General features: G+C 39.8%; 1 protein-coding gene across 4 annotated transcripts; it reads right to left on the minus strand.

Moving 5' to 3' along the window:
• Positions 1-534: 534 nt before the first annotated feature.
• On the minus strand, positions 535-89370 carry EYA3 (EYA transcriptional coactivator and phosphatase 3). 4 transcript variants are annotated; one of them, XM_061148349.1, is made up of 18 exons: positions 89214-89370; positions 68054-68154; positions 59023-59066; positions 54719-54798; positions 49886-49952; positions 47201-47337; positions 38939-39076; positions 32514-32599; positions 30167-30350; positions 26652-26791; positions 22521-22604; positions 21229-21318; positions 19006-19064; positions 16549-16709; positions 13784-13898; positions 12708-12829; positions 6829-6929; positions 535-4225 (listed from the first exon to the last, which is right to left on the minus strand). In XM_061148349.1, exons 2-18 carry the CDS (start codon positions 68084-68086, stop codon positions 4145-4147), a joined length of 1722 nt encoding a protein of 573 aa, XP_061004332.1. In that variant the 5' UTR covers positions 68087-68154; positions 89214-89370; the 3' UTR covers positions 535-4144. The 4 variants fall into 4 exon arrangements, with proteins under 4 accessions (XP_061004332.1, XP_061004331.1, XP_061004333.1 ...); XM_061148348.1 differs by lacking the exon at positions 89214-89370 and adding an exon at positions 74646-74738; XM_061148350.1 differs by lacking the exons at positions 38939-39076; positions 89214-89370 and adding an exon at positions 74646-74735.
• Positions 89371-137563: the final 48193 nt, after the last annotated feature.

The raw sequence follows: 137563 nt of genomic DNA on the forward strand, positions 1-137563 counted from the left end.
GTATTTGGAAGCTAGAATCCAATTCTAATCTTATTTGGAATAAAAGGCAAAAGGACTAGTTTTCCAGACCAATGAAAAGTCAGACTCAAATCTAAAAAAATGAAAAGAGAAAAAGTAGCTAATGTAACATGAAAACAAGCCAATCAAACAGTTTGATATCAATCTGTTGGCTTTATTGCTTTTGCATTTTAAGCTCAGCACAGCAAGGTATTGATTTCTTAGTAATTAAATTTCAGCACATTTGACAGCAAATGAAATCTCTTGGCATTCCAGTTCTAAACTTTGAAAAGCAGTATTTTTAGAAACAACTGAGAGAAACTTTCCCTTGAAAATTATTTTAAAATATTTATTTTCTCATTTATCTGTATTGAATGGCTAGTTTTGTTTTTTTTGGTGAAAATAATGATGAAATTATTGAGAGGGTGCCATCTTTCTAATGAGCTCTGCAGATTTTTTTTGAAGCCCAACTCAGGAGCCTACTCAGCTAGGCAACTGGGCTGATCCTACTCAGAAAAGACACGGGAGCAAACCATATAGAAAATAAAAACTTTATTTTTTCAAGTTTATAAGATAGTTCCCATTACATATAACATTATGGTCAAGGACTCGACAGCCACAAATGCCCGCAGTCACATAAATATATCCAGTCAACGCCTTTACCTGATAAATGAGGCACCTGAAGTCCAGAGGGTCGTGTTTTGAGTAGAAGTCGTCCTTAATGGGATGGCTCCCATCAGTGCATTAGAAACTAGCCAAGTAACCTTGTGTGTTAGAGCTGTCTGACTCGGGAGAGGAAGGGACAGGGCCTGCTGATCAGAGGTGAGCCAGAATTAGATGTTCTCTCGTGGTTATCTTAAGATATTTCAAAATCTAAGAATTTCGATTTGGCTTCTACAGCTTGAATATTTGGGGAGTTTCAACTTTTGAATGAAAAAGGAAACTGATTTAGTGGTGAGAAATAGAAGCTTGGCTTAAGAGGGGTCCTAATGCCCCCTTCTGCAGGAACAAGGAGAGGAAGGCCTGAAGCTCACCACCCCATGGCTTCAACCATCGCTCCCCTAAGAAGAGGGAGTGTGTGGCTCCACCTCTTAGCCCCTTCTCCTCGTTGGTTCAGTGGCACGGACACCCATTCAAGGTAGTCAACATTCAGAAGCTCCAGATGCTGCAGCTAGAGTTGGCCCATCAGATTCTGCTTGGAGCTTTAACACGAACAAGTCTGTGTAAACTGCGAACAAGCTGTGGCACAAAGTCTCCTGGGACACTAGCTTTGCTCCCCCCAGTTGCAGAGCAGAAGAAAGAAATACCCCAAACCAAATAGAAGCCCCACTAGGCATCTAGATCTGGAGCAGGCATCCACTCTCCTGGCTACCACCTGCTGCCCCAGGGGCACCGGATAGGGTGATGCTAAGGCACAGTCAGTTTTACATTCGAAAGGAAAACCACCTCTTAGACCCGGGACACGGCTAACAATTCCAGATCCCTTACTAGAGATGGCCCAGCTCTCACCATGGAGCGTGCAGACCCATCTTATAGAACCCTAAGTGCCCAGCTGCGAAAAGGACTCATCGGGTGGGTGGAGACTCTTTCTAGTAAAGAGGGCTTCCCCCTTGACGAAAAGGACCCATAGTATGCTTTGGACCTCAGCCTCCAAGAGCTTGCTGTGCTGCCCGCTTGTCCTCCTCCGGATCTCTGTGCCCTGGAGGAGGAAAGCAGGCTCACTGAAGGGCACTGGGTTCCCTGGACGATTCATTTTGGCAAAGAGGAGCCAGGAAGCTCCCGTTTTCTGTCTGCCCTCTGAACTACTAGAAAAGAGCAAAGACGGCACTGCCCAGGGAGCGTCCTCACCTCTCTGAGCCAGCTTCAAGTTGCTTTTGCAACTTGAAAAAAAAAAACCTAAGCTGTGCAGTCAGAGCAGGAGGGAAAAGGCCATCGAAAAAGGAGTCCCAAGTCATACTCTAGGAATAAAGAGCTCCCAGCAGGCAAGGAGAGGAAAGTGTGTGAGTGTGTGAGTGTGTGTACTTGTGTGCATGATGTGTGGACCGCTCTGCAGTCTCACCAGCCTGAAGCGCAGCACCAACCAGGTGGCCTATGTGCAGGGCAGGAAGCCAACAGCTCTCCTGCCAGGATGGGGTGGGCGTGGAGGGGCCTGGAAGTAAAGATCCACCATGCAGCCAAGAGCACGCTAAGATCAACTATCAAGCAAGACAGAACAGCATCTGGGCAACTACGGTGAACTCGGACCAAGAAGATCCACCTCAGACGATATATCCTCCCCTGTCCAAAGGAAACAGGCCGAAGAGGCCTGTGACGAGCACTGATTTGAGCTCCTCTCCAAACACCTCTTCCCTACAACTGAGTTATGAAACACTTTCTCAGTCCGTTCTGAAGGAATGTGTACACCAGCCTTTCTCTGGGTGATCTGGCACTAGAGGGAATCTGGCCCCTTTTGTGCTGGGAGCATCACCAAGTGGATACGCTGAACCTCTGCGTGTAAGCAGTGATGGCTGTGGTTGGTCAAGGACGCCGCCTGCTAAGGACCCAGAATGCATCTCTCTGAGGTGCTTATAAAATCACCTCTCTCTGTGCAACCTGGGAGAGGCTGAACTTCCTTGGCTCTAAGGAAGTTTATGCGGCCTGAGCACGTGCCCAGGCTGCTCGTGGAGGCTGGGGCATCCACACACACAGCTGGACTGAAGGTTGCGACTCCTGCCTGGACACCCACCCAACTTCCCAGAGGTCAGGTTGGGAGATGTTCCTGCATTTGGCCCATGGTTGAGTTTTCAGGCATGGCATAGGGGATCTACAACCTCATTTAAATCAGGTGAGTCTTTCTGGCTTTCGAGTTTCCCATTTTAGAAAGGGACTTGAGAAGTGGGGAACGGATCCCATGGGAAAATTGGCCTTTGATCACAGCCATCTCGTCTTCAGTTTCAGGCCGAGATCTGGGTAAATACATGCCCAGAACACCACTCATAGGGCTTAAAGGATTCAGAGCATGAAGTCAAATCCCTTGGTAGTTTTGGCCAAAATGTGGTTATGAGCCTTTTCTCAGACTTGATTTGACTACTTGGGTCCAAAGCCTGGGGACTGACCAGAGCTGTGTGGGGGTGGACATGAGGTGCAGAGGGTGGAAGAGCCCGGCACTGATGACTAAGAGGGAGGGGTGGTGGGGTGGCCTCTGTTGGGGAAGGGCACCTCTCTGCAGGAGGAAAAGGTGGAATCTTCCTGTTTCAAGGGCCAAAGAAGTGGAAATTCCTAAGAAGCCTTAGGTCTTCTCTCCAGTTTGAAGGTAAGCTCCTGTTAGCTTTGACTAAGAGTCAAGCTGAAGGCTTAAAATTTACTAAGAAGAGTTTCGAGGGTTGTGCCATTTGGTCAAAAAGGGAGAGGGATTAGGAAGGGGACTAAGGCTTCTAGGATGGGAAACAGCAAAGTCTAAAATTAATCAGTGTCCCAGGCCCCACAGTTCAGCCAACTAGGAGGTGGAAGAGTGAGAAGGAGCCCACCATCGAGAGCAGACCACTGGAGCAGCTGAGGAGGTGCTACTGTCACAGAGAGGTATCTCAGATATCTCAGTTACGATTTTCCAAGGAAACTTTATACACCCCTTTCTTGCTAGAAAAAGAAAAGGGGGAGGGGAATCTGCTTCAGAGAGACCAGACCCTTACCTATAAAAATAACATATACATTCACTGGGAGTATGTTCTACAGCTAAGGAGATTACAAAGACTGCAAGAGATGTTATTGTAAAAGTCTGCTGCGTTTATCCTATCACCACATGTTAGTAGCAGTTCTCAATCTGGTCATGGACGCAGAGTGCAACTCTGCCCCAAGGATTTCCTTTTCTTTTTCTTCATTTTTTTTGAATCAAAATAAAACAAAAACCAGAAGAATTAAAAGCACTGTAGCTGCGGTGAGTCTATTGTTCTCTCAATCCAACTATCTCCCGCTCCTGTGCGAGGATGAACACGGGGCTGCAGCTCACGCATAGCAAAAATCAGCTTCATCTCTTGCAGCTGTTGGTTTTGATTGTGTTCTCGCCAGCATTCCAAGGAGAAAGAGAGAGAGAGTTCCCAGTTGGTTCCAGTCTCCAGCTCCCTTCAAAGAGTGAAAAGGAGCTCATGGGGAAGGCTCTTCATTCCAGTTTTTAGAGAAAATCAAGCTCCAAAGCCTGGTGGAGGGATACCAGGTCTCCGTGGTTTGTGATCCTCCAGAAGGGCATGTTGTGCTGGAAGGGGGAGGAGGGGTAACTGGTTAACCCAACTTCTTCTGGGAGCTCATACTCATCCATACCCCTTCCTCCACAGACCTCTCCCCAAAGTACCTGGAACCCTCTCTACTGCTACGCACATTTAAGATCATTATATTGATCAAATATGTATGGGACTTTGCACTCCCCACATGGCAGAGTGGTCAAGAATCCACCTGCCAATGTAGGAGACATGGGTCTGATCCCTGTGTTGGGAAGATCCTCTGGAGTAGGAAATGGCAACCCACTCCAGTATACTTACCTGGAAAATTCCATGGACAGAGGAGTCTGGCGGGCTGCAGTCCATGGGTTGCAAAGAGTTGGACATGAGTGAGCGACTGAGCATGCACATAGGGACTTTGTATACACTTACATATATGAGAGATTTTGATTAGGTTTCAATGGTAACTCTGTGCTTTGAGATATACTTGTTCTAGCTACTATGTAGGATACTCAGGATCAAATAAGATGACCCCCGTAAGAAATCAGTATTAATATTATTTTTTTACAAATAGTCTATTTTCTATTAGGTGCAGAGCCGTAGGCCCAAATCTTGTTCATGACCAAGATGCAGAACATAGAGATCTAGGAAATAATAATCCCACTATCTTAGGTGATCAGTCGTGTCCAGAATACTGTGTGCCATTCTGGAAGCCATATTTTAAAGAAAGGCTTTGAAAAACTTGAGTGCTGGAAAACATCTTCTATAAAGCTGATGGCGATTAGCTTTACTAATCATCTTGTTCAGACTGGTTGCAAGTTCCCTGGAAAGTTGAAAGTCGGAGAACACAGTTCTTCTGGCATGGAGCTCAGTGCTTTTTCAAGCCTGCTGCTCACATATAATATTTAAAAGGTCTTTAATACACAGAAGAGGAGGGCTTCCCTGGTGTCCAGTGGTTAAGAATCCACCTTCCAATGCGATCCCTGGTGAGGGAACTAAGATCCCAAATGCTGTAATTACTGAAGCCTGCGCCCTCTAGAGCCTGGGCTCAGCAATTAAGAGAAGCCTGAGTATCGCAACGAGAGAGAAGCCCCTGCACACTTCAACTGAAACACCCACGGCAGCCAAAAAAAGAAGGAAAGAAAAAAAATAAAGAGGAAAAAGACGTGCTCAGCAGTACGAGATTAACACCAGGATGCAAAGGAGAAGTGTTAAGTTCAATGGAAGGAGGAACATTCTAAGAACCTGAATGACTCCATAGTGGAACAGGATACCTGAGAAGCAGTTTCCTCATCCTTAGGTATACTCAAGCAAGGACTTGACAGAAAGTCTTCCGGCAAAGAGGCTGTAGAAAAGATCCCTCACAGGGAGGAGACTGACCTGGATGGAGCTCTAAGACATTTTCCAGTGGCTATAGTCTATGGCACCTACTTGGAGACATGAAGTCTGATAATACTTGAGTTGTTATCTCCCCCACTCCCTTCTTCAGACCAAGCAGCAGCAGCACCTACATCCACTAGTGACTTCTCCAGAGGGCAACAAGCACTTTAAAATGAAAGTTTTGGAGATAACATATGAAAAAAAAAAAAGACCTTGAAGAAAGTCCTCAAATTGCTACCTAAAGTGGCAAATGAAAACATACTTAGGTCATAACACCACTGACTACCAAACTCATAGTTCATTAACAGCTGCTGAAAGTTTGTGTGTTAACTAGATGGAAAAAAACCAGGGCAGATGGTTCTAGCTGGCAACCCAGTGTCTCCATGTCTAAGAAACTGCTGGAAGAAAACTGAGGTGGAGGGGGAAAGAACTTCTGTAGGTCCATTTAGCAGATGAAGACTCTCAAAGAGAGTAAGTAAACTGTCCAAAGTCACATAGTTAATAAATAGATGCAATGAGACGTGAACTTGTCTTCATAGCCAAGACTTTCATCTGCTGTTCCCTGTATTAAAAAGGGATGACCTGGAGTTGGGACCGCTTAGCAAGGAGGTTAACATCGGGATAATTTTTCCAGGACTCAGGAGTAGGCAGGACTTTCTCTAAACAATTCCCAGTTGACTGCACTGGTTTTTTGAGAATCCGAAGCCTAGAAAAGTCTGAATAATCCGTCTTTTTGGTAGTGGAGTCTCACCCTCTTGAGAAACCACTGCCCTCTAAGACGAAGATGAGGCCCACATCAGGTTTAATCATGTGGGCTCCTTGTAGGAGCGCTCAAAGATTTTAAGATTTTTAGCATGGCAGGGAGGAGAGAGAAGAGGAGGATCTAATAACTCACAGGGAAAACTGCATGGGGGGAGAAAATGACCTTTTAGCTTTTTTTGATAAAAGAAAAATGGGGACTTCCCTGTGGTTCAGTGGCTAAAACTCCATGCTCCCAATGCAGGGGCCTGGGTTCAATCCCTGGTCGGGGAACTAAATCCCACAAGCCACAAGTAGGAGTCTGCATGCCACAACTAAAAAACCCTGTATGCTGCAACTAAGACCTGGCGCAGCCAAACAAATTTTAAAAAAAGAAAGAAAAAATGGGAGAGGAAGGGAAAACACTGTAAATGCACAATAGATTGCTACAATTTCTGAGTTTTATGATTCTTCTAATTGCTCAATGTATTCGCATACAGACTATGCTTTTTGCCATGGTTACCTGTTTGGCTGCAATTTCTTCATCTCGTCCATCTCCAATCACTACGTATGTGACTTTTTTTCCAAACCTCGACACAATTCTCTCGAAGCAGCTCTCCTTACCTGATAAGAAAAAGACATTTCCTCTTAAGACATTCCTTCCTTCCTTTTGTTCAATATCAAAGAAAAGGGGTGCTGCTCGGTTCACCTGCCTGTGCTTAGACAGAATCAGGGTGGCAGCCAGAGACCCAGCAGGCCCTCTGCCCAAAGAATGTGAAATTGTTCCATTCACACCACAGACTTTTTAGGCACTGGCTCTCTAGGTTCTTACTTTAGCAGCGAGGGTGAAGCCCAGAGGACCTTAGCATGGGGGGTTCTATAAACACAGTGTGAGAGCTGTACACACTTCCTCCCTCTTCCACAGCTCCTGGACTTCATGGCATACAGAGCAGTTTTCAAGTAATTCCTCCAATTAAGATAATCTGGGTGAGGTGAGATCCATCCTCTATTTTAATAGATGGATATAGACCCAAACTTGCCCCAGATTACAAACAAGCTAGTAGCTAGACTCTGAGCCTCTGCCTCTAAGTCTAGGCTCTGGTTACTGTGCCATGAAGAAAGGATGATTTTTGAGGGGAAACTATTAGTGAAAGAAAAAGATGAGGAAGTCCCTGATTCCTGGTGAGTAATTTGGAACAAACAGGCATTTCCTTCCAACTCTACATTTCTAAGAGAAATAGTTCTAGGCGTGGGCCTTATGTCTCTCAGGAGGGGAGGAGTCCCAGAGATCCAATGAATATGGCAGCAATATTTGTCAGAGCTGCAATTTCCTCCCTCATACTGTGTAACTACAACTGAGACCCTGTACCATTTTCAGCGACCTTGGGAAACGGGTGATTTAAAACCACTGCAGACAGTTCTTGGAAACACAGTAATGTATCAGAGTTCAAATCCCACCTGGAACCAACATCTAAAAACTCACACATGACACTGCTGTGGCAAAGACACTATTTGCACAAGTAAATAAAATTATTTCTCTTGCTCTTCCTTCACCATCTCTTATGCTTTATTTCTGGTTCTTTAGTTAAGCAAGGCCCTAACTTGGCTTCCTTTTTTCATTCTGCTCCATTAACCTTCTCGTCCTTACTTCTTGTCAGATTCAAGTGCCTTAACACCAGGGCTCCTGTGTGAATAAGAAAAAGGTGCCTCTTCCTCAAGGCACTTGAATGCCATCTGCTGGAAAACTGTTGTAATAAAATATACAACTATAGAAAATACACAAATCTCAGATGACTACAACGCAAGTAACAAGAACCTCACACCCATACTCAGAATTCCTGGGGGGTACGGCTGACCAACTGCAAGTCTGTGACATGCCTAGCTCAGGGGGCACCTCAAACCTGGACCAGACTCCAGTGTACTCTTAGTACAAGGGGCTTCAATCTCCCACTCATAATACAAGGCTTGGTTTAGATGCACTTGGGTCCTTTTCAACGCTCCCACTTTACAACAGCATTGTCACGCCTTACACTGACATCAAGCACTCAAACCATGTTTGCTGAGTAAATACATATTCATTTCACAATGATTCGGGGGATGACAATAGTCCAGATCTTCAGCCCCAATTTAAATATTAAATAATTCAACTAATAATGTGTTATAGATGTTCTTATTAAGTGTTAAAAGAGCTGTGTGTCTAATCCCACTCTAACCATTATGTCCTTACCACCTAATCTGCTAGAGCCACAGTCAAATTTATGATTCAGAGAAAAAACTTTTAGTAGGATCCCTAAATCAGTAGGATTTTAGGCATTTCTCCTAAGACCTAACAAAGGAAAAGTCTCATATTTAGAAGACAGAGACACTGAGATGTTTTCATTGTCCTGGCCTGCAATGGTCAAGGAAGAAATACAATTAGGAATGTCTCCTCTAAAAGGATTAAGAGTGTTGTATTAAGAGTGAGTTATTAACAGCTCAGAGTAAAGTAGTAGCCACTTGAAAAAATAATTCCAACATAGTTGGTAAATACACTTTCATTTTATACTTTCAAAACAATCCTAGAGATGAGCTTTCCTGTTCGGGAGGATGGGACCAATGAGTGGTGAGCTTACCAAATGTCAAGCAATAGAAGCTGTAACTGCAAGATGCCCAGGACTGTGGAGAAGATTAAGTTCCTGGGCTTCCTCTATTAGAAACACTGTTGACATTTTCAGAAATGATCTTGGGAATTCTCTTTAATGTCCAGATCACAGAGTGGCCATGCAGAGAACTGCAATTCTGAAATAATTTCAGAGGAACTGAACAAACATTTCCTCTGCCCACTCTCATCTTACAGCTCTGTGAAGGAAAGCCTCAAGCCTCTCACTGTGGTTACCATGGTGCCAGGTACCACTGGAGCTCAGCTAATGAGCTCTGGACGAAATGAGAAAATCACCAAATAAGCACACTTATTGTCAGAAGGAATAAAGTCACGTCCATTAGTTTGATGAGCCTCTGAGTGCCAGGATACAGAATCAAGCACCACAGAAACCTACCTTTCAGGTGTGGGAAACTAAGTGAATGATCAGAGTTCTTACAAAATGCACAGTAAAGCAGGGGCAGGAGGAGCAAAATCTGAAGGGGAGGTTTCAGATCTATCTCCCCTATCAATTCCCTTGTAAATGAAATAATTCAACCACATACAAAAAGAACAATAAAAACAAATGCCTGTATATCTACCACCAACCCAGCTTTGTCAAATCTTAACACTTTAGAGTTGCTTTAGATTAAAAAAATATAAAAATGAGGGTTTCCCTGGTGGATCATTGGTAAAGAATCTGCCTGCCAATGCAGGAATGACATGGGTTCAACCCCTGGTTTGGAAAGACCCCACATGCTGCAAAGCAACTAAGCCTGTGCACCACAACTATTGAGCTTGTGTTCTAGAGCCTGTGCTCCACGTCGAGAGAAGTCACTGCGACGAGAAGTCCGGGCACCGCAACTGCAGAGGAGACCTGCTGGCCGCAACCAGCGAAAAGTCCACACAGCAACCAAGGCCCAGCACGGCCAAAAGTAAAAAGAATTATATATATATAAAGAAATAAGAATGAGATCATACAATTTGAAACTTTTGTTGTATGCCTACTTGATGCTTTTCTTCCTCCTCCTTTCTCCCCATGAGTCTATATATCTATAAACAATGTATGGTTATTGTTTTGAATATTTTTTTTACTTTTATGTAAATTTTGCACACTGTACATACTATTTGCAATGTGGTTTTTTTGTGTTCAACACTTTTTAATACTAATCTTTAGGGATATATATATATATAGCTTTAGTTCACTTACTTATAAGTGCTTTATAGTATTCCATTGTTTCATGTCTATTTTCTGTTCACAGACAGGTTTACCTGCTGTTTCTCATTATCTTTTAGTATGAATAAAAATGCATAAAAGAAAGTCCTTAAATGTACCTCCTTTTGCAAATGAGAATTACTCAAGGGAAGGAGGTGGCATATTTTAGGTTTTGCAGGTCATATACGATCTCTGTTGCAACTATTCAAGTCTGTTACTGCCGTGTGAAAGCAGCTACAGAAATAATCAGGCATGGCTTCTGTTCCAATAAAACTTTACAAAAAACAGGCAGTGGGCAGAATTCAGTATGTGGTTGTAGTCTGAGACCCTCAAAGTAGTTTTTGTCAACCTAATAAATGGGCTACGTATCCCATTTTAATTTGCAGATCCTTAAATCGATGAGCTCAAAAAACTTCTCATATGCGTCTACTAACAATTTGGGTTTCCCTTTCTGCAAACTGGCCGTTCCAAGGTTTGCGCCTACTTTTTTTTATATTATGTTGCTTATTGATTTGCAGGAGCTCTGTACTAATGAACAAGTACATGTATACAAATACCTTCTCTCAGTCTGTGACTTGGCTTGTCACTTTATGTCATCTTTCACTGTATATAAAAGTTTCATGCAACCAAACGATTGCTTTTTTCTGTTGTTTTTTTTTTTTTAAACACTATTTTTGGGGTCTCTTAAATGAAATCCCTCCCTACCTCAAGGTCATACAGATACTTTTACATATTCTCTTCAAAATTTCAAGTTTTGCTTTTCGTGTTACATTTTTTATCCACCTGGAATTTTAGTTTTGCAAACAGCATAAAGAAGAAATCCAATTCTGCCTCCCCCACCCACCCCGCCCCGGCCCCCACACACAGAAAACCAATTATTCTAGCACCACTGACTGAGGGTGAGTCCCATGAGGACAGAGGATTCTGTCACGGCTATATTCCGAGTGCCCTGGCAATGCCTGACACCTTTTAATCTAGTGGATACCTAGAGTTCACCTTCACACTAGAGCTATCTCCTCTGCGACAGGGAAACAGGAAAGTAGATACAGACTCAAGTGTCTGGAGGGGGCAGGGGACAGTTGTCAGCGGACCTTGTACAGCACATATGATTAGAGTGACACATTCTGCTGCCTTCTCAGCGGAACAAGTTGGTTTTATACAAACCTGGTGCCAATTAGTTTATCAATTCAGCACATACTTATCAAGTACTATTTCATATACTTAGTACTGAATACATTTGTGGCGGATAAAAAATATCTTTTCATACACAGTCTCATTTGATTTTCAAAACCTCTCTGGGTAGTTTCTCATCTTACACAAGAAAACTGAGGCTCAGGAGATACAGTAATTTCCTGAAGAGCTAATAAGCAGGGGAATTAGGACTCGGTCCTCAGTTGTGTGTTTTGTTTTGTTTTTTTTTCCTTTTCTCTTTCTAACCATTTATTATTTTTTTTTCTTTCTTTTTTGTCTTTTTTTGTTACACATATTCCCCATCCCAATCCCCCCCTCCCACCTCCCTCTCTTTCTAACCATTTAAAATTGTATTTTTTAGTAATAATAAGTGTAACTCACATTGTTGAGCAACAGTTCTCCAGAACTTCTCATTTTACAAAATTAAAATTCTATACCCACCAAGCAACAACTCCTTATTTCCCCTTTCCCCAAGCTTCTGTTAACCACCATTCTCCTTTCTGTTTCTATGAACTGAACTACTCTAGGAATCTTATATGTAAGTGGAAATATACAGTATTTATCTTTCTGTGATTGAACTTATTAGCATAATGTCTTCAAGGTTCATACATGTAGTACCCATGTGACAAGATTTCCTTCCCTTTTGAGACTGGCTACTATCCCACTGTATGTATATACCACCTTTCATTTATCCATTCTGTTGGGTATTTGGGGTTGCTTCCACCTTATGGCTTTTGAGAATAATGCTGCTATGAATGTAGGCTTGCAAATATTTCTTTGGGATCCTCTTTGGATTCTTTGGCTATATACCCAGAAGTGGGACAGCTGGATCACCTAACAGTTCTATTTTCAATTTTTCTGTGCAACAGCCATGCTGTTTTCCACAGCAGATGCACCATTTTACAACCCCACCACAAGTGCACATGGGTTCCAAATTTTCCACATTCTTGCCAACACTTGTTATTTTCTGTTTGTTTTTTTGATAGCAACCATCCTAACAGGTGTGAGGGATTTAATCATTTTAAAGTACATGGCTTAGTCCTTGATTTTTAATCTAGTGTTTCTGATTATGCTATACTGCAGCACTCTATGAAGGAGAAATCTGAAATGAGGCAAAAGTAGATTTCTAAACTAAGTATTATGTTCTTTCAAATAGAAAAGAAAAGAGCACAATACACTTTAAGTCTGACAGACCTGGATTTGAATCCTGTGAAGCTGTGAAGTCCTGAGTCAGCCTGAACTGCCTCATCAGTAATGCCAGGAGAAGAATGGACAGAGGATTGTAGATATACCTATGTATAAAGTGTCTAACAGCAGGACTGGTAAATAATAAGAGCATCCTAAGCAGCAGTCACAAGAAACAGAACTGAAGCCGTACCAATTTTGGTAGCACTGTAGATGTTTTCAATAGGAAATATTTCTCCTAGCCCATATAGGAGAACCTTGGCCAGAGCTGGAACCAGTTGGGTTGTAGTGATCAGAACATTCACACAATTCTTTCTGGAAGGGAGAAAAAGACAATAAAAAAGTGAAATCAAACCAACCTGGGAACAAGAACTCAAACGAGTCTTCTCTGTAGGATCTACTTGTGAAACATTAACCTCAAAGCTCCTGGTACGACATTTGTTCAGTGCCAACGTTCAGTTCCTGCTCTATCTCAGGTTTACTTATTTTCCAAATTAAAGGGCAGAGATTCTGTGGTGGACACAGAGCAGCGCCCTGATTCTCCCCTCATTTCCATTCCAGCTCACTGCACTGCTGGCAAACTCCATGAGCCCACGGTACTGACACCAACCACAGAAAACACGACAAGGCTTTCAGCCGCAGTGGCGCTTCACCTCAGTGCACTCGGCCCTTCCATGAGATACGACTTCAGTCCTCTGCTCGTCACAGAGGTCAGAACATACACTATTTTCACAAGTCTCTTCCCTTCACAGATATCCACTCCTGGGTGTCAGTTTCTGTTTACTAGGCTCTAAGTCTGGAATTCTAGCTTTGAAGGAGGGACGAATAAGGCTATGTTTTCATTTCCCATTCTAAGCTTTGAGCTCAAATCTCCTTAATCTGCTTAATGTACCCTTTCTCTTTTGAATCCTGCCTTCCTGAGTAGGCCGTGCTACATTTCTTTGGAGCTTCCTGTATTCAGGGTATTTGTGAAGTCGCCTCCATGGATTCTTCGATGTTATCAGGCCCATCCACCTCCGGTGCTGGAGATTCTGGGTTACTGAGTATAATTTTGTGAACAAAAAGTAAGAGAAAAGAAAAAGATGTTCAAAACTCTAAGGTGTGCTGTTAGAATAAAATGGCCTTGCCTCCCACTATGAATCCTTGCCTGCATCACTGAACTCCTCTCGCCCTTCCCCACAGCCTGTTTTTGGGAATGGCCTATCCTGGACCAGGGTGGGAGAAAGAATCTCTCTGAGAGGATGAGACCTAGAAAAAGCATTTCCATACCTGGACTGGATAAGAAGTAAAGACTTCAAGGCAGTTCCTAACCAGGAATCTGTTAAAACTTCAATTTCTGCTCTTAGTCTCTGCAGTGCTTCCTTTCTCTGGGGACTGAGGAGCCCTTTGGGAATAAAAAAAGACACATTCATCATTTGACAAGATCAGTGCTGGCATCAAGAAAGCAACTTCTCAATTCAATTTGGAAATAGTGTGTTACTGAAATATCTACTGAGCTAACACATCTCTCTCCTTGATAAGACCCTGCAGCAGCCTACTCAACAAGCCTTTTTGACTCTTTCCACCAGCGTCTTTTGCTAGGCGGGGCATAACCACAACAAAATCAGCTGAGAGAAACACTGTGATTAGGATCTGGCTCAAGCTCATTCTTTCATCAACCAGCCAGTACATCATTTGCAGACTGGTGGACCATACTTTGAGTAGCACCGCTATAGATGTGACATCAAGAATCAAAAAAAGGGGAACAATTATAGATGGAAAAGCCCACAGCATTTCCAGTCTCTTTCTAAAGAAAACAACGCTCAGGGAGGAAAGAAGGCTGCCTAAGAATACAGAGCAATTAGTGTCTTTTGGTCTCAGAAATCTTCCCACTGCCGTACACTGCTCCCAAGGTGATGGTGCTTTCACCCCCTTCAGAACATGTCAACCCGAGACTTCAGGTTGAATCACCATATTCTGAACATCATCTATACTGTCCTTAGTTCTGAAACAACTCCAGCTGATGAGAGACTGAAGCACTGCTTTAAGATCAGATAACTAAGCACAAAACAAAAAAGAGTTCATCTGATGGGAACATGTTATCAGATACTTGAATTAGAATATTCAAATAATAAATCTGGCTCTAATTTTTCTACAGTGAAGGTAAAGAAATTCTACTACCAGTACTCCATAAAAACAGAAATCATTTCAAGTATTACAGTTTATAATTTATTTTCAGACTGATGGTTTCACAATGCAAGCCTACAATTAGATGACTCTCAACATTTCTGATAAAACAAAAACCAAACAAGTATTTATATGTCATGTATGACATACACAGGCATGCCTATGTCATAGATTTAACTACTATGATGTAGCACTTTTGTTAATTCACTTAAAAAAAAGATACAGGTGGATATTACTTTTATTTTATTTATTTATTTTTTTATTAGTTGGAGGCTAATTACTTCACAACATTTCAGTGGGTTTTGTCATACATTGATATGAATCAGCCATAGATTTACACGTATTCCCCATCCCGATCCCCACTCCCACCTCCCTCTCCACCCGATTCCTCTGGGTCTTCCCAGTGCACCAGGCCCGAGCACTTGTCTCATGCATCCCACCTGGGCTGGTGATCTGTTTCACCATAGATAGTATACATGCTGTTCTTTTGAAATATCCCACCCTCACATTCTCCCACAGAGTTCAAAAGTCTGTTTTGTATTTCTGTGTCTCTTTTTCTGTTTTGCATATAGGGTTATCGTTACCATCTTTCTAAATTCCATATATATGTGTTAGTATGCTGTAATGTTCTTTATCTTTCTGGTTTACTTCACTCTGTATAAGGGGCTCCAGTTTCATCCATCTCATTAGGACTGGTTCAAATGAATTCTTTTTAACGGCTGAGTAATATTCCATGGTGTATATGTACCACAGCTTCCTTATCCATTCATCTGCTGATGGGCATCTAGGTTGCTTTGGATATTACTTTTAATATGTTTCCCAGGGTAGGCTCCAGGGATTCTCAAAGAGGGTTATAAAGCACTTTCTTCAGGAAACCAGGTTGAGACACTCACTGGGCAGAAAATGGACCAGACACATAGGTTGCATATGAAAACTAACAAAAGAAAGGCTAATATCTGTGAGAGAGAAAAAACGAAATGACATGATTGCCAAAATAAAAAGTACTGGCTCTGAGGCCTCTCTTGATGCAGCAGGATACTTCTAGGCGGTCCATGGAATCCCTGAAACTCCACACAACGTTCTGTGTCTATGTAAGTGTTTGAGGGTGATGGGTCAGAGTTTTAATATTTTCTCACAAGGGCACATCACTAAAGAGAGGTCTATATGAATGTAAAGTGCACTGGACCAAGGGTCCAGCTGTGGTATGGTCACTAACTTGCTATGTGACCTGTCCTTGTGATCCTCATGATGGACCATCAGTTTTCTCAAATCCAAAATGAAGGATTTAGATTAGCTGTCTAATGTCTCTTCTCATTTGAACAATCTATGGCTAATTAATTCCAAATATATGAATTTCAGGCACAATGGCACCTGATGTGTGAGACGTATCTGGGCAGAAAGAATGGCCAAGGTCCTTCAAATTACAGCGCATGGATACCGCCAAACTATCAAGCTGGACCTAGTTTTTCTATCCACTATAAACCTGGTCGCTAGTTCTACCTGACTTGGCCTGATGGCTAGACAAATCTGTCCAAAAATATGGGAACCTCTTAAATATTACTGACAGTAGTTGTGAGTCTGGAAAAAACACATGCCATCAAACATAATCTATGGAACACATTTCCTTTAAAAAGGAAAGCTGTCTAAAAAGAACAAGAGAACTGGGTGAAGTTATGCTAAGAAGAGTCCATGAGGAATGCAGAGGTTCCTCCCCACAGGGTTTCAATCAGACCCCGTTGTTTAAATACAGAGTTAAAATGTCACCGTGTCACAAATTCATAATCCGGGAGCTCTAAGGTAAACCCTGGAAAGGAAAACAGGGAAATCAGAACAAAAGAGAATATTAGTTGGTTATATGCCACACTTACCACCCACGTTGCTTTTATGCTTATCATAGATTTCTCTCACTTTTCGGTAACGGAAAGCCAATTTCCTCATCCAGTCCACCCCTCCCTGGACACCCACAGAGGAACCATGGCTGCCACTGCCTCCGGAGCCGCTGAAACCGTCTGTGGAGAAACTGTAGTTGCTGCAGAGAGAGAGGGTGATGAAAATGAAAATCTATACTGCACAGAGTTTTAGGCTGAAGGCCACCTGAGATTCTCTGTCCTATTCCATCGGTATCTGACATCAAAGCCATGAGATTCTTCTTCCTTAATCTCTGTATGTCACAGGCCATCTTCCATCGGTCTGCCATCTCACTCCTGTTACTTCTATCAAAGAAAGGATGGAGAGGGAGAGCAAGAGGGGCAGAACAGCTCGAGCATCAGCATCCCCTAGAGGTTGGCTTCAGATAGACCATCCTTTCACTAATGATAGATGATATCTTACAGTGAAAAAAAGCCTTCAGAATATAAATTTTTTTGTACATACCCACAATATGATTGCAACTATGTAAAAAGCAGAAATGTGAAAAAATAATGGGAGGAACGAACCCCAAGTTCTAACGGTAAGAAAACGGGAATGTTTTTCTTCAGAGATCTGTTGACTCGTTATATTAAGTTCATGGGCCACTATTCCTCTCTTCTAACTCTGCTCCCTTCAGGTATGGACTGTATTTGAACGCAAACACAACGTGCTGGGAGTGATGGTGTCGGGCTTTAGAGACCAGACTTCTCTCACAGGGCTTGCTCTAAGTGTCAGCTGTCACGTGAGAACACTCAAGCTGCCGTGTGAAGGGGCACAGTGAGGCCTGAGGCCTCCTGCTATCAGCCACACATGATAGGTTGGAAGCAGGTCCTTGGCTCCACTCAAGCCTTCAGATGATTTTAGCTCCAGCTATCTTGATTTTAATCTCAAAGACCCTGATTCAGAACTACCCAGCTAAGTTACGTTCAAGCTCCCGACCTACAGAAACAATGAGATGATAAATGGTAATTGCTTTAAGCTACTAGGCTTTGGAGTAATTTGTTACATAGCAATAGACAACTGTTACAGTTAAACAGCTGGAAGGGATGACTACTTCCTAAGTCAAGATTTAAAAATGACTGACGGAATTAGGGACAACTTGGTTCAAAAGACAGAAGAGAATTCCGTAAGTGTGAGATTCTATATTTAAGAAAAAGTTGCCAATAAAAATATAGGCCATTACTAGTTAAGACGTATGTATGTGTTGGGCTTAGTTGCTCAGTCGTTATCTGACTCTTTGTGACCCCCATGGACTGTAGCCCACCAGGCTCCTCTGTCTATAGAATTCTCCAGGCAAGAATACGGGAGTGGGTTACCATTTCCTTCTCCAGGGGATCTTTCCCAACCAGGGATTGAACCAAGGTCTCCCACATTGCGGGTAGATTCTTTACCGTCTGAGCCACCAGGGAAGCCCAGCTACATGTATACGAGAAACAAAAGAGCACTAGAGCTCAGAGTGGATCATAAACTGCTTCAGACCAAGCTGTTTACTCCTAAGGTGAGTAAAACCTCTTAAGAATGGTGCCCTACACAGCTGTGCAAGACACAACATGCACGGGGGATGCTGCTCCTGAAGGGAAACCTCTCCTCCTCCTCGGCACCGCAGGGCTGTGTCCTTACTAACTCATGTGTCCAGATCTGCTCTAGAGTTGAGAATTCACAGAGGAAAGGATTTTAGGGTAGACAGATGGAAAAACTTTTTGCCTGTGGAAAGGGATAAACATTAATAAAACAAATTAACATGAAAAGATGTGACAATTTTTTTTCTAAAAGTCTTTAAATATAACAGAGACAAACTTTTGGATTATTCTTGGCTAAGACTATTGGGCTAGAAGACCGTAGCCAAGAGAGACAGGAGGAGACTGAGCAAGCATTTTGCCACTGAGACCTCCCTGGTTTAGCATTCACTGTGATATTAATGTTTAAGATTGTCTTCCATAGGGTCATTTGACACCACCAGACACCCACCATTTAACTACCTTGGTGAAATTACCTGATGCTTATTTGTATCTAAGACTAACCAATCTGGAAGCACACTTTTCTTGACTGAAAATCTGGCCAAGGAGAAACTAGTATATCCTTAACTTCGGAATGCCTTTGTCTCATTCCATCATGCTACCCAATCTCCAAGATTATACTCAAATTCTACTGTGTTGAGAAGGCCACTCCAGTGTTGGCACCACCGGCTCCCCACAACCATCAGAATTACTTTCTACTCTATATCCCATCACATTTTCTACTGTCACTTGATTTCTCACACTGCATGCCATTATCACCTGTCTTTGTTTCTATCTTCTCTAACAGACTGTGGGCTCTTTTAGGGCCATGTCTTAATCATCTTTGTTTTCCTCTGAACCCAGTCAGTGTCTTGTGCATACCAGGTGTACTGATGTTTAAGATACCATTGTTTTTATTACCTCAAGTCTTGGCCATTGTCATCAGAAGCCACATCTTCCACATGCACCTGGTCACACTCCTGTTAAAAGACAAAACCACCCATTATTTCATCCCAGAGAGCAGTTCTATTATCACCATGACATATTGTAAAAATACCACAAACAATGGCAGGATGATGAAATACCTTATGGTTTCTCATGTGTGGAGGATCAATCTCACCCCCATTGCTGCCCAACTTCTTTAAAGGCCTAATTTACATTCCTCAGTCTTCATGAAATCTTCCATACCATACCAACCCTCAGTTATGCTCTGATCTCAACAGTTCACTTTCGCCACAGCCCATGGGTATAAGCAGAAGCTCCCTTATGGTGTCAGGTGTGCCTATGTCCTACATTAGACTGCAAGGTCTATCACAGTGTAGGCCTCTTACGGCACAACCACATCTTACATCTCCTTTAGAACCCTCTAGTCTAGTCCAGGGCCCTTACGTAGCATGCACTCAGTAAGTTTTCGCAGACGAAAACGATGCTGGTAGAGTGTGTGCAGTATCAAAACTGAGAATGACTGAAATGGAAATTTGTAAATTCAAACTTACGAATTAGAAGAGGTCACCTAAGTCAGTCTCCTCATATTCTAAAAGTGAGATAAAATGATTGGCCCAAGGTCATAAAACTAGTGAGTGGCAGAAAGAAACTAGAAGGAGCTTAGGTCTTTCAGTTTGGATCCACGGGTTCTTTCCTCTAAGCCTACACTACTACTGAGGTAAAATGCCACCCACTGCCTAACTGACAGATTTATTCCTTTGACACCACCTAGGGCGGTACCTAGGTGTCCACTAGCGGTACCAGTACCAGTACCAGGGAACTGGCGGTATCCAGTTCCCATTGGTGTCCACTTGCATCAGAATCCGCTGGGGAAGATGTTTTAAAATGCATATTTTTGAATAGAATTTCTGTGAGTGAAGTCCTAGAGTCTTCATTTTTAACACGCTCCCCAGGTGATTCTTATGCCCCCTAAAGTTGAGAACCACTGACCTGGGGGGCAGGAACACATTCAGGTCAAATTCTTCACAGAACTTTCAGTCCTGAGTGAGGACTATGTCTAGAAAATCATTACAAATACAATTTGGCAACAATTACTGGCACATAGTATGTTTTTAATAAATGTTTGCTGAATAAAAACTATTATGTTCCAATATATCAACATGTGAAGTTGATGGAAGATTAAAGCACTGTGGAGCTTACATAAAAGTACTGGAGTGCCGAGCTCTACTAATTTAACTTGTTGGAGAATTGTCTGTTGAGTAGAACTAGACTGTGTTTGAAAAGAAAGAAGATTACTTTGTGATTATTTTGCTTTAAAATTGTCACTATTTAAAAAAGTAGGTAATATACATCGTATTTTAAAAAGTAGGTAATATACGTCGTGCAGAGTTCAAAATTCAAAAGGACATTAAGTGACAAATCTGGTCCTTTCTACCTCAGTGTCTGGGCAACGCATTCCCATCTTCAGACAGAACAACTGTGACTAGTTCCTTGTGTAGGATAACTGCTTAACTGAGGCCCAGAATGAGGAGATAACTTTCCTAACTTGGTACTCGAAGTCTGGTCCTGACTCCCAGTCCTGTGCTTTCTCCACTACACCATGTTTACCTCAAAGATGAACTGGAATGTCAAAGCTAGAACAATTAACCAAGAAGCTCTCAGTGTTTTCAGGTTTCCCTCCACCTAAACAGAAAGTGATCTGGACTTCATGGCTTACCTATACATGGACAATAAGCAGGTACAAAATACAACAAGTTAAGAGTAGCCCTCTACAGATCTGACAAATCAAGAGGCTATCTTTTAAGAAGATAAAACTGAAGAACACTCAAAATATAATTAAGAGTACAACCAATGCCACCTTCTATATATTATTTAATGTAGATGAGTAAATCAGAATGTTGGTTTATGTATCAGTGCTTTACCTGATGGGATGGTACTGCCCCTAGAGCTAGATCACTTCCAAATACGCTAACAAAATCAAATTTTTGAGCCAATAAAACTGAAGCCCAGAAACAAGACTCTGCTGACCTAACCAAGGAACTATTTCTTCAAGACTATGTACACCTAAGTGCCCAGCTGGCCTCCCTATACCTACCCTGTTTAACCACACTTCCTCTAAAAGCAAAAATCACAGTCTCAATAAATAAGTTATGGAACAAAGTGTTTCACTGAAGCACAGAAACAATTTAAAATGCATACCTCTAGGTCATTGAAAAATAGATGCGTGTCAGCCACTTCAAAAATCATTTCTTCCATTGTTAAACCTGAGCCAATCACTACTGTTGGGTCCTGAAAGGCAATAAGAGAATTTGTTTGACTTGGCACTCACAGCTTCAGTTCTTACCTCTAAATGTTTCAAAATTACTTAAGGTCAAGGCCAAAAAAACACTGGTCCACAATAGTGCTTCTCACTATTACTGATGCAATTTCATTCACAGTTATAAGAAGCTTACATTGTGCAAAGTTAAAAATTTCAGGACTTTAACCCACTTAAAAAAAAAAAACCAAAAAACAATTTTTGGAAAAATTCCCTGCTTCAGCAGAAATTCTAACTATTGCTAAAATATTGCTATTGTAACGCTCATTATCTCACACACACACAAATACATACACACACAGTATAACACCGGAAGTCAGTAATCCGACAATCTAACCAACCAGGAAATCAGTAAAGAAATATTTGTAGGAAAACCAATGCACATAGCTTTAAATAAAGGAACTATCAGACCTTCACTTAGAGGTGGTATGATCTTATTTTATATACTTTCATAACCAGTCTTGTTATAGAGTATATAAGCTTATGTCAGTTTACCAGCCTAGATACTAAAAGCCTATGGAAAATACTTCTAATAGAAACAAATAGTGACAATAAGAAATAATCAGGAGTAGATAAAGTAGGATGGTAAATGAGGCAGATATTTTTATAAAATTTATTCACAGAAACTTAAAAAAAAAAAAAAAAAGGAACCTGGAGGTAATTTAGTATAGAAATATACAGACAATACCTCAAAAACAGCTCATCCCTCTGTCAAAACTGATGACTAAACTTAAATTCTGCTCCGTACATTTTCATTTAAGAAGCTGTACAATCTATTTTAGAAAGTTATTTAATATTTTAAATGTACAGATCTCGCAGATTCTCAGCTAAATGAAATGCTCAGTTTGGACTGTCGCATGTGATGTAAAGGATAACAGATCAGTCTTTGGAGCAGGTAATCCTGAGACTCTACTCTGTTTTGAGTTCAGTCCCATACTTAGTTGTTACCACCCTCCACCAACTTCAGCTTTTCAGTACTAATCCGAGGTCTAGTTCCCAGCTTTATCAACTCTGCCTGACCATGTAGTCTGCCTGGTATATATAAGCCACCAGGTGAAGTTTTATGTGAAGTGAAAGGTCAATATGTAAGATGGAGATAACAGAGACAGTGATCTTGATTACCTGCACACATAAAGAGGGACAGTTATAACAAAGGAAGAAAGACTGAAATTACCTTTCCATACTTCTGGGCATAGGATCCAGTAAGAAGGGAGTGGAAGATGATGATGGTTTCATCTAAGTCCCACAGAAATACCCGCTGAATGAGGGAAATATTTTAAAAAATGAGTGAGCATCTTTTTAAATCATAGTAGAATGAAACAAGTAATCAATAACAGAAGAAAAACTGGGAAATTCACACATATGTGAAAATTAATATAATCTTAAACAAACAATGGATAAAAAAGAAATACCTTGGAATGAAGACCAAAAAACAACAGACCAAAATTTATGGGATGCTGTGGAAACAGTTAAGAAGGCTTTTTTTTTTTTTTTCTTTTCTTTTTAAGGCCACACCGCACAGCACGTGGAATCTTAGTCCCCCAACCAACCAGGGATTGAACCTGTGCCCCCTGCTTTGGAAGTAGGGAGTTTTAACCACTGGACCACCAGGGAAGTCCCAAAGGAAATTTATAGTTCCAAATGTGTACCTTAAAAAATATCTCAATCAATAACCAAAGTGCACAATTTACGCTACTAGACAAAGCCAGCAGAAGGAAGGAAAAAATAAAGGTTAGAAAAGGGTAGGAAAAAGCAGAAGGTAGGAAAAAATAGAGAAAATCAACAAAACCAAAAGTTGGTTCTTTGAAGAGATCTATATAATTGGCAACTTCTAGTTAGACTAGCTAAGAAAAAAGAAGACATAAATTAATAAAATCAGAAATGAAAGTGGCGATATTAATACTAATTTTAAATAAATAAAAAGGATTTTATAATCCTTTATACTATGAAGAGTTATACACCAATAAATAATCTAGATAAAACAACAAATTCCTAGAAATACACAATGTGCCAAAACTGATTCAAAAAGAAGAAGAAAATCTGAATAGACCTTTAACTGGTAGGAGGTTGAATCAATAATAAAAAACATCTCAAGAAAGAAAAGGCCAGGATCAGATGGTTTCACTGGTGAACTCTACCAAACAAAGTCCTTCAGACCTTCCAAACAACTGAAGAGGCAGGAATACTTCCTAACTCACTCTATGAAGCCAGCATTACCCTGACACTGAAGTCAGGTAAAGACAAGACAAGAAAACTACAGACCAATCTCTCATCTGAACACTGATGCAAAAACCTCAACAAAATAGTGGCAAACAAAGTTCAGCAGCATATTGAATTATACATCAAGACCAAGTGGGATTTGTTCCCAGAATGCAAGAATGGCTCAATGTAGAAAAAAAAAAAATTCAATGTAATATACTGCATTAACTGAACAGAGGAAAAAACCCACATGGTCATCTCAACTGATGTAAAAAAAGCATTTGACAAAATTCAGCACACTTTCACGATAAGAACACTCAATATACTGGCACCTTCCTTATCATGATAAAGGTCATATTAAAAAACCTATAGCTAATGTCATACTCAATGGTGGAAAACTGAAAGTATCACCCCTGAGATTAGGAATAACAGAAGTGTGCCTGTGTTCATCACTTCTATTCAAACATGGTACTGGAAATTCTAGCCAGAATAAGGGTAAAAAAGGGTACCCAAACTGGAAAGAAAGAAGTAAAACTATCTCTGTTCACAGATGATGTGATCTCACACAGAGAAAACCTTCAAGAACCCACAAAAAATTACTGAGAGCTACTAAAATGAATTCAGAAATCAGCTGTTTCTATAAGCTTGAAATGAATAATCCTAAAAGGAATTAAACAAAAGCATAAAAAATAATAAAATACTTAGGAATAAATTTAACTGATAGTTCAGGACTTGTATACTAAATCCCTATCAAAATCCCAACACTGTTATTTTTTTTGTTGTTGTTGTTTTCCAACACTATTTTTTAAAGAGACAGAAAAACTAACCTAAAGTTTGTACGAAATCTCAAGGGACCCTGAAGAGCCAAAATAGTCTTGAAAAAGAACAAAGTTGGATGACTCACGTTTCCTGACATTAAACTTACTACAAAGCAACAGTAATCAAAATAGTGTGGTACTAGCATAAAGACAGACACACAGACCAATGGAACAGAGGAGAGGGCCCAGAAATAAACCCATATATATACACATATATACATATACATATACATACATATATATATATAGCAAGAGAGAGAGAGAGTCAGTTTATCATTATTATTTTCTGCAAGGATACCATGAACAAAGGGGAAAGGAAAGCGTTTCCAAAACAAGGTCCTAGGGGGACTGAATATCCATGTGCAAAAGAATAAAATTAGATCCTTACTTCACACTATGTACAAATTAATTCAATATGGATCAAAGACCTAAACTTAAGAGCTGAAATAATAAAATGCTTAGAAGAAACATAGGTGTTTTCATAATCTTAAATCCTCAAGTATAATACCAAAAGCACAAGTAATAAAAACAGAACTTCAAAATTTAAAACTGTTAACCATCAAAGGATACCATCAAGAGAATGAAAAGACAATGCACAGAAAATATTTGTACATCATATATCTGCCAAGGGATTAAAATCTAGAATAAAGAATTCCTAAGATTCAAAAACAAACAAAACCCCCTAATTTAAAGAATGGGCAAAGGATTTAGACATTACTTCCAATAAAATAGACAAATGACCAATTCACACATGAAAAGATGCTCAATAATATTAGTCACTAAGGAAATGCAAATCAAAACCATGAGACACCATTTCATACCCATTAGGATGGAAAACGCAAAGAAGGGAAGCAATTGGAACCCTAGTATAGAGCTGGTAGGAAGGTAAAATGGTGTAGTCATTTGGAAAACATGTTGGTGGTTCCTCAGAAAGCTGAACACAGAACTACTATGTGGTCTAGCAATTCTACTCCTAGGTTTATACCCAAAATAATTGAAAAGGGGCTCAAAGTGATACTTTTGAGCATAGCAGTTTTCATAGCAGCTTTATTCACAATAGCTCAAAGGTGGAAAAACCCCAAGTGTCCATCACAGATGAATGGATACACAAAATGTGCTATACATACACAAAGGAGTTATTCAGCCATAAAAAGGAATGAAGTTCTGAAACATGCTACAGAATAGATGAACCTTGAAAATATTATGAGAGGTGAAGTAATAAGCCTGACACAGAAGAAAAGATTTTGTATGATTCCACTTATGTGAAATACCTAGAACAGGCAAATTTATAACGATAGAAAGTAGAACAAAGGTTACCAAGGACTAATAGAAGGGGAGAATAGGAAATTACTGCTTAATGAGTACACAGTTTGTAATCATGAAAAACTTCCGAACAACACTATGAATGTTCTTAAAACTGCACACTTATAAAATGGTAAATTTTATATATACTTTACCACAATTTAAAAAAAACAAGTGAATTCTCAGTTTTTCCATGAAATACATCAGGTCTTTAGATTTTCCTTCTTTCTCTCCCTGCCCATTCCCACCCTGCTAGTAACAACAGGGAAGAGAGGTTCCAAACATAGCTTCAATTTACCAATGTCTTATGAACAACTGTCAATGGACTCATTTTTAAATATGGCTTTTTCTTCTCATTAAACAATCACATTATAGAAAAATTAAAGAAAGAAAACAAAAAGATTAGTATTAAAACTCATTATTAGAATTTTGTATGGCTTTCTAGTCTTTTTAATAATGAAGCCAAATGTACATCCATAATAAATGTCTATAGGGTTTAGAGAGTAAGTGAGAGTCAACCTCATTTACAATACCAGATCTGGTTGCAGGTTTCACAGAAACTTGGCCTAAAGCACTTTAGTTCTCTCATTTTACTCTAAGATTTTGAAATGGAGAACAGTATGACATTACTTGTGCTACCCTCTGCTCTTTGAATATGATGCATTATTCTTCCTGTTCTCCTCTGGAATATAGAACTGATTGTTTTTTCCCTTAAAAAGTTACCTGGCTACCTAAATTTGAAAAAGCTTTTTCAATGCTGTTGGTAAAAAGGATCTGAAAGTGATATGGTAAAATGTGGGCACAGAGAAATGTGTTTTTACACTTCTCTTTTCACACTTGGCCAATTCATTTTCTATTGCTCAGTAATTAAACGGTACACAACATAGAACCACATAATCTCCATGAGTTTCAGAAATATATTTGATAAACTTAAAGAGAAGAGAAAAGAAAAAAGCAGGTGGTAACTCATATGTTTCTTCCCATACTTCCAATTCACTGTCCTGGGAAGAGCTGGCGTCAGCTTTCCTCTTGCCCCGGTTCTTGCCAGTCATGTTTTTCCTGGACTGGTCATCAGCATCTTTACTTGGTGTGGTCTGGGTCAAAGATGGGCTTGGAGAAGGGTCTCCTGAAAAGGAAAAGTAAGACACTGGTATTGCCAGTGTAGTCACAGGCTATAACAACCAGAGCGGGCTCTCTGCCTTTAAGAATCATGTTGCAGGGATAAAGGCTGCGAAACCAAACTTTACTTAAGCAATTTGGAAATTCAGACCTAACAGCATGAAGAGTCATAACTAGAATTTGTATGCCTTCCTCCACAATGAAAAAACTTACCTATAAAGTCATTTTGCCCCCACCCAAAAAATTAAGCCTGCAATCAGTTTCTCAACTTGGTACAACTGACGTTTTGGTCCAAGACAATTTTTGTTGTGAGGGGACATCCTACATGTTTTAGGATGTTTGGTTAAGCAGCATCCTTGGCCTCTACCCATTAGATGCCAGGAGCACCCCGTTCCCAGTGTGACAACCAAAAATGCTTCCATACATTGCCAAATACCCCTGGGTGTGGGGGCCTTGGGATGGAAGCAGGAGGCACAAAACCACCTCCAGTTGAAAACCACCACCCTAGATCTATTTATCAATTTAAATAAAATACAGAAAGCAGTAGGTTGCAGCAAGCTACCCTCTAAGCTTATAACTGGTGAAATTTATACTGACTTTATTTTTATGGGCTCCAAAATCACTGCAGATGGTGATTGCAACCGTGAAATTAAAAGATGCTTGCTCCTTGGAAGGAAAGTTATGACCAACACAGACAGCATATTAAAAAGCAGAGACATTACTTTGCCAACAAAGGTCTGTCTAGTCAAGGCTATGGTTTTTCCAGTAGTCATGTATGGATGTGAGAGTTGGACTATAAAGAAAGCTGAGCATGGAAGAATTGATGCTTTTGAACTGTGGTGTTGGAGAAGACTCTTGAGAGTCCCTTGAACTGCAAGGAGATCCAACCAGTCCACCCTAAAGGAGATCAGTCCTGGGTGTTCATTGGAAGGACTGATGCTGAAGCTGAAACTCCAACACTTTGGCCACCTGATACACAGAGCTGACTCATTGGAAAAGACCCTGATGCTGGGAAAGATTGAGGGCAGGAGGAGAAGGGGACGATAGAGGATGAGATGGTTGGATGGCATCACCGACACAATGGACATGGGTTTGGGTGGACTCCAGGAGTTGGTGATGGACAGGGAGGCCTGACGTGCTGCAGTTCATGGGGTCGCAAAGAGTTGGGATTGAGCGACTGAACTGAACTGAACTGATACTGAGAAAACAATCTACTTTCTTCAACAAATAAATTACACGGGAAAGAAAAAGAGATGGGGGAATTTATAGGTTAGAACAAAATATATATCCACCAATCACAATGTATGGACCTTGAAAGTGAAAGTCACTCAGTCGTGTCTGACTCTTTGTGACCCCATGGACTATACAGTCCATGGAATTCTCCAGGCCAGAATACTGGAGTGGGTAGCCTTTCCCTTCTCCAGGGGATCGTCCCAACCCAGGGATTGAACCCAGGTCTCCCGCATTGCAGGTGGATTCTTTACTAGCTGAGCCACAAGGGAAGCCCTTACTTGGATTTAAACAAAAAACAAGACTCTTAACGTTTGTGAGAAAACTAGAAATATGAATACCCTTAGGCATTAAGGAATTATTGTTGAATGGGATATTGTTAATGGTATAATGGCATTGTGGTTATGTTATCAAGCACTTATCTTTTAGAGGCATGAGACCTGGAATTTGAGGAAGGAATTAGATGAAGTATAGTTGAAACATACTAGGTCACCAGGTAATGCTAGTGGTAAAGAGCCTGCCTGCCAATGCAGGAAATATAAGAGATGCAGGTTCGATCCGTGGGTCAGGAAGACCTCTAGAGAAGGGAATGGCAACCTACTCCAGTATTCTTGCCTAGAGAATCCCATGGACAGAAGAGCCTGGCGGGTTACAGTCCATAGGGTCACAAAGAGTCAGACACGACTGAAGCGATTTAGTACACACACAGCTGAAACAAGATTGCCTATGAGTTGTTAACTGTTGAAGTTGGATGACAGATATATAAGGGTTCATTATACTATTCTGACAACTTCTGCCTTTGACATTCTCCATTATTAAAAAGTTAAAACTGTTATGAAGAACAAAGATATTTAGAGAAATGAATTAAAAACTAAGGTATTAACGCATGTAATGATTTCAATGTTATGCAGGCTTGAAGCAGTGACCATCTGTATGTCCATCTATTTAGAAGACTAGTAGAGGCAAGAGGCACAGAAAACTGCTTTAGTTGATGCAGACCACTGTTTTTATTTTTTCTTATTTTTATTATTATTTTTTTTTTCATTTATTTTTATTAGTTGGAGGCTAATTACTTTACAATATTGTAGTGGTTTTTGCCATACACTGACATGAATCAGCCCTGCATTTACATGTGTTCCCCAAACTGATCCCTCCACATATGTCCCCTATCCTGATCCCCCCTCCCACCCCCCTCTCCATCCCATCCCTCTGGGTCTTCCCAGTGCTCCAGCCCTGAGCACTTGTCTCATGCATCCAACCTGGGCTGGTGATCTGTTTCACACTTGATAATATACATGTTTCAATGCTATTCTCTCAGATCATCCCACCCTCGCCTTCTCCCACAGAGTCCAAAAGTCTGTTTTATACATCTGTGTCTCTTTTTCTGTCCTGCACATAGGGTTATCGTTACCATCTTTTTAAATTCCATATATATGCATTAGTATACTGTATTGGTGTTTATCTTTCTGGCTTACTTCACTCTGTATAGACCACTGTTTTTGAAAATGCATCAGTGTTAACGATAAACAGTCCTTCAAGTTATAGGATATAACAGCAAACCACCAAATTCTTATGAAAAATAGAGATGAATAAAAAGTATGTGCATATGTTTACTGAAAGTGTAAGTCTTTATGTCAGGATATTAAAATCTGGACATCATAATTCACTGATTCATTGCCAAGGTAGAGGTTTAAATTTGTAGGTGAAATTCTATGTATTTCTTTGGGGAAAGAGGACCATAGCTTTTCTCAAAATCTTAACAGGATCTATGACACAGAAAAAGTTAAGAACTACCACCCTGAGGTGTAACCAGAAGTCCAAATGATGCACATACTAAAACTGGACTTCTTTAACTACTACAAAATGTGCTAAGATTCTGAAGTTCTCTGTGACAAGCTACAGGGAGGGTAGAGTGGGAGTTAGAAATAAAGTCTTTTCATTCTTGGTCTTTTTTTGTTCACAACATCAAGTTTTACATTCAGTCTGCCAATGACTTATCACAGTCTGGATAGTGTTAAAAATACCCCTCACCTGAGAGGGAAAGCCAAGAGCACAGAACAGTGACTTAGACGTCTAAGAACAAAATAGTCTTCAACATCACCAGCTGGATGAAATGCCCTTAAGCCAAAGTTTTTAGAGCTGCAGAGCTTACCAGAGGACAGTCTGGGAGCTGCAGCGGCAGGGCCCATGACACTGGGCTTCTCCGTCTGGTATGTGGCTGCTGCTAAGGTGGTGCTCTCAGCATCACTGTTGGTCTGGCCTGGGACCCCAAAGCTGGAGCTGGGGTAGCAAGCTTGGTACTGACTCTGACCAAGGATGGTATAGGTGGGATAGTCCTGTAGGTCAAAGGGGATAAGGGAGGAAAACAAGACTCAGAAAGAGCAAAACATGAACTTCAACACAAAAGACTTTCATGTCCCTTTCTCATAATTATTTTCCCTAAAACATTAATTTGACTTTTCGTTTACCTACCTATACGGTTTTCCACCTAAGCCAATGGTTTCTGTGGAAACCCAAGAGTCAAGAGGAGATGCTGAGGGTAAGGCTGAGAGGGAAGTGTCCCATGCATTGTACACACAAAGTCCATTTTCTACTATAATATTCTTTTTCTCCTACTTTATGTACAGAATTTCTGCATAGAATTTTTGAAGGAAAAATTCTACACTTTAAGAAGTTTATATACCACTGCACTAGATGGTAGTGCTTTTAAGGATAGATAAGCATGAACAAAAAAAGCACATATCCTACACAGTTTCCCAGCTTAAAAACTGAGTATATCTCTCTTTAAAAAAAAAAAAATCACATTTTCTTTAAAAATAAAGTTATTTCAAAATATTTGAAGGGAACTTTTGGTAGTTTCATAGGCACACACATGACAAAATTTATCAGGTCATAAACTGGAGCCTGTGTGGTTTACTGTTTATCAATTAAACCTTAAAAGCTATAAAAAATGGGTATGATGCACAGCTCAAACACATCTTAAAAAAATTCCACTGATATTGATACTGGTGACAAGTAGGAAGACACTAATTGATCAGATCAATTATTTATAAAGAGTACTGAGCATCTAGCATAAGCCAAATATAATTCAGTGTGTGTGTGTGTGTGTGAAAAACAAATATTAAAGAAAAGAGTAAGTCAAACTAGCTGAACTCAGGGAGTTAAAAATCTAGCAGGATATAAGGCAAAAGTATTTCCAACAAGTTAGCAATAAAAAATGAAAAAAGCAGAGACTTCCCTGGCAGTCCAGTGGTTAAAACTCCGAGCTTCCATTGCAGGGGGCACAGTTCAATCCCTATTCGGAAATCCATATGCTGTGTGGTGTGGCCAAAAAGAAAAAGGAAAAGCAAGAAAGAATTCCAGGAATGGTTGGATCAGGGCTGGGTAAGGAAAAAAAAATTGAAGATGACTGCTCTGGTTTTATGTGTAGCTATACTAAAAAACAGTGTGCGCTCTAAGTTGCTTCAGTCATTTCCGACTCTTCGTGACCCTGTGGACTGTAGCCTGACAGGCTCCTCTGTCCATGGGGTTCTCCAGGCAAGAATACTGGAGTGAACTGCCATGCCCTCCTCCAAGGGGATCTTCCCAACCCAGGGATTGAACCTGCGTGTCTTATGTCTCCGGCATCGACAGGTGGGTAACTGACAGGAATTGAGACACTGTAGGAAAAGTGGCATTACTTTTGGAGGATAACGAATAGCAGAAAGGGTGGAAAGAAAAGTTGGTTTTAGATATGGTTAACTTAGGGAAACAACAGGATATTAAAGGAAAAAAGCCAATCAATCAGCAGGAAGCCTGTAGATATCACGAGGTCAGGACTAGACTCTTCCTTTTGGAAGTAGTAAATGGACACTGTGAATGTGTAAACATTCCTGGGGATGAAATAATAAACATGTGGAAAACTAAATACAGACTGTCCATGACTGAAGCCAGGATATGAAAGGGAGAGAGATGTTGCCCTGAAGAGTTCCAGGTACACAGCAGGAACTCAATAAATACTTGGGGACTAGAAGAACAAACAAATACAAAAGCAGTCAAACATAAAATGTGAACCAGAATAGTAATATTAACTGTAGCCAGGAGAAAAGATCCATGGAGACTGTGGTTGATAATACTAATTGCTACAGAGAAAACAACAAATAAAAACATAACAACAAAACCAAAAAACTCCTAAAACACTGAAGATGTTACCAGTGATCTAAACATAAAGTTAGCACAACAGTGATCAAGACCAGACCACAAGGAATTCACAATCAAATGAGTGGCTAAATAGGGAGCAGATAAAATCATATCATTCAGTCTCAGCAGAGGAATGAGAGAGACTGGATAGTAGCCTGAGAAACCATCCTAGGTCCTAGCTCTGGGAGCATCCAGAAAAAGGTCTCTCCACAGCCCATACTGGTTGTTTCTTAGAACTGGCAAACCGATAATGAAAAGAAGGGAGGAAGAGCTAGTTAGATGAACCGTATCAAGTAGGATGAACAAAAGGAGCACCATACCTGGTTTGAGATGCTGGAAACTGCTGCTGTTGGAATATTGGCAATAGCAGATGAAGTGGGTATCAGGCTGGCATTTGTGCTTGAAGCTATAAGATGCAAAGTGTTAAAAGATATTATGCAAAAAGCTCAAAGAAATTGAAAATATATTCTGTCCTAAGTAAACAGATTGACAAGGAGATAAGAAACACTGGCAAAGGAAATAGATACTAGATACCAGTTTTGCTCTTTTGCATGCCATACCTTAATTGAGATTTAATTAGAAATAAAGCAGTTCACACATTTCTCCTGTTTCAACTTGAGTCTTCAACTATTTCTACTAAAGTCCTAGAAGGACACAACACAATGCACTGGTTCATGCTAATGATACTAAGGAAATCAGAAGCTAAACCAGATCATTCCAGTCCATCTGGCATCTCTGGCAGCTGCAAAAGGACTCACCTGCAGTGTGACCTACTGACACCAGTAAAAACAACAAAAGCTCTGGCAAATCCACATGTAATTCCTATACTGTGATATTTACTGTCATTTGCCCAAAATTATGCCTTTTCTGGTGCAACACAATTACTTTGAGCAACTGAGGTAGCTCTCCAAATTCTAAAGTGTTTAGGGTTGCTTCAACAAACACCACGTTCTGGCATTTAATGATTTCACCAATGAGCCTGGAAACACTCGGAAAGTATTCAATACTATTCTGGTCAGGTAAAAAAAAATTTAAGCTACTTAGGCTGCCTGTGTCAGGACAAGGAATTTGGGTTAAGTTTTTCACACCCTTCTATCACAAATTTCACCTGCGTTTTATCAAATCCAGTGACTAGCATTTGCCACACTGATTTTTTTTTTCCCCAGGAGGACAATATAAGTGATATTGTGAGGTACTTACTGCTCCTGAACTTCTCCTTCACTCATCATAAACATGCTTACCCTTGGTTCCTACTGCAGTCACACACACAGTAAACGTTCACCATCAGTTAGATCAGACCATCTGACTACCTATCCCATTGATGACAAAGTCCTCAGAGGGCAAGTTACTAGGAAAATCTCTATTAACAGCAGTGCAGGTGAACAAATGTGGCAGAAACTTGAGAGTCCTGGTCAAAATCAAGAGGGAATTTTTATCCCTTTCCCCAAGGCTACTTTGCTTAAAGTCTAAAAGAGACTGAAGCAAGTTGGACATAAGGAACAGCTACTGAGGCAACAGTAGCTTCAGAAGACTTGGGACAAAGAAGAGTTCATTTGTCCACAGTCACAAAGTTAAAGGTAAATAGCCAAACGATAATTGGGATCTCCCAATTCTTCATTCAGTGCCTTTTCTTTCCCAAGTTAGGGATCAGATTTCCTCACTACTCAGGGAGATTTTCTTCTCTATAGTACTCCCTCCCACACTAAATGAAACAGATTTTATACTCTTATAGATAATATTTTCTTCCCATCAATATTTTTCACCCTAAGGGGAAGTCCTAAGAAATTACTGTATATAAGCTAGATGATTCTGTAAGTAGCTTTTAAATTATTCTTGAAGGAAAAGAATTTTGGGTACATTCCAGATTCTATTACCAATGCATTATGCTAGGCAGGCCTGCTGACTGAACATAGGTGATTTAATGTCAGAAAGATGAAGAATTTACTTAATCTCTTAAGGTTATCTCTTCCAGCAAAGTTTGTTTTTAGATCAATTTTTCTTTAGCTCTAGTCCTAGCATATACTCCTCTGTTTCTCCTGCTGCTGCTGCTAAGTCGCTTCAGTCATGTCCGACTCTGTGCAACCCCATAGATGGCAGCCCATCAGGCTCCTCTGTCCCTGGGATTCTCCAGGCAAGAATACTGGAGTGGGTTGCCATTTCCTTCTCTAATGCGTGAAAGTGAAATCACTCAGTCGTGTCCGACTCTTTGTGACCCCATGGACTGTAGCCTACCAGGCTCCTCCATCCATGGTATTTTCCAGGCAAGAGTATTGGAGTAGGTTGCTATTTCCTTCTCCATCTGTTCCTCCTATTTACCTTTAACTCTGTTCTACCTTCTTAATAATTTATAAATGGTTAGAGGTTCAACTTATTCATATCTGATCTCTACACACACACAGGGAAAAAGGTATTCTGACGAAGTAGTTTTATAAATTTAACAATTTTCAATTTTACTAGAGGTAAAAAGGTAGACCTAAAAAACAACCGGCCACATACTCTAATTATCCATGACAGGAAGTTTAACGTCTTGATTAGCTAGTTGCTGATATGAAGTTTTTAACAAGTACAGTACTAAACATCACAAATTACTCTCAGCAATAGTGGCTTCCATTACAGAAAATGTTGGTCTGCCAACCTAGAAAGTTTAAGGGCTTAATAACAGTTCTTTCCTCAACTCAATCAAATCATTCCTAAAGTGTCATTCATTTACTCATCTGTTCATCAAACCAGGCTGTACGATGTGCCCAGAAACTGTTCCAGTCACTGGGGAATACAGAAGTGAAGACAATGCCTGCCCTCATGTTATTTAAATTCTAGTGATATAAGTCAGATGACAATTAAGTAATATTTATTTAGGTTCTTGTAACCAGAATTGAAGCTAAACTCACCTTAAAATATACACAATCATTACATACCCTACCTCCTGCACTCAAAGTCAGGCACCTCAAAAAAAAAAAAAAAACACTGATCATCCCACAGAAATATATATGTAGGTCTCAACGACAACAAATTTAACCGCTGACTTAAAAAAACAGAAGCAGCAGCAACAAAATATACAACAAAAAGAATAAATTTCAAGGATCATTTAAAACTCAAGTGGTAACTCCTATTGATATATGTATATCTAAAGACTATTAGCTCCCCAAGTGCCAGTGGGAAGGCCAACTGTTTTTGGAGTGTTTTCACTCCTGTTTTGACAATGAAACCGTGAAATCATAGGAAGATAAGCTTCTGAGAACCATGCCCCACTCAAGATCGACCTGAAGCAGTCAGGATACACAGACAGCTTTAATGAGAAGGCTGTGGTTACAGAACTGTGAGAGGCAAAGTTATGCGACATTACCCCACAGCTGGAGGGTAACCCAAGGGTTAATGGCACATAGAAGTTGGTGCAAGATTTAGTTCCTACCCACCTCACTAATTTTATATATGTCTTTCCACCACCCTTGCTCACCCCAGCTTTAGAGTTACTGAAAACAAGACCCTCTTTCTCACTTGAGGACCTTTGCAATGTCGCTCTCACTGCCTGGATTGTTCTCCCAGGCCTGTCCCTCTTGCCCTCCAGCTTGATGGGTCCTGGTCAGCATGTCTATATCCTAAGACTCTGATTCCTCTATTAAAACGAACTCCTTTCTTGTCTCCCCAGTCACAACAACCAGTTCTTTTCCCCTTTCAGAGCACTTTTTCAAAATTTATTTCTTCCTTTACTTTTCTGTTCTCTGCCTCCCCTCCTAGTCCGTAAGCTACATGAAGGCAGAATGTTGCTATTTTATTCATTACCTTCAACATCTAGCAAAATGCCTGGCCTGTAGTAAGTGATGCTCAATAAATACTCATGGGATTTATGAATAACAGCATGTCAAGGTTATCAAAAACAAGTGAAGTGTGAAAAACTGCAGTCAAGAGAAGCCTAAAAAAAACATGACAATCAAATGAAATGTGGTGTCTTGGATGAGATCCTGGAATAGAAAAAGGACATCAGGTAAACACTAAGGCAATCTAAATAAACCTATGATTTAATTAATAATAATGTACCAATATTAGTTCATTAATCATAACAAATGTTCCATTCTAATGTAAGATATTAATAGTAAGGAAAACTGTGTGTAGGAAAGGGCATATATAACTCTATCATCTGCTCAGTTTTTCTACAGATTTAAATACAATAAAAAAGAGCCTATTAAAATACAAAACAAATCTCCTAGTCAACGAAAGACTATTATGTGTCACCAACACTATTAGAGCCCAAAGACATTCGCTGAACATCAAGGCTGGGTTAAAATTAATTTTGAAAATTCTAAAACTAATCTTATTTTAACCATTTCAACTCAAGAAAATAACCAGCGATTTGGCCACATAGTCACAGACACTCTAGGAAAAGGTTGATATAAACAACCCAAATCTATTTAATCAAAGGGTTTTCATGAGCATTGAAGTAGAAACTAAAGAAAAGATTTTGATCAGAATTGATCAAGCCAGAAGTGGAATTTGCTATAATTTCTCTAATTTCTCCAAGGGATGGGCTATTGTCAACTATTGAAAGCTTTTGGAGGGGATGAGGGGACATTGCCATTTTGATTACTTTAAAAAAAAAAAAAAATCAGTACAATGCTCCTTGCTTTTATTCCATGCTGTGACTGGGTAATTACACGGGAGTGGGTGGGAAGCGGGGGGAGATGAAGCCCTGAAGAGCTAAATAACATTCATTAGCCAAGCTAATGGAAATGAAAAGTAGGGGTGAGAAGAGTGATACTGATAGTGGAGAATTCAGGTACTCAAATGTGCCAAAAACATCCATATTTCATTTCAGCTAATTGTTACTACCTTCTTTCTACCAACTTTTTCTCAGAATAAATGGCAAAAATTGACAACTTGATGGTTAATTTCTGCCTTAATTTCTACCCTGTGCCAAAGCTCTAATGAAGAATATAAAGGGCCAATAGATTAACCAGAAAAGGGAAGGGAAATGAATTTAAATATTTGCTACTATAGGTTCTCAGTTTGGGGAGCTGATATTGATACCATGACTTCAACACTGAAAATCATAAACATTACACTCATATGCTGGGGCCAGACTGCCCAGCTTACATCTTTGACTTATCCACTGTGTCTTATGTGCCAAATCTGTAAAATGAGATTAATGACAGTACTTCTATCATAGGTGTGTTATGATTATTACATGAGTAACACTTATCTGCTGCTAAAACAATGCTAAACATATAATACAAACTTATAAATACCAACAATAATCATTAGCACAATGGAGGAAACTGGGTTAATTGATCTAAAGGGAGAAAATGTACTAAAAGGTAAAGAAATTAGGATAGTGGCAAATTAAGTCACAGAATGGCTTTGTGACTTTTTTAAAGCAATGGGTCTTAAACCCCCACAAGGTGGTTCTTCTTGTTTTACAAGGAGGGAGAAGTAAGCTCAGCTACCAGGTTCCACAAATTCAAGATACAACTAGAGAGGAGTGGTGGTTCTACACCTTGGAAGAGGATTATTAATATAAAAGAACTTGCTTTTCTTTCATGACCAAGGTGTAGTCATCAGAGATATAAATGTTTAGGAGGGACCTGTCTACCAGACTTGCCTGTAGTTGGACCCCAAAGCCTACCAACCTAGAGAAACACTTTATAAAAATGAAGAGGGTTAGAGAAGAAGATAAAGTCATGCTCTTAAGTTTTTCCCCTCCTGGCTTGTTCCTATTTTAGAAAGAAAGAACGGGGAGGGGGGGGTGGAAAGAAAGGAAAATAAGAAAAGAGGAGACTTGCTAAACAATAAGAGACAGAGGTAGCTCAGAGTAAGGTCTTAGGAATGTAACCAGTTCTGTTCCCAATAGACCAAGAAAAAGTAGTTCTTCATCATTTTATTGAAAACAGTTAACACCGAAAATCAAAACATTTTAATATAATCTAAATAAGAACATTTTTTTATCCCAACATTTGTATCTTAAGAATACCTCTGACCAGTTTTCACTGTCCTAACTTCATCTCTCTAGCACCACCATTTTATAATGAGTAATATTTAAAAGCTAGGAGAAAGGAGGCAGATGAGAAGCCAAGTTGATGGACATTAATTCCCCATTTGGAGCAATGACAAATTCCCTGCATTAGACTTGAAAGGATAGGGAATTAACTCAATAGTGCCTTACGAGTTTCTTTGTCTTCATTCCTAATAGTCCTGTTTTAATTCTAACCTTTCAGAAGAAAAATCTGGGAAGGCAGAGGGGTTTAGAGTTCAAGCTTTAATGCTATGCTTTTCATCACAAAATAGAAACAAGACTGAATTTTTTGGCAAGAAAAATGCTTACCAAGAAGTACAAAACGGGGGAGGAGGTATGACAAAAACCACAGCAGAAAAGCAGCACGCACGTTATAGAGTAGCACTCATCTCACCTTCCACTCTATTTGCACATCACAGAAAAGAAGTCAGCAGAGCTCTAACCTACAGTCTTCGCTCATTTACAGGACAAAATGTCACTGAAAACAGACTAGAACAAAATCAGACAGGTTTTCTGGACACCAACATGCAAAAGAGGAGTCTTCAATTCTATTAAGCAGTTCACGAAGGCTTAAACTACTTATGAACCTCACTCCTAAGTTCTGGTTTGTCTAACACAAAAAGCATGCACAAATGCAAATATCCTGTATCACCCAATATGTTTGGAGATACAGGTAGATTAAAAACAAAAAAACAGTAATAATTAAAAAAAAATGAAACACACACACCCATGCCTGTTTACCTTGAATGGGGTAAGAATAATGTGCTGGGCTTGGCTGGCTTGTGGTTAGCCCTGTAGTGCAGGTAAGAACACTGTGTTGACTTGGAGATGGAGTCTGAATTAAACCACTTTCAGGTTTCATACCTGGCCACAATGCACCTGAATCAGATAAATTGGACCAATTACAAACAATACACTGGGACTGAGGAGCATGGTTATGCTTTCAAATATCAGCCAGTAGGTTTAAAATCTAAATCTTAAAACAAAAATAAATTTGCTTGTAAGAGAAAAATAACTGAATCTCCCACTTGTAATATACCACAAGCAAATACAATTTCAAAGAATTGGAAGTGGGGCCATAGAAATAAAAATCCTGTCAAAAACCCCAGTAATATATGTATATAAGTTCACCTCAATGGTTGGGGGAAATTGATCAGGAGTCAGAAAAAGAGCTACTGACACCCAAGTGTTGTTGTAAAGAGTATCTGACATTCAAATCATTTGTGTGCATTGTCAAGGTGGGAGATATTCCACATACGTTTAAAATTCACTTACCCATTAAATAAGAACCAGATTTTCCTAAAATGTATATATATACTTCTCTGCCTCCTTAAGCTGGTTATTTTGTTACCTTTGTTTCTTGTGATTAGGAAAGACATACCTGTTTACTTTCATAAATTAAAAACATTAACAGAAATAGGTAATTCCTAATTTTTAGAAAAAATAAAGTCACATATAATCCCACCATCCAGACTTAACCACTATTCAGTTTGCATAAGAGCCACTAAGATTTCTTCTGTTTACAATCTTGTTTTTCCTTTTTAATCAAAATGGGATGTTACCTACTGTTCATAATTTGCTCTTCCACATAATATCTGAGAGACATCTTTCCCTGTCAGAACATAAAAATCCACCTCACACTGACAGATATCACAGCTATTCACTTTTTAAATTTAATCACAATGCTCCTAGGTGGCAATCTTTTAAAAATATATTCATACTCTTTCCTATCTTCTTAGCAGGGGGAACATACCTTTTTTCAGAATTAATATTTTCAAGAGCACTTCTGTGCTGTGCCATGTACATTACAGAAACATCCTCAGAGACTACTGCAATATGTCAAGACATCTGCTTAGTACTAAATAGAACTCAATTACAGTTCTATGATTTGAAGCTTCTTGTATCTCTTTGCTTTTTCTCGGTGATCTGTCACTTCTTGACAATCTTCTATTTCTTGCTGTATCTCCTTTTTCATCTTTAAGAAAAGCATGCTTCTACATGAGAGTCTAAGGATATCCTTTATGAATGAATTGTTTCTGTCATAATTTTGGCTATGCAAAAGTCTATTAAAAGCCTCACTGTGCTCTGAATAGTTATGGCTACTGGATCAAGATAGTTGAAGCTGATAACTGGGTCCAAGAAGATTCACTGATGAAACACATTCCAGGTAGGAAATCAGTATGAAGGTCAGCCACAGCTTCAAATTCAGTATTACCTCATTTCACATACTCTTAATCTGGTAAGAAATTTGTAAATATATAATGCTTTGATAGTAAAGACCTCTGCTTCACCAGGGCATTCAGATATCTTAGTGTAACTCAGATCTATAAAATCTGTTGATAAGTAGATACAAGAACAGTAAAAGGAGATGTGAAAATCTTAAAAGGTTGACAATGGAACATAGTAACTGCCTTGTCTCAAACTATTTTTTTAAACTGAAGTACAGTTAACATGTTGTGCTAGTTTCTGCTGTATGACAAAGTGATTCATATATACATGTATATATACATATATGTACACACACACACACACAGATTCTTTTCCATTATAGGCTAGTATAAAATATTAAGTACAGTTTCCTGTGCTATACAGTATAGGTTCTTGTTGTTTACCTATTTTATATATTGTAGTGTGTATATGTTAATCCAAAACTCCAAATTTAACAAACCCTTAAAGCATTAAAAAGTCATAGTCTTTTCTCACCTATTAAACACATGAAATAACTTATTTGAAGAGATTAAGAAACACCAACATCTTAGCATGAATTAGAAGGGCTGTCCCCCTCCTCACTTAGTTCATGATGATTTTTAGTCTTGTCCAGGTAAGCCACAGCTAAAGTCCTTGCTATGGTTGACATTTAACAATAAAAAATATTTGAGAATATAGTTTTTTAAATGTTTATGATGTGAAATTTGAGTATCAGTGCTAAGATTCTTGGTAATTGACTATCATATTTTTTAGAAACAACTTGCCATTCCAGTGTCACAATAACTTTGATTTATTGTCATCAATTTTTTTTTTTTCTAAATAGGTTCTGAACCTGGGGTGCTGGATTTGTGAACATGTTTATTATTACACTGTACTAAAATACGATCTTACTAATAAGAATAATATTAACGGAGAGGGTTTTGCTAGTCTCATTATTTAGTATATATTCTTAAAAGTTTCAAAATGTGTAATTTTTATTAATTGGTCTTTCTTATAAGATCAAAAATTAGTGCAAAATATCCAAGACAAGTTTGATCAAATAGCTAGTTTGAATGTTTTTGGCCGGAAACATGAAGTATAAACATGAAGTATATTTAATACTGTTTTATAAAGAATAAAGGAATAAAAGACAACATGGACACTGCTTCCGGCATCACTGTAGCCCTGCTCTTTAAGCCCTTCCTTGAAAAGCGCTCTTCCTAGAATTTCAAGTAACAAGTAGCATGACCACCAAATAGTCTGACTGAAGAGCACTACTGCCAACATCAAAGAAATAAAATCCTGGCTTCCTGACTCCTAGTCCACTGTTCTTTGCCCGTAAGTTCAGACTTTCTCAAGTCATTTAAGCACCAAGAGCCTGATGTAGAGCAACAGCTGATCAAAAAATGGCAAAGGAATTTTTGTCTCCGAGTGCTATGCTCCTGTGGCCCCACGGTGGGGTCTCATCACTAACTCTACCCACGTTTCTCAGCCCAAGTACTTCTCTATGTGTTAGTTACTAACCAAACTAATCTGAGCACCTCACTTTGCAGTAATGTGTATCAGAGTAGTGGCACTTTAGAGAAGACTATGCATGCTCAGTCACTAAGCTGTGTCTGACTCTTTGCAACCTGACAGACTAGAGCCTACCAGGCTCCTCTGTCCACTGGGTTTCCCAGTCAAGAATATTGGAATGGGCTGCCATCTCCTTCTCCAGGTTAGAGAAGATTAGTTTAGTTAAGAACTGAAGTACATGTAAATGCTAGGAAAAAACATGAAGAAATATCTTGTTGATATAATAGCTCACTGGGATGAGCTATTATAAATACTAAATAATCTGAGTACTTTTGTTAATAATAAAATAAGTAGATGTGTATTATAGATAATTGATAAACTATAGAAAATGAAAAGAAAAACATTGCATAGTATCATCATACAGAAAAAAATATAGGCAGTTCTCGCTTTTGCATGGGACTGTGTTAACTGAAACCTGTACACAGTGGAACTGTGTCCTCATTTTGCATGCTTCTTCAGTAACTGAGATCAAACCTGTACTGTTAACATTCAGCTTTTTTTCCAAATTATTCTTTATGTAGTATTTTTTAAAAATACTTAGTATATTATATTTTCAGTTTCATATACTGCTTTTTTCAATTAATAATGAGCCATGTTTTCATGACACTAAGTATTCTTTAAGAATATGTTTATAATGGCTACACAGTTTCCCATTCTATGAATCCACTGCAGTTTAACACACATCTTTCCATTCAATATGTTGGCTGTTTCCAATCTTTTGCTATTGTAAACAGTGCTGTGATGAGTATCTTGGTAGTAAATTTTTGTGGTTATCACTAATTAATTTCCTAGGATAAATCCCTAGGAGGGATTACTAAGGGAAATGACATGAACATCCTTAAGACTCTTAATACTACTGTCAAATCTCCATCTCACATTAAACCTCTTTTAAAAGAAGGCAGAACAATGGAGGTTAAGCCAATCTTTTGTGAGCTCCTAAAAACAAGTAAGTACCCTTTCCCTCACACACATTCAATCAGATCACTGGAAGTTAAACCTCAAATCCTTACTCTGCCATCTCATCATTTCTATAGAGCTGTGAAAAGATGACCACTATTCCTTTATTTTTAAAGATCTGTCATAATATGGGCTTCCAAGATTTCCTTTGCCTTCTCTCACTTCTTTAAAAGGAGGAAACTTTAATTTCATCTCAAGTCTAATATTAACTTTTTCATACACACCTAAATTTATGAGCACTTCTGGATTTAAACAGATTGGGGTGCAATTCTAATCCAAGGCATTTACTAACTGTATGACCTCAGGTTAGTCACTTAATGCTTCTAAACCTGCTTCCTCATCTGTAAGCAGGGATAATGCTACCACTTACTGACTGTTGGTTTGGAATAAACAAGAAAATAATGTAAAATGTGAAGTACTTATTCTCAGCATACTTCTTGGCACAGTAAGCACTCATTATTATTTCAATGGCAAAGCCAAAGAAAGCTCAAACTACCGCACAATCGCACTCATCTCACACACTAGCAAAGTAATGCTCAAAATTCTCCAAGCCAGGCTTTAACAGTATGTGAATCGAGAACTTCCAGATGTTCAAGCTGCCTTTCGAGGAACCAGACATCAAACTACCAACATCCACTCGATCACCGAAAAAGCAAGAGAGCCAGAAAAACATCTACTTTTGCTTTTATCGACTATGCCAAAGCCTTTGACTGTGTGGATCACAACAAACTGTGGAAAATTCTGAAAGAGATGGGAATACCAGACCACCTGACCAGCCTCCTGAGAAATCTGTATGCAGGTCAAGAAGTAACAGTTAGAACTGGACAAGGAACAACAGACTGGTTCTAAATAGGGAAAGGAATACATCAAGGCTGTATATTGTCATCTTGCTTATTTAATAACTTATATGCAGAGTACATCATGAGAAACACTAGGCTGGATGAAGCACAAGCTGGAATTAAGATTGTCGGGAGAAACATCAATAACCTCAGATATACAGATGACACCACCCTTATGGCAGAAAGCGAAGAACTAATGAGCTTCTTGATGAAAGTGAAAGAGGAGAGTGAAAAAGTTGGCTTAAAATTCAACATTCAGAAAACTAAGATCATGGCATCTGGTCCCATCATTTCATGGCAAACAGATGGGAAAACAATGGAAACAGTAACAAGACTTTATTTTCTTGGGGCTCCAAAATCATTGCAGATGGTGACTGCAGCCATGAAATTATAAGACACTTGCTCCTTGGAAGAAAAGTTATGACCAACCTAAACAGCATACTAAAAAGCAGAGACATTCCTTTGTCAACAAAGGTCCATCTAATCAAAGCTACAGTTTTTTCAGTAGTCATGTATGGATGTGTGCCTGGAGAATCCCAGGGACTGGGGAGCCTGGTGGGCTGCTGTCTATGGGATCGCACAGAGTCGGACATGACTGGAGTGACTGAGCAGCAGCAGCAGCGTGTATGGATATGAAAGATGGGCCATAAAGAAAGCTGAGCACCGAAGAATTGATGTTTTTAAACTGTGTGTGGTGTTGGAGAAGAATCTTGAGAGTCCCGTGGAAATCAAGGAGATCCAACCAGTCCATCCTAAAGGAGATCAGTCCCGAGTATACATTGGAAGGCCTGATGCTAAAGCTGAAACTCCAATACTTTGGCCACATGATGCGAAAAACTGATTTACTGGAAAAGACCCTGATGCTGTGAAAGAGTGAAGGCGGGAGAAGAAGGGGACGACAGAAGATGAGATGGTTGGATAGCATCACCAACTCAATGGACATGAGTTTGAGTAAACTCTGGGAGTTGGTGATGGACAGGGAGGCCTGGTGTGCTGTAGTCCATGGGGTCGCAAAGGGTTGGACACGACTGAGCGACTGAACTGAACTGATGATGATGATGATTATTATTGTATAAATATATTAATATAAAGTCATATTATTACAATCAGATTTTCTAAAGCTCTGTTTACATCTGAAATAAAAAACAGACAAGCTAATTCAGTGTTAGTGCTAAAAGTAAGATAATAAAATTACTGAAACGTCATAAGAAGAAGGTCTTCCCTGATAGCTCAGTTGGTAAAGAATCCGCCTGCAATGCAGGAGACCCTGGTTTGATTCCTGGGTTAGGAAGATCCACTGGAGAAAAGATAGGCTACCTACTCCCCAGTATTCTTGGGCTTCCCTTGTGGTTCAGCTGGCAAAGAATCCACCTGCAATGTGAGACCTGGGTTCGATCCCTGGGCTGGAAAGATCCCCTGGAGAAGGAAATGGCAACCCACTCCAATATTCTTGCCTGGTGAATCCCACGGACAGAGGAGCCTGGCAGGCTACAGACCATGTGGTCGTAAGAGCTGGACACAACTTAGCAATTACACCACCACCACAGGTTATTATAAGATATTGGATATAATGCCCTCTGCTATACAGGAAGAAATGGGGTGTTTTATATCTGAGTGACATAAAACAAAAAAAGCCATGCAGTGAAACATAAAAGTTATCACACACATACACACAAAAAGTATTACAAGTATTTCTTTGAAATTTCCTTTACGAAATTTGAGGATATGCTGTAACTATCATTCAAAGGCAAATTAAGCTAAAAACAGTTCTCTCTGAACTACTGATAAGAATTTAAGAAACAAGTTTCCTTCACCCTAATTATTAAACAGAAATAGATTAATAAAAGAGCCTATTATAAGCAATATTTCTTTATAAACTATTGTCTCCTTCAAGTTTTTAACAGGGATCTACTTTACAGAAATTTCTTTCCTTAATATGAGGGAAATGCAGTGATTATAAAAGATACCATAATATCTAGGACCTACATCCACATGGCACTGTGCTATGCATTCCATAATCTGAGTTTAGAGATATAACAAGAGTTTTACTTAACAATGAACAGCAGGAATAAATAGCTGTTCAACAATGTCATAAAGGGCTTTTGGCTTTCCAATAAAGAATTTAAATCAAAACAGAGTAAAAAAAAAAAAAACAAAAACATGAAATACTTTATACTCGCTAGCCTATTGTTGATATTAGCCAGCTGCTGGTAAATTAACTTTAATATATACAAAAAGAAATAAACACAAACATATTCACAGAGAGTTCTGCATCTGAAAGGACTGCTCAGCTTTGGCTGGTTAAATATATCAGCAACATAATATTTTAGTACTTGCTGATACTGACAGGCACTGAGGTGTGGGTATACAAACAGGAAAATAAGAACATTTCTGTTTCTTTTCTTTCATGAAATTATCAGCTACCACTACCATTAAACATAACTCCGAATTTTTCTTTCTAGTAGTTATCAAGAGCCAAGGAATGCTAACAAGTCTCAAAGTAAGAAAGTTGTAACTACCATAAAAGAGTAGCCAAACAGGCCAGGAAAAGTAGGAATGTCAAAACCCAAAGCAAGCAACACCCACAATCTGTGGCGATCTGTCAGAAAGATTTTCTAACTCCTAGCTGGTTGCAATAAAGGCTACCAAGTTATAATTTTATTAACATAGTGAATATTTTTTTAAAAATACAGTATTCTTTCAATTTCCTGACATCAGTTCTAGGAAAGCAGCAATAAACCACACTGAACATATCTATCTATACACACACTGAAAAATCAGCAGATATTAAGTGCTCAAAGAACTTCAAACTGACTTCTAGTAAATCATTCTAATTTATAGTTCAGTCCAAGATACCTAAAACCAAAGAACAAAACTCTCTATGCACATGATAAGGTTGTACAAAATCAGGGATTTCCCCCTAAGATGACTTTTTGGTTCAGCAGAGCAACAAGTGATCACTTTGTGGTATGGAATAAGAAGGAAAGGGAGAAACTGACAGAGAGAGAGAGAGAGAAAAGGTGTATTCTATCTGGATATGTAGATTACTTAGTTTTAGTAAGAAATCAGCCACCGCAAAATGTACTTGTCATGGTACCATGTTTTCCATGAAGTAAGTCAAATCAATAGCAATTCCTCAAAGAGTTTCCAACACTTGAAGATTCCAAGTTTTCCAGTCAAGACTTAGCATCTTGGAAATAGCTACACTATGGCAGATAAACAAGTGAGTATTGAAAAGTTATGATTTTATATTGCATGCATCAAATACACTGTGGAAAAGTTGCACACCCAACTTCTATCACACCTGTAACAAGCAGATGCTGTGAAGAACAACTGGCTTTCTCTCAGCTTCCTGATTAGCCATGCTTGCTTTTGGGGGAAAGATGGAAATTTCTGTGGGATAAAATCAATATTCTTAGAAACTGCTTACAACAGGATGCCTTACCAAAAGGAGGTAGTCCGTACGTCTGGGTTGCCTGAGGGTAGACAGCATAGGGTTGAGACTGCTGCAAGGTCTGGTACTGAGTCTGCCCAGGGTAAGCAGTTTCCGAAACAGGAACTGAGAGGATATGTGCATAAGGTCTAGAAAAGTTCAAGAAAACAAAAACTTTTACATAAGTAAAACAAAAACCAGCTAATATCACTAACAGCAAAGAATCAATAATGAGTAGACTAACCTGTCACATAAAATGTCTTTTACTATGGTCAGAAAGTAGAATTATTTTTTCCTTTTCAGGTCTATTTATCATGTACCTAACAAACAATTTTATAGAAAAATTAACAGTTTCAAATATCCTCCAAAGGTCCAATCATACCACAAACATTTGCTGTGTGCTACGTGCAAGGCCCTATGCGAGATACAAGTACTGACTAAACTCATTTATGCCCTTATGTCTAAATATAGAATAAAACCCTAAAAGGACAGACAACTGGACAGAATAGATTGGCAACTGACTCTATTCCCCATCGAGCCCTCCAGGTCAAACTAAATTTCCAAGAGGGAAAGTAGGACTTGGAAAAGAGGGTGAGGCCTGCAGAGAAAAAGCAGGCGACCGCCACATTAGAAAACCAGGATCAGGAGTGTGGCCCAATGTCCCTAGATCGAGCCTATAATACCAGAGTCAAGTGACTAACAAAATCCGGGAAGTCCTAGACAGGACACTGATTGCCCTGCTGATATTTAAGCCAGAGTATACTGCCACTAGTTGGAGCCAACCACATCAGGTTTAGCTAGAGATGAATTCAACACTGAAACTTCAGGGATTTTAAACCAGCTAGCTGACCCGCTCATTTCATCCATGGAATAAGATGGCGCCACATTTTATGTACCGAATTTTTAGACATGAGTTACATTATTTGGTGAGTTATGCTGTACTTATAAAGTAAGAAAGTAAGTGTCATATGTATCATGTAGGTCGTAACAATAAAATAATGGGGGGAGGTAGTTTCAGAGGGGAAAGATTTCTTTTGTTATTGCAGTTTTTGGGGAGGAGAAAATGAAGGAAGGCTATAAAGAAGTGGTCTGTGAGCAAACAGAATGTGCAAAAATGAGAGAGAGAAAATGTGTTCTAGAAAAAGAGAAAACCTCTGCCAAGGGTAAAGACAGGGCTTCAGCCAACAAGGAGCAGAGGTTATACTAAGGGGAAGTGTAAGACAGACAGCAAAGACCTTGAATACCAGGCTAAAAGTGTTCAGACAAATCTGAAACAATGAGGAGTCACTGAAATTGTTGAGCAAAGGATAACAAGATCAAAGCTGTTCTTTAATAAAGATTAATTTGACATTTCTTTGTAAAATGGATTGGGGGAAGGGGACTTGAAACAGAGGCAGTTAAAAAATGCCATGGTTTAGATAAGTGGTAAGGAAGTCTACATTAAGGTAGAAAGCTAACAAGGTGTCCTGAGTGCAACAGGTATACAATACTTTTTTGAATAAATGAATGAATTTGGAATTTGCTATATTCATATCTCAGGAGACTCTAAAAGACTGAATTTGAAAATTTCTAGTCTTCTTAGCCATACCTGAGACCAGAAAAGAGATCAGGCTGTAGCTATTAATCAAATCATGTGAGAATGACTTAAAATCTTAGTAACTTCAAATGGATTAATCTCCAGATATGATAAAGATCATAAAATCTTTTTAATTTAGTGTCTTTATAGCTCAAATTATTTTATCACCTTCATAATGATCTCAGAGAACAGGTTCAGTCATTTCACAGAAGAAGAAAAACACGGAAAATGACTGGCCCAAGGATGTTATTAACGTTAATGATAATACCAGGTTAGAATTTGGAGAATTCATTGAGATGGTTTTTCAATCAGCTCATTTTTTTTTTAACTGATGCAAAATTCAAAAGGCACTTAATACAAATGGCACAAAAAGGAAAAGTTTTCTTTTTACAAGAGACCCATACATATTACTCACCTTTGTCACCAATTTCTTTATGTAACTTGCCTATGTAAGCACGTAAGAATTTATCCTAGGTTAATAAAGCATGCTTGTATGCATCTATGTATGCAGGCTCAACCTTTATCAATGTACAATTGGTAGCTTGATATACACACTGTTCTGCAACTACTCATCTTGGAGATGATTAACTTAGTGGATCTTAAATGCTGATCTTATCTCATGAGGCCCAAAATATTGCCTCTCAGTGATTTAAACTCACTAAACCTGTCTAACCTCAAGCCTACTTCTACTTGAGGACACTTCTAAAAGAATAAGCTTCTAAAGCAATAAGATGAACACAGATTAGGCCCAGAAGTCCCAGTCTGAGGCTGGCTTTAGCTTTTTTAATGGATCTCTCTTTTAAAGTGGAGCAAAGAGAGAATAATGAGAAGTTAAGCAGTGATATATTTTCATCACTAATGGTATTTTACACTTTTCAGTGCCTATTCACTTTGAGAAAGCTCCTGGGTAACAGTGATCTATTTCAGACAATCATTAACTTTCTAAAAGGACAATACCTAGACTATATTTACATGGAATAAAAAAACTGGAGTAGGGCCAGAGAGAACAAGAGAGGTGAAAATAAGTTTAATGTCAACTTAATAGCTTAAATATCAAGTTACATTTTGCAATGAATCTAGAGAAAAAGCATACAGATTTTTGAAACAATTGTTCAACTTACTTTGCAGAATACATTTGTGAGGTATAATCATTGGATGAGCGAGTGATGTAATCGGTGCATGTCATAACTGAAAGAAAGATGTAACCAGGTAAAAAGTTAGAACATTTCAAAAATGAAAGGGGGAAATTTCATGTCTCACTGTATAGTCTTTCAAACTAAGGAACAGAATAAAGCTTGGACATCAGACATTTATAAAGACTACACAGCAGAAATACCTCACTCTTCTAATAATGAGTTTATCGAGACTTTTAGAGACAGTAAAAGATGCTAGAATGAAGGCGGTATAGAAAAGAGCTGAAGGTCAGTATCAACTGATCTCTATTTTTGGCTGTGCTGTGTGGCATGTGGGATCTTAATTTTTCAACCAAGTATCAAACCTGGGCCCTTAGCAGCGAAAGCGTGGAATCCTAACCACTGGACCGTCAGGGAATTCCTGACCGACTGATCTTTACCATCATCACCATTGTTCTAAAACCATAAATGAAGCAACTTCCTAAGCTCTCATCTATGCTCAGAGGTGAAGTTAAAATGCAAGATCCATGTCTAGGAAGCCACATTACACTTCTTCAGCTTATTCATTCTCTGGATGCTTACCCTATTCTGAGTAAAAGGTCATAAGGATGACCTGCAGGAAGACAGACTGGGAAGAAGTATCCAATAACTGTTGCTGCTGCTATATATGATCAGCAGCAGAAAGATGCAAGCACGCTTTTACACTCTTATTTTTTTCAGCTTAGTAACAAAGCTTTAAGTTTGGTAAGGCAGAGGCAGACCTGAGGAACTGATGTAACTCTGATAAACCGTCAAGTAAAGGGGCCTTCCCAGCGCCTGCCCTCCTGGCCACCATGATGTCATCTAGAATAGACAGTCAGGAGGCCCGATCCTCAGGGTTTCGTGCGGGATGAGTACTGTAAATATTCGACTCAAGTTTGACAGTAGCAGAATCCTTTTCATTAGCAGTATTTCAGTCCATATTGTAGATAGAGCTACAACACATAGAGCTTGTACCAGATTCCTAAATTGTTCGAGAACATACCCCAATACCTATTATAAGGGAGGTTGCTCTATTGTGAACAGGGACTCAGGGTGAACCAACTAACTTTACGTCTAGCTGGGTTCTCTGAGTGTCTTACCCCAAAAGGGAACACTGACCGAGATGAGATGTGGGGTCGATTCATGCCCAACAGTAACACAAATCATCTGTGAATGAGCTTATCATGGATCTTGCCTATTGCCACTGTTCACAGTCTCTGAAAATAATTCATGGCAATTTGCAGATTATACTAATCATTAATCACTTTGACAAAAATGAAGGGAATCTCAGTTAGATCTAAGGTTCTTATTGTCCATTACATAGAACAGCAGTTCATTTGATTTCTACATAATGGTTCCTTCTCTGCTGACAAGTATTTTCAAAAACCCAAATCCTTCTCCTTCTCCCATTTAATTCTAGAAGAGATTCACAAAACAGTCTAGGAGATCTAGGCCAATTTTTACTTCTCTAGAGAATGAATGAGACTTAATCTTTGTGGTACTTGGGAACTATGAAAAGATTAAAAAGAGTCAAGGCATAATCTGCTTAATTATAACTTCTCTGCCTGCCCTTCTTCCCCCTCAAGCTGTGGGACAGCTGCCTTCCTACTAAATTGTAAAGCAGTATTAAGATCATTATTGTATGTGCATTAAAAACCTAAGTTTTCTGTTCCCCTGAGACGGAAAATTGCATGTGAAGTGGGATAATCAAGTTTCAATGACCTACGTCAGTTACACAACAAAGCCGGATCCCAGAATAAAATTCCACAAAATGGAAATAGAACTCAAATTTCTTTAGCACTCTGTAAATAAATCTGGATGTGTTCAACTCTGCACTGGTTAAAAAAAAAAGGTAATAGCAGTGGAAACAAGACAAAAACCTAGAAATACACTCTGAAAGTAAAACTAACAGGACATCCTGATGAATTTGAATTAAGGAATAAGGAAAACAGGGAATACAGGATAATTTCTAGGTTTTCAGCTTGAGAAATTGGAGGGGCAGTGAAAATACTTCCAAAGATGAAGAAGCTGGGGAAGAGAACAGCTTTGGTGGTGGACACGGAGGCCTGGCGTGCTGCGATTCATGGGGTCGCAAAGAGTCGGACACAACTGAGCGACTGAACTGAACTGAATTGAAGGGCAGTAAAAGCTTTCACATATTTTAAGTATGACTTTCCTTTTAGATATCTAAGTGGAGATATCAGGTAGGCAATAGGATACACAAACGAAATTAGAGTAAGAAGTCAGACTAGGAATACAAATTTGGAATTCATTAACTACATATCAAATATTTAAAGTAACGAAATGGGTGAGAGAATACAGAAAGAACAAAGATGGTGGACGAGAACCAAACCCGAGGCCCACTAACATTCAGAGACTAGACAGCAGAAGAAAGGCCAGTAAAGAAGAAAGGTGGGAGAAAGACTGGTAAGAGGCAGGATACAAGCAGACAGAAATACCCACTGGAACTAGTACTTTCACTTACTGAAAGGAACTAATGACCTTGACAAAAGCAGTTTCACTGGAAGAATGGTGACAAAGTTAAATTTGAAGAGCAAATGGGAGGAGACAAAGCAAGTGAGGGCAACTCTTTCTAGAGGTTCCAAAGGGGGTCATGGGACAAAGAGAAGGTCTGTAGCTGGTGGGGAATATGGACTTCAAGGAGGGTTTTGTTTGTGCTTTAAGATGGAAGATACTGGATCATGTCTCCATAGACAGGATGGATTAAGAAGAGAAGAATAAGACAATGCAAGAATGGTATTAGGATAATCACAGTACCTTGGGGTAGGTGAGAACAGACAGGATATGAAGCACAAATAAAGGGTCTTACCTTTCACAGGAACAAGAATACTATTTCCATTCTGACAAGAATAAAACAAGGTAACATGGGTACAAACACAAGTAGGGCTGAAGACTTGGTGGTGGTAGGTTAATAAGGGAACCTCCTGTCAGACAGCTTCTATTTGAGAAGAAATTATCAGTCACATGAAGAAAGGTAAGTAGTATGGGCGCTCTGAGAGGGAAGAAATGGTGTGAAGTAGTGAAAGGTGAAACTCATAAGTAAAGTGTAGTAGGGTGCCCACTTAAGGCCCTGTGAGTAAACAGTCAGCTAAGTGTATAAACTACCCAGTAATGTTCAGCTATTTAATGTAATACTTACAGAGAAGGTGGACAGTTGGATTAAATCAGGATTGGGGTTTAACAAGGACAGTACAAGAGGCAAAATTATTGAAGGTATTAGTAAGGGCGTAACTATAATAAAGAACTACAGAATCCATGTGGAGTAAAAAGGGATAGGAAAAGAAGAGGGACATTATGGGTGTTGGACAGGTCATCTACATGGACGCTCAAATTACCCAGAATAATAAAGGTCTGGAGGGAGAAGAAAGCAAAGATCTAGCCTTTAAAGAGCAAAATGACTAGGAGTTCAGTCTGAGGTGAAAAGAAAGCTGGAGGAAGGGGCATAAATGTAGATTTCAAAGGAACTAGAGTTTTTGAAGGAAAAAAAGAAATAATTTTTAAGAAGCAAGAAGACTCAACTTACTTCTGGGCCCTGAAGTATATAAGGAGCAGACCTTTTTCTGGGGATGTGAAGTGAAAGTCGCTTAGTTGTGTCTGACTCTTTGTGACTCCATGGACTATTCAGTCCATGGAATTCTCCAGGCCAGAATACTGGAGTGGGTAGCCTTGCCCTTCTCCAGGGGATCTTCCCAACCCAGGGATCGAACCCTGGTCTCCAGTATTGTGGGCAGATTCTTTACCCCTGAGCCACAAGGGACGCCCAAGAAAACTGGAGTGAGATATTTAAAAAATTAGAGAGACACCTTTCGTTGATTAGACCAGTTCCCATATGTATCAGAGTTACCTAGCTATCTTCTTGAAAACACAGACGCTCATCCACAACAGGTGTTCTGATTGATAATCACTGAAGATGAGGCTACAATGCTACATTACAAAGAAGCACTCCAGGTAACTCTCAGGTATGCTAGAAGTTTGACAACTACTGGAATAGCATCTTTGAGGAAGTAATACATACAACTTAAGACATAACCATTTTTCTTTTAAAGGCATACTATCTTTTATTACATGGGAATTATATAAGGTTAAGGTTAAGCATCTTAAGATATATCTCCTAAACATGTTTTTTTTATAAAGCAACGTACACAAACTTATTCTTCTGAAGTGTGTGGTATAATATGAAAGGGCATAGCTATTTAATTTCAAGGAGGACTATCTGCCCTATGGAGCATACCACCATGATATTCCAAGAAAGCTTAGATCTCCACAAGAAAAAAAAAAAGAACATTCTACAAATTTTTGGCTAAGGTTTGGTAAGCAGAGGGTATATCCTATTGAGATGTGTCTCCCTCAGGGCCCAGTATCAATCTTGGGCTCTCGGGGGACTACCTTTCTTTTTTTTTGGCCTAGATGGATAGGTAGAATCATTTGGTTCTTAGAAAGGTGGAAACACATCAAGCCATCCAGAGAAGCAGTCAGAGGTTGGCCCACCAAGTTTTCTGATTTTGAGTAAAGCACTACTTATTACCTTTAGAAGAACATTCAATCTCAAAACAAAAACACAATCACCAATCCCTAGGAGTGGATCCCATGTGATTTTGCTCCTTAGCTGGTATGTCAATAAGGTTTATAGGAGGCCGTAAGGATGAACACACATACAAGGCAATGAAAGGATTCTGGATATTCTGAGAAAAGTGAGGCAATCAGTGAAAACCAATTATAAAAGGTCAGCATCAGCTGGCCATAGGAATATGTCCATGATGCACAGAATACGATACTTACTTTCCTCTGACATGGTAAGGTTTGAAGCAAGGCTTGAAGTTTCAGGTTTCTGATCACTGACTTCGGGGTTGCTTACTTGACTGGGAAAACCAAAATGAATACATTAGCCTCTGGATGACCTGCTACATTGCTAAAAGTGATTAAATCAAACCAATTTCTTCCTAGATAAGGGGCAAGGTAAGTCTACTTCATGAAGTCCTTATTCTTGGTTTCTATCGGCTACGTAACAGCTAAGGCCAGGCCTAGTACCTTCAGCATTCCAGTTCTTTGTCACATCCCTAGACCATGACTGTTTTTATACCATGTGGAAATTTCATATAAGCAACAGGCAACTCAGATTTTCTCTAAAGACCACATGGTAAAAGAAAAACTCTACAGCACCTAAAACTGCTCTCACTTTATTTCCAAAGTACCAAAGGAATGTAGGGAGATGACTAACTTCAGACAATGGTCCTCACAATCACTTGAAAAGCTTTTTCAAACTACACATGCTTACACAAGAAGGGGTTCTGAACCTTAAGATGGTGCATTACACTGCACTTGTTTTCTCCCAATTAAAAACAAACAAATTTTTGTTATTATACCCCAAACTTAGCAAAATCTTTTTTTAAAAAAACTTATAAGACAAATTAAGAGAAATTGAAAAAGACTAAGTCATATAAACTAGGAGGATAAATCATTGTGTTAGATACTTTAATGTTGGGAAGATCGTCACTGAGATTATGAAATGGAGACTACCCTTTGATCTTTCACAACATCCTCCCTCTTCCTCCTACTTACTTTCCAACTCTCCCCTTATTCCCTCAACCACTAGTATAGTACAGTGCTTAAGGGTGCAGACTCTGGAACCAGACTGCTTGAGTTCATATTGCACTTTGCCAAAACTAGCTTTATGGCTTTGGGCAAGTCACTGAACTTCTCTGTACTCCAGTTTTACCAACCGTCAATGAGGGATAATTATGGAACCTACCTTCAGGGCTGTTATAGGGATTAATGAGTCAATATGTGAAAAGTATTTAGAGCAAAGACTAGAAGAGAGTAAGCACAATATAACTGTAGCCAGTACTATTATAATACAACTTCTCACCAGCCCAGGTTATGCTTCCCACATTCATGTTCCCTCAGCAAGAAATCTGCTTTGCTGTTCTACACTCTAGGAAGAAGTAGAGGACACTGTCGCAGATACGCCACATACTGGGAAAGACGTGACTTTTTTTAAGACTAAAAATTTTTTTTCCACTTATTAAGTTAGCAAAGACAAAAAGTTTGTGACACTATGTCAGAGAAGTATGAAAAGAACTATGGTTACATATTAATGGTGGGTGAGTAACTGGAACTGGTGTATATAAAGTAAACTAATGAAGAAGTATTTTCACTGCAACATGATTTGTTATATAAAATTTTGGAAACCAATGTCCAACTAGCTAAAGAACTAGGTAAAAAATATGTAATGTATCCTCATACAAGGGAACATTATGCCATCAACAAAAATTTTTTTTTGCAGTTTTTCTTTTTTGGAAAGATAAGACTAATAAACAGTAAGAATAGTTTCTACATAGAAAAATTTAAAAAGAAATGCTACTTATAAAAAAAGTACAAAGCACCAAAATTCTTAAAGCTCTTGTATCTTTTCTGAATGAACCTCTAATATTTAAGCACAGTATCAATAAAGGTTGTTTCCCTGGTATATTCTGAATGTTCACACAATTTTTCCTCAGATGTAATTAATTTTAAAAAGTAAATCCCCAGATGAAGTTTACCTTAATCTATTCACTCAAATGTCTGTACTTTCAAAACAGCACTTAATATACTAACCAAGATATGACTATGGAAATTGAAAAGCATGGGTAAGAAATCATACTAAGTAGTTGTATCATTGTTTCCCAAAATGGCTTATTTCTTATAATTACCTGAATGATTGGTAAAAATACAGACTTCTGAGCCCCATCTTACGCCTAATTAAATCAGATTCCAAGGAGAACGGTATAAACCCAGATAAGAACTTCACATTTCTGACTATAGTGACTGGTCTTCTATGTGTAAGACTGGTCTGAGTAAGTCTGGGATCACTGTTATACCAACTATTGAAAGACTATTTCTAGATCTTGTATTGTAGAAGGTATACTTGGATGGTCTGGTGTACAATGGACAAGTTTCTAAAATCCTATGGTCCTGGATTCTTATAGCAAAATCTCCTATGTATTCAACTAAGTATCTAGAGATTAAACAGAAATAAAAGCATCAAGACAGTGAATTAACTCTAGCACTTTGTTGAATATTTGAAATTATATCTAGAAAAATTATTACTATCTCAAAATATGATCATCCTGTTATATAAAATTTACTTAACAACATGTGTATGATTGAAAAAAAAATGCTCCAAAATAAAATTTCCCTCCTCCAAAAAAAGAGCAGAAACACCCAAACTCCAAAAGTAAGCATCACAAATACCTCTTTTTCAGTCAATGTAACTCTTCACAATAATAAACACAATCAACCAATGAATGGATAAACAAAACGTGGTATGGACTACTATGGAGTATTATTCAGCTTTAAAAAGGAAGGAAACTCTGACACACACTACAAATGGATACGCCATTAAGACATCAGGCTAAATGAAACAAACAAGTCACAGAAAGACAAATAATTTAAGACTGCTAAAGAGTAGTCAAAATCATAGAGACAGAGCAGAATGATGGTTGCCAGGAGCTAGAAGAAGGGGGAAATGGAGAGTCTGATGAATACAGAGTTTCAGTTTGGGAAGATAAAAAAAGTCCTTGAGATAGATGGTGGTAATGGTTGCATATCAATGTGAATGTACTTAGTACCACCGGATTATACACTTAGAAATTACTGAAATGGTGAATTTTAGGTTGTCTGTATTTCATCCCAATAAAGCAGTTGCTGAAAGAGACAGAAGGAATAGCAGGAGGAAAAGATGAAGCTGAGAGGCTCCACTGCACAACTGGAGAGAGATGAGCAAGGGAATTAACTTCAGAGAAAAGGGAAGCAGAGACTACTACAGAGAAGCAGTGAAGTAGTTAAGGGGTAGATTCAGTGATGAGACAAGTAAGGCAGTCCCTATCCACTTCTGGTTTCTCTTTACATCAGGGAGCCAGATCCCCAGCTGAGTAAACGGAAGGGGAGGGGGGAGGAGAGGCGAGGCAGGAGGGAAGAAGTGGGGGAGGCAGGCAGGAAGAAAGGAAGGCAGGCTGACAGGCAGGGAGGAAAGGAGAGGAGGAGTGAAGGAAAGTACGGAGGAAAGAGAAATGATTTTACGACTGTGTAATAAACCAGGAAGAGTGACTGGACCACCAAAAATGTTTAAGTGCCTGCTGAGATGTACTCATGACTAGAAAGTGAGACCAGTGACCACAGTTTTGTGTTTTCCTATCACAAGTGTTCAGATGATTGGGAATAAGTATGAAACAGGTGAATAGGAGGGTTTAACTAGGGTTTTTAAACAGCAGGTTAGGCTAGGGAAGGATGACAGGGAAAAGGGAGAGGAAGTTAAGAATGTTTGTAAGAAATTTATTCAAGTAATAGATCTTATCTTTTGAGCAGCATAGGAAGATACTGAAGTCTGTTTTGAGGGGTCAATGCCTGACAGTGAAAATACGATAGATCACTGCCATTATAAGTGGAAGTGTAAAGTAAGACACAGGGCTAGTATGACAATAGAATAAATGAGCTGGAATGCTAGTGTGTGAAGTGTAAGATTAGGATTCTTGAAATTAAGATGTTAGAGGGGATGCGGTTATTGGTTCATCTGGCTGGTAGACAAAAAACAGGAGGTAAGAACTGTGGACAACTGAAAATCATGGTGTGTGGAAGCCAGAGTATGACATGCAAAGAAGCTGCCTCTTTCCTGTAAGGGGAGCAGAGCTAATGATTAAGATGTCCCATATCCATCTGGTAATTAAGGATTAACTCCCTGGATTTTTTTAAAATTTCTATTTTTCCTATTATGTATACTGTACACCTAACTGAAGAATATTCACCATTGTGTCTCCTTCACGTATCACAGGCTCTGAGTGATAACATGAGATTGGTACATTCCACTGAATAAATAATGAATAAACAAGGAGAAAAATTCAGCACTTATATGTTTCAAGGACAAACTTTACTTTAAGGACAAAGTTTTAGAGGATAATTTTCACCTTAAATCAAATAATTTCGAAACATAAAAACTGATGCTAAAAATCAAAATGAGAGTAAGTCAATCCAAATCATGTCCATATACTGATCAGCAGGTAAAAACAAATTGTAAGTAGGTCATTAAAAAGAAATTCAACTTTGTATACCTTAAAGTTTGCTCTCCCGATTCCTGCATCTTGGCTTTCTTCACCTGTAAAATAAATATACAAAAGCATCAATGTCATGATCTGTTTTTAAAATCATCTAGCTGCTCAAATAGCAGCCTCAGATTAACTAATAAATTACAGGGTAACTGTTTCCTTTTGTCTTGCTTAGACTTATATTTATTTCATTAACCTCTGATATATTTGAGAGTTAAAGATGGGCTTGTTTTTCTTTTTAATGAAAACAGTGTTTTCTAAACTCAAGGCAAAATAAAAGGTTTACCAGGATTTTTACTCAACACAGAATGTTTACCAGGATAAGGTATCCAATCTTGAAATCAAATTGGGTTACTTTTACGAGACACATAAATATATTTTCAAACAGTAAGTATGGCAATTTTGCAAACATCTAACCATTTATTTAATAGAAATATCTTTTACTTACATGCCAAAAATAAAAATAAATTCCTATCAGGTTACCAGTAATTTAAAAAATATGCTTCACACTATTCTGTTTTTTCCCATATTTTCATCTTCTCTAAATCCTTCTAAGGTAAAAGCATTTCCATTGAAACAGTTTAAGAAGTCACAAATGGAAGATCTATGGTTAACATTACTAATGATTTTCCCTGTTGTTGTTGTTGTTTTAAATACTACAAAGAATCTGATTGTAGGGTTTTTGAATTAGAATAACTAGTTACAGAAGTAAGTTTAGTGTGCTTAGCCATACGCATTATGAATACTTAAAAAGTATTTCAAGCTCGCAAAGTACAAAGAGTACCACCAACCCATTATAAGTAGTTAGGTATGCAGAGAGGCAGAAACTCTGCTGAACAATGTTTTTTAGGCCATGCTGTGCAACATGCAGGATCTTAGTTTCCCCATGAAGGACTGAACCTGTGCCCCCTGCACTGGGAGTCTTAACCACCGGACCGCCAGGGAAGTCCCTGCTAATAAACAATTTCAAACAAACATATTCGGTGGGAATATAGCTATTAAATATGATTAAATTTAAAATTTCAAAATAAATAATAAATACAACATAAATCCCAGGTCCATTCAATTTCTCATGGACATCTATTCCTCATGAGAAAACACGACAAAATAAAAAGAACCAAATACTCTTGGATCCTTGCTTACGACTATCAACTGACATTATATAATGCTGCCTTAACTTTCATAGGTGCCAAAAAAGATAAAATTAATAAGAGGTATTAAAATATCCTCTAAGTTTACAAACAAAATTACAAAAGTATATGAAAAAAAAAGAAAACAAAAACAAAACCCTTGAGGTAGGTAAACCCTTAGTAAATATATTAAATTCAAAAGTCATAAAGGAGAAAATAAGTTTGATTTTACAAAAATTCGAAACTTCCATATGATAAAAGATATCATAAACCAACCAGGAGGTAAAGGGATTACGTGACGGTATATACACTGTGACGAAAGAATTTAACTGTATTACCAATACACGACAAAACCTCAATGAAAGGTATGGGAGAAAAATACACTCATGCAATAATGCTGGAAAACTGTTTTGACCGGAAACTGCAAGGCTTAAGACAAGAAAAATTCAACTTAATACAGGCTATTAGAAAATGTGCTGTCTTTCCCACCTGAAGAAGACAGTATTTACACAATGCCAGATAATAAAGTAATTTTCCAATAGTGGTGATGAATTTATGCTTAGCTCACCCAAAGACTCTCTTTGCAGTCAAAGAAATGAATTTAAAACAGTCTATAGTTTACAACAGTAACCCATACAAAGAAAACCAGAGCAATGAAGAATCTAACTTATCACAGTCTTCATTTTATTAGAGCAAAAGAGTAACAAATTTAGCTAGAAAACGCAAAAAAAAAAAGCCCTGGAGCAAAATTTTAAAATATATTCATAATGGCCTTTCAAGGAAGAACTATGTTTTTTCATTTGTTATCTACTACAGTGCCAACTCAGTAGAGTATATACACACAAACAGAAACAGAGAAAATGAACCTAAAGACATGTCTACCAAACAAAGAAGTCAGGGGGTGGAAAATGTGCTCCCAGCTAATTCTGTACCTTTCATGACCCACTGTTTCTCTTGATTTGGGCAATTCCGTCCTCCTGTAAGTCAGGGATAGGAAACATGGTATCTTGGTATAGAGGCATTAAACTAACTTAAAGGATACAGATTTCATTGGATTACAAAAGGATGCGTTCAAATAATACAATCCAGAAATGGACAAAAAGTGAAACAGTGCAGGTACTTTGGAAAACAGTCTAGCAGTTTCTCAAACAGTTAAACATAAAGCTGCCATATAATCCAGCCATTCCATTCCTGACTATATAACCAAAGAGAAATGAAAACATATATCCATACAAAGGCCTGGACATGAATGTTCATATCAGCATTATTCAAAACAGCAAAAAAGGGGAAACCCAGTGTCATGAATAGATGAATTGATAAACACAATAATGACAAATAAAATGATGAATGATAAAATAAATCCATATAACAAAACATTCCACAATAAAAGGGAATGAGGTATCAATACTTGTGCATGCTAATACAGGTAAACTTTGAAAAGATTATGCTAAGTGAAAGGAGCCAGTCACAAAGGACCACATACTATATAATTCCATTTATATGAAATACTCACAAAAGGTCAACAGGAGAGTAAATTAGTAGTTGCCTAGGATTGGGGTGAGGGCAGAATTGAGGGGTGACTGCTAATGGGTACAGTTTCTTTCTGGAGTGATGAAATGTTCTAAGATCAACTCTGGTGACAGCAGCAAAACTCTGTGAATATCCTAAAAACCATCCAATCGGATACTTTAAAATGGATGTGAATTACATCTCAATAAATAGAGCTGTCATTTAAAAAATGACATAATCTTATGGGCATGTTATAACTAAAGGTCACTAAAGGAAGATCTACTGACAAATTCATGAATCAGAGTTCTATTTGTGCCTTTGTTTAAAAACATAACAACAACAAAAAAAGTGAAGCTTTAAATATAGCAGAGCAAAGGAATACAAACAACACAACATATGAATTCAGAATATACAGGTTCAAGGTCAGTTCTGAGAGTTAATTCACTGTGTGTCTACCTCTCTGAAAATAAAACATGACTATCTACTTCAAAGACCTGCTCTGAAAATGAAATTGGTGAAGGGGAGTGGATAGGGAGAGAACAAATGAGAGCGAGCAGTTTATGAAAGAAAGTGATATACAATTGTTATACTAAGAAATACCACTTTCTAGATAAGAAAATTACATTACGCATCTCAAATGTCACTCCAGAATTATTCTGAGATGACTTACAAGTATATAATTATTATGCTTCTTAAGTTTTAACAAGAGGCTAAGTCATACTACAGCTTGGTAAACTGTAATCTTGGGAATAATAAACCCAACAAAAGTCTGCATGAAGTCTTAAAAGGGAAGACGTTTAAGTCAGAATTTATCCATCACTGTCCAACAAAGCATATCCTTCTCTTTAGTAGAAAGTTATACTGTATGTTCTAGTTGGGGAAAGAGTGTGATCATAACCTAATGAAATTACACACATAAAAAAAATATAATACTATTTTCTTTGATCACACTTACCAACAGACAGTGGCAATGTTAGTCGATCAGTTGTGTTCAACTCTGTGCAATCCATGGACTGCAGCCCGCCAGGGCTCTCTGTCCATTGAATTCTCCAGGAGAGAATACTGGAGTGGGTTGCGATTCCCTTCTCCAGGGGATCTTCCCAACCCAGGGTTCAAACCTAGGTCTCCTACACTGCAGATTTTTTACCATCTGAGCCATCAGGGAAGCCCTTACCAATAGTCACCTAATTATTAATTTGACTTCCAGAACTTGACATAAGGAAATCAGCATATAGAGAGTGAGAATAAGCATTCCAAATTACTAGAAAGGTAAATACCCATGGCAGAGACAACTGCCTATTCCATCACTGCATACGGAACATGACTTGCAATGGGAGGCAAGACATGTGTCTTAAGTTCACAGGCTACCAGTTCAAAAGAGGTCACATCTGGATCTAGTAGAAACTAGTGAGTTTCAGATCCTGGACTTGATCTGGATGCAGCAATGGATGGTATTTGGGGTTGTTTCTCTTAAGAGAAATGTATAGGGAAAGGAGTTACATATTGCTTTTTAAATGAGAAAATGAAACAGGTGAACCAAAGAAAAGATTATGGTAGATTCACTTATAAATATTCACTAGTCTTTTTCCTCTCCCTGGGTACACAGGATGCTATAGACTGAATGTCTGTATTCCAACCCTCTCCCCCCCCCCCCACCACCAATTGATATTTTGGAATTTTATTCCCAGTATGAGAAAATGTGCAAGTGGGGCTTTTGGGATGGTAAGATTATGAGGGTGGAGCCCTTATGAATGCGATTAGTGCCCTTATAAAGGAGACTTCCTTTGCCCTTTCCACCATGTGAAGACACAGCAAAAATACAGCAGTCTATGAGGCAGGAAGCAGGCCCTTACCAGATACCAAATCACTTATATGTTTGGAATCTAAAACATGATACAAATGAATTTATCTATCAAACAGAAACAGACCCACAAACATAGAGAACAGACTTGTGGTTGCCAAGGGAGCGGGGAGTGGAAGAGGGGTGGACTGGGAGTTTGGGATGAGCAGACGCAAAGTATTATATATATGTATAACTGAATCACTTTGCAGTGCACCAGAAACTAATACAACATTATACACCAACCACACCACAATAAAATAAAATTTTAAAAAATCATGACTTTATCTTTATCAACTTGAGACAGAACCACTTTTTCCACTGAAGCTTCAGATCTCTACTACAGTCTGTGAAAATTTTCCTCAACATCTGACATTAACTCTTCTTATCCCAGTTAATGTTAACAGTTAATACATGTTCCACATTTTCTCTATTTGTCTATTTCACACCCATTAATCACAGGGCCAAACTAAGAGCCAAAGTTGCTTACATCTTCCCCTGCAATCCAGAGTCTACATTTTGAACCATATTCTGAACTATATTCCCCTGCTCTAAATAAACCCAGGGCCAGATACCTAGTGATAAGTTTCTGTATCTCAAACCTCCAATCCTAAGGAAACAATTACCCTGCCTTACCTTGCCTAAAGAAACCTCAATTAAGGCAGTGGCCTATGCATTCCCCTACACTACATTCCAGGATTGCTCTGTGTGTCTCTGCCTCCTGAATGACACTGGTGCTCTCCCTGTGGCCCTGTGTGGCATGCTGTGTCTCTTATTTCTAAGAGAATTGTAACAGAAAACTTCTCTTTCAATGGCACTGACCTCTTTGTGTTGTCACTCAGTCACCTTTATAAATTAAGACCCAGGTTCAGTTCAGTTCAGTTCAGTCACTCAGCCGTGTCCAACTCTTTGCGACCCCATGAATTGCAGCATGCCAGGCCTCCCTATCCATCACCAGCTCCCGGAGTCTACCCAAACCCATGTTCATCGAGTCGGTGATGCCATCCAGCCATCTCATCCTCTGTTGTCCCCTTCTCCTCCTGCCCTCAATCCCTCCCAGCATCAGGGTCTTTTCCAATGAGTCAACTCTTCACATGAGGTGGCCAAAGTTTCAGCTTCAATATCAGTCCTTTCAATGAACACCCAGGACTGATCTCCTTTAGGATGGACTGGCTGGATCTTCTTGCAGTCCAAGGGACTCTCAAGAGTCTTCTCCAACACCACAGTTCAAAAGTTCAAAAAGACCCAGGTACAAACCAATTAAAAAAAAAAAAGATGTCTCATGACAATCATCATTTACAGTCAGCAGAAAATTTTTACTTTTTTTAATTTAAAAAAAATTTTTGGCCACGCCATATGGCTTGTGAGATCTTAGTCACCCACCAGGTATCACACCGATGTCCCTGTTAGTGGAAGCGGAGATTCCCAGCCACTGGACCACCAGGAAATTCCCAGAAAATCTGCTTTTAAACCACTTTAATTTCTCACCTCTCTCTGAAATAACAATCAGGTTTTGCATGTCATGTTATGGAAACTGAGTAGAATGACAAGGAAATGAAGCAGAGGGGGAAAAATGACTCACCAACAGGTCAGCTTCACAAGTCTCACTACCTTAAACAGGTAAGGAGCAACTAATAATACTCATTTCATCAGTATGTCAACATTTACATAAGCCTTTTGAAACTATGACCAGACGTTTGTCTTACAACATTAAAAACTCAATGACACAATCTTCCTTGGTACATTCAGTGTCTCTAATTCAGCTATTTGTTCATATAGTATATATCTTTGATACATCACTGAGGATGATTTTTAACCCTACCATTTCCCTGATTATTAATGTTCCACCAGGGATAGGGGAATGACATTTTAAATGTCTCAAAAGGTCATTTTACCAACTGCCTAGGTCTTCCTAGCTTTATACTTAAATGAGGGGACTAAAAGAGTTAATAGCAAAGGAATCACTGATATGCATGTCTCAACATAAAGTAAAATACTTAAAATATATTAGAGGACTTTATCATTTAAATGGAAGCAGATGACCATCTTTCATTGATGTAGAGAATACATCTAGAACATGAAAAACATACTCTTATCTGCTTTCAAAATTCAAAGTTTTTTAGGCTGGACTTTTACTGAGAGGTAAAAATGTACCACTCACTATTCTCTTTAAATAAAATGCAAGAGGCTTATTCAGGAGAGCAAACTGAATCAGTATTTATCTTATTTCAGAAAAAGAAGCTCAAGTAAAAGAAAAAGATTCCTTAACAGAAAAGTATTTTAAGAGAATGATTACTATTGTCTTCCTTTTTTAAATGCTATGGATTTAAAAAAAAAAAAACCACAACACTTAAAAAGACCAAAAGAAGAAAAAAGAAACCATGGTAAGGCAATAAATCTGTAGCACCCAAGTACATTTAAAATTATTTTATTTATGTTAAATATTTAAAAGAAATTAAGAATTCAACTTATTCTCGAGGGTCTTATCTATTTTAAAGAATTAGCTAAAGACATACAGATGGCTAACAAACACACGAAAAGATGCTCAACATCGCTCATTATCAGAGAAATGCAAATCAAAACCTCAATAAGGTACCATTACACGCCAGTCAGGATGGCTGCTATCCAAAAGTCTACAAGCAATAAATGCTGGAGAGGGTGTGGAGAAAAGGGGACCCTCTTACACTGTTGGTGTGAATGCAAACTAGTACAGCCACTATGGAGAACAGTGTGGAGATTCCTTAAAAAACTGGAAATAGAACTGCCATATGACCCAGCAATCCCACTCCTAGGCATAAACACCAAGGAAACCAGATCTGAAAGAGACACATGTACCCCAATATTCATCACAGCACTATTTATAATAGCCAGGACATGGAAGCAACCTAGATGCCCATCAACAGACGAATGGATAAGGAAGCTGTGGTACATATACACTATGGAATATTACTCAGCCATTAAAAAGAATTCATTTGAATCAGTTCTAATGAGATGGATGAAACTGGAGCCCATTATACAGAGTGAAGTAAGCCAGAAAGATAAACACCAATACAGTATACTAACACATATATATGGAATTTAAAAAGATGGTAATGATAACCCTATATGCAAAACAGGAAAAGAGACACAGATGTACAGAACAGACTTTAGATTCTGTGGGAGAAGGCAAGGGTGGGATGTTCTGACAGAACAGCATTGAAACAAGTATACTATCAAGGGTGAAACAGATCACCAGCCCAAGTTGGATGCATGAGACAAGTGCTCATGGCTGGTGCACTGGGAAGACCCAGAGGGATGGGATGGAGAGGGAGGCGGGAGGGGGGATCGGGATGGGGGACACATATAAATTCAGGGCTGATTCATGTCAATGTATGGCAAAAACCACTACAATATTGTAAAGTAATTAGCCTCCAACTAATAAAAATAAATGAAAAAAAAAAAAAAGAATTAGCCAGTGGTCAAATTAGATTTTCTTCAACTATTACTACTTAAAAAAATTTAGTCAGGGAAATTTAGGCAAAAATAAAACTAGATTTTCTAGCAGAAATGGTATATACTGTTTGGTAAATGTCCTCTTTTATTTTCTAAAAAAGAATATCATTGCTTTAAAAACGACAACAATTTATTTTATATTGGAGTATAGCCGATCAACAATGCTGTGATAGTTTCACGTGGACAACAAAGGGACTCAGCCACACATATAGATATATCCATTCTTCCCCAAACTCCCCTCCCATCTAACATTGAGCACAGTTCCCTGAGTTATACAGTAGAACTTGTTGGTTATCCATTTTAAATATAACAGTGTACACATGTCCATCCCAAACTCCCTAACTATCCCTTCACCCCATCCTTCCCGACAGGCAACCGTAAGTTCCTTTTCTAAGACTGTGAGTCTGTTTTGTTTTATAAATAAGTTAATTTGTATTATTTCTTTTTAGATTTTACATATAAGGGATGTCGGGGCTTCCCCGGTGGTGCTAGTGGTAAAGAATTCGCCTGCCAAAGCAGGAGACATAAGAGATGTGGGTTCGATCTCTGGGTCGAGAGGATCCGCTGGAAGACATGACAACTCCACTCCAGTATTCTTGCCTGGAGAATCCCATGGACAGAGGAGCCTGACAGGCTACAGTCTGCAGAGTCCCAAAGAGTCAGACTTGACTGAAGCGACAGTCATGTTTTAGCAGCAGCAGCACAAAGGATGTCATACGATACTTCTCCTTTGTCCGACTCACTTCACTCAACTTGACAATTTCTAGGTCCATCCACGTTGCTGCAAATTAGCCACTGCTTTTTGAAAATGGCATTTCTAAATACAAGACTTCTTTTTTTTTTCAATACTTATTTTGTAAAGCTGAATTTTCTAATCAGACTCTTCGGCATTAAGTCAGCAAAATATAAATTTAAGAACACTGTTTTCTTAGAAGAATATTATTAAGGAGTCCTTTCCTCAATTTTATTTCTAACTTAGAATCTGTAGTGTAACTGAATAACAGTTAAAGTCTCTTAAAATTAGCCTTTCTACAATCAACTTTAAATTGTTAAAGGAAATACTTACTGGTTGCTCTGGTAAATCTTGCTCTTCTTCCATCAGGACCAATATTTCTTTATTACACTTTTGTGACTGGATTGCAAGTGTCCCCCAGCAGTCTTCACAATCTGTTTAAACAAGAACGGGGATTCAACACTTTATGTACTCTTAGAGCATTATCATTGAGGCCATCAGAGAATAATTTTTAAAATATTTTGCTACCTCAATCTTTCTACGTGAGCTCTAATCTCAAAATCTCAAATCTGCACGTGGCTTTTCAAACTTGACATGCTGCACCAAGTCAGGTAGGTTTACCCGACTTTATAATACCTTGCAAAAGCCAACACGTGGAACCACTTCTGCTGTACTTAAAACATGGTTACTATAGTGCCCAAGGCATTAAACACTTTACAACAGCCATGTAAATAAACTAAGACACAATTTTTTAAAAATTTGGGTTATATTAAAAATTTTAAACATTAGCCAAGCCAGTCAATAATTTATGATAACATCCAGCCTGCTTTAACATGGAATATTTACATAACTGCTAACACACACGGAATCACTTTAAATAGCAGGTAAACTGAAACATTGAGTAAATACTTTCACAACCAACTATCTGTATATATGTAATTAACATAAAGGAAAATTCAATTCTTTTGGATCTATTTTAATAATGCAAATAAATAAAGTGAAATACTGAATCACAGAATTAAGGAAAATAAAAATGAGAGCTAGGATCCATTTTATCCTGAAATAACGAGCTCCACTAAATGTACTGCTTAGTCAATTATTAAAGCAAAATCTTTAATTTCTCAGCCCCTGCTCTTCCTGTTCTAATTTTCAAACTAAAGAAGAAAAACAGGGACTCTAAGCCCCACATTTACTGGTGGGGAAAAAAAAAAGAAAGTGAAAGTGGCTCAGTCGTGTCCGACTCTTTGCGACCCCATGGACTATGCAGTCTATGGAATTCTCCAGGCCAGAATACTGGAGAGGGTAGCCTTTCCCTTCTCCAGGGGATCTTCCCAACCCAGGAATCAAACGGGGTCTCCTGCATTGCAGGCGGATTCTTTACCAACTGAGCTATCAGGGAAGCCCACACTTACTGGTAAGAACACCTTATTGGGTCCTACTGCCAGGAGACACAGAAAGATGTTAGAAAACTAAATAATTACAAAAACTAAAAATTCCCCATTTCTATTTAACAAAAATGAAAATAGTACTTCTCCAAAATACGTGATTGTTTTTGCTTTTAATTAAGGTCACACCTGTTTTCACTTTTTACCAACCACTTTAACCAACTTAACATACAAAGCTAAATAAAGCGAGTCAAGAATCTTGTTGCAGATGAAATGAATAAAAAGGGACTTGAAAAACTTCAATCGTGCCAGTTTGCCACCACTCCACTTCTACTGCTCTATCCTGGTACAACACAACATACTTTAGGGGCACACTCCAGAATGGGGAGAGAAAACAAATGTAAGGGATACAATCAGATGCACAACTATCCGACTCAGACACAGCTTTCCTCGCTGCCCTGATCTAAAATGTCGAAAGAAAAAAAAGTTTGAAGGTCAGAAGCACTTGATGCTCAATGCACTCACGTGTAGCTCATCCCACAGAGCCTCAAAAGCTAAGTGCTCAAACTACATGACGTAGATAACCAGTGCTGCAGAATTACAGCGCGCAATAACTAAAGCTCACAGGAGCCACCTCCCCTGCACTTGTTTTGCTCTACTCAGGAGAGCATAACCAATGTGACGTGCAACTGATTCACAATTATGAAAGATGAAACGTGTTAATGTTTTACCAGCTTATATCTGTTTTAGTTTTAAAATGAAATGTCTTGTCTCTATGGGATTTTTACAGAGCCAATGTACATAATGTACATATATGACTTTATCCCAAAGCAGGAAAATAGGACCAAATCATTAGAGAAATGTAATGCCTTTAAATACCTCATCTGTTAAAATTTTGTGTGACGAGCTCTTACCTAAACAAAAAGTAATAATATTCTATGTTTTACTTAATTGAAGGCTGTAACTGTAATGACTGAATCTCTAATCAGTAGATTCTCAGCAAAGGAGAGGAAAGGGATATTCTTTCTCTTGGAGGAAGGGTTCTAAATCTACTCCTGAGCAAGAAGAAGGGAAGAAAAATTGTTTAAAAAAAAAAAAAAGAGGGTACTCAGTAACATGTGCTTTCCTTATTTTATTTTAAAAATATGAACAATATTAAAGGAGAACACAGATCTCTTTTATAGATCAAAGGGCTCATGGATTTTAAAAGAGACACTACTCTTAATAGCAGGGAAATAGATTCTTAAGCCATACAAAACTAAATGGTAAAATCTTGAATTTTGTTTTTTAGAAATATAGTAACACTGCAGTGATTTTACAACAGAAAGGGAATAGCTTTCTAGTTTTCTTGAGACAAATTTATGGCAGTTACAAGAAAACTTTCGTTAAGAGTAAAACTGGAAGACAATCCTTTCTACCTCTACTTTTTTCTTTGAAAAGAAGTACCCTTGGTTGTTTCCATCTTAAAAATTACCTTTATCTTTTTCATTTTTCAACTGAGAAAAATAAAAGGGTCATAGATAATTTTTACATTTGAAAAAAACTTTAAAAATCAAGTAATCAATGAACACCAATAATTTTTATAATTTTACAATTAGCAAAAAAAGCAAACTACAAAGGATGCATATGACTTAGTGCTGCAAAATTTCTGGGATTCTGCTGGCATGTGATATATGTGAAGTCTGTACACATACACTCTGGTACACTTGTATATAGAATATATTAATAATGACTATAACATGTGTGATTCCATCACAACATGCATGTAAAGATACTGAGATGTGCTGTGGTTAGTTGCTCAGTCGTGTCCAACTCTTTGTGAACCCATGGACTGTAGCCTGCCAGGCTCCTCTGTCCATGGGGATTCTCCAGGCAAGAACACTGGAGTGGGTAGCCTATCCCTTCTCCAGGGGATCTTCCCGAACCAGGAATTGAAGCGGGGTCTCCTGCATTGAAGGCGGATTCTTTACCAGCTGAGCTACCAGAGAAGCCCCATGTAAGATACTTTCCATCAATATAGTATTCTTCCTTCTTTCCAATAATTTGTTAAATACCTGAATTATACTAAATCAAAGAACACAAGTATTTATCATGTTCCTAGCATTTATCAATGTGCTAATAAAACTTTTAATATTAAGACCTTACATCATTTTCTACAAGTGGCACATGCTTAAAATAGAAAGTCACATTTTCTAACCACCAAACGAAAGTGTTGTATAACACAGACAAGGTGCTCTAGTACTTGATAATAATAAAAGTACAGAATTACCATACAAATTTTAGTTTTCTTACTTTCGTGTACTGGATCTGAAGTTTAACTGCATATTTTGCTTGTCTTTTTGTTTTGGGGTGTTTCTTTTAACCATTAATATAACCTGTTATTATTTTACATTCAATGAGATTCATCTTTTTTTTTTTTTTAGATTCATCTTTTTAAATTCAGTTCAGTGTAGTTGCTCAGTTGTGTCCGACTCTTTCCAAACCATGGAAGACTATAGCATGCCAGGCTTCCCTGTTCAACACCAACTCCCAGAGCTTGCTCAAATTCATATCCATTGAGTCAGTGATGCTATCCAACCATCTCATCTTTTGAAATATCCAATATCTTCTGAATTAAAATATCTAATAATATACAATGGCTTGACATAGAAGTGGAAAGCAGTTTCTTAACATAGTGTAAATGAATGTAATTACAACTTACTCAAACAGCCAAACAAAACATACCCTGAGTGCATTTTCTGTTTTAAGTACTTTCAAGGCATTTGGATAGTAACAGCTTTTCATAATTTTCCAGTTTCAATTCTTACTACTGACTTTTAACTAAACCCCTTTACCATCATTTTTGGAGAGAGTTTATATCCACATGCCTTCATGGGCAGAAATCTGGAAAAACTAAAACTAAAGGTGGTGCCAGTGGTAAAGAACCTACCTGCAAATTCAGGAGATGTAAGAGACATAGGTTTGACCCCTGGGTTGGGAAGATCCCCTGGAGGAGAAAAGGCTACCAAAGTTTCCCCAGGGAAAATGAACAGCCTGCTTCCCAAAATTAAATAAATCTCAGCAATAATAGTTATAAGCAGCAGCAGGCTGAAGAAGTTATCAAGCAGCTGGTATCAAGAAGTAGGTAATTGGCAAATGTTTACTATGCTGTCCTCAAATATAATTACACATATACACTGAAGAATGAAAACAAATAGCAAAATACCCTCTACTATGTGGCCTGAAGAAAACTGCTTTAAGTACTATTATTCAACAGTAACTGAAATCTTCTAAAGGGATCTATCAATTAATTTAGAAACAAGTGTCCTAACACCCGAAGTACCAACATAAAGCTTAAAGATATCTCTTCAAATTAAATTCTAATTTATAAACTAGGAGGCCTCATAAAACAAAATCAGAAAAGATGTAACAAAAATGGCTCAAAACAAGAAAACGTATCAACAGTCTCTTGCAGAACAATACTTAGTAGTAAGTGTCGGTGGGATGATACTAAATGCTAATTTGGGTATCATAATCTATAGAATCTATACAGGATGTTTCAAATAAGTAAACAAAGGTTTATTCTAATATGTGCAAACTTCTTACTGAAAATTAGACAAAAATAATGATGAGTACCTTGGAGGAGAATAACAAAGGCAATTAAGGAAGATCAGTCCTACACCAGTCTTGAAAACCAACTATAGTGGGAAGGATAAGAGACCTATCGATTACTGAGCATGTAAAACCCACTACATATTTTTACAACTGTTGTCTTACTTAATTTTATCTCCACAACCATCTTAAAACACAATTGGTATCATCTTCATATCCCCTATGGACAGGGCAAGTGGAATTCAGAAATTTAAACAATCTACTTGAGGTTAATAGCAATCATGTTTCAGCTTAAGGTAGAACTCTATCAAATAAGGATAGTAGAGGATAGTGGTGAGGGATGGCTGTGCAACATTGTAAATGTACTTAATGCTATGGAATGATATACAGAAAATGGTCAAAATTATTAATTTTGTTATGTATACTTACCACAATTAAAAAAAAAATACAAGAAGATCCACAAGACTAGAAAGACCAAAATAATTATCAAATTTCAAAAGTGCTTAAAGTGCAGAAAATCCTTATTTAAATATTGTCAGAAAAACTGAGGATAATGTGGAGAAAAACATATCCACACCATACATTATGAGAACTAAGCATTCAAATAATACTGGAGAAAACAGAATAGACTATTTATCTCATCTGTGGGAAAGATATTAAATTTGGGTCAATAAAAGAAAGCATAAGAAACAAATCAACAGATCTGGTTTTGTAAAACATACCTTAACGCAATGAAAAATAACAACTAAGAGTAAAAGGATATAAACAAATGGAAGCAATACCTGCAATAATTATGACAGATAAAACTTAAATGTCTACAACATTTACCCATCTTCTATTATGGGGCAAAAGGATACAGACAGTTTAAGTAACAACAAAGATCAAATCAGCACTCAGGGAAAAAAGATTCTCACTACTAACTGAATAAATTTTAATATTTTAAAAATACCACTTCACACATACTAAACTACAAAAATTAATCTAAACAACAAAACCTAAAGTTATCTGAGACCTAAGAAGAAAAGAAATATTCAGGCCCTTGCTGTAAAACTGTATGTATCTTCAGACTGCTCTCTGGTTAGAGTATAAAAGATGTCATGAAATTGCCCATGGTCTGATTAATTTTTCTTGGATTTTCCCCCCCAAAATTAAATACAGGGGTAAAAAGCTAAATCTGTTTTAAAAATTAAGTGTTTCTTGCTCACAGAAATGAAAAATTAGAAACAATCAACATGTGGAGAGATTTACCTAAGCTGTAATTCTACATTCTGTATTCAATGAAATTATGAATTTTTCTTTAAGCTGTGCCAAGCGGCATGTGGATCTTGTAAGTTCCCTGACTGGGAATCAAACACACCCCCCTGCAGTGGAAGGGTAGAGTCTTAACCAACGGACCACCAAGGATTTTGCTGTAACCTATTTCAATACATGTCCATTTAAAAGGTGGAAAAAAAAGGTTAAGATTTTACACTCATTATAGCTTATAATAATAGTTTAATAAGACTCAAAAGCAGATACAAAGGGATACAATTTGGATGTCTTAAGGTTTGTACGTGCGTGCATGCCTGCTTAGTTGCTCAGTCGTGTCTGACTCTGCAACCCCATGAACTGTAGCCCGCCAGGCTCCTCTGTCCATGGAATTTTCCAGGCAAGAATACTGGAGCTGGTTGTCATTTGCTACTCCAGGGGATCTTCCCGACCCGGGGACTGAACCCATATCTCTTGCATCTCTTGCACTGGCAGGTGGATTTTTTAACCACTGTGCCACCTGGGAAGCCCAGAGGGTAGCATCCTTCTTCATAAAAGCACTTATTAAACATTTAATTTAAAATTTTTTAACACTGTGCTAAGCACTGTATCAAGAAAATTAATAGATTATACAGAATGATACTAGATAATCAGAAATTTTTGTCATTAGAAAAATGTGACTTTTCTAACTTAGTAAATACCTTTTTGGTTTTTTTGCATGTATTTCTTTCTTTGGAACTCCCTTTTTTTCTATTTCCTGGATACAGCCTTAGAATTCTTTCTCAACATAAAATATTCATTGAATATCTGAAACCAGAAGAAAAATACTGAAGTAGAATACAGGATAGAATATGCTGGTATTTAAGACATATTCTGAAAGAAATCATAATTACTTAGGGTGTTTTGCCTGCTTTCAAAAATTCATGTCAGTGTTGAAAATGCCATTTAACTAAACACTAAAATGTATATATCAAACAGAGTAAAAATACAAATTAATTGAACCAGTAAAAGCTGTTAATGTTAACTTCAAGCAACAAAGTAAACAAGAGTAAATTTTAGGAATTTACTCTTTTCCTGGATAAAGACTCTTAACTGAAATAATTTTCTCAGAGGCTATTATATTTTGGTTGTTCTAAAATGAAGGAATTGAATCTAAACAGGCCAGCAGTCTCAAACTCTGGAATCTTCTCTGAATGCAATTTGAAAAGGATGATACACAAATTAAACTTAAATCACTAAAAGAAAAGTATATGCTTACCAAACAAACTTCAAGATAACATTATGAAAGTTTTAAAAAAAAAATCTAATTTAAATTGCATCAAACCACAAATTAATTTAAGGATGCGTTTACAATATTGAGTTCTGTCTAAAAACAGAGTATATATTTCCAGTTACTTAATATTTTTTTAGTCTCTTAGCAGATCCTCTACATTTCTTTGTGCTGGCATTTTGTCTTTTTGCTTTGTTATATTTTTCATTATATTTTCTAAAGAAATTACTTTTTACATATAGGGAAGTTGTTAATATTGGTACATTAATTTTGTAATCTCCCATGTTACCAAGGTCTCTTATTGTTTCAAACAATGAGAATAGTAAGATGGTTGATTCTTGAGTTTCATGTATATATTTTCCCCATCTGCATAAAAATAGTTCTTCCTCTTTCCCCAATATTAACCTCTCTATTTCTTCTGCCTGCCTAATAATATTCTTACACCTCCACTATAATACTGAGTAACAGTGCTAACTGTTGAGCATTCTTTTTCTGTTCCTCAACTTAGTAAGAACACATCTTGCATACCACTACTAAGCATGACACTGGTGAAGTGATTTTCTGCCATCCACGAAAATGACCGTGTGGTTTTTCTCTTTACTATTAATATAGTGTTACTAGATTTCTGAATATTGAACTGCATAATGCACTTAGTTCAGAGATGAACCTCTTGCATTGTAGAGTATTATTTTAACGTACTGCTGAATCTGTTTTCTGGTACTGAATCCATGATGTTCAATAACTATCTCTAATTTGAGAGGGGAAAGGCTATTTGCACAGGGTGAGTTCCCATTCAGGTCAAATACAGTCTTGCAAATGAGGTCTTTCAAGGAACCACCAGAAGGTCAAATAATAATGTTTCTCTGGGAACAGGGCTTTGAAGGAGCTCCATTCTTGTCCTGCCCCTTCCAGTGGCTTCCAGGCTGCTAGTTTTCACCATGACTGTGGGCTGTTGATTTCCAAGGCTGGAGCTAGAGAGAGAATGGGAACAATGCAAGCTAAAATGCTACAAAGTTCACTGCTTTTGCTGAGATTCAGCCATTTTTCTTGACTAAACATTCAGATTGCTGCAAGCCTGTAGTTAATTTTCAGAGTCCTGAAAGAGTTGACTATTTTTGCCAGTATCCTCATTGCTTTTATGGAAAATTTTCAGAGGTTCTTACTCTGCCATTATTGTTGATATCCTCTGCACTTGAACTCCACTCAATCTTTATATTTATTAATGTGCTATTCACCCTTTATGAATCTTAAAATTTCAATATTTCCTTATTTCCTCTGAAATTATGAATAATTCTTACCTTTAAAATCTATATTACATTATACTAAATTTAGTATTTTATATTAATATTACATTATACTAAATTCATACTGTTCACTATTTCCTTTAGTGCTGGATGCATTTGGTACCTCTCTTTCACAGTATTAATTTTCCGTAAGTGGTTGATAAATCTAGGTTATTATTAGTTCATATTTGTAGTTAGGAGTGTCAACTAAGCAGTTTTCTCTGAGTGGCTGAGAATCTTTGTTCATCTATTATCATATACAGGCTCTAGTTACATACATTGACGTCTAGTGACTATCAAAGAGGCAGGTAGGCAGTGTCTGCAGGTCACTTGCTTTCTGGATATGAATTTCTGCCTCTTCTGAATGTCATGTAAATTACCACGGATATATCTGGTCTCCCATGCCAGGACTCTACTTTAGAGAATACCTATCATAGTTTTATCTGGGCAAGAAACACTGGAATTAGCTACTCACTTTGCTTTTTGCTTCTACAGCTTTTGTTGTGGAAATCTACAGTTGCTTCAGACTGCTTGCTTCTTTCTAACCTCAAAATTCATTCATTCGTTTATAAAATAATTATTGAGTGTCTACGATAGTGCCAGGCACTAGTGTAGATGCCGGGAATGCAGTGATGGACCCAAAGTCCCCAGCCTCAAGGAATTTGTATTCTCACAGGAAGATAAACAAATGCATGAGGTAATATAATTTCACAAAGTAATAACTCTTTGGAAAATAAAGTAAAGTATAGAGCATGACTACAGGGGAGCTATTTCAGATTAAGTGTTAATTTCTCTGAAGTGGTAACATTTAAGCAAAGCAGGGAATAATGCAAAGCAGAAAGCTATAAAAAGACTAAAGGAGGGCTTTCAGAAGGCAACAAATGTAAAGAGAGTAAAAGGGTAACAACCTAGCACTTTTGAGAAATAGCAAAAAGGCTGACTTTTGCAAGTTGTAGGTGACAGGAAATGAGTCCTGAGAAGCAGGCAACTGGGGAGATGACACGCAGCCTTGTAACACATGATAAGCAGTTTGGGGAGGAGGTAACGGGTGCTTCAAGCAAGAGAATGATGTGATTTGATTTATATATGCCAAATGCCACTGGGAGAAGAGAGACTATAAAGTAAGCCCTCCCCGGGCAGATTGTTTTATATGTTTCGAAAGCATTTCTCTGGGTTTTATCCAGGAGACAAACACCAGATGCTCAAAATCAAGAGAAAAAAGCCAGGAAACTGATGAACCTCCAGGCCCCCTTCCATTCTGCATATTCTTTTACTCAGAGTCTGGTATATTTCTGAAACTTCTGCATATACTTTATGGCATGATTTCTTCTCCTATCAATCCAATTAGAAATTCACTAAAGTCTCACCAGCTGATGGCAACCTTTCTCAAGTACTACCTCGTAAAAAAAACTTATCTAACTTACCCATTAACACAACCACTGAAGAGTCCTCTGTACCCTGGAGTCCTGCTGAAGCAGACACAAATATCCAGCAGACCTATACTCACCTGTCCTTAAGGTTCCCTTTAAAGTAACCATAAGAGAGCCCTTCAGCTCTCACAATTTAGGCATCAGCACAAATCACATTTCTGTGGCCAAGAAAACTGGAAACGACACCTTCCCCGTGGCCTTTATGTGGACGTACAAAAGCCATCATCACATTGGTTAACTCCTGTAAATAAACAGCCCAGTCAACTGACTGTGGTAAAGCTGGTGAATTCTTCTGGCTACTTTACTGGGAGGCATGACTGACTAATGTATCATGGTATTGTCAGCTGAAGGAATATTTACAGTAACTTTACACTAAATACACTAATCAGAACTGAGAAAGAATTAAAAAAAAAAAAAAAACCACACACATTTAGGTTGTACCAAATTCTTAATAGGAAAAATATTTTATCAGGAATAGATTCTCTAAGAAAAATTGTTTTTACAATTTCTAACCTTACTTCTTGGAAAATCATCCTTTCAAGTTGTCTGTAAAATAATTTTTAATAAAAATTAACACAAACTTTTCCCCACAAGCTTCCAATAAAATTGGGAGATAGTATTCCACAGGAAAAATTCCAAAACCACAGTAGAAAGTATTGAGAAGGGATGAGATAATCTGAATTAGTGTCAAAGTGACCTTAATAATAATCCAACAGGTCTGCTACATTCCTTCCAACCCTCTTTGAATCTCTCTTCAGTAACATGTCATGTCATTCACAAAGCATGAATTTCTCTATGTGTGGAGATCCAGACTCCACAGAACTCTCAGCCTCAACACTTTATTTCTACCCTCCTTTAATCTAAAGTTAACATTTCTAAAAGAATCACATATTTTTCTATAGGTGCTATGGCCTGATCCATGGTATTCTTCAACATGAATGTTCTATAAATGTGTTGCTTCCAGGTATACAGAAAAATTTATACCTTATCCATTTTCTAAACTCAAAATCCTATATAGCATTCTATATATCTACCCATCACATCTATTAATCAGCTCTCCAGTATTCAAACAAAATTTACTACATATTGTATTAACAGAACTGAGTCTTTTGAAACATAAATCTTTAGCTGTCAGAACTATAAAATCTAGGTTCAGATCTTTTATTAATATTTTACTTCAAATTTATTTGCTCCTTCAAAAATCCATCAGCCCAAACATCATCACCCATAATGCCAATGTATCATCACCCAATCATTCAGTGGAGAGAGTAAAGAATAGTGAAGTAAGTTTTAACACTTGTTATTTTACCTTTTTCAACATAATTCACCTCCTTAAGAGGCAGATTTGGCAAGCTTGGAGCATGAACTCTGGAGTCTGACTGTGCGCGCTTAGTCACTTCAGTTGTGTCCGACTCTCTGCAACCCTATGGACCATGGCCTGCCAGGCTCCACTGTCCATGGGATTCTCTAGGCAAGAACACTGGAGTGGGTTGCCATTTCCTTCTCCATGGAGTCTGACTACTTATCTTTAAATCCCAGTTCTGGCACTGATGAGTGGTGTGGGAGCTTAGACAAGTTATTTAACTTTCCTGAGCCTCATTTACTTCATCTGTAAAATGGGAAAAATACTATGTCTTTCTCAAAAGCTTGTAATGGGTTCAAATGAGTTAATATCTGTAAAACTCTTAGAATAGTGTCTGGCACACAGTTAGCATAATGTAACTGTTAAAGAAAAACAGTTTTTTGTTTTTCTTTAACAGACTCAGGACAGAAAATTGGTCTTGAGTGAAAGTCAATTAATTACTAGTTCCTTAGTTTTTCAAAGGGCAAAATATTAATATTATTAAAGGTAAGGTCCATGTAACAAGCGATTCCTGTGAGACAGGGAACAGAATGGGTCTGCAGCTCATAACCTTTGTCACTGGCTTTGATTCCAACACCACACAAGAACTTCCAAGTCCTCAAGGAGAGCTACTGTCAAGCTCCTGGGCAAGAGAACACTGAATGTAAAACATGTCCTGTTACTTAATGATATGAACTCATCATGGTCACAAATACTTTCAGGAGATTCAACTGTGCATTATTAATAGCTAACATTCACGTAATTTGTTTTATGGGTCAGGCGCTGTTCTAAGTACTTTATGTATATCAACTCATTTAATTCTCTCAATAAGTCTCTAAGATATGCATTATTTATTATTATTACCATTTAAGAGATGAGAAAACTATAGCACAGACAGTAACTCATCAACCTGGAATTCAAGCCCAGGCAGCCTAGCTTCAGAGTCTGAGGTTTTAAACCACAGCTGTGTGCCTCAGTTTGGAACACTAAAGACAGGATTAATGATTTTAAAAAGCTGATCAAACTGAAAATGTATGCTATGCCCTGCTATAGTCATAAACGGCCAAAATTCACAAGTTAGGTAATAAGAAGATACTAAAAAGGCCAGTTTTCTTCTTTATCGTTTCTCACTCTTGTTCTTCTCCAAGGCCTCCTTGGGAAATATGAGTTAATACAACAAGTGAAGTACTTTAAATAGTGCCTGGCACATAGTAAGTGCTCATTACCAGCTAAGAGGAGATAATGGTAAAAACAGTAGAGTCTGCATGCTGACCCTGCCTCACTCTAATAGCTGTGATATGCTAGGAACTGTTGATATCTCTACCATATTTCCCTTTTATGATTACAGGAAATGAACAGGGATAATAAATAAATCCACTATAACAAACCCTAAAGACTTTTCAGTCGTGTTGCTTTCACATGACTATATACACAGGAGCAAACTGCTTCACTCCTCCTTTCTCTGTTCTTGGTTTAAAGACTGGATGGGGGCCAGAAAAAAGCAGAATAAAGCAGCTTTGTAACCTTTTGACCAGTTGCCAAGAGCAGAAGTAAAGTTTGTAAAAGCAATTTAATCAAACTAAACTTTGACTGTTAGATGGAAACTAGAAAAGGAGTCTAATGATAGAACCTCTACATACTACCAAAGCAGTGTCAACATCATGATATTACTGCAGTTTTTTTAAATGATGTGCCTAAGACAGAGGTGACAGAAACAATAAACAAGGTCTCCTTCTATCAACTGCTCTGCACAATTATTTCAATTAAAAGCTTAAGAGAATCAAGATACATTTCGGTGAAAAAACCTAATAAACCCAAACATCTTCAATTCCAAAAAAATTTTATACTGGTAAAAAAAATCTAGTAGTCACTAGAACTTTTCAAACTGTAGGTTCAATGCATTATTAGATTATCATACCCATTTAGTGGATATTAATAGTTTGTTTTGAGTGAAATGCAACTGGTGGTGGTTTAGTCGCTAAGTTGTGTCTGACTCTTGTGACCCGATCCCATGGACGGTAACCTGCCAGGTTCCTCTGTTCTTAGGATTCTCCAGGCAAGAATACTGGAGTAGGTTGCCATTTCCTTCTCTAGAGGATCTTCCCAACCCAGGAATCAAACCTCTGTCTCCTGTGACTCTTGCATTGCAGGTAAATTCTTCACCATTGAGCCACTAGGGAAGCCCAATGCAATTAAACAAAACTAAAATTAAATTAAAAATTATAATGCATTACCAACATTAAAGATAAATATTGTTTCATGAAACTTCTTTCAATTTTAAGTATCAGTATGTACATATATGTGTATAAGTACTGGATAACAATGAAAAATGCATATTATAGTGGGTTGTGATCAAAAAAGTTTGAATGCCATTTTACCCAAAGATTAAGAAGAAAAAAAAAAAAAGACTAATTAAATAGGAGAAAAATATCCACTTCAAGGTACGCATGATAAAACATTCAAAATTTTAATGATTCTCTAAATTAGTCTTTTTTAAGGCAAGCCTCTGAAAATGAACAAAAAGGGGAAAACGAACCATCTGGGTAAGAATCAATAGTTTATCACAATTATTCCAAATAAACAACAATTTCACAGAATGAGAGGTACCAACACTGAATGAATATATACTAACAGGAGGTACACAGAAATGAGATAAATAGTTTCAGTTTGTCTATTAAACACCACACCAATACAACAGATGGTACATAAGCAAAAGCTATAGAACTCACTCTCAAGAACATTTATTTTTCAGTGTTATCTAAGGGGACAACAGAGGATGAGATGGTTGGATGGCATCACCGATTCAATGGACATCAGTTTGAGTAAACTCCGGGAGTTGGGGATGGTCAGGGAGGCCTGGCGTGCTGCAGTCCATGGGGTCGCAAAGTCGGACACGACTGAGCGACTGAACTGAACTGAACCTGTAGCAAAGTTAAGAACTGGTGAAAAGGAAAAACAAATTAGAAAAATTCAGTGAAGTAATACATTAATCACTAGGGTACGTTTTTAATAAGATATACATGCACTAGTTTGTATCCTGAGTTGTTGTTCAGTCTCTAAGTTGTGTCTGACTCTTGCAATCCCATGGACTGCAGCATGCCAGGCTCCCCTTTCCTTCACTACCTCCTGGAGTTTGCTCAAATTCAAGTCCATTGAGTCGGTGATACTATCTAACCATCTTATCCTCTGCTGCCCACTTCTCCTTTTGCCTTTTGTTCTCTAAATTCTGAAATATTTCAAGAAAAAAAAAATCACACACACATTTTGGATTATGCTGTCAGTAAAGAGAGTACGATTATCATAAATATCATCAATCTAGTAGGAAAAAATTAACATCATTGTGCTAAATTAAAATGCCCTCTTATTTTGAAAAAAGGAACAACAGGTGAATCTGACCTAAATCTTCTTCAACTACTATGGAAACTAAAGAATAAATTCAATTTCACCTAAGAGCTAATCATTCTAATTTATTCCCATAGTAACAGTGCTGACAGCACAAACTGCCAATTTTCCTAAATTCAGTAATTGCTACATTATTAAATTTCAGGTGAAAGAAAATTGTTGAAATTAGAAAACAAACTGATTATAAAACCCACATATAAAAGAAAGCCCCTTTTGAAATAAAAATCAAACGTTTAAATCAAAGTAAAGAACATTCTAAATACCATAAGTAAATCACCATAGCAATGCTTATACTTTTCACTTCAATACTAATACTTTTCTGACAAAGAGAAAAAAAAATCAAGACAAAAGCTACCATTAAAAAACAGTGTACTTAATTAACATGTCTGTATTAATAAGGGGGGTTAATACATAAGAATTAAAATAGGCAGTATCTCTAACCAAGTGTCACTTCTGACCAGAAACAAGGCAGTTTTTTTGTTAACCAAATCCCATTATTCTCAGTTATATTCAAAATACTCAGAAAAATAACTTCTCATCACATATAAGTTTCAGGCTCTGGCATTCAGATTACCTCAATTAAATCATCTTCTTCCCTTAGGCAACAAAATTTTTAAATTTGGAAATAATAAAAGCACACAAAAGAGTAGTAGTAATATGATTAACAATATTCTAAATATTTGCATTTTTAATTAAAAAAGGAACTGTTTTATGAAACAGTTCTCTTTTCTAAAGTAAAAATAAAAACACTAATTTAAATGTATTACTCTAAATACGGTAGTCCTGAAGAGATGGGTGCACTTAATTTTGCACAAATTTCCAAATCTGGAAATGAGACTAGAGGTTAAGTCAGAAATTTCAGTTTTAGTTTTCTGTTTTATACTTCAAAGTTGTTAAGTTCATATTGTGGTCAGTAAGATTTCAAAGTTCAAGACTATTACATGAATTTATTTAATATTCTGCAGATCAGAGAAAGTGAAAAAATTAATGTCAAGAGGTAAACATTTTAGTAATAGAGAATACATTTTGTTAAACTCCCTTTTCTCCAACTACCTCAAAAGTAATTAACTTCCATATGATAATTTTTTAAGAGAGAAGGATATGGATATGATTTGCTTTGATTTGTGGTTTTTGTCATCTAAAAAACCTAGGTAGTAAATGGTTTGCAATTTACCTTAAGCCAGCATTTATAAAACGACCAGGTAAAACCACCCTTAAAGTTCCCAACCAAAAGCAGTATTCTTCTGTGTTTCAGAAAAATTGGATTTTTTTAACTGTTATGAAGGAAGAACTCATTAAACCAGTAGAACTCTGTACAAAAAGGTCATGAACTCTGGAGCTACAAAATCTAAATTCAAATCCAGCTCTCCTGCCAACTAGCTGTGTTACTTTGGGCAAATTATGTAACTTCTGTGTCTTGGTTTTCTCATTTGTAAGTGGAGATAAATATAGTACTTACTTTACAGTGTTGTAAGGATAAAAGAGTTAATATTATAAGTAAACCACTCGGTAATCCCTGGCACAGAGTAAGTGCTACATAAAATGTGCTTTAAAAAAAAAATTACTGTTTTAACACTATAGATTTTCACAGTTCAGTTGTGAAAAAATTTTCCAAATGAAAATTATTTAATTATATGTATAAAGAACATGACTATATATTAAGCTGTAATAAAGATTAATGTAAGAACCTTAAATAGTGAAATCACTGATTATTTTTAAAATTAAATATCATAAAACCTACTTTAAAAAATCAGGGGCTTCCCTGGTGGCTCAGTGGTAAAGCATCTGCCTGCCAACGCGGAGACCGGATTGATCCCAGGTCCTGGAAGATAACACGTGCCGTAGAGCAACTAAGCCCACGGACCACAGCTGCTGAGCCTGTGCTTTAGAGCCTTGGAGCCCCAACTACTAAAGCCCGCTTGCCCTTGAGCTGGGGCTCCTCAACAACGAAAGCCACTGCGATAAGAAGCTCAGGCACCCCAACTAGAGAGTAGCCCCCGCTCACCCCAACTGAAGAAAAGTCCTCACAGCAATGAAGACCCAGCACAGCCAATAAATAAATAAAAATACTTAAAAAAAAAATCATATGCCATTGCACTAATAAGAAGTGACACTTTCCTAGGATGGATTAAAGCTTATTTTAATTCTAATATTTTTTCCCCCTACACCCTGGTGATATAAGTTATGTTTACTCTTGTATTTTAATTCGGATATATACAAATAAAGTAACATTCAGAACCTAAGTGTAAATGTCAGCCTTGTATAATGTGACCTACTTCGCATGAACTGTCTATATATATGTGATATAACTGTACTACACAGTAGGTATCAGAAGTTTTTGCTGAATGTCTTACAAAGATTGTTACTATTTTCAAGGGTGAATAAAGACATATCTACCTAGTACAGATATTAACCAAGCTAATAAGTTAAAGTGCATCCAACAACACAATCTGTAGCAAGATCTCTAAGATATTAAGCACGGACTGCCTTGAGCCAATCTGTTAACTTACAACAGGTCAGCACTAACTACTATTCCTCTTCTGATTTAAAACACTACCACAACCCAGAGGGATGGGATGGGGAGGGAGGCAGGAGGGGGGATCGGGATGAGGAACACATGTAAATCCACGGCTAATTCATGTCAATGTATGGCAAAAACCACTACAATATTGTAAAGTAATTAGCTTTCAACTAATAAAAATAAATGAAAAAAAAAATGTCCATCTGTAATGCAATTAATGAATTAAAAAAAAAAAGCAGTTTACCAATAAATAAATAAATAAATAAAACACTACCACATATTTAAAAGGGGAAAAACAGCAAAGATAAATTTGATGAAGCCCATATTTCAAATATCTTTTTTAATATATTATAAATAATAGAGAAAATATCCTTATTATTTCCACATTTAATAATTAGATACTCCAGAACTTGGGTTAATGGGATCAAGTAAAAATATCAAGATAATGATGTTGCTGCTGTTCCATTGTTTGCTATGTTCTCTGCAAATAAAACATATCAAAAAGACAATTTATAGCTTAAGCCATATATTCTGTACAAGAACATAAACCTGTATTAAGTTAATCAGCAGACAGAAAGTCCACCTATTTTTTCACTTTACTATAAATAGAACAATTTGGTCCCTTGGTATAAACCAATTTAATGAATGTAGGGGAAAAAAAAAAAAACTATTCCTAATAACCTTAAATACATTTTGAACTATTTTTATTCTTCCTCCATTTAAATCACACATAAGTTAAAATACCTTGGTATTATATGCAGAACACAAAAATCTTTTAGACAATCACCAAAAAAGATGCTCTACGAGCCTTTTGTCTGTAAGCAAATCAAAAAGAATGAAGCCATGGAGTGGCTTAAGCAGATCACAGGAACCATCATACTGCAAGGTACAAATCACTAGGACATTGCAAAAATTTTTAAAACTGTTGTTTTCCTTAAAACATATCCTAGGATTCAAGGATAAAAATTAAAGTATGTAAAACAAAGTGCAGTAGCAGGTAAAATGACAGAATATCAAAATCAAAAGTCAAACAAAATCAAAACAGAAAAAACCTACAGGCAAAAAACTAATATGCAGAAATGTTACCTTAAATTGAGCGAACAGGCTTACAAACTAAGACTTTACCAAACTAAAGCAAAAATTTTTATGGAAAACCAACAGTGACTCCTCTGCTCAACTTTAAAAACACATACACTAAGTTGTCTCCAGTGGTATTTTTTGCCTTTGGCAGGTTAAGAGGTGCAGGCTTTTCAGTAAATGCAAAGTCTATCACTATTCTGTACAAAGAACAGGACCATGAACACAACTGCTCCAATGAGATCACAGGATATTAGTTTCATGTAAGGGCTTTCATGCAGAATTTATATCATAATAAGCCAAAGTGATTTTAGAAGAAAAGAGAGAAAGAGACTCCCTAAGACTTTTCAATCTCTACTTCCACACAACACAGTTTCTTTCTGAAGTCTCTCTTTGAAGGCAAAATGACTTCAGTCTTGAATTTTGTGGCTCAGCTGGTAAAGAATCCACCTGCGATGCGTGATACCTGGGTTTGGTCCCTGTGTTGGGAAGATCTCCTGGAGAAGGGAAAGGCTACCTACTCCAGTATTCTGGCCTGGAAAATTCCATGGACTGTATAGTCCATGGGGTCACAAAAAGTTGGAGATGACTGAGCGAGTTTCACTTTGAATTTTAAATTCCGCATCGTAGATTTCTTATCCCAAAACTTCTATTCCTATGACATAAATTTATTGAAATGAACCACTAAATACAATATTGTGCTTTCCAGCTTACAGCTTTGATAGAACTAAAACCCATTTCTCTAGTTGCATGAAAAGGACTTCTTTTGTGAAAAATGACCTTGGAAAAAACATCACCAATAAACCCTAATTTCCTTATTTTGTAAAGTGAAGGGTAAGTTTGAACTCTATGGTTCTCTCCAGCTGTAAACTATAGTAACCAATCGAGGTTTTAAACTTAAGACATGCTGAAGATGTAAAAGTTCAGAAATGAAAAAGGTTGAAAGACAGCCCTGCATCAATCCAAATATGGGTATAGGTATGTACAAAAAAAAAAAAAAAAAAAGAGAGCCCACCAACCTGGAGATAAGGAAACACAGAGTGTCGGACCAGACTCATTGGGGTTAGATTTTAAGGACTGGGAAATGATGAGGTCAGACTGATCAGAAGCTAGTTTCCAGTGTTAGGTGCTGGGGAGGAGGTAGTAGTAAGGAGCTGTCAAAAGAGCTTTCCTCAGTATTTAAAAAAAGTCCTGCAAGCCAACCAGAAGGGTCCTTCTCTGTGGCTTCTAGGACTAATATGGCCAAGCTCCAAAGTCTTTTGCTAAAAATAGCTTAAGGGATCAGCCCAATTTTGGAATAAGCCAAGGTCTATGCTATGCTTGCATATGTCTCATATAATGAGGGACACTTTTCTACAACTTATTAGTCAAAAGAAAAGCAGACACTAAATGCTGTATTTATTCTGTTTACTGAAGCACTAAATTTGAGAGCACAATTTATATGAATACAAAAACTGATCACACAAAAACATTTACAATCAGGTGTGAGACATACACCATAAACACTGGAAAGACAAAAATAAAAATTATCCAACTCTGTCTCAAAACATACCTCAGATAACAAATTTTGGAAAACACAACACTAATTATTGTTAAAACCAATCCCTTCAATTCAGAGATGACTAAGAGCCTACAGAGTCATTTAAGAAATTTACAAGAAACTTTAGCCTCAAAAATGAGAAAAAGATGGTTCTAAGGCTGAAACCGTTTAGTAAATAAGAAGGTGAAAACAGTAAAGAAAAAACAGTCAGAAGAACATGCTAAGTAATCAAATACTGTAATGTCTGGTTTATGAAGAAACAAGAAGAAAAAGAGAAAACTTGTCAATACGGTAAAAATGAAGAGACAATATACAATAGACAAAGATATATGCACGCTGAGTTCAACAAAAGAAAAAGTACTCTGAAATTACTATAATTAACCCTCAAGCAGAAAATTTTTCAGTAACAGCACACTAAAATTTTTGGCAATAAACTTATAAATCTGGGGCTAATAATCTCCCAAGAAACTCTGTCCTCCGTCACAGCAACTGTTCTATAAATTCGTACAGAAAACAGAGCCGATCGTCTCAAAACATCCGCATTTTTGCCTCAGCTGTACATATCCATTCTCATGGGATAGAGAACACGAAAATGACAGAACGTCCTGATGACCTGTCGATTAACAAGACTACACAAGGCCCACTGCCAGCAGTTCCGCGTGCTTGCCACCTGTTAGCCTGCTTTAGCGAAGCCCCCTCAACTGTGCTCCAGCGAAGAACCGGGAACGCCTTTGTTGTTTCCTAACTACGGAAGCTACCAGAGTTCAATCCGACCTAGCGCCTTAAGGAAAACTTCCCACGGGCCGGGTAAATCTGCCCAGATGGGGGCTTGGGCAAAGACCTTCTCTAGCTAAGAAAAGGCGGGAGAACCCCAGGCGAAACACAAATGTCACCTGCTCGTCCCGAGAGGAGGTAGGCGTCAAGGGTGAAGAAAGTTGGGGAACTAGACCCAGGACCCTTGAGAGAGGCTCAGTTTCGCAGTTGGAGCAGGGTGAACACAACGAGGGGGCGGGCCGTCCTGAGGGGTGAAAACACAGCAAGATCCTGAGACCACAGGTCGGCGAGGAGAGGTGCGAAAGTGAATATGGGCAAAACCGATAGGCAGTGGCTCAGGGAAGCGCTGAAGCAAAAGGAAAGAAAACCAAGGTTTTTAAAAGGCGGATGAGGCGGAGGAAAAAGAGCAAGGCGAGAAGTGAGCAGCGACGACACAGGCTCAAACTGAGGTGAAAGAGGCGAGGTCGGCGTGGGAGAAAGGAACGAAATGAGCTCAGGAGGCTCTGCAGGGACAAGGGACAGGCAAAGAGAATCCCCACCCACAGGGACCGGGACACAAGTCTTGACCGTCCCTCTACAGGCTGTTACTCGACCGGCTGCACTCAGACCCTGTCGGCAGCGGAGACTCACCCAAAGGCTGCAGAGGCCCCACAGTTGGACATGGGGACTGGTCCAAACACACAGGAGTACCAAGCGGCTGGAGGAAACGGCGGCGTTAGTGTGACCCGGATGCGCATCCCTAGGAACCGGAAGTCGGCGGTCAGGGTCATCACACAATCCACACCTCGTTCCACCAGAAGCTTTCGGGCGCATGTGTCAGGCCTCAGGGGGCGGGGCGGGGAAAGCGCCTAGACTCCGCCCACCCGGCCGTCCTGGGAGCCCCGGCCCCCAGTTACGCCCCGCCCTGTGTCTAGGTGGTGCTTGGCGTGTGGATAGGCTGGTTCATGCAACGCCCAGGCCGAGGTACCGCTGAGGCACAAGCTGCCCGCTTAAAAAAAATACTCAGCACTCAGGTTTCAAGAAGATCTTTTTAAAATGCGTGCAATCCCTCTCTCTCTAAAACGAATGTGAAATATTGGATATATTTGGTAGATTTAGAAAAACTGTGAAGGAAGAATGGCTGGGAAGTTCTGGAAGGCACTTGGGAGGCTAGACCAAGGGGATGGTTTTATTCCCAGTATCAGTTTATTCATAATATTGTATTGAGGTTACAGTTCATTTCTATTTTGTGCACAATATTTTATGTAATAATTTTATCAGAAACAAAATTTTTACATGCTTTGTTAACTTTAAATTACTACCCCATCATGGGCAAGGAGCAGGGTTGATTTCAGGTTTTGTTGGGGCCCGAAGTTTATTCAATTGGAGGACTCTCTTTAAGGAAATTCACAATTACAAATAACAGTGTTAGGTATAAAAAAATGAATGTCTAATGTGAGAAAAGAAATCGCAAATTACAAGTTTTTAAAATTTCAAAAATAACACAAAGTCCAGAAGAATTAAGCACTACAAGTACTATTACATGCACATCTGAAGTACTTTTTTTCCTACATTTTTTGGCTGTATCTTCTTTGATCTCCCAGACTTCCCTGGTGGCTCAGACAGTAAAGCATCTGCCTATAATGCGGGAGACCCAGGTTCAATCCCTGGGTTGGGAAGATCTCCTGGAGAAGGAAATGGCAACCCACTCCAGTATTCTTGCCTAGAAAATCTCATGGATGAAGGAAACTGGTAGGCTACAGTCCATGGGGTCGCAAAGAGTCAGACATGACTGAGTGACTTCACTTTCTTTCCTATGGCAATTTACTCAGGAATGGCAATTTACTAAGGAATGTCATTTACCGAGGTCCTTGACTCCTGTCTGTCACACCCCACACCTTATTCATCTGTAAATTCTGCAGAATTTGTCTTAAAAATCTGTCCAGATTCAGACTATTTCCTGCCTCTGTTGGTACAAGCTACAGTCAATGTGTGACCATTTGCTGTTTTTATACCCTTGCCCTTCCAGGATCTATTAACACAGCAGTAGTGGGCTTCTGTTAAAGCCTTAATCATATCAGGTCCCTCCACCAGTGGATCCCTAGTTTAAAGTGAAAACCGAAATCCTTATATAGGCTGAGAGGACCCTCAAGATTTGACACTGCCCAGTACAAGTAACCTTATCTCCAACTTTCTCCATTATCCCTCCTCTCTAGACACACTGGCCTCTTTGCCATTTTTCTAATCTGCTCATACACTCTGGGTCTTTGTGCTTGCTGATCGCTCTGCCTAGAATGCTCTTCCTCCAGATAACAGCATCATTCACACTATTGCTTCCTTTACATCTTTGTTCAGATGTCACCTTCTAAATGAAAACTTCCCCAGACACTGTAATTAAAATTGAAGCATTATCATACTTCCTGAACTTCCTAGTCCAGTTCCCTCACTTAATTATTCTATAATAACAGTTATCCTGTCCAACAATTTGCTAGTGAATTTGGTTTAACATCTCTACTCCCACCCCTCAGACTTCCCCTCCCCATTCTCCTCTTACCAGAATGTGAGCTCCTGTTTTGTTCACAGATGTATTTCAGAAGAAACGCCAGCACCAGAAGAGAATTTGGCATGTTGGGGGCACCCAATAAATGTTTGTTGTCTTAAAGGATAGATTGCTCATTTACTTTGGGATCAGTTGCTCATTTACTTTGCTTTTGCTCATCCCAAACCATACAAACTGAGCTACCAACTGCACCAGGGGGAGCCCATGAGTAACCAATGTGGTATTCTCAGAGAAGTTCTTCCTAAAGCATGTATTTACACATAACTCCAGAACGTGGGGCTTCCCAGGTGGCTCAGTAGTAAAGAATCCACCTGCCAGTGCAGGGAGACGCAGGAGATTTGGGTTCAATACCTGGGTCGGGAGGATCCCCTGGAGGAGGAGATGGCAACCACTCCAGTATCCTTGCCTGGAGAATGCCATGGACAGAGGAACCTGGGGAGCTATGGCCCATAGGCTTGTGAAGAGTCAGACACGACTAAGCATACACGCACCATGCAACTCTAAAACACAGCTGTCGGAAAGCACACCAACTCCTCCCCAGAGCAAAGAGTGCTGGACCTACTATCAATAAAAACCCTCCGATGTCTTCATAGTCCCCTAAGAATAAGGCCCAAGCTCTTTACTGTGGTCTACAAGGCCCTATTGGCCTTTCCTTCCTAACTCTCAGATGTCATTTCCAGCCTCCCTTACCCTCGAATTTCCACTTCCGAACTCTGGGAGATAGTGAAGGACAGAGGAGAGGACAGAGGACTCTGCAGCCCATGGGGTCGCAGAGTCGATCACAACCTAGCAACTGCACGACCGCAACAACCCTCACGTACAGCCATCCTGTTCTTTCTGCTGCTTGTACAAAACCAGCCTTCTTGCCTCAGGGTCTAAACAAATACTATTCCTGCTCTCTCCAACTCTCTTCTCCAAATCTTCCATGAATGGTTTCTTCTGCTACTCTCAGTGAAATATCCCCTCTGAAAGCTTCATACAGCGCCCCCACCCCATGACCCCTGCTTCCTGTCTGAAGCAGCTCCTGCATTCCCTTCCCATACCTTATCTTTTCTCCTGGGTCCCTATTGCAATTTATTGTCTGTCACTAGAAAGTAATCTTCTCGGGGGTCTTTTTCTCTCTTGTTCACTGCTGAATTCTCAACATAGCACTAGAAGTGTGATTTGTTGTTGTTCAGTCGCTAAGTTGTGTCCAACTCTTTTGACTTCATGGACTGCAGTATGCCAGGCTCCTCTGTCCTCCATTATCTCCCAGAGTTTGCTCAAATTCATGTCCATTGAGTCAGTGATGCTGTCTGACCATCTCATCCTCTACCGCCCCCTTCTTTTGCCAAGAGCTGACTCATTGGAAAAGACCCTGAAGCTGGGAAAGATTGATGGCATATAGTAGGTGCTTAATAAACAAAACAAATATTTACTAATATTTGTTGAAGCTTTACTATGTGTTACTTACCATACACAGTAAATATAAATACTCATGTTTCTCTTTTAAATCCTGCGGGCGATCTTGTGAAGTACTATGATTATCTCCATTTTATAGATGAGGAAACTGAGGTTAAACAACTTGCTCAAGGCCACCCAACTGGCAAGAATCAAATCCAGGAGCAGTCTATAGTTGATGGGATTGTAAAATGGTGCAACTGCTTTGAAAACAGTAGAGCAATTCCTCAAAAAATTAAATATCAAACTACTATATGATCCAGCAATCTCACGTCTGAGTATATAGCCAAAAGAACTGAAGGCACAGTCTCAAAGTGATATTGGCACACTCGTGTTTATAGCAGCACTCTTTACAATAGCCAAGAGGTGGAAGCAACCCAAATATCCACTGACAGATGAATGGATAAGCAAAATATGGTATGTGCATACTTTAGAATACTATGCAACCTTAAAAAGGAAGGAAATTGTTACATGCTACAATATGGCTGAACTTTGAGGCCATTATGCTTAGTGAAATGTTAGTCACAACAAGAACAAATAACATGATTCCACGTATCTAAGGTATCTAAAGTAGTCAAATTCCTAAATATACCAGTGGCTGGAGGGAGGGAACAAAGTGGAATTATTTAATGGGTATAGAGTTTCAAATCTGTAAGATAAAAAGATTTAGGAGTCCTGTTTCACAAAAACATCAATATACTTAAAACAACTGTTAAGTGTACACTCAACAGCACGCTTAAAATGGTTTTGTGTGTGTGTGCGTCAGTTGTGTCCAACTCTTTGTGACCGCATGGACTGGAGCCCACCAGACTCCTCTGCCATGGAATTTTCCAGGCAAGAATACTGGAGTGGGTTGCCACTTCCTACTCCCATTTTCCCATCCCAGGGGCTGAATTTACATCTCTTTGGTCTCCTGCACGGGCAGGCAGATTCTTTCCCACTGAGCCACTGGCGAAGCCCTTAAAATGGCTTAGATGGTAAATTTTATGTTTTTACCACAATAATTAATTTTTAAAAAGAAATATACAGTAGTCTAGTCATTACCGTAAGAACGATGTGGGTCACTTTATGCCTACTTGGCCCTGAGTAGACATTATTACAGTCATTTTCACAGTTTTGTCCAAATTTGCACAGGTAAGAAGTCTTTGGAGTGGAATAAATTCACATTTCCAAGATATGCAGTAACCTTTGCTATCTTTTAGAGTAAAGCATTTCCAGCCTCCTGAGCATATTATCTTCAGTTTAACCACAGACATCTTTTCCACATGGTTACTATTATTGTTCAAATTTCTCCCCAATAAATCATCATTTGGAAACACTCAAGATCTGTTGCTCTATAGAGAATGATTTTTGAAACAAAACTCAGGTGTTTTAGGACACCTCACCAGGCAGAATTAAAACTATAGCCCTAGAAATCTACATGAAAATTTGAAGTAGGAGATAGATGTGCCCCAGGCCAGGCAACTGGTGTTTGTTAAATGGAATAAAACTGACGCTTTGTCCTCAACCAGATGAGAACAATGCTTGATTCCCTTTCTCCATTGAAATGGAGGGAATGAACTAGCAGTGGGGAATGTGCTGCAGCAGAAATGGAAATGAGACTTTTCTAATAAGGAAACAATGAACATGCTAGGGAAACAACGTAAACAAGCCTGAAAGAGTTAAGTAAATCTTGGTTATTCTTCAGCTGTTACCACTAAAATCCACTTATAGCCAGACTTGTCCTTCATAAAACTAATTACTCTCTGACTCCTTATGAATTATACTCTGCACCTGGCATTCTCCTCCCCCTACTCTCCTTTGTGGGAAATCCCTGGTGTCTCAGTGGTAAAGAATTCAACTGCCAAGGCAGGAAACACAGGTTTGATCCCTGGGTTGAGAAGACTCCCTGCAGAAGGAAATGGCAACCCACTCCAGTATTCTTGCCTGAGAAATTCCATGGACAGAGGAGCCTGACTGGCTACAGTCAACGGGGTCACAAAGAGCCAGACATGACTTAGCAACTAAACCACCACCACATCCACCACTCTCCCTTGCAGCATTCTTCATTTCAGAAAGAAGGTCATAGAAAGAGAACCTCAGGGACACAAGACCAGGTTGCTGAGCCACTTGATGCCAGCTTTGATGCCAGCTTTGGCTGTAAATTTGTAGGATGAAAGAAATGCAAGACCTTCATTACTTTGAGACTTATCACCTACCCCAGAGCTCTAGCACCAGCTTTGATTAACCTCTCCCTATTCCCCAGGGAAGGGAGTAGGGCACAGTTCTTGAGGTGCTAGCTTGCTGTGTTCCCCCTTTGCCTGGCAAAGAGCTATAGCTACTCTTTCTCTTTCCTCTAAAACTCTGTATTTCTATTTGTCATTAGTGCATAGGGAGCCAAGATTTTGGCAGCAATGTAAGTGAAGCATTTTCTTCATCCTTACTGCAGGCAGCTTTGTATTCATTAAGATCACACTTGACGTGTACTCTGGTTTTCTCTTTCTATGTAAAAAACTATCCCAAAACTCAGTGATTTAAAACTACCACTGTATCATATCTCACAAGTTTTGAGTCAGGAATTTGGGTAGGCCTGAGTTGGATGATTCCTTTCTTCTATATGGCATCAGTCAGAGTTAGTTGATGACATTGTAACTGGCCGGTTGGTCTAGAGGGTCCAACACAGCCTTACTCATATGCCTGGCACTTGGTGGGAATGCCTGAAAGCCTGGGTATAGCTGCCCTCCATGTAGTGTCAGAGCCCCTCCACATGGTCTTTCCATCAGGGTAGTTGAACTTTTTACATGGCAGAGACAGGTCTTGAAAGCTGCTAGTCCTCTAAGGCCAGCCTGGTAACTGATGCAGCATCACTCGTACCCACTGATCAAAGCAATCATAAAGCTCATCTAGATTCAAGGAACGCAACCGAGCCGCTAGACATTGTCACAGTAACTTGGACCTCTTGCTACTATGATTATCTTTCTGATGTTCACTCAAAGAGCTCCTGAGTAAACATTCATTTTGATGTGTATCTACCTGTTTATTTAGTAACTACTCTGTAAATTCTAGACTCCAGGGACACAGCAGAAAAAAACTGAGAGAAAAACCTCTCCCTTCATGGAGCGCACACTCCAAGCAAGTCATAGTCAGAAAATCTTGTGTTTGTAGAATATGTTCAGTTGGGGTTCAACATCCATTCCCACTTTCTTCTAGTGAGACTTCCCATATTGCAGAAGTGGGAATGTTAAGATGACATTTCTCAGACTCCCTTACAACTCAGATTTTGGATGAAGATTTGGTATTGCCAATTAGATGCACTTGGGTAAGATTTATAAGGTGGAAATGAGGAAGAGACAATTTTCCTGCACTTGGGCCATTTCTACTGGCCAGTAGGGTCATCACTGGAGACCTGGACTTCTCCTCCAGCAGTCTTTCTGCTTCCAGTCTGCAGCTCCATGAACTAGAAAGGCAATGGCAGCCACAGTGGCCACTAAGGCAGAGTGGCAGAGTTACTCAATTCTAGCTTTCTGACCCCTGACCCCTGAGTCTTAGTTGTAGAGATATGTTCTGAAAATGAGTCATCCCTGAGTTGACCTCTGATTCTCTCTTCTCCAGATTTTCAATGATTTACAATGATTTTGTAAGCATTCAATTGCCTGATACTAGTTGGTGCTAGTGGTAAAGAATCTGCCTGCAATGCAGGAGACCCAGGTTCGATCCCTGGGTTGGGAAGATCCTCTGGAGATGGGAATGGCTACTCACTCCAGTATTCCTGCCTGGAGAATCCCATGGACAGAGGAGCCTAGTGGGCTACAGTCCATGGGGTCACAAAGAGTAAGACACAACTCAGTGGTAAACACTTTCACTTTCACTGCCCTAAACACCAGGAAAGATTTCTGTTGCCTATGCTGAAAACTGACTGACAAGGTATGATATTAAAATTGAAATACTCAGTTCCCACTATCTCTGCCTTCTAGGTAGACCCCCCATATTTATCCGATTGTTACATTAGTATCCACGTGGAAATCTGAGCATTTAATGTTCTTGTCTTTGACTCCTCCCAGAAAATTCTACAGCTTCCCAGGCACAGGGTGAACCTGATCTGGCCCACGGCAGAGAGAAAGCTAAAAGCAGAATGCCAAGTGTTAGAGCAGAGAGCAAGTCCCAGGCATCACTTGAAGCTTGGGGAGTGCAATCACAGAAGTGAAGGATCCCAGGGTGCCATCTCAGCCTAGTCCCTCCCCTGCTCCACAGGAGTGTGCTTTGTTGTTGTTGTTGTTTTGTTGCTTGTGGGATCTTAGTTCCCCTACCAGCAATCGAACCCACACTCTTAGCAGTAAAAGTGCAGAGTCCTAACCACTGGACCATAAGGGAATTCCCAGCAGTGTGCTTTAAAGCTATAAAATGAGAATGAAAATACTTTTCCTGATTCAAGGCACTTCGTAAACTACACAGTACTACACAAATATAAGATGCTATCTAGCATCAAGACTAGCTGTCCTTAAAGTGTGGAGGTTTCTAAACCCTATCAAGGAGTAGTAGTTGTGTTAGTCAAGCGGTCGTGTCGGACTCTTTGCAACCCCGTGGACTGTAGCCCGCCAGGCTCCTTTGTCCATTGGATCCAGGCAAGAGTACTGGAGTGGGTTGCCATTCCCTTCTCCAGGGGATCTTCCTGACCCAGGAATCAAACCCCGGCCTCCTGCATTACAGGCAGATTCTTTACCATCTGAGCTATAGGGAAGCCCCTATCATGGAGTAAGTAAAATCAAACTACTGTTCAAGGGCAGGAACAGTGATGCAAATGTGAGGACACAGGGTTGGGGGGAAGGGGCGGGTAAGGTGAATTGGCAGATCAAGTTTGACATAAATATGCTAATATAGATACGTAATATAGAGAGCTAGAGGGAAACTGCAGAATAGCACCAGGAGCTCAGCTCGGCGCTCTGTGATGACCTAGTTGGGCGGGATGGGAGGGAGGTCCAAGAGGGAGGGGATATATGCATAAATATAGCTGATTCACTTCGTTGTAAGCAGAAACTAACACATCATTGTCAAGCAATTATAATCCATTTAAACAATAATGATGATAGTATGAATGCAGCATTTTACTTTTTCACACTTATGCTCTCAAAAACGTGTTTTCCAGAGACTCTGTGATGCCATCATTGCCCTGATGGCTAATGGAATATGTGCTGGTATATTCTTTATTTTTAAAATTATAGCATTTTAAAATTCTGTTTTAATCTTTACAAAGAATATATTAATAGCTATAACCCAAATAGACAAACGCTCTTTGGGGTCCTCAATGATTTTTAGGAGTGCTAAGTACTGAAGCAAAAACATTTGAGAACTGTTGTGTACAGCCATTCTGGAACTATCTATAATGGCTCCCACCCTAACAATTTCCAGATGCCTAATTCCCTCTCATTGTCATACCCCTGTCGTGTCCCACACTCTTCTATGAGGATGCCTTTCTATTTTGACTAACATGCTTGAGACAGTATCTTCTGGAACAGATGTCCGGTAGCAGCTGTCTTGGCACAGCTTTGGGACTCCACATAACTATGAACTGTCTTCATGGGCAACAACTAGACCTGCCCAGTCCCTTGCTTTATTGTTGCTGGGTCATTCTTTCTGGCTAGACTTGTCTGGGATACCTGGTTTCTGCCCCTGCTTTCACCCTATTTAACATTAATCTCACCCAGTTTGGCCCCCTGTTTGCACTTGTGGTTCCCCTCCTGTTCAGGTGGCCACCTGCTGTGAGGATCATTTCCAGCTGCCCACAACCAAGCTGAGTCATCCCCACCCCGTAGCCCTGTCCAGTTGGAGAGCTGGAGTTGGATCAGACTGAAGCCTCTTGGGAGCTAACCAGAAAATGGATTAATTTTTTGCTTTTAATTATGGCTATCCCTTCCCCCAAGAATGTTGTTAGTTATGTTACTTGTACTCTAGATTTGAAACTAAAACACAAACTACTAGCAATGAATATTTCTTGCGAGTAGGATTAAGGAGACTATTCGTTTCTACGTTATATGTATCTGTAAACTTTGCTTTTTTTTTTTCGCTCTAGTGAGACTGGGTAGAGGTCAAGAACAAAGGCTCTGGAAGGAGATTGTGTCTGCTCTCTGAACTCCCTGGCTCTCCCCCTGTCAAGTGACTTTGGGCAGGTCAAGTACCAATCCTTTTTCTCAGTGTCTTACTTTTCTCATCTGGCAAAATGGAAACTTGAAAGAATACTTATCGAAGAAGAAGGAGGAGGAGGGGAAAACAGAGAGAGAAGAAGAAAGCCCTTAGAGGGTTGTATGAGGATTAAGTAAATAAAGTGGCTTAGAATTATTATAGATACATATCTATATAAGTGATTAAAAATCAGAATAGAATGAAGATATAGAAGGTACATTATGAAGCTTTCAGGAGTTTAGAGATACAGAAACAAAAATGATAATAAATCCTAAAGTCCTGATCTTTATCAGGAAACTTGAGAAGATGAGAAGCTATTAATCCAAGTGCATTAGAGGATGCCAAGCACTGGATTATCCATCTTCCTTTGTTTAGAAAGATAAGGAAGAAGGCTAATGAATTTTTACATAGGGGTTACCATAAAATTTAACAGATCCATATGACTTCTGAATCATGTAATTATAAAAATAGACTGTCTACATCTTTTAATTAAAAAGACAAACAGCTTTTGTGTAATATTGGAATGTTTATTTTAATAATTTCAGGAAGTGCTTATAGCCCTGAAGCTAATAAATCTTATTATAGAAAACTACATTTTAAAAAACTGTTTGTTGTAGACAACAAGTGATTATTAATCTAAGCTGTAAATTATGTTTGTTATGGAAGGTTTAATTTTATTCCAGTTTGGTGATAAACTAACCACCTGACTATGACCCCACTAATCTAGATCTAAATTAACTTGACCAGTATAAAAGTTTAGGCAGATTCTCTTAAATTTGATAATGCATCTAAAAATATTCCTTCATATGAAAAAGTTATAAAAAGTTATCTTATAAAAAATTAAATATAAAATTCTAACAGATTAAGTTTAAAAAGCAATACAAAGAATGAAATTCGGATACATGGAGGAAATTTGAAAGCATTATGTCAAGTAATAAGCCAAACACAAAAGGACAAATAATGTGTGATTCCACTTGGTGAGGCACCTAGAATAGGCAAATTCATAGAGACAGAAAGTAGAATAGAGATTATCCAGGTTACCAGGAGCTGGGGTAAGGAGAGTGGAGAGTTACGTTTATTGGTACAGAGTTTCTGTTTGGGATGATGAAAAAGTTCTGGAAATAGTTAGTGGTAATGGTGTATACCTTGCCAATATACTTAATGCCACTGAACTGTACACTGAAACACAGTTAAAATGATGTTTATGTTATGTATACTTTACCACATTAAAAAATACTATACAAAAAAAAAAAGCAGAGGAAACAATGTAAAATTTTCTGTAACTCAACTAGCCTGGACTAAAATGTCAATGATACAAAAAAAAAAAATCCAAAAATGTAGAGGAATTGCTCTAAATTAAAAGAGAATAAAGAGATCCTAAAACCAAGTGTAATGAGTGACATTTGATTCAATCCTGATCTGAAAAAAAAATCTATAAAATGTATTCTTGTATCAACTTAGGGAATTTGAACATGAACTTGCAATGAGAAGATGTTATGGAATATTTATTAACTTTCTTAGGTATGGTAATGAGACAGAGCAGGACCCTATGGTCTTTGCCCCTTACGTCCCCTGCCTGCCTCTTGTCGGTGGAAAAACTTTAGCCAAAGAATAAGGGTAATCAGAAAAGTGAGGAGATGTAGAAACAAAGGAAAACAGTCAAAGGAGACCAAACAATATGAATGTACTTGTTATACAAATAATAATAGCACAACTAATAATCATGTACTTGTTGGGCATAGTCAAGGACCTTTAGTTCCTTCTCAAGGATTATGGATAATGTTCTGAGCCATATCCAGTGAACTGTCTCATAGACAGAAGCCCCCACCAGGTGGGAGAAGTTAACTATATGATGACCAGACTGAGTCATGATATAAGTGGCCACAATTCCAAGAATTGGCCTCAAGGAAATGAGAACAAACAACCACGGAACTGAAGTTTAACTGTATTTAAAACAATCAAGATGATGCTGGTAAGATCACTGATGACCAATTTCAAGATGACTGGTCAGAGCTGACTATACTGTTTCTACATGTAGACCCTCCCTCCATCTGTAAAAGCTTCCCAGGGTTGCCAGCATTCAAAATAAAGCAAACTTTCCTTTCCACCAAGCTGCCCTCTATAGGTGCTATTTTGAGTGGCAAGCAGAGGCACTCCACTTTTGGTTACAGTAATAGTATTGCATTTATGTGTACCGGTGTTGCTATCCTCAGGAGATACAGGAAATATTTAAAGCCTAAAGGGCCATGATGTCTGAGGCTTTCAAATAGTTCACAAAATTTTTAAAATGTAGAGAGAAATGTAAGCAAATATAGCAAAATGACAGCAGGTGTTGAATTTAAAGTGTATATAAGTGCTCATTGTTTTATTCTTTCAACTATCCTGCCTATTTGAAAATATTTGAAAAATCCAGAATCTTGATATTTCATCACAGGGAGAATGACCTTTATAGGGAACACCTGCTGTTTGCACTCACCCAGCATCCAAACCCCTCTTCCTGTAATAGTACCTGCATTTGCTTTTGGGGCATTACCCTCCCCTGGTGTATACTCACTTATTCTAAAGTTCAATCTGTTAATAAGGGTCCTCTCCCTCCCAGAGCAAGGGGGTAGGTGCACAAGCCAAATCAATCAAATGCTCCCTTGTAAGAATTTCACCTTGGGTAGATTAACACAAGGCACCTCTGATAGCACCTGGAGGTACTGCTCATCACTTCCTACTTCCCAACTCCCTAGAGCTAGCCTGTGTGCCTTTTCTGAGGCTTGACATTTAGCTTTTGCCTCTGTGAGCTATTCCATTCTTTCAAATAAAATATTGTTGTTGTTATCATGAAAATCAGAATTGGTCACTGTTTTTGACCAGTGAACCATTTTAACACTGATCCAATGTTTTGTCTACAAAATAAGAAAGAAAAAAATCTCACAGAAAAACAGCAAAGAGAAAATTCCTAGCATGAAAAAGCTACTGCTTTTATATGATGGTTAGTATCTTCCAGGCCAGAGACAAGTTGCAATTATGAAATGAGATGAGCTGTGAATCATAAAAACAAATTAAAAAATTCAGTAAGCAATGGGAGTGAAAGCAAGCTGAAAGCAGAAAAATGATGATTCCATCAGCCAAGGATGGAATCTAGGGATAATATGGCTGCCATTTACCAACCACCCACAGCCCCAGGCACTGTGTTAGTCTTTCGTATCCATCACCTCACTGAATTCTCCCAACAGCAAAATTATTATATGTTATTTGACTATATATACTCTGATTATCCGCACTCTACAGAAACCTGGGGCTCAAGATTGTTAAATCTCTAAGTTGAAGACTCAGGGAAAGGGGCTGGATCCAAACTCAGACATGTGACTGCAGCACGGGGCAGTAACACCGGGAGGGCAAGGGAGCTCCAGCTTCCTGGTTCAGATCTGCAGCCCACAGGCCTAAGCCCCGCCCCTTCAAGTTCCCGAGCCAATCCGGAGAGCGGTCAAGGGATTCCCAGACTTCACTCCTCTCTACCCACTCTGGACCCAGGAGCTTCCTCTGCGCACACATTCCACAGCACTCAATTCCTGGCTCTTAAGGGTCTCCTGAGTCACCTCTGCTACCCACAAGAACTGGGTGCCACACCCTCCCAAGTTATGGCACCTACTAACCCCTGATTTAGGGTGTTAACTTCATCCACAGAAAGTAGATTCCTCCTGCTCCCATTCACCTTGACCTTGTAAAGCTGAATGGATAAATGCAATGGCTTTGGAGCCAGATAAACCAACGTTCAAGTCCCTGCGTCACAGCTGCCTACCCGTGTGTAAATTTCTTCATCTTCAGGTTTCCAAACTAAAATTAGGAATGATAACCCTACCTTTAAAGTAGAGCTGTTGTGAGGATAAGATGCACTAACCTATAAAAAGCCCTAGTTGTAAAGTAATTAGCCTCCAACTAATAAAAATAATTGGGGGGGGGGGGAGGACCTAGCACAGTGCAATGCACTTTGTAATCACTTTATAAACAATAATTGTTATTTTCTTACTTTCACTGTTATCCCCACATTGTAATCTGTCCAGCCCTTCAACCCTGACTTTTTGGGGCCTAAATCTCTTGCCTTCTCTTGTCAATTGTTTTTTCTCTCTCTGGAATTGAATACAAACCCGGGTTTGTCCCATTTCACTGGTGGGTGTTCTTCAGGAACAAGAATTTAGCCTGCCTGACATTTTTATTTATAAAACTTATTTCCAGGTAGAGTTTGTGCTTCCCTGGTGGCTCAGATGATAAAGAATCTGCTTGCAACGCAGGAGACCCGAGTTCAATCCCTGGGTGAGGAAGATCCCCTGGAGAGGAGAAAGGATACTCACTCTAGTATGCTTGCCTGGAGAATTCCGTGCACAGAGAAGCCTGACGGGCTACAGTCCATGGGGTCGGGGTCAGACACGACTGAGGATTCACACACACAGGTAGAGTTTTGCTGCAATGTCGAGCAGTTTTTATCTAAAACTTGAATGTAGATGATTATGCCCCTAAGAGAACTAGTAAAGGATGGAGGGGTCATGAGGTGGGGCTGGAGCCTAGGCCTCAAGTCAGCGGGGCCTGACCCTGCACTTGCTGACCATGAGGTGTGCACACTACTTCTCATCTCTGAACCTTGATCTCCTCAGTTATAAAATGAAGAGTCTGGCTCTTAACCTGTAGGGATGTAATGAGGAATCCATAAGAGAGCAACAGTAACACCCATGTGCCTGGCATAGAGTAAGCAAGGATAAGGCTAGTTTCCTTTCCTCTAGCAGACCATCACTGTATTTTTTTAAACTTAATTTAATTGGCTGTGCTGGGCTTCAGTAGTTGAGGCACACAGGCTTAGTTGCCCCGCAGTATGAGGAATCTTCCCAGACTAGGGATCGAACCCATGTCTCCATGTCAGGCAGATTCTCAGGCACTGGACCATACGTAGGGAAGTCCCCATCACCATCTTAAGATACTGCCATCAGGATGCTAACAGAGAGGTCCCACCCCTAAGAAAATAGCAAGGCCCCCCCCTCTCCTCTTGCATCTTCTACCTCTTCCTTACACCTTTTGTTTCTCTGAAACTCAGTCATTCTGCAGTTGGGGGTGGGGCAACACAGGAAAGAGAGGTGGTCCTGGGACTCAGCCAGCCCCAGAGTGGCCCTGCTCAGATGCCATCTGGTCAGGAACTAACTTGCTGCTTAGAAAAACACACCCGTTCTGGGTACCACTACCTAGGGGAAAACTCTGAGTGACTTAAAAAACAGCAGTAAAGATGATTAAAGAGTTAAAGCAAAGGGCCTGTGAGGAAAAACTACAGACCTGGATTAATGCAGGGAGCACGAGAGGAAGGCAGGGCTGCTGAAAAAGTTTCCAAAGAGATGAAGCCAAACAAAATTTTAAAAAGCTATATAGTGGAAGGTTAATGATATAGATTGGGAGGGATGAATCTGGGAGAGGGCATGGATGGGTCTTGGCAGGTCTACTGAGGCAGTAACCTGAAGTCGGGGAATTTCTTTAAGAAAAAGGATACAAGGGACTTCCTTGGCGGTCCAATGGTTAACACTATGCCTTCCAATGCAGGGGGTGTGGTTTTGATCCCTGGTTCTGCAGCTAAGATCCCACATGCCATGTGGTACAGCCAAAAAAGATAAATAAAGTTAACTTAAAAAGAATGCAAAATTATTCCCACAAAACTAGTAGGGCCCTTTCTGGACTTCAGGTGAGGCGCCCTGAAGCTCTGTTGATTTCACCTCTAGTCAAGTAAATTTACCTCTAGTGGATGGTGTGACAGGTGAGCTGTTAACAGATTTAGGAAATGGTCCCAAAGCTTGATTGTTCTGCAGACTCTGCCTGGCAACGCCTTCTTCACCTAACAAATGCCTTTTCAGCCTGCAAAACACAACACCAGCATGCTCTCTTCTCAGACATCTCACCAGTACAGCTTTTCCCTGCCCCAGTGGTTCCCGTGTGCACCTGTCACCTGTCACCTTTCACGCACGCACGCACAGTGCTTATACGGACCACTCCACCTGTGTCTTAGTTGTCTAATGCTGCATGATACATTTCTCCAAATATAGTGGCTTAAAACCATACTCATTATCTCACTGTAGATCAGGCATCCGGGCATGGTTTCGTCTTGTCTCAGCTGGAAGAGATCGGCTTCCCAGCTCACACGATTGTTGGCAGGCTGTTGGACTGAGGCCTCAGTTCCTCAAGAGCTGCTGGCTGGAGGCCTCCCTAGGTTCCCCATGTAGACCTCTCCAGCCAGCAAGCATGGCAACTGGCTTCATCAGAGCAAGCAGGTGAGAGGGCAAAAGAGAGAGTGGCAGCAAAGCAGAGGTCATAGTCCTTTGCAACTTAATCAGAGGTGACATCCCATCGCTTTGGTCATATTCCATTCATTAGAAGCAACTGTGACTAGGTCCAGCTCATACTCATAGGTAGGGAGTCACAGAAGGTCATAAATACCAGGAAGTGGGGGTCATTTGGAAGCCTGTCAGAGGCTGCCAGCTACAAATATCACTCCTACTCCTTGTCACGGTCTGTCATCCTGCATGTCTCTGCCAGACCCTTATGAGTGCCTTGAAGATGAGGAGCACAATTTATTCACACCTTAGTACTCCTCAGTGACTAGTCCAGGCCTCTTGGACTTGTTAAGTGAATGGATAGTGAATAAATGAATGACTGGTTACCTGCTGTAGCAGAAATGGAACCAAAGTCAAGAGTATCATATTTCTTAAGAGAGAGTGCTATTTGTTGCCTTTTCACCCTATCACTTCATTTCTAGAAAATTAAGGAAATAATCAGAAAAATAATAATAAGGATATATTCAGAAGTTTGTAATTAGTTGCAAGGATATGCTATGGAATTTTTTATAATAGCAACAATTCATTTATAGCAGCAATATTCATTCAATTTATAATAGCAACCTCCCCCTCAAAAACAAAAACAGCTAACCTGTAAACTACCTGAATGTCCAGTGATAAATAAAGGTTGATTACGTGCATTATGCCATAGTTCTGCAGTGAATAATTTGTTGTCATAAAAGTGAAAAATATGGAACAATAGTAAATGACAGGAAAAGATGCTTGCAATGTTGAACATTATACGTATACACATATCCACTCTTTTTTAGATTCTTTTCCCATATAGTCATTGCAGAGTATTGAGTAGAGTTCCCTGTGCTATACAGTAAGTTCTTACTAATTATCTATTTTATATACAGTGGTGTGTATATGTCAATTCCAATCTCCCAATTTATTCCTTCCCCCCATTTCTCTCCTGGTAATCATATGTTTGTTTTTCCATCTGTGACTCTATTTCTGTTTTATAAGTTTTAAAGTTTATTTGTACCCTTTTTTTAGGTTCCACATACAAGTGATATCACATATTTGTCTGTCTGACTTACTTCACTCAGTATGACAACCTCTAGGGCCATCCATGTTGCTACAAATGGCATTATTTCATTTTTATGGCTGAGTAATATTCCATTGTATATATGTACAACATCTTCTTTATCCATTCCTCTGTTGATGGACATTAGGTTGCTTCCATGTCTTGGCTATTGTAAATAGTGCTGCAATGCACATTGGGGTGCATGAATCTTTTCAAATTACAGTTTTCTCTGGATATATGCCCAGGAGTAGGATTGCTGGATCACATGGTGGCCCTATTTTAAGTTTTTTAAGGAACCTCCATACTGTTCTCCATAAAGGTTGTGCAAATTTACATTCAACAGTGTAGGAGGATTCTCTTTTCTCCATACCCTCTCTAGCATTTATTGCTTGTAGATTTTTTTTTTTTCTTTTGATGATGGCCATTCTGACCAGTGTGAGGTGATAACTCATTATAGTTTTAATTTGTGAAGCTTCTCAATCATGTCTGACTCTTTGTGACTCCCATGGACTGGGGCCTGCCAGGCTCCTCCATCCATGGGATTTTCCAGACAAGAATACTGGAGTGGGTTGCCATTTCCTTCTCCAGGGGATCTTCCTAACCCAGGAATCGAACCCAGGTCTCCTGCATTGCAGGTGGGTTCTTTACTGTATGGACCACCAGGGAAGTCCATTTGATTTGTAGTCCTCTAAAAATTGAGCATATTTTCATGTGGTTTTTGGCCATTTGTATGTCTCCTTAGGAGAAATGTCTTTTTAGATCTTCCACCTATTTTTGATTGGGCAGCTTGTTTTTTGGATATTAAGCTACAAGAGCAGTTTCTGTATTTTGGAGATTAATCCCTGGTCAGTTGCTTCATTTGCAAATATTTTTTTCCCATTCTGTGGATTGTCTTTTCATTTTGGTTATGGTTTCTTTTGCTATGTAAAACCTTCTAAGTTTAACTGGGTCACACTTCTTTATTTTGTTTTTATTTTAATTACTCTAGGAAGTGGATCAAAAGAGATGTGAAAAGAACATTTTGAATTGTTTAAACAAGCAGATATGTGTTTCTGGGGTTTTTGTTTGCTTGTTTTCACATAACAAGATCCTAAGGCAAGCTCTGGTCTTGGTTCTCTCTGGCTCAGTACCACCACAGTAATTTTGTCCTTCCCCTCATGCTTGCTACCCTATAGTCATAGATGATTGCCCCAGCTCCAGGCATCACATGCACTTCCAAAGAAGGAAGAACAGCTAAGGGGAAGCTCCAGCATGGCTAAGTCTTTACTGGGAAAGCAAAAGCTTTCCCAGAAGTCCCCCAGTATACTTCTCTAACTCTCTCATTGGCTGAGTTACACGGACATTCACAGCTATGAGGGAGGTTGGGGACACTACAAGCAGAAATTGCATGATTGGCTTTGAAAATCATGATGTATGCCCTAGTTACACAACTCCCCAGACAAACTTGGAGGTCTGTTAGCAAAGAAGGGAGCAGGGACATTGAGTAGACAAGTAGCTCTTGCCCCCTTTAGACAGGACACGGTGGTACTGTCCACTTTGTCACAGTCACTGGAACCCTACTCCTTCCAGTCTTATACGTGGATTGCTCTCTCAGTTAATCATCTGCTAGTCCATGAGGACATCTGAGCATTCAACACATGACTATAAAACTCGGGGTTAGAAAATGTGAGAAAATTGCCAGTTGTCCTTCATTATCCATAATTTCCTTCTTTCTTCTGGTAGCAAAGCGATTTTCATCCCAAGAACTAGCAGGGAATATGGTTGCCCAGCTCGAGAGCGTATTTCCCAGCCTCCCTTGCAGCTAGATGGATGTGGCCATGCAAGTGTTCACCATTGGAAAGTGACTAAAATGGATATGAGCATCACTTCTTCTACATCATGTCCTAAAAGGAAATTGTTAGCCATCTACTTCCTTTTTGCCCCCTTTCCCACAGGCTGGGAATGTAGATGTAGCAATAGAGAGCTTCTTTCAGCAATGTCCTAGGAAAATATATATATAACAAACAGAGAGAAACAGAAATAACAATGTCCTAGGAAAAGGCAGATCAACAAGATAGAGGGAACTGGTGTCCTTTAATGACACCTGGGGCAGAGCCACTTACTCACCTCTGAAGTCACTTTGATCCACTCAGAGGCTTGAAGAGATAAAACAGCAACAACTATTAAACAAGATATACATTTTTATAAAGTATTCTGTATTTTAATCTCTTTATTAAAACAGCTATTCTATTCCCCAACCAATATAGAAAACAAATTGCATACACTAATGGTTGTCATTCATAGTTAGAAAGGGAATTAGGAGCTAAGATGAAAGAAGAGAGGGTTCAAATAAGTGCAGGAATGAGAGAAGAGGTTTTTATAAGGAGTTCTTGAAAAATACAAAAGCCTGTGTTACTGGGGGAGGCAACTAAAGTATAACAGGCAGGGCGTTGATGGAGCTTGGTCAGAAGCCCTGCTTGGCTCCGTTTTGGCCTAGAATGGAGTTAATACAGTTGGGGCTGCAGCGAAACACAAATCCCAAGATGAAGCTGAACAGTGCAACCTTGTGTATGACACAGAGACCCATGGTTGAAGGAGGGTCTGTGCAGCTATGAATTAGGTGAGACGGCCATCGGTCAGAGTCTTTAGGTTGCAAGCAGGCAATCTGGACAGAAGGCAACTCTGGCTCTCTCAAACCAAAAAGAAATTTATTAGAAGGACACCGAGAATATCAAAGCATCCATGGAAGATCTTACAGTCAAGTTCTAGGAAAGGACAAGATCCAAGTCAGCTCTGGGAATCCCACTAGCAGAAATCTCTACTCTCTCTAGGTCAGAATCACCTGGAGGACTTGTTAAAACACAGATTGCTGGGGCCTCCACCCAGAATTTCTGATTCAGAAGATGTGGGGTGGGGTCCGGGAATTTATATTTCTGACAAGTTCCCGGATGCTGATGCTGGTGGTTCAGGGACCACATATAAGAACTACTTCTCCAGGTAAACACATCAAATGATTCAGCACCAACTACCTTCCATCCCCTAGTGTTTCCTCTCAAGGTTGCAAAGTCCTGAAAAAGTCTAGTTGACTCAGAGTTGAGTCACTCCTGTGGTCAGAGAGGTAGTCCTATGATTGGCAGCCCTGTGATTGTCACATAGGGTGGGGGTGGGAGGGAAGTTCCCCAAAGGAAAGAACAATGGACAAACAAAAATAGATGTCCTCAACGTGATAACTGGCCAAGCTGAATGCCCCGCTCTCTCCATCTGCTCCAATATCTGCTATAACAACTTCTCTCAGCACAGAAAGTTCCAGACAATAATTTTTAAATTATTTATTTATTTGACTGTGTCAGATCTTAGTTGCAGTGTGCAGGCTAAGTAGTTGTGATGCGTGAGCTTAATCACCCCTCGGCTTGTGGGATTAGTTTCCCCAAACAGGGATCAAACCAGTGTCCCCTGCATTGAAAGGCAGATTCTTAGCCACTGGACTGCCAAGGAAGTCCCAGAAGAGAGAATTTTTTAAAAAGGAAAGACAGAATGTGGACTCTTCAACTGTTATCTTTATTCAAGCCTCATTCTATTTTCTAGCCCAAGAGAGGAGACTCCTGCCCCCTAGAGGCCAGCAATATATTCCCCAGATGCCTTGGTGACTTACAGAAGCCCCACAGAGGCAGTGGACTTTGCACTGGGGACCATTTTGCCCAGGACAACCTGTCATCATGCATGCTGTAGCTTTTCTCAGCCACAGAGACACTGACATCAATAGATAGTGATAGCATGGTGATAGTGAAAGTCGCTCAGTCGTGTCTGACTCTTTGCGACCCCATAGACTATACAGTCCATGGAATTCTCCAGGCCAGAATCCCTGAATAGGCAACCTTTCCCTTCTTCAGTGGATCTTCCTGACCCAGGAATCAAACTGGGGTCTCCTGCATTGCAGGTGGATTCTTTACCAACTGAGATATCAGAGAAGCCCAAAACAGATAGTTTGTAAGAAAACTAAACACATGTTTTTGCAGTATATTTTATATGCATTCACAGTGAACATTTTCCTTCAGAAAAACTGTGGAGAAAAAAGAATATTAACCTAAGTACCAAAGCATATAATTGTGTGTGTAACTCTGTATTGTTATCTATCAAATTTTCTTTAAATTAGGTTCAACTGCCTGAGCTTAAAAGTCAATATGATGATCTAACATAGCAACATGGACTATGTTAAAAACATGCTAATATTTACATAAAAGTCAATGTAATATGCCATATTAACAGGATAAAGGACAAAAACATATGGTTATCTCAACAGATGCATAAAAATTTTGACAAAATCAAACACTCAACAAACTAGGAATAGAAGGGGCTCTTTCTTAGCCTGATGAACGTCATCTACAAAAGCCCCATAGACAGCACAATAGTACTTAATAGTAAAAAATTGAATGTTTTACCTTAAGATCAGTTGTTAAGATTACTGTTTGCCAGGGGCTGGGGGAGAGGGAAATAGGAATTTACTAATGGGTACAGGGTTTTTTTGGGGGGTGATAAAAATATTCTAAAGTTAGTAACAATGGTTGCCCAACCTTTGTGTGAATGTACTAAAAGCCACAGAATTACTCACTTTAAAACGGTAAGTTTTGTGATATGTGAATTTTATCTCAAATAAAATTGTTACTAGAAAATATATAACTTCCCTGGTTGTCCAGTGGTTAGGATTCTGCACTTCCCCTGCAAGGAACTCAGGTTCAATCCCTGGTTAGAGAACTAAGATCTTGTGTGTGTCGTGGCATGGCCTATGTGGGTGTGTGTATATATACATACAAACACACGGGGGCAGCTAGTGATTGTGTAGCTAGAAGTGGTGGGAGGGATCCCATAATCCCTGGAATAATGTTTGGAACAGAATTTTTTATTGTGATAATTTAACTTCCCCAAAACTGGTGGAAAAGGAGCCCAATTGAAGAATTTAATTTTGCTAAATAAAAACAACACAAAAAAAGAACTCTATAATTGTCAAGTACCCTTTGTTTTGAAGGGCCTTTTTTTTTTTTTTTTTTTGCCATGCCACGGGATTTGTGGACTCTCAGCTCCCCAACCAAGGATCCAACCTAGGCCCATGGCAGTAAAAGCACATGGTCTTAACTACTGGACAACCAGGGTTTTCTTTCAAAGCGCGCTTTAATGAGTATTCAGTGGGTCAGTTTCACCCTGAGGCTTAATCTAGAGCAGAGAAGAAAATACTTTGAGTTATAAAGTAAGCAAAGTTTTGGAACAGACTGCTGGAGACTAGAATGCAGCTAGAGAGAGAGCCAGAAAGAAATTCCTCTTGGCAATAATGGTCCATGAACTTGTAGGACAGTGGTGTCTTCTAAATAACTTTAAGTTGGTGTGCTACTGTGCTGAACTTTTCCTTTTGTTTCACTAAAGCCTCAGTAAAACCTAAGTGTTAGGACTACTTGGAGAATTGAAGGAATCACTAATTTGAGAGCCTGTGAGAAAAAATAACACCAAAGAAACGAGAGTAACAGTGAAAAATGGACTATTTCTTGGTCTAACCTAGGGTTGTTTTTGTTCAGTTGCTCAGTCGTGTCTGACTCTTTGTGACCCCATGGATTGCAGCACGCTAGGCTTCCCTGTCCATCACCAGCTCCCAGTACTCAAACTCATGTCCATTGAGTCGGTGATGCCATCCAGCCATCTCATCCTCTGTCATCCCCTTCTCCTCCTGCTTTCAATCTTTCCCAGCATCAGGGTTTCTTCTAATGAGTCAGCTCTTTGCATCAGGAGGCCAACGTATTGGAGCTTCAGTTTCCACATCAGTCCTTCCAGTGAATATTCAAGGTTGATTTCCTTTAGGATGGATTGGTTGGATCTCCTTGCAGTCCAAGGGGCTCACAAGAGTCTTCTCCAACACCACAGTTCAAAAACATCAATTCTTTAGCGCTCAGCTTTCTTTATGGTCCAACTCTTACATCCATACATGACCACTGGAAAAACCATAACTTTGACTAGACAGACCTTTGTCAGCAAAGTAATGTCTCTGCTTTTTAATATGCTGTCTATGTTTGTCATAGCTTTTCTTCCAAGGAATAAGCATCTTTTAATTTCATGGCTGCAGTCACCATCTGCAGTGATTTTGGAGTCCCAAAAATAAAGTCTGTCACTGTTTCCAGTTTCCCTATCTACTTGCCATGAAGTGATGGAACCAGATGCCATGAACGCTGGGATCCTAAGGCAAACTAAAGCTTAATAGGCACCCTCTGAGAAACCAGAAGGGAAGAGTAAAAGGACCCGAGAATTGTAGAGGGCCTATTATGTGCTTTCCCGAGGTTGCTTAGGTAGGACATGGCAGAGCATGGATTTAAATCCGTGCCTTTTTAGTTCCAAAGTCATTGCACTTAGCACCAGGGGAAGAGAGCAGAGGGGCCAAGACAGAGAAGAGCTATACTACTGAGACAGATGCCTGTCCAGCAGGCCCAGCCTGGAGTATGAATCAAGGAAGTCCTTCTGGAGGAGGAAATATTTGAACCGAGGCTTTTAAGACTGTAGGTATCTGTCAGAGGAATAAAGAAGACAAGCAAGACAAGAGGTTGTCTGGCAAGGCAGGGGAGGTTACAGAGGCCAGAGTTTAGGCTCTGCACAGTCACTGTGTCCATGGGAGGGGCTTTCTTGTCCTATCTCCTCCCAGCTCTGCTGTTCATGTCATCACACCACAATGAGCCATCATTTTTCTGACACTGTTATTCATGTGGGGGTTTCCAGAAACATTGTCATAATGGTTTTGACAGTAGTCTGGGTTCTGCCATCTACACACTGTGGCTAGTCACTTCCCCTCTCAGGGACAGAGCTACCTTATGCGGAAAGTTATAGTGGGCAAATTGACTTTGGTGATGGTTGTACATATCTGTGACTATACTAGAAACCATGGAATTGTACACCTTAAATAGGTCAATGTGAATTATATCTCAATAAAGCTGTTTTTTTTTCCACTGTCATAGGCAGGATGATGGAGGAAGTATGGCCTAAGAGTTGTAGATGTGTTGCAATCAAGGGTTTGTTACTTTATAGCCAGGTGGCTTTATATACATTTTTTAACTTTACCTCTCTGAACCTCATTTTCCTCATTGTAAGAAGGGAATTATGTCTTTGTATTGTGCAGCCGGTGAAGTAACAGGTGCAGTTGGTGATTGGAAGGCTTATAATTCTGGTTCCATCACTGACAATCTCTCTGCACCTCCATTTCCTCATCTGTTTAATGGGGATAATAGTACCTTTTTCATAATGTTGTCAGGAAGATAATATGTTTTGATACCTAGAAGTGATACTTATAAAGTTCTTAGAACTATGCCTGGCATGTGGTTCAATTGTTCATAAAGATTGTAGCTAGTTTATTATATGTATTTCATATCCTGGATTGTATTAATATTTGGGATCTTCTTGACAAGGTGTAACTGTGAACCCAAACTTAGTACTGGACTCCCTGAGGACTGGGGATTCCCAGGTAGACTGTGGCCTACCAGGCTCCTCCATCCATGGGATTTTCCAGGCAAGAATACTGGAGTGGGTTGCCATTTCCTTCTCCAGGGGATCTTCCCGACCCAGGGATCGAACCTGGGTCTCCTGCCTTGCAGACAGGCGCTTTACCCTCTGAGCCACCAGGGAAGCCCTCAACATTTGTTGAGCCCCTATCAGGTATATCCCTAGCAAGGGATACAGCAGAGGGGCACATGCCTGCCCTCTGGTGTAAAGGGACACCACTGAAAGACTTTGTACTGGGAAACAGTGCAATCTTATTCCACTTTTAAAAGATCACTCTGGTTGCTGTGTGAGGAATGAGTCGTGGGAGGACGAAGAGAGAATGTCGCAACCATCCAGGCGAGAGCTGATCATGGCTCGGCTAGGGTGGCGTGGAAGGAGTGGTGAGCAAGAGTGGGAGTCTGGATCTATTTAGAAGTTTCCAGTTCCTGTTTCTAGTTCCTCATGGGACCTGTCGACTTCCTACCCCTAAGTGTTCACCCAGATTCCCCCCTTTTGACCACCCCCCTGATGTTTTTCTTGCTTCAGCTAGTGTATGAGAAGGCTTCTGTTATTTGCAACTGAATTGTTCCTAACTAAGACACCTTGGCTCTTCAGACTGGTCTAATTCACCACTATCTAGAACATGACCAGTTACATTTTCCCTGCATTAAGCAAAGTGTTTTCCCTTGTGAGTAATATACATAGGAATTAATTTACAACCTCTTGAGGGAAATTTTTCTTCCAGAGAACTTTCAAAGGAAGCAGAGATTTATTTTCTGATGTGAGAAAAATGCTTATATCATAGGCCACCTCCAGCTATGCCCACAACATCGGATAAGGGCACAGTATAATAGTAACAGTTGCTAAAGTGTAGAGCTGATTCTATTCCAGGCCTTGCCCTAAAAGCTTTGTACATATTAACTCCTTTAAACTTCAGGTCAACCCCATAAAGTAAGCTGTCACTTTTCTCATTTTACAAATCATAGTTTGCTCCCATTTTACAGATTAAAAAACTGAGGCACAGAAGGTTGAGTAAGTGTCTGAGATCACAAAACTAGTAAATGGTAGATCTGTGAGTCAACCTAAGCATTCAAATTCCATGCTCTTAGCCAGGGTTTCTCAAGTAGTAAAAATGCACTGCTGGCATTTTAGGTGGTGTGGAGCCCTATACCAAGATCACAGGTGTGGAGCCCTGTACCAAGGTCACAGGACAAAAATCTCTGAAACTGACTGAGCCCCATAGCAACTGTTGCCATGAGCCTCAGGATCTAAACCTTCCTGTTCCCTGACCCCGTACTAGGTTAAATACCCACCCTATAGCATCCTAACCAATAACCTAATGCCACCCTTCCTGTAGGAATTTTCTCTGTCTCGCAGCTCTAAAATTTGGTTACTAGCTTGCCAAGGGGGTCGGCTTTCCCTTGAGCTGGTTCACTGTTCTAACAGTGTCTCCCACCCTAATAAACTTCATTCTCCTCTCATTCTGCCTCTTGTCTAGGAATTCTTTTCTAACCTGCCCACAAGCCATGACAGGTGGGATGGTTCTTTGTTGTCCATCTTACTCTTGTAGTTAGTTTTCTGTCCCTGGCTCTATACACATGAGCTCAGTTTAACCCTATTGACGATCCTATGAATTAGGTGCTGTTATTCTCATCCCCATTCTGCAAAAAAGAAAACTGAGACCCGGGGAGGTTCATAGCTTGCCCTGAGTTACCCAGCTCCTAACACGGGGACTTTGAACCCAAGCAGTCTAAGTCCAGGTCCTGGGCTTTTTAACTGTCTTGCTATTCTGCCTCCCTAAGAGTCAAGAGACTAGACTAGGCGTGGGATGCCCTGGCCAGACAGTACCATCAAGTAGAGTCCAGCAGACCTTTTACAGTGGACTCAGCAGCTCAAAGGAGCCACTTCCGACTGGCAAGGCAAAGACGGGCAGGAACCAGTGAGCTTTCCTCATGGAGTACTGGCCAGCAGGTAAGGTGGAAAGCCTTATGTGATTAGGAAGAAATCTAACCTGTTCAGGACACAAGCCAGCAACTGGGAATAATCAGAGTAGGAATCAGGGATCCACAGCAGAGGGAAGCCAAAGTAATGTCAGCAATGCCGGACTGCTGGGTGAGCGCCTTGTCTCCCTCTGCTTGTTTCTTCTTCAGCTCCTCCACCAGCAGCAGGTCCTTCCCTTAAAGCTATAAAGGTAGGACTTCCCTGGTGGTCCAGTGGTTAAGACTCCATGCTTCTACTGCAAGGGGGCATGGGTTCAATCCCTGGTGAGGGAACTAAGATCTCACATGCTGTGCGGTGTATCCAAAGAAGTAAGAAAAACATGGTATAAACTTGCTGGGGTATCCTGGGCCGTCCTTTGCCTATAACTCTGCCCTTTCATACGCCCAGATACACTCACATGTGGCTCATGGCGGGACTAATTAGCACTGTTTTGGATAAAGTCATTGGTGGTTGATACCAAAAGTCAAACCCTGTGGCTCCATAATCCCACTCCAAAATAACTTGACAAAAACCAACAGCCATAGGCCTAGAGATGCTGGTGGCTGCTGTCTCTGTCCTTGTATCTTTAAGCCAAGTATACAACACAGACTACAGAGTCCAAAAAGCAAAATTGAAAAGCAGGAGTGGGCCATTGCCCAGGACACCACCACACTTCAAGTTCAACCTCCTCCTCTCTAATTGCAGTTCAACTCTGGGCTCCTGGCCCTGACCCTGTACTCTGACTTCCATGTTCTGCCCAATTTCAGGCCTTTGAACTTGTGGGGGATTTTGACTCAGACTCTCTGTTCTGGTTCTTCTTATTCCTGCCCACTTCAGGAGGAATACCCAATCCAAGATCAGTTCTTTCTGATCTATCCCTTGGTGAACAATTACTTGTTTGCAAGTATTAATAGAAGGAACCCGCTCAAACTAAAAGGGAAGAATTTATTATGAGAACTCAGGGGTCTCCCAGAACCCAAGGTCATAATTGCAGTCATGTAACAGGATGTTGACATGGGGCTTTTCCTCTCCTTTGTACAGAGATGTCAGTGCATGTTTATCTTATCCCAAACTGAACATGAGGCCACCTCCTATGTAGAAATTACAGCAGAAAAGTATTGAACCAGCTTTCCCAGTTTTAGATCTCTCAGCCAGATCAAAGATATTAAAAGGTTGTAAGAATGCAGAAAGGGGAGAAGATTTGATGAAGAGATATCGTTGGAGAGGATGGGCAGAGAAGAGAGTGGCAGAGGATGAGATGGGTAGATAGCATCACCGACTCAATGGACATGAATCTGAGCAAACTCCGGAAGATAGTGAAGGACAAGGGAACCTGGCATGCTGCAGTCCATGGGGTCACAAAGAGTCGGATACAACTTAGCGGCTGAACAACAACATCCTTGGAGAGAGTTGCTGTCTGTACTGTTGTTTCCCCCATCTTACCAGCCTGGAGTGGAAAGGAGAGAGGTGCAGAGGGACAGCAGGCATTATTTCAAGCGTAGGGAGGCAGTCCTCTGACAGCAGGGTGATTCTCCATTCTGTAGCCTGGGGCCTGATTTCTCATTAAGAGACCGTGAAGATGAGAGATGGCTCACCAACTACTTGGGCAACATGTATCAAGAACTTGCCATATGCTAGACACTGTCTTCTTCCTTTTATTTAGTACCTGTTTATTTGACTTTGCTGCATCTTAGTTGTAGCATGCGGGATCTAGTTCCCTGACCAGGGATCAAACCCAGACCCCCTGTATTGGGAGCACAGAGTCTTAGCCGCTTGACCACCAGGAAGTCCCAAGACACTGTTTTCTGTGCTTCACATGTCTTAACTCATTTAACACTCCCAATCACCCTGGATGGTTCATGCTGTATTTTGAAACCTGAGGCTCTCATTCATCAGCATATCGTTAATATTTTTCCAAGTCAATAAATATTCATCTGCCACGTGGATTTAATGGCTGCATGGTCTTCCTTGGCATGGCCACGAGGTCCCATGGTTAAGCACATGGATTCCGGAATCAATTACATATGGTAGAGGACCATTTTTAGACAGGAAATGAATGTACATAACCAGAGGCATGGCAGCCCACATCTCCAGCCCACTAGGGTCACCTTTTACTCCATTAATATTTCTTGAACATCTAGCATCTTCCAAAAACTGAAGATACAGCAGTGAATGAGACAGATGTATTCCTTGCCTTCATATAATTTATATTCTAGTAAGGGAGACATATAGTAACAAGTAAAAATGCCAAAGAAGAATGCAAAATAATGTAAATGATAAATTCAATGAAGGAGAAAACAACAACAACAAGGGATTGTTGAAATGGAGCAAACAATTAATTCTTGGGAAGTTAAGTAAGATTGACTTGAACTCCCAGATTCTGGAGAGTGGGCGACTCAGAGTTCCTCTCAGCATCTCTAAGGATGTGACTGGCGTGGAGGACAGATGACCTATGACATTTGGTCTACTCTAGTTCCACTTCCCTTCTCTTGGTTACTTAACTCCTTGTTATCCAAAAATTTCCTGGGACAAACAAGCAGGACATTAAGAATCACAATACTGTTTTGTACTTGAATTAACTCTTCCTCCTCTCAAGATGTGTTTTCCAACCAAATCCTTGCAGGTCTTTGCAAACCTGTGACGTTGCTCTTTGAAGACAACCTCATTCCAACTGCCCTTTTCCATTTTACAGATGTAGAAACTGAGTCTCATCATCTTCAATAATTTTCCAGAGAAATTTAAGCTTCTCCTCCGAATTGGAAAGTTGTCATATGAGAAAATGCATATTCAAAGAAACATAGAAGTTGATGCGACACTTCATCAAAAGTTTATCTCAAGCTGTTCAATCATCATCATCATTCAGGGTACTTCCACATTCCAGATCTACAAGTGTCAAAGCCTAGGGAACTGAACAAGCTATATAGAAATGGATGTCTCAGAATAAAGAAGTAGCTGCGATTGACAGGAAGAACAACATCCTCAATTTTCGAGATGTCTACAAAGTGTGTGTTTGCTTTCTTCTTTCGAAATTCCCTCTTCCAAGAAACGATCCCTCCTCTATTCTGATGAACTTTTACTTATTGGCACACCCTGTTCACCTGTGCTGTGAAAGGAAAAAAATCTGTCAACTATGAGACACCTTAAGTACCAGTAAAAACTTAAAAGTAGTTATAATGGTTAGTGCCGGCAAAGGTGTGACAAAACTAGTATTTACACAATTTGCTGGTGATGTAACTGACTTAGTCCTCTTAAAAGCATTTTTTTTTAATGGAGAACGCAATTTTATTCTAAAAATAGATCTCAGTAACAATGAAATACCAAAAGCTGGTCATTATAATAAAAAAGGTAACAAGAATTTGCTTTAATTTTTTTCCTTAAAAATACAAAATTATCATTGTAATATACGGCCAACTCTCATTTACCTGAGTTATTAATTTTATAGATTATCTAGGACATTTTAAAATCATAGATTGGATTCTGCCTAATATTTAGACATACAGCTAGATTGTTTTCATCTTCAAGTAAACACATTCTCAAAGAATGCAAACAGAATAGAACGTTTGCCTAAATAAACATAATTAGAAAGATAAAGTGCTTAGGGAATGTGCTCTGAAGTGAAATTCTAGTTTCCATCTCCGTTTTCCCCAATTTTTGCAGATAACCAAAAAAAAGTATTTGAAAGTTACAAATTATACAATCTATATGCAGAGAAAAAAGATTATTTCAAACCCAAATCACAGAAAGTTTAAAGGGAAATAAGGACATTTAGCATTAAAAAGTGGTTTTATATCTTTAAAATGCTAAAGAAACAAGCATTCAAGAAAACTGCAGCCCTATCCACGATGTTCTAACTGACTTGAAGTACTAAAATATCAAGAATGCAGGAGACAAAACAAGTTAAATTTAAAAGACCCACATTTGTTGTTGTTTAGTCTCTCAGCTGTGTCCAACTCTTTGCGGCTCCATGGATTGCAGCATTCCAGGTTTCCCTGTCCTTCACAATCTCCCGGAGTTTGCTCAAACTCACGTCCATTGAGTCAGTGATGCCATCCAATCATCTTATCCTCTGTTGTCCCCTTCTCCTCCTGCCTTCAATCTTACCCAGCATCAGGGTCTTTTCCAATGAGTTGGTTCTTCCCATCAGGTGGCCAAAGTATTGGAGCTTCAGCTTCAGCATCAGTTCTTCCAATGAATATTCAGGATTGATTTCCTTTAGAATTGATTGGTTTGATCTCCTTGCCGTCCAGGGGACTCTCAAGAGTCTTCTCCAGCACCACAGTTTGAAAGCATCAATTCTTTGGCGTTCAGTCTTCTTTATGGTCCAACTCTCACAACCATTCAGGATTACTGGAAAAACCATAGCTTTAGACTAGACAGACCTCAGTCAGCAAAGTGATGTCTCTGCTTTTTAACATGCCGTCTAGGTTTGTCATAACTTTTCTTCCAAGGGGCCTTTTAATTTCATGGCTGCAGTGACTGTCCACAGTGATTTTGGAGGCCCACATTACTCTGCAATATTTTTAACTATATTTTGCAAATAAGTGAAAGCAGAGGTTGAAAGATCAGTTTGGGCAACTTACTTATCAGTCACATTTCCTTTCAAACCAATAAAACCATGTGGGTTGCATATTATTTCCTCCACACTACATGTGTCACATGCATTCTATCATACCCATATTTTAGATAATTTTTATCACTTATATTCATCACCACAATCAGCCATAATGCACAGTGAGTAAAAATGGTCCTTTTATATAAAAATTCTTGATATATGGCATTCTGTGAAAATTAAAAGGTGATCACAAGTCACATTTAATTCCTGTTAAACATAGGTGAAGGTTCATTAGGATTCTTAGCTCATTGTTAAGCTATCAGAAATTAGTGTGATTGGCTTTAACCATGGGACTTTCCTGGTGGCTCAAACAATAAAGAATCTGCCTGCAATGCAGGAGACCCAGGTTCAAACCCTGGGTTGGAAAGATCCCCTGAAGAAGGAAATGGCAACCTGCTCCAGTATTCTTGCCTGGAGAATTACATGGACAGAGAAGCCTGGCAGGTTATGCAGTCCATGGGGTTGCAAAAGAGCTGGACATGACCTAAGATAGAAGATACACTAGCTTATTATTTAGTGTGAATAAATACCTCTTTTGTCAAAATTTGACCCTGAGTTTTGAATGCTCCAAAATAAACTATAAAACTGAAAACACTGCAAAATACTTTGGCTGGTACCAGTGTCCCTACAATACTGTACTTTTTCTCCCCATTAACATAATACACCTCAAAGTCCCTCCTCTTCAGCAAGGGAAGAACAAGAGCAGTCTGAAGACCCAAAGAAGGAAGTAGAATGCTTCCTGTCTTAAAATTTTCTGCTTTAAAACATCATAAGAGTTCATTCCAAAATATATTGGTGTTTTAGTATGACAATGCTGTCTCCCCAAATCTTTGAGTAAAATGGACCGTGAATGAAAATGCAGTACTTTCATCCTGTAGGTGTGGTAGCCTAAGGAAAGAAAGAAAGTGAAAGTCAAGTCACTCAGTCATGTCTGACTCTTTGAGACCCCATAGACTGTAACCTACCATAGACTGTAGCCTACAGGCTTCTCCATCCATGGGATTTTCCAGGCAAAAGTACCAGAGTGGGTTGCCAATTTCCTTCTCCAGGGGATCTTCCCAACCCAGGGATCAAACCTGGGTCTCCCACACTGCAGGCAGACCTTTACCCTCTGAGCCACCAGGGAAGCCCAGTAGCCTGAGGGGAGCCCCACAAACCCTGGTTTGATAAACACAGCATTCATCTATGGCTCAGAGTTCTAAATGTTGTTTTGGAAGTTTTGGAAATGATATAATGGGCTTTTTTTTTTTTAAGTGTGTTTGCTCTGCTCAGTTGCTAAGTTGTGTCTGACTCTTTGCAACCCCATGGACTGTAGCCTACCAGGCTCCAAAGAGTTCTCCAAGCAAGAATACCAGAGTGAGTTGCCATTTCCTACTCCAGGGAATCTTCCTGACCCAGAGATTGAACCCACGTCTCCTGCATTGGCAGGCACTGGCAGTCGGATTCTTTACCTCTGAGCCATCAGGGAATTGTATCAATGTGTTTACATTATATCATTTGTAACACTTCCATATATAGAAAGCAACTGTACATGTCTTAAAAATATTTGCCAAATATAAAATTAACAGCTAAATATGAAATGAAGCAAGAGCCAGTGGTGACAATATTCTCACAGTAGCAGATAATCCAACTTGCTATTCAAAACTGATAACTAAGTCTTGAAAACACTAGCATGTTAAACATTGCAATTTACTGAAATTACACAGAGAAATAAGATAATTATATTAACTGCCATTGAACACTCCAAAGAAGTTATTAATAAAAAGACAGCCTCTCCAACAGCTTTCTAACAGAGTTAAGCCCAGGTATAGTTTCTGGGTTTAATTGTTTTGTTTGTGTATGTGTGTGTTGGGGGAGGTTGTTTTTGTTTTGGGGATATGTGGTTTGTTTCTAAACAAACCACATATATTACTAAGCTTCGGGAATTCCTTGGCCAAGCTACAGCGGTGAAGACTCTGTACTTCCACTGCAGAGGGCAAGAGTTCCATCCCTGGTCAAAAATTTGGGCAACTGAGATGCCACATGCTGAGCAGCCAAAAAAAAAAAAAAAAAAAAATCCTATAATGCATTGTACATTATATGCAGTGGCCCATTGATACTATTTTCAAGAAGAGAATATTAAATTAATTGACTGGGCTGCATAACCTTTCTTCTTTTCATTGTTTCTTGGATTTTCTTAAATGATGGCAACACATTCACAGATGGATCTGTAACAAATGCCTCTTCTTGAAGAGTACAGTTTGTATCCAGTGTAAAGCATAGATTAAATTCCATATTTTAATAGAATACCACCAACAAATTTGCCAGTATCAAATTTTAATCCTTTTTTGTTGAAGGTGGGGGTGCCCATCACGTGGCTTCTAGGATCTTAGTTCCGCTACCAGGGATTGAATCCAGGCCAAGTCCTAACCACTGGACCACCAGGGAATTTCCAATCCTTTATTTTCGTTAAAATTAATAGTTGCTGTAATTGTTACTAATGAAGAAAGAAACGTCATCTAACTATTGTGGGTTGCAGTCATTGTGGATGTTGATTGACATTTGGGATGTTTTACTCATTGGAAAAGACCGTGATGCTGGGAAGGATTGAAGGCACAAGGAGAAGGGGACGGCAGAGGATGAGACAGTTGGATGGCATCACCGACTCAATGGACACGCGTTTGAGCAAACTCAAGGAGATAGTGAAGCACAGGAAAGCCTGGCGTGCTGCAATCCATGGGGAAGAAAAGTCAGACACGACTTAGCCACTGCACAACAACAATGAAACACTTGTTGTTTTGGGTTGTAGACTCTTAAAGTGATGGAAGTCGTATCTACTGAGACCCCGGATGTTGTCATTTTAAAGGCTGCTATAGGTTTCAAGGTGGTGAGTGTCCCATTCTTTGAAACGGAGGAGGGAAACTGGAGTTGTTGTTGGTTTCATAGCGCAGTTGGAAGATCCACGTGCATCGTGGGGTCTTCCTTGTTGGATTAGCACTGGCGTTTTCTAGAGAAAGCCTTCCTTGTGCTTGGAGATCCACTGGGCCTGCGGCCTACACCGGCCTTCCACAGGGCTAACCTGCAGCGCCCCCAGGATCAGCGGCGCTCAGACACCTAGCGCCAGTCCTGCTGTTCGCAGTGGAGGAAGCGCGGTCCTACTGAGGATGTGCTGTGATGGTGGCCGCTTTGCTCAACCGAATCCGCTGCGCATTTCCTCTCACCACCTGTTCCCTCCCTCCCAGCCCAGCTACTCGCCCACTTCCCCATCCCCTCACCCCTCATCCACCCACCCCCGCCCCATCACCTCTCACTCTCCAACACCCCCCCCCCCCCCGCCCCCCGTCTTCCTGCCCTCCCCACCTCCCCCTACATCCTCCCCCGCCTCACCCCATGACCACATAGGGCTCAGGGAGCTTTTTTGAAAGAGCCCGGCCCTTTCAAAAGCAATTTGACGATCTGTTTTAGGAGGCTGTAATTCCTCTCCTGGAACTTTATCCTAATTCAATCATATAAAGAGACAAAAAATAAAGAAGCAAAACCTTGAAAATGACTTACCAGTCAAAGGTGTTTTGAGTGCTCACTTTGGGGCAGGTCCCATGTTATACCCACCACACAGATTACCTCATTTAATTCTCGAAACAACTCTCGGGGCTTCCCTGGTCGTCCAGGGATTAAGAATCTGCCTTCCAGTGCAGGGGACTCAGGTTTGATCCCTGGCCCAGGAACTAAGGTCATACATGCCATGGGGCAACTAGGCCCGCATGCTGCAACAAAGACCCAGCATAGCCAGAATTTAAAAAGAAAACATTCTAGGTGAGTGTGAAGTCACTCAGTCGTGTCCAACTCTTTGTGACCCCATGGACTGTAGCCCACCAGGCTCCTCTGTCCATGGAATTTTTTAGGCAAGAGTACTGGAGTGGGTTGCCATTTCCTTCTCCAGGGGATCTTCATGACCCAAGTATTAAAACTGGGTCTCCCGCATTGCAGGCAGACACTTTACAACCTGAGGCACCAGGGAAGCCCCGTGTGGTATATACTATTTTACCGCTCATATACCAAATAGGGAAACTGAGGCTGGAAGAAATACTGTGGCTGGTGCGGAGCTCAACAGAGTTAAAGCTGGGGTTCAACCCAGGCCATAGCCCCCTTCCCCCCACCCCCCCACCGGAATCACATGCTTTACCAGCTGCTTCTGCAGGTCTCTGACTTAGTGACCCTTTGCTCCACGGTAGCTTCCTGTTCCCAGACCCAACCCTCAGCACCATGCTGCTGTATTGATCTGATAAGAGGCTTAAGAAATGCTTGTGCAAGGGATGACTTAGCTGAGGGGTAACAATGATACAGCTCCTTTCTTCTCTGCAGAGCTGTGTGGAGAAGGGGCTGCGGGCGACCATTTCTGAAGCCTCCACATTGTGCTATTGTCTATAGATAGGTCATCTCGTTAGAACCTGCCAGCTCCAAGTTAGGGCATCATTAGGCTCTTTAACAGATATGGACACTGAAGCTCAGAGAGGGGAGGTGACCAGCCCAAGGTTACACAGCAAATAAGTGATAATGGGCCCAGAATCCTAGCCCAGGGTGTCTGATTCTAAGACCCACACTTCCTCCCCAGGCCATCTCTTTGACAGACACTCAGAATATAACCACTATGGTGGACTCGGGCTTGTGAAATGTTGGGCTGATGTCAGTGGGGAGGATGTTTGGCAGATGGGCCTAGGGAACAGGGACCCAGCTCCAGTGACAGATTCAGTAGCAGAAGTCAGGCAGTTCCAGGTCTGGGAACCAAGGAGGGGTGGGGAATTTGGTGTGGCCTTGCCAGATGCTTGACTGGTGCAACTAAGGAGAAGGTAATATGCAGAGTCTGAAGCTATGTTCACGTGCAAGTGGAGAACTATGTAGGAAATTGGAGGCAGAATCCAATCAAGGACTGGGGCCAATGAGCAGGAGGAGAAGCCCGCCGCACCACGGATTTATGGATCCCCAGCAGCATCTACCAACCTTATGGCCTTTTCCACATCCACAACTTTTCCCCCCACAGGAGAGAAGGGGTAGGATCAGGGATGATGACAACTGCTGACTCATCTCAGGGGAATCACCCTCCTGCTGCTCTCCTCCCCCACCCCCCAACCCAGAGGCAAATGGATGCAGAAGACCACCTTATGTACTGCTGTTGGGAATGTAAATTAGTGCAGCCACTTTAAAGCAGTATGGAGGATCCTCAAAAAATTAAAAATGGATCTACTGTATGGTCCAGCAATTCTACTTCTGCGTATTTACCCAAAGAAAATAAAAACAGTATCCTGAAAAGATGTATGCACCCCCAGGTTCATTGCAACATTATTTATAATAGCCAAGATATGGAAGCAACCTAAATGTCCATCAGTAGAAGAATGGATAATAAAAGATGTAGTATATACATATGCAATGGAATATTCTGCTAAGTTGCTTCAGTCATGTCCAAGTCTGTGTGACCCTATGGACTGTAGCCCTCCAGGCTCCTCTGTCCATGGAGTTCTCTAGGCAAGAATACTGGAGTTGCCATGTTTTCCTCCAGTGGAATATTACACAGCCATAAAAAGAATGAAATTCTACCATTAACAACAACACGGGCAGACCTAGAGGATATTATGCTAAGTGAAATGTCAGAGAAAAACAATTATTGTGTGATCTCACTTATACAGTAACAAACACAACAAACCAGAAACAGAGTTGCTGACACAGAGGGCAAACTGATGTTTGCCAGGAAGGATTGGGAGGTTGGGGAAAATAAATGAAAGGAATTAAGAGATACAAGCCTCCAATTATATTAAGAAAATAAATAAGCCACAAGGAAGTAATATGCAGCCTAAGAAACATAGTCAAAATATTGTAATAATTTTGCGTGGTAACAGATGGTTACTGAGCTTGTGGTGATCATTTTGTAGTGGATTTAACTGTTGGATTACTATTTTGCTGACCTGAAGCTAACATAATATTATGAAGCAACTACACAACAATTTTGGGGGGAAAAAATGTTCCTAGAACTTCCCACCACACTTCCCCATAACTCTGCCTTTGCTGGCCTTGGTGCAGGTACTGAGCTGGGTGGTCATAGAGTAGGGGCCTCAAAAGGTGGAGCTGGGAGGGCTGAGGAAGCCAGCCGAGAGGAAGAAAACCCTCCTGTCATGGACTTGTTCACCCTGGAATACCATCACATGAATCAAGAAGCTCTTTCTAGGGACTTCCCCGGCAGTCCAGTGGCTCAGACACGACTTAGCAACTAAACAGCAACGTATAGCTCCCAAAGACCAGGAAAGAGATGGTATCAGCAGAGGACAAATAGCAAGGTTAGTTTCCTATCTGTCTACTCATGCTCCCCACACCAGCCCTGCCTCCACCAAGAGCTGCTGTGCCCTGGGTCACTTCCTCAGCAGGAAAAAAAATCTAGAGTGCATTGGAGATGAAGTCTTCTGGGGGGAGGCACCTCAGGATCAATGATTCACACATCTGAGTTCAGAATGAGGTATCGAGATCAGTGGTTCCAAGAATCTTGTAAGAACAGATCTGGTTTACCTGGAAAGGAACCAAATCAAGCTATGGCCAAGACCATCCATATGAGAAGCACCTTCTCCCATGCTTGGCCCCAGCTGGAGCCTGAGGAAAGCAGAGTAGGAAGGATGAGAAGCTTGCAAATAGTGAGTTCCTACAGTGTGCCAAGAGTTGTACTCATCTCATTGAATCCTCTCTAAGAACTTGAAGATTCTTAACTTCCCCCATTTCGCATGTGAAAGTGGTATTCGTTCAGATTCTTTGCACTGGAATCAGCAATCCACTGAAGTGAGTGCTTCCTGAAAGGGGGTGGGTTGGGGTGGAAAAGGGGTATTAATTTTAAGAATCAGAAACTATGATCTGGAATACATGCACGTGGATTAGTGCTCTCCATGTATTAGACATTCTTTTATGCACTTTTATTTAATCATTATGGCAACCTCATGAAGTAGGTATTGATATCATTCCCATTTTACAGATGAGAACCAGGGCACAGAGAAGGGAAATAGCTCAGCTAGTAAGTGATAGAGCCAGAATCTGAACCAAGGTTCAGTCTGGCACCAGAGACTACACCCTTAACTATTACACCAGGGGTTACCTAGCTGCCTAGCCAGCTGTTTTATAGCTGACTGGGCCTGAGAAATAATCTTGAATGAGGGCTTTATTCCTCTCTCCTGCTGTAGACCAGCTGTCTCTGGTGTGAAATGACCATAGCCAGCTCCTGCGTGCCTGTCTCCTCCATTTAAGAGGCCAATCAGACTAAGACTGAAATTCCAAATTCCTGACAGATTCTGATTGGCCCATTTTAGTTCAGATCCATTCCCTTGGTCCAATCAGCTGAGATAGGATTGGAGGAGGGGGACAGGGTCACAAAATATAGAAACCCCAGCACAAGAAATATATGAAGATGAGAGGGACAATTACCAGAAAATGGGGAAGTTGCACTGAAAAGCCACCCAAATGGTTTCTGCTGGAGGGAAATAAGGTTCAGGAAGACTGACTAATTTGTCCAAGATCACTGGTAGGAAAGGATGAAGCCCAGATACAAACTCAGGTTGATTTGTCTCCAAATCTAAGCCCTTTACTCCATAGTGCACAGCCTCCTCACAAAACTAAAAACCTTGGTTAGACGCATAAGGTAAGTTTACAAGGTGATTTTCATTTGGCCAGTATTTGTTGAGCACCAGCTACGCATCAGGAACTCTTCTAGACAATGGAGTTACAGGCGAATAAAACAGACAGAAGTCCCTGTTCTCATGAAATTAATGTTCAAAGTAATACAATTGAATAAGGACAGAGGCCCATCTTGGAGAAAAACACCTTTGGTTGGTGCCCCAGGTGGTGTGGAACATGGAGAGACCGTGGACTTTGATGTCTGTCACAGACATTGGCTCCTTTTAGGCATTTCCCAGTGGGCTGCAGAAAGGCACCAATTCTTCACCTTCCCATGTACAGTCTTCGCTCAGTATCTGCTGAGGACTGGTTCTAGGACAACCATGACTCTGCACCCCCAATTCAGATACCAAAATCTGCATGGTATTTGTACATAACCTATGCATATCCTCTGCTGTACTTTAAATCATCTCTAGATTACTTATCATCTCTAATACATTGTAAATGCTGTTTAAATACTTGTAAATACAATGTAAATGCTATGTAAGTAGTTTTGCTTTTTGGAACTTTCTGGAATTCTTTTTTTCAAACATTTTTGATCCATGGTCAGTTGAATCAGTGAGTGTGGAACATGCAGATGTGGAGAGAAGGCCAACTGTATTGATAGCCTTTGCCATGAAATTTCAGTGCTCTCACTCAAATCCTGGTCTTAGTCATGTGTCTTGCTTTGGCCATTAGGATATTAGCAAATGTGATGTAAGGTGGGCCTTAAAAAACACTGTGTGATAGGATTTGCCTTCTCTCCTGCCTCTGTCATTACCCAGGAGAAGATATCAGAAGTAACCCACTAGGAGACCAGAACCAGAGAGCCTAGTTCTCCCAGACAAGGTCAGACTAAATCAGCCAATAGCCAGGCAACCCCCAGACATGTAGTGAAAGTGAAAGTCGCTCAGTTGTGTCAGACTCTTTGCGACCCCATGGACTATACAGTCCATGGAATTCTCTAGGCCAGAACACTGGAGTGGGTAGCCTTTCCCTTCTCCAGGGCATCTTCCCAACCCAGGAAGCGAACCGGGGTCTCCTGCACTACAGGCGGATTCTTTATGAGCTGAGCCACAAGGGAAGCCCAAAAATAATGGAGTGGGTAGCCTATCCCTTCTCCAGGGGATCTTCCCGACCCAGGAAGTGAACTGGGGTCTCCTGCATTGCAGGCGGATTCTTTACCAACTGGGCTAACAGGGAAGCCCCCAGACATGTAAGTCCAACAGAAATCAGTGGAGCTGTCTAGCTGACCACCAGATGTATAAGCTTATTGTTGCTTGCTTTGGAAACATGTGATTCTTTGCTATGCACTATCATTTCAGTAATAGATAACTGATATACCCCTCAACAATGTATTAATTTTCTTTGTGACCTTGATGGAAAAGTAACTCCAAATGACTCATGCCACTAAAGAAACCATATCCTTCTTCTCACCCTGGAGGATAGGTCCATGATGGAAACTAACCTTATCAAACACATTCTCCTGAGAATTTGAATTTAGAGACAGTGCAGCCAAGATAGGAGATCTTGTTGGAGGTCATTCATTACACTGCTGGTGGCAGCGCTCAAGTGTCAATGTGTCTCCCCCTGATCCTAGACCCTCCATCTCTCCTTTGGTTCCTGTCTGTCCCCTAACTTACTTCTCCAGCTACCTATAAATCTTTGAGCCTTGACCACATCCCTCCAATAAATTCTCTTTTGCTGAAAACTGGCAGAGGTGATGTCTGTGGCTTGCAGCCAAAAGGTCTAACTGCTCCTCTGTCAGCTAGACTCAAATTCAAGTTCCAGGCCTATTACTTAAGAGCTGATTGTTTTCCAGGGACTGGCTGGATAGGTGACCTCTCAAGAGACCCTTTGACCCTGGTGTCACCCAAGAACCACAGGGAAATGAGAGCAGCAGTGTCAGGGCTTCTGAGTGCCAACTCCCATTCTTCCATGAAAGGGGGCAATTCCCTCCTGTCCTTACAGCTAGGCAGCTGGAGTCTGGCTAGGTGACTGACCCATGCTTGCTTCATGGGATGCTCCCACCTGGGTCTTTGAATCTCGGGGGACAGTTGCAAAGACAGGGGAACGACTGGGATAGTCACAGTGGGAGCAGCGCCAGGGGCATTGTCCTCACAAGCAAGCTTCTTGGCTCCATTAGCTGCCCACCCTCCTGTTTCCTGGGTCTGGTTCTCCTGCTTTCTTTTCAATCCTGGGATCCATCCAATGGCCTTCTAATAAATTTCATTCCAGAGTGAGTGTAGTTACATGCACCCAAAAACTCTGGTGTAGTAAGAACAATGCCCATTTTACAGAAGAAGAAATGAAACTGGATTGGAATTTATTTATTTGACCTAGACTCTAACAGACTAGACTTTGAGCTCTTTGAGGACAGAGACTCTATCTGATTCACCTCTGTGTCACCACCCTCCTGAACAGAGTCTGGCAATGAGCAGAAACTTCGTGCATATTTTGGAAAATGGGGAGGAAGAAAGGAAAGGAAGGAGAAAAACAGAAAAAGGGCGGAAACCAAAACATAAAAGGAAGAAAAAGGGAAAGCAGAACTCCCCACCACCACCCCACCACCCCTGTGAGTTCAGGCCAACTGTCAGCCTTTTTCAGATTCATTTCCAAAGACTTCAGGAAGCAGATGAAGTTTCTAGAACTGCACACCCCAAAATGGCACAATCCCAACCCTTCCCCCACCTGAGAGGACAGCAGAGTGAAAAGAAGAAAGGACAGGTTTGGGAGTCACATTTGGAATTTACCCACCTGCTGGCTATATGACCTCGGAGCAAACCTTAGTGTCCCAATCCACAGATGAGCATGTGCATCTGTGATTTGAAGAGACGAACTGCCTCCAGAGCAAGAGGCTGGGATTTCACGGTGAACAGACACAGACAGAGCCCTTGCTTCCTTGGAGCTTACAGACTCATAGTGGTTGTGTTGGGGAGAACAAGAATTAATCAAAGGAGTAGACAAGTAAATGGAAAATTAGAATTGTGTTAGCACTACCTAGGTGAAATACAGTCTATCAGGGAAATCAATGACAGCCTACAATGGGAGAATTTGATCTAGTCCAAGAGGTTGAAAAGGGTCCAGGAAAATACGAAAGATGAATTAGAGGTCTAGCAGACTGCACAGAATATGCCATGGTTAAATGATGAGAAAGAATAAGGCAAGTTTGAGGGGGGGAAAAGAAATAGAAGATCAAAAGACTCTTTTTGTAAAAAAAAAACAAACAACTTTTTATTTTATATTGGAGTATAGCCAATTAACAGTACTGTGATAGTTTCAGGTGCACAACAAAGGGACTCAGCCACACACGTATATGTATCCACCTTCTGCTAAACTTCCCTCTCATCCAGGCTGCCACATAACATTAAGCAGAGTTCCATGTGCTATACAGTAGGACCCTGCTGGTTGTCCATTTTAAATATAGCCACATGTACCTGTCAATCTCAAACTTCATAACTATCCCTCCCCCCATCCATCCTCTACCTCCAGCAACCATAAGCTCATTCTCTAAGTCTGTGAGTCTGTTTCTGGTTTGTAAATAAGTTCATTTGTATCATTTCTTTTTAGATTCCACGTATAAGGGTTGTCTTACAATATCTCTCCTTCTCTGACTTACTTCACTCAGTATGACAATCTCTAGGTCTATCCGTGTTGCTGCGAATGGTATTATTTCATTCTTTTTAATGGCTGAGTAATATTCCATTAAAATATGTGTATATGTACCACATCTTCTTTATCCATTCCTCTGCTGATGGACATTTAGGTTGCTTCCATGTCTTGGCTATTGGAAACAATGCTGCAATGAACATTGGGATGCAAGTATCCTTTTGGACCATATTTTTCTCCAGATGTATGCCCAGGAGTGGGATTGCAGGGTCAGATGGTAGCTCTAGTTTTAGTGTTTTAAGGAAACTTCATACTGTTCTCCAGACTGGCTATACTAATTTACATTCCCACCAACAGTGTAGGAGGGTTACCTTCTGTCCACACCCTCTCAGGCATTTATTGTTGTAGATTTTTAAATGATGGCTATTTTGACTGGCGTGAGGTGATATCTCAGTTTAGTTTTGATTTACATTTCTCTAGTAATTAGCAATGTTGAACGTCTTTTCATCTGCCTCTTAGCCATCAGAATGTCTTCTTTGGAGAAATGTCTATTTAGAAATTCTGCCCATTTTTTGATGGCGTTGTTTGTTTTGATGCTATTAAGCCTCAAGAGCTGTTTGTAAACTTTGGAGACTAATCTCTTGTCTGTCACATTATTTGCAAATATTTTCTCCCAATCTGTGCATTCAGAGACCAATAGACTCTTAAAAAAAAAAAAAGACATTTATTCAGCATCATGATCAGACTATTACATTTAGCAATCAATAGCATGGGTGCCAAAAAAAAAAAAAAACTACATTACAACCCTTTCTTGGAATGTTTTACACTTTCCACAGAAAAGAAACTAAAATGACCTGTTATACAATTAGTCACAAGTACAGTTCTCGAGTTTTTTGCCCATACACATGAGTATTGTCTAAAATATGTTTTCCTTGTAGCAGCTAGGCCCTGCCACCACTGTGCTTGGCTGAGTTCACAAATCTGTTCTAACCTGTAGCTTCCCTGTCACTTCTCTGGCTCTCCTCTCCTGCTAAGCTTTGTTTCCTGGCGGTAAATAAGACCTTCTGCCACTGCCATAGCTACTGCTGCTGCTGAAACCAGCATAGCCACCTTGGTTTGGTGGTTTTTGCCTCCACCACCATAGGGGCCAGAACTTCTGCCTCCAAAGTTTCCTCCTTTCATGGGTCCAAAATTTGAAGATCAGTTGCTGTAATTACCAAAATCATTGTAGCCTCCACCACCTCCAAAATTGCTTCCATCATTACCAAATCCATTATAACCATCCCCACTTGCCACCATATCCGCCACCATCATGGCTGCCACCGAAGCCACCTCGACCACTGAAGTTTCCTCCACGACCAAAGTTGTCATTCCCACCGAAACCACCTCCATGACCACCACCAAAGTTTCCAGAACCACTTCGACCCCTCTGGCTGGATGAAGCACTAGCCATCTCTCGCTTAGCTAGGGCTTCTCACTTCACGCTTGTGCCCATTCACAGTGTGGTATTTCTCAATGACAATCTTGTCTACGGAGTCATGGTCATCAAAGGTTGCAAAAGCAAAGCCTCTCTTTTTGCCACTGCCTCGGTCAGTCATGATTTCAATCACTTCAATTTTCCCATACTTTTTTCCCATTATTTTCAAAATAATCTCTCAGGTGACGTTCTTCAGTGTCTTCTTTAATGCCACCAAGAGAAACCTTTTTCACAGTTTAGTGGGCACCAGGTCTTTGGGAATCTTCTCTTGAGATGGCCCGCTTTGGTTCTCCAACTCTTCCGTCCGCCTTGTGTGGCCTTGCATTCATGGCCGCATCCACCTCCTCCACCGTGGCGTACGTGACAAACCGGAAGCCTCTGGAGCACTTGGTGTTTGCATCCCTCATTACCACACAGTCTGTGAGCATTCCCCATTGCTCAAAATGGCTCCTTAGACTCTCATCAGTTATTTGGAAGCTAATCCTCCAATGAAGAGCTTCCACAGCTGTTTGGGCTCTTTGGGAGACCATGACTTAGACGTGACGGCAGTGGAGTGGGAGAAGACTTCAATGATGCTCTCTAGGCAGCATCCACGGGCAGGAAACCCAGTAGACTCTTGAAGGGAGGCAAGATTAGAGAAACAGACAGGGAGTAGACCCTGCAAACCCTGAGATACCATGGAAAGGGTTTTGATCTCTCTCCTAAGAGCAATGGAAAGCCAGTGTTCTGAGTGGGTGAGTTAAATGATCAGATTTGCATTTTGGAAAAATAATCCTGGCAATGGTGTGGAAAACAAACTGGAGGTAGATCCTAATGGATCCAGAGGCTAGTTTAGGTGGCCAATGCAGAAGTCCAAACAAGAGCTTAGACAAAAGTGGTGGCTTGGAGTGAAAGGTGAGTAGACAGAGAAATTGATGTTTTTAAGATCAAGAAGGTAAAATTGAAAAAGCTCAATCGAACTTTTGAAATGGGTATTATTCCCTTTCAGTGTGGAGGGTTTTTGGTTTTGTTTTTAGCTTATTGTTTGTTTGGTTTGGTTTTAATGATTATTGTTACTACAAATAAAATTCAATCAAATAATTTAAAAAATAAAAAGAGAGGACTTCCCTGGTGGTCCAGTGACTAAGATCTGCACTCCCAACGCAGAGGGCCTGAGTTCAATCCCTGGTCAAGGAACTAGATCCCACATGCTGCAACTAAGAGTAAAAGTGTTGCAACTAAAAGATCCCACATGCTGCAGCAAAGATCTGGCAAGACCTTACAGTCAAAGAAATAGATAACATATATTAAAGGAAAACGAAAAGGCTCAGTTAAGGATTGAATTGGGAGGAAGAATAAAGGATGATTGTCTAAGTTTCTGACTCCCATAACTGGAGGGTTGGTGGTTCCAGTTACTGACTTAGGGCTGGATTTGGCAAGGTTTTAGACATCTTGAATTTGGCGGGCCATTGAGACAGCCCAGTGGAGGTGTTAAATGGACATTTAGATAACTGGTCTGGACTCAGAGATATTTGAGCCGGAGATGTGAATATGTAACCATAGTTGGTAATCATGCCCTGGACTCAGTGAGTTTGCCTGGGGAAAGAATATAAAGCAAGGATAGAAGAAGTCTAGAGCTGAAAGCTAGAAACCCAATATTCAAAGTCAGGTAAAAGAGGATAGATCTACAAAAGATAGAAGAGTAGTCAGAGAGGTGGCAGGCAAAGGAGATAACAGACACTTGTTACCTTTACCATCCAGAACCCACTCTGTGATAGGCAGAATAATGTCTACCTCTCACCCTGTTCCTCTGACCCAAAGATGTCCCCATTCTAATCCCTGGACTCTGTGAATATGTTACCTTACATGGTAAAAGGAACTTTGCAGATATGCTTAAGTCAAGGATTTTTAAATGGGGAAATTACCCTGGATTATCCAGATGGCTCCAGTGAAATCACAGGGTCCTTATGTAAGGGTGGAAGGAGGGTCAGAGTCAGAGAAAGAAATGTAACAACAGAACCAGAAGTGGGAGTGATATGACCATGAGCCAAGGAATGTAGGGAGACTCCAGGAGCTAGAAAAAGAAAGGGAAGGGATTCTCCCCAGAACCTCCTGAAGGAACACAACTCTGCCAACACCTTGATCTCAGCCTCGGAAGTCTCAGTTCAGACTTCTGACCTCCAGAACTATAAGAGAATAATTTGTGTTGTTTGAAGCCACTGTGTTTGTGGTTTCCTGTTACTGCTATAACAAGCCATTGCACGCTACATTCATTCCCCCTCTTCTTCTGACAACAGTACCCCAGTTTTTCTTTGGGGGATAGCAGCCCCACTCTAAGCCTACCTACTCCAAAGAAGCTACCTCTAAGCTGAGGCTCCAGTGGTGGAGTAGGAGAACTTACCTAAGCCAGTCTCTCATTCCAAGCCTCTCCAAGCCTCCCCAAGCCACATTCATCAATCAAGATTGTGCATATGATCTCAGCCAGCTCCATCAGAGCAAATCTCCGACTTCATGCTAGGGTTTCTTGGGGAAAGAGCCTCAATCCTCTTTGCTGAATGTGAATGAGGAAGAACGTAGCCCTGGGAGTCACTGGGCAGCCATCTCTCAGCCAGGGGAGAGAGACTGTCTGAGAACATAGTCTATATGGCATAATACAGCTGAGAGATAGAAAAAAAGAAAAAAGAGTAACCAAGTTCATCCTGTCAAAGCCATGGTTTTTCCAATAGTCATGTATGGATATGAGAGTTGGACCATAAAGAAAGCTGAGTGCCAAAGAATTGATGCTTTTGAACTGTGGTGTTGGGGGAGACTCTTGAGAGTCCCTTGGACTGCAAGGAGATAAAACCAGTCAATCCTCAAGGAAATCAGTCCTGAATATTCATTGGAAGGACTGATGCTGAAGCTGAAGCTCCAATACTTTGGCCACCTGATATGAAGAAGTGACCCATTGGAAAAGACACTTTTGCTTGGAAAGATTGAAGGCAGGAGGAGAAGGGGACAACAGAGGATGAGATGGTTGGATGGCATCACCGACTCAATGGACCTAAGTTTGAGCAAGCCCTGAGAGTTGGTGATGGAAAAGGAAGCCTGGCGTGCTACAGTCCATCGGCTCGCAAAGAGTCGGACACGACTGAGCAACTGAACTGAATTGAACCAGGTCCTAACACAGGGCTGTTATTTATCTGGTATTCATTAGAATGGCTGATTATTGTTGAAATATTTCTGTTGGGAAGTAAATGCTTCCCAGAACCCCCTGGGGATACGAATCATTCCCCCACTTTCTCCTAGTCACCTTTCTGGAACCCCTGAACTTCCCTATGACCCAGTAACTAAAGAGTTGATGCTTGGCCCGGCAGGAGACTTCCAGAACACCTTCTCTGACATCTGTTCAATGACAATGCAATGCCAATTGTTAAGTATTTTAAATGTAGCTTCTGTCTCTGTACTGTTGTTTGAATCCCTCTATTCAGCTGGGTCGAAACGTAATCCTGGATTCTTCTTTTGATGTTGTTGTTGAAGCCAGAAATCAAAGTTTCTGTCACTTGATAATCAAAAGAGATCCCACACTTTTCTCCTCCCACCCACCCCACCCCCCAAAGCACCACTCTGGCTGCACAGTGCTTACTCTGAGCTCCAGGCTCCTAGGAAACTAGCACCAAAGTCATGTCCCTCCAGTTGCCATCATGATCTTCTCCTGGGACTGCATCAGCCCTCATGAGATGTTCTCCAACATCTACAAGATCTGGGAGGTCGCAGAGGGCTGTGTCTGGAGGTGAAGGGGAAGGTGATCAACAGGACAAAGGGTAACATTGATGAATCACTCATTGGTGGAAATGCTTTCACTGAAGGCTTGGAAGGCTAAGGTACTGAAAGCACAGTAATCACTCATGTTGCTATTGTCATGAACCATCACTTGCAGGAAACCACCTTTATGAAAGAAGCCTACAAGAAGTACATCAAAGATGACATGAAGTCAGTCAAAGGGAAACATGAAGAACAGAGACCAGAAAGAGTAAAACCTTTTATATGACAGGAGCTGCAGAACAAATCAAGTGCATCCTTGCTGACTTCAAAACCTATCAGTTCTTGGGACTTGCCTGGTGGTCCAGTAGTTAAGAATCTACCTGCCAATGCAAGGGACACGGGTTCAATCCCTGGTCCAGGAAGATCCCACATGCCACAACTACTTAGTAGTAGCTCAAGACCCTGCAAACTGCAACTACTAAAGCCAGAACACTTACAGCCCATGCTCAGCAACAAGAGAAGCCACTGCAATGGGAAGCCAGCACACCACGATGAAGAGTAGACCCTGAGCACAGCAATGAAGACCCAGTACAGCACATAAAAAATAAATAAAATTGTTAAAATTGTCCATTTTTTGTCAGCAAAAACATGAATCCAGATGGCATGGTTTCTCTGTTGAACTACCATGAGGATGGTGTGACCCCCATACATGATTTTAAGGATGGCTTACAAGTGGGAAAATGTTAACAAACTTGGCAGTGACTTTGGAGCATCACCTGTTGTCATAACTGACCGGCTGCTGCTTTTCATCCACAAAACACTGGGACTGATGTCATCTTGAGCTCTTCATTTATTTTGATGCGGATTTGTTTGGAGTGGAGGCATTGTTTTTGAGGGGAAAAAATATTTCGTGTAGT

The sequence above is a fragment of the Dama dama genome, chromosome 8 (assembly GCF_033118175.1).
Source record: "Dama dama isolate Ldn47 chromosome 8, ASM3311817v1, whole genome shotgun sequence".
Taxonomy (NCBI): domain Eukaryota; kingdom Metazoa; phylum Chordata; class Mammalia; order Artiodactyla; family Cervidae; genus Dama; species Dama dama.

Excerpts from the sequence above, each read along its gene's own strand:
- EYA3 (XM_061148348.1), bottom strand. Across the intron at positions 22,605-26,651 it reads CCCAGGACAGTGAATTGGAA|CGGGTATTTCTGTGGGACTT; the intron begins GTATGGGAAGAA and ends TCCCTCATTCAG. Across the intron at positions 12,830-13,783 it reads TTACTTCTTATCCAGTCCAG|AAAGAATTGTGTGAATGTTC; the intron begins GTATGGAAATGC and ends TCTCCCTTCCAG.